A 144,179-nucleotide genomic window follows, 5' to 3' on the forward strand; every position below is an offset into this window, starting at 1 on the left:
CTCCTCCTCTGTAATCTGTATAGAGTCCGTGAAGCTGATGCTATTTGCCTTACTTCTATAGACTCACTGTCCCTCTCCTGAATAAATACAGAGGCAAAATTGCATTTAAGATCTCCCCCATCCCTTTTGGCTCCAATCATGGATTACCATTCTGATCTTCCAGAGGACCAATTAGAAACATATAATTGTAGAAAAACCTATGGCGTAATACAGGCCTTTCGGCCCACAATGATGTGCTGAAAATGTACTTACTTTAGAAATTACCTAGGATTACCCATAGCCCTCTATTGTTCTAAGCTCCATGTACCTGTCCAGGAGTCTGTTAAAAGACCCTATTGTATCCGCCTCCACCATCGCCGGCAGCCCATTCCAGACACTCACCACTCTCTGCATAAAAACTTACCCCTCACATCTCCCCTGTACCTACTTCCAAGCACCTTAAAACTGTGCTCTCTCAGTTTAGCCATTTCAGCCCTGGGAAAAAGCCTCTGACTAGCCACATGATCAATGCCTCTCATCATCTTATACACCTCTATCAGGTCACCTCTCATCCTCCGTCGCTCCAAGGAGAAAAGGCCATTCACTCAACCTATTCTCGTAAGGCATGCTCCCCAATCCAGGCAACACCTTGTAAATCTCCTCTGCACTCTTTCTATAGTTTCCAAATCCTTCCCATAGTGAGGTGACCAGAACTGAGCACAGTACTCCAAGCAGGGTCTGTTCAGGGTCCTATATAGCTGTAACATTACTTCTCAGCTCCTAAACTCAATCCCATGGTTGATGAAGGCCAATGCACCGTATGCCTTCTTAGCCACAGAGTCAACCTGCACAGCAGCTTTGAGTGTCCTATAGACTCGGACCCCAAGATCCCTCTGATCCTCCACACTGCCAAGAGTCTCACCATTAATTATGTTCCTCGCAAACCTTTTGCTCTAACTTATCTGTAGAATTCCTTCAGATTCTCCTTCACCTTGTCTGCTAAGGCAACCTCATGTTTTCTTTTAGCCCTCCTGATCTCTGACATCAGAGATTTAATCCTGTTAATCTGCATAGCTCAGAGAAGGGGGGTGATCAGTGAACTGAGAATGTTGGTTTTTCCAAAGGGATTAGGCTTTCCAGCTCTGGTTAACCATGTTTCAGGAAATATCCTGACATGACATCATGCTTCCAGCTGGCCCGTCCCGCCCACATACTCTTGCATTTGGTTTCCAACCCACACATTATTCCCCACCAGTCATAGAGCAAAATTTATATGGATGATCTTTAGCTGCAAGCTAAACAGACTTTTCAACTACATATTCAATACCTCTATAACCACCTTCACCCCCTGACATTCCTAACATTACAATGTTTGTCCTAAATGCTTAGTTAAATGTGATCCAAAGGCAATGTACCTGGAAAAAAAAACAAGAGAAGCTGTTTTGGCTTATTCTTCGTCATTCTGAGTGTCACTGGCAGCACTTAGAAATATTACTTATTCATGACTGCTTTAGCACATAGAATGAATCATATTCATCTGAGTATTGGAAAATCCCCAGAAATTCTCAATGGTAAATGCACAATAGCTGTTTACTGGAGGATAGTTTCATTTTGTGCAAATCTGAACAGTTATACAGTAGTAGTTCTGTTGTAAATGAAGCCATTCTAACTTGTTTAAGTTTTAAACTTTTGATCTCGGTCACACGTGTGAAAAGAAACAATATTAGTAAAATTCCAGAAACAGTACATTTGAAATTTAAACAGAAAATGCTCGAGATGTACAACTGGTTGGCCAGTGTGTGTAATTACTGTTGGGCGTTTATTCATCAGCATTTGAAAGCTGAAGATTAAGTTAAAATAATTAAATAAATGCAGCACATATGATTGTTCCATTTTTATGCACAAAGAAACATTTTCTGAAATCAAAAGAATTCAAATTTGCTGCATTTTGCAGGGGCCTAACTTGTGTGACCTTCATCTGAATGAAGTAACTTCTTTGTGCATCTGTCCATGAGCTAGTATGTTTTAGCTGATTACTCCTATTTATCCTCTTCTTGCTCAAATCTCTGTTCAACAGCTAGACTGGTTAAGGAAGCTTGCAATGTCTAACAGAAAGTTCAGGCTAACACCAATTTAGCAATACTTTGAAGCACATGAAAAGCAATATTTTTGCACTTATATTTCTGAACTTTATTTTTCAGAATTATGAAATTGAAAATGAACATTATTTTCCTAAAAGATACAAAGTAATGAACGTTTCTGGATCATTTTCTGGAAAACTCATCCAGGCTCATCCTGGCCTCCGTCAAAATTAATTTTTCTTAGTCTTTCAAAAACTCTGGAGCGGGAGAGCTCACATTTTAGATGTCTCTTGAACTAGCATGGATAACTTCACTCATCTCTACTCTGAACTGATTCCGTAACCTATGGACTCACTTTCAAGGACTCTATAACTCATGTTCTCAGTATTATTTACAATTCAAAGTTCAAAGTAAATTCATTACCAAAGTATATACATGCCACCAAATAATACCGAGATACATTTTAAGACAATAAACCAATAAGATATACGAGCAGAATTAGACCACTTGGCCCATTGAGCCTGCTCCGCCATTCCATCATGGCTGATCCATTTCCCTCTCAGCCCCAATTTCTTGTCTTCTCCCCATAATCCTTCATGCCCTGACTAAGCAAGAATCTATAAACCACTGCCTTAAATATAACTATTGATTTGGCCTTCACAATTGCCAGTGGCAACAAATTCCACAAATACGTTGCTCTCTGGCTAAAGAAATTCCTCTTCCTCTCCATTCTATATGGACGTCGTTCTATTCAGAGGCTGTACTCTTTGGTCCTGGACTCCCCCACCATAAGAAACATCCACACCATCGAGGCCTTTCGACATAGAAAGGTTTTAATAAGATCCCCTCTCATGCATCTGAATTCCAGTGAGTACAGACCCAGAACCATCAAACACTCCTCATATGACAAGCCTTTTTTTCCCAGAATCATTCTCATGAACTCCTTCCAAACCCTCTCCAATGTCAGCACATCCTTTCTTAGATAAGGCACGCAAAATTGCTCACAATACTAATAGTGAGGCCTTACCAGTATTTTATAAAGCTTCAACATTATATCTTTGGTTTTATATTCTAGTCCTCTCAAAGTGAATGGTAATATTGCATTTGCCTTCCCCAACACTGATTCAACCTGCATATTAACCTTTAAGGAATCTTGCACAAGGACTCTAAAGTCCCTTTGTACCATGGATTCTTGAATCCTCTCTCAATTTAGAAACAGTCTACACTTTTATTTCTTCTACCAAAATACATGACCATACACTTCTCAACACGGTATTCCATCCACCCCCTCTTTGTCCATTCTCCTAATCTGTCTGTCCTTCTGTAGCCTCCCTGCTTCCTCAGAACTACCTGTCTCACCACCTATATTGCATCGCCTTCAAACTTGCCACGAAACCATCAATTCCATCATCTACATTACTGATGTAAAATATCAATTGAAGTTGTCCCAACACAGACCCCCGTGGAACACCACTAGTCACCAGCAGCTAACCAGCAAAGGCTCCCTTTATTCCCACTCTTTGCCTTCTCTAGTCCATTCAATGTTCAGTAAGTTTCAATGAGATCCCACCACCGCATTTTTCTAAACTCTACTGAGTACAGGCCCAAAGCTGCCAAACCCTCCTCATATGTGAACCCCTTCTTTCCTGGAATCATCCTCGTGAACCTCCTCTGGACTCTTTCCAATGACAACACGTCCTTTCTTAGATATGGGGCCCAAAACTGTGGACACTACTCCAAAAGCGACCTGACTAGTGTCTTATAAAGCTTCAGCATTATCTCCTTGTTTTTATATTCTATTCCCCTTGAAATAAATGCCAACATTGCATTTGACTTCTTTACCCCAGACTCAACCTGTAATTAACCTTCTGATCATCTTGCAAGATGACTCCTAAGTTCCTCTGCACCTCTGATGTTTGAACCTTCTCCCCATTCAGATAATCTGCACTATTGTTCCTTTTACCAAAATGCATTACTGTACATTTCCCAACACTGTTTTCCATCTCCCACTTTTTTGCCCATTCTCCTAATCTGTCTAAGTCCTGCTGCAATTGCATTGCTTCCTCAGCACTACCTACACCACCACCTATCTTCGTATCATCCGTAAACTTTGCCATCAATTCCATTATCCAAATCGCTGACAATGTGAAAAGTAATGTTCCCAATACTGACCCCTGTGAAATATCACTAGTCACTGGCAGCCAACCAGAGAAAGCTCTCTTTATTCTCACTCGCTGCTTCCTGCCTATCTGCCATTCATTATCATTACTGGGTTTGTACACACTGGAATCTAGAAGGATGAGAGGGGATCTGATCGAAACATATAAGATTATTAAGAGATTGGACACACTAGAGGCAGGAAACATGTTCCCGATGTTCGTGGAGTCCAGAACCAGAGGCCACAGTTTAAGAATAAGGGGTAGGCCATTTAGGATAGAGTTGAGGAAAAACTTTTTCACCCAGAGAGTTGTGGATCTGTGGAATGCTCTGCCTCAGAAGGCAGTGGAAGCCAATTCTCTGGATGCTCTCAAGAAAGAGTTAGAAAGAGCTCTTAAAGATAGCAGAGTGAAGGGATATGGGGAGAAGGCAGGAACGGGGTACTGATTGTGGATGATCAGCCATGATCACAGTGAATGGCGGTGCTGGCCCGAAGGGCTGAATGGCCTACTCCTGCACCTATTGTCATCCACAAAATCTCATCTCTACTCCTCTAACTATGGAATTACTACAGTCCTCTTCACTTCTTTTCCCTTCTGACCCACAGCAGTGCCAGAAACCTGGTCACTGCAGCTCCATCCTGGTAGGTTGTCAGCCTCAACAGTATTCAAAATGATTTACTTATTATTAAGGTGAATGGCCACAAGGGTACTCTGTACTGGCTGGCTATTTCCCTTCCTTCTCCTGACAGTCACCCAGTTAGTTACCTCCTGTAACCTACCTGCATCTCCTATCGATCACTTCCTCAGTCTCCTGTATGAGCTAAAGGTCATTGAGATTCAACTTCAATTCCTTAAGACGTTTTATGATGAGTTGCTGCTTGTTGCACCAGGCGCAGATGTGGTTATCTGGGAGGCTGTAGATTTCCCGAACTCCCACAACTTACACAAAGAACATAACACTGCCCCGGAGTCATTCTCACTGCTCTATCTATTCCCTAATAGGCAAGGAATAAAGAACAAAAAAGATGAAGAAACTTACCAGTTAGTTACCTTGCCCAAGCTTGATTTCAAACTAAGCATGATGAGCCAAAGCAAATGCCTCCCCACTTTAATATAGGCCCACTCCAACAATGGCCACTTTGCTTGTCCCTGCCTTATTTTTGTTCACCCTTGCTGTGGAATTCCATTCACTGATGGGCCGCAGTTCAAACTGCGAATACTGCTGCAAAGAACTGCTTGTTTCATTTTCAATCACGAACCTGTGTGGAGTCGCCTTTTCTTCTCACACTCCCGTTCACCAATTGGCTGCAGTTCAAACTCTGAAAACTGCCATGAAGCGCTACTTTTTTAAATCTTCGATTGAGGAGCTGCTTACTTATAGTGGCCACTTCTTATGCTGTGAACTTTGCAGGGCCAATTTCTTAGATTGGAGCAATGCTTGCAAGACAAATGTTTTACTGCCACTTTCTTGCGAGTTGGGTACAATGCTCATGCAAAATTTTTAATGGAATGAGAACGTTGTTCAGTCTTTATTTCCCATTAAAAAGTTGGTGTGAACCATCATCTTGATTGGACTGCTATAATCCTTCTGTTGAAGAGACACCTGCAATTTGTCAAGTAAAATGTTTCAAGAACCAAGAAAGATGGAAAGGATGTGACTGATAATCTGTAGGTAAGTGGTGTTCCAACTTGCACAAAATTATTCTCCACATTACAAGCAACATGGACTTTGGGCACTGAAGCAGATTTTTGCAAGAATAAAAAAAAATGACCTTAACTTGACAGTAAGTCTGAGGAGACCATCTTCTTTCAATATACAGTAGCTATAATGTTCCTTCTGTCAGCCTGCCATGGAGGTTTTTTTTGGGGGGGGGTTTGGTGCCCTCCTTTGATTATTGCACAGACAATTAAGTGTGGTCTCCTTAGGAACTATGCAGCCTTTGGTTTGGCATATACTTCTGGGTGTAAATCAACCTGATACTGTAGTTCTACAATTTATTTGAACGAGCATTAGTGAAAAAAAGAATGGCTTACCGCACCAAAACTAGAAGAAGCCCAACTTCTAGGCAAAAGTATGTGGGCATAGCACACAACAGACTCTAGAGCAGGGGTTCCCAACCTGATGTCCACTGACCCCAGTTAATGGCGGGGGTTCATGGCATAAGAAATGTAGGGAACCCCTGCTCTAGAGTTCACAGAGAATGGTGTGAAAAACAAACAAAAAAATCCAGTGAAGAGTTCTGTGGTTGAAAATGCCTTGTTATGAGAGGTCAGAGGAGAATGGCCAAACTGGTTCAAGCTGACTGAAAGGCAACAGAAACTCAAAAACGAAGTGTTAGAAATACTCGAGATGTCTAGTCAGTGTGTGCTCCTTTCTGTCCAAGAGGGGAGTATCTTCTTACTTTGTGTCGACAGTACTGTTTGAATTGCTTGAACAGGGGGTTTGAAAGTCTGCTGTGTTGGGAACCAAAGAGGAAAAGAGAGTGGGGAAGGAGCGGGAATTGCTAGTAGGGGGCCACGCAGATCAGGTAATGGAGGAAAAGGCAAGGGGGGGTGTTGAGGGAAAGAGAGTGGAGAAGAAGCTGGATAAGGATTTGGGATCAGAGGTAGGCAGCTGGGGAGAAGTGGATTATTGTGAAGGGAGAAATAAAGGGAATGAGGAGATAGTGAGGGGATGGATGATTGAAAACTGATACAAAGGGAATAAAAGAATAAGAAATGACAGTGGAGAGAGCTCTGAAAGTGAGAAAGATAAACAAGATCAGAGACAAGTGTTGTCATAATTAGGTTTAATGAGAAGCAAGGAAACATGAAGAAAATTGACCCGTTTGTGCTAACAACAACTCTGGCAAATAAGATAGGGGAAATAGTATTTGCAAAAGTCCTTAATGATGGCAACCTATTGGTAAAACGTGCGAATGAGGATCAACTTGAGAAAGCACTCAAGCTAAAAGAGATAGGAAAATGCAAGGTGAAATACACAGGGAGGTTGGGGGCACGAAATGGCGATGGATGTAAAGCAGTGATCACGGGGGTACCAATAAGTACAAATATGGAGGAGTTAAAGAGGAATATCAAAGAAGGAAAAATAATAAATGATCAAAGACTGAAAACAACAAAGGAGGGAATGAAAAAGGAAAGTGAAACAGTATTGATTGAATTTGAAGACATAGTCATAGTCATACATTATTGATCCCAGGGGAAATTGGTTTTCGTTACAGTTGCACCATAAATAATAAATAGTAATAGAAATAGTAATAGTCATGGAAATAATAAATAGTAATAGAATAGTAACAGAAAAATAGTAATAAATAGTTAAATAGTAATATGTAAATTATGCCAGTAAATTATGAAATAAGTCCAGGACCAGCCTATCGGCTCAGGGTGTCTGACCCTCCAAGGGAGGGGTTGTAAAGTTTGATGGCCACAGGCAGGAATGACTTCCTATGACGTTCTGTGCTGCATCTCGGAGGAATGAGTCTCTGGCTGAATGTACTCCTGTGCCCACCCAGTACATTATGTAGTGGATGGGAGACATTGACCAAGATGGCATGCAACTTAGACAGCATCCTCTTTTCAGACACCACCGTGAGATAGTCCAGTTCTATCTCCACAACATTACTGGCCTTATGAATGAGTTTGTTGATTCTGTTGGTGTCTGCTACCCTCAGTCTGCTGCCCCAGCACACAACAGCAAACATGATAGCACTGGCCACCACAGACTCGTAGAACATCCTCAGCATCGTCCGACAGATGTTAAAGGACCTCAGTCTCCTCACGAAATAGAGACGGCTCTGACCCTTCTTGTAGACAGCCTCAGTGTTCTTAGACCAGTCCAGTTTATTATAAATTCGTATCCCCAGGTATTTGTAATCCTCCACCATGTCCACACTGACCCCCTGGATGGAAACAGGGGTCACCGGTACCTTAGCTCTCCTCAGGTCTACCACCAACTCCTTAGTCTTTTTCACATTAAGCTGCAGATAATTCTGCTCACACCATGTGACAAAGTTTCCTACCGTAGCCCTGTACTCAGCCTCATCTCCCTTGCTGATGCATCCAACTATGGCAGAGTCATCAGAAAACTTCTGAAGATGACAAGACTCTGTGCAGTAGTTGAAGTCCGAGGTGTAAATGGTGAAGAGAAAGGGAGACAAGACAGTCCTCTGTGGAGCCCCAGTGCTGCTGATCACTCTGTCGGACACACAGTGTTGCAAGCACACGTACTGTGGTCTGCCAGTCAGGTAATCAAGAATCCATGATACCAGGGAAGCATCTACCTGCATCGCTATCAGCTTCTTCCCCAGCAGAGCAGGGTGGATGGTGTTGAACGCACTGGAGAAGTCAAAAAACATGACCCTCACAGTGCTCGCTGGCTTGTCCAGGTGGACGTAGACACGGTTCAGCAGGTAGACGATGGCATCCTCAACTCCTCGTGGCTGGTAGGCGAACTGGAGAGGATCTAAGTGTGGCCTGACCATAGGCTGGAGCAGCTCCAGAACAAGTCTCTCCAGGATCTTCATGATGTGGGAGGTTAATGCCACCAGTCTGTAGTCATTGAGGCCGAAGAAGAAAGAGTGCCAAGGAAGGTGTTCCTGGGTTTCATGAGTTACTCGGTAAGGGTGTATGTGCCAAAACCATTGAGGTGCTATAATTGTCAAAGGTTTGGACACATAGCTAAAAACTGTAAAAGACAGAGGAGATGTGCTAGATGTGGGGGTGATCATGAATATGGAAAGTGCGGAACAGGAGTGCAACCAAAATGCTGCAATTGTGGAGGAGCTCATAATGTGGCATATAGTGGGTGTGAGGTTGTGAGACGGGAGACTAAAATTCAAGAAATAAGAGTGAAAAGAAAGATCACTTATGCAGAAGCTGTAAAAATGTCAGAACAGAATAATGCTCCTAATGAACAGGGAGCAATAGAGATGAGAGAGTTGCAACAAAGAACAAATGACAGGATTTATGTAGACAAAAAGTCTCTAGTAACATTCATTGCAGGAGTGTTTAATAGTACGGCTGAGGTAAAGTCAAAAAGTGATAAAAATTCAGCTGGTGGTCAAAGCAGCAGTGAACCATTTAGGGTTAGTAGGACTGACATGGGAAGAAATGAGGGAGAAGCTCACTAATCAGTCAAGCCAGGAAGTGTCATGTGTTGGTTAATAGTGATTACGGTGATTCTTTCGCGATGGAATGCAAAGAGCTTACTGGCCAATAGCTAGGAATTCAAGCACTTTATTAAAGAAATAGTTGTAAAACCGGATGTAGTATGTATTCAGGAAACTTAGTTGAAACCAACTTTAGACTTTGTGGTGTATGGGTACACAATGATAAGGAAAGATAGAATTCTAGCGGGAGGAGGGAGTTGTGCAATGTTAATCAAACAAGGTGTACCATATAGGATATTGGAAAAAGGAGATGATTGGGAATACATAGTGGTGGAAGTGTGGGAGAGAGGGGAGGGAGTGGTTATAATTAACTACTACAATCCATGTAAAAGGTTGGATTTGGACAGCCCATTAAGGATACAAGGACAAAACAGACATAAAGTAGTGTGCTGTGCAGATTTCAATGCTCATAGCACAATATGGGGGTATACGATCACAGATTCAAATGGAAAGGTAATTGATTTGATGGAAGAAAAGGATTTGGTGTGTATGAATGATGGTAGAGGAAGAAGGATAAACTTAACAACAGGAACTGAGTCAGTATTAGATATTATGTTAGTGTCTAATACGTTGGCTGGCGTTAGTAACTGGGGAGTTTGGACTGCTTCAGGAAAGGGTTGGATCATTTAAATTTCTGGGAATTATATTTGATTCACAATTAACATGGGTAGAACATATCAGGAAAATTGAGGAGAAATGTAAAAAAGTAATAAATGTGATGAGATGTTTGACTGGTAGGGAATGGGGAGCAAGTTGTTCAGTGTTGAAGAGAATGTACGTGGCTTTAGTAAGATCTATGTTGGACTATGGATCCAGCATATGGATCAGCAGCTAAGTCTCTTATAAGGAAACTGGATGAGATTCAGTCTCAGGCTTTGAGAGTGTGCAGTGAGGCTTTTAAAACATCACCAGTATCAGCCCTACAGGTAGAAATGGGAGTAATGCCTTTGGAACTAAGAAGGATGCAATTGACGGCAAAATACTGGGCTAATTTGCAGGGTCACAATAATTCTCACCCTGCAAAAGGAGTGTTGCAGGAGTGCTGGGAAAATGGGAGGTTTCAGAGGGATAACTTTAGTTGGGTAGGGAATGATATTGCTAAAGAATGTGGAGTGTTTGATCTAAGGATAAGTCCTTCAGTAGTTTATCCGATTGTAGTTCCATGGAAGCTTGTATGGCCTGACATAGACTGGCATTTGTTAGAGGTAAAAAGGAAAGGAAAATATAAAACTGATTTGGTAAGTGCATTTAACTGTCATGTGATGGAAAAGTATAGAGATTATACTCAGATTTATACGGATGGTGCTAAGGAACCTGAAACAGGAGTGACAGGGTTTGGGGTGGCTATACCAGCAAAAGAAATTGGAATCAGCAGAAGACATCTAATAAGTTAGGGGTGTATGCAGTGGAGATGCCGGCAGTGTTGGTTGCCTTGTGATGGCTGGAGAAAGCTAGACAAGTCAAAGTATAGATATGCTCAGTTTCATCCTCAGTTCTAGCAAGTTTAAGGTCTTTTCACTCAAACAGTCGGCAAGATGTACATTATGAAGTCCTTCAGTCAGTCACAAGAAATGTAAATCAGGGAGGTCAGGTAAAATTTTTATGGGTTCCAGCACATGTAAGGGTGAAGGGCAATGAGAGGTTGGATGAGTTGGCAAAGAGGATATTAAAGAAAGAAAATATAGAAATGCACATTAGTATCAGTAAAGTAGAGGCTAAGTGTGTAATCTGGGAAAAAAATCAACCAAATATGGCAAGAAAGATGGGACAGGGAGGGGAAAGGAAGGCATTTATATCAAATACAAAAAGTGTTGCAGATACTAGGGTAGGTAGTGGATACAGAAGAGAGGAAATTGTGTGGACTAGGTTAAGGCTGGGGCACTGTGCATTAAACAAAACATTGAAAATGATAGGGAAACACCAGACAGGATTGTGTGAGCAATGTCAGGAGAGGAGTCAGTAGAACATGTAGTTCTGAGTTGCAGGAAGTATGGGATACAGAGAGAGATGATGATAATCAATCTAAGGGAATTGGGGGTGCAGGAATTCACATTAAAAGGATTGCTGGGCATGGGTGAGAAAGCACAGGCCAGGGTATTTTTAACTTTCTTAAGGGGTACAGGATTTTTTTTATATAGGATATGATGAATACGTAGGAATAGGGTACTAGGATGGCCAAAGATGGGAGGATAAAATGTAGGTTAGGGTATATATGTGTGTATGATTGGGTGAAGGAATTTGGAATGCAAGTCTACTGCACACTCCGGTGCAGAAGGTGGTGGTCATGCACCACTAAGCTGGGTGCCAACTGCCGTAAAACAAGAAGAAGAAGAAGAGTAACTCAAATAGCAATGCATTACAACAATGGTGCGCAGAAGAGCATCCCTGAATGCACAATACATCGAACTGTGAAGTGGATGGGCTATAGCAGCAGAAAACCACAAACATACACTCAGTGGAGTCATTATTAAGTGCAGCAGGTACCTGATAAAGTGGCCTCCTAGTGTATAACAATCATCCAGAGAAAAAGACAGAAGAAAAACTTACCTTTCACTTTTAGAATTTTCTTTTTTTTGCTATTAGAAACATAGAAACATAGAAAATAGGTGCAGGAGTAGGCCATTCGGCCCTTCGAGCCTGCACCGCCATTTATTATGATCATGGCTGATCATCCAACTCAGAACCCCGCCCCAGCCTTCCCTCCATACACCCTGACCCCTGTAGCCACAAGGGCCATATCTAACTTCCTTTTAAACATAGCTAATGAACTGGCCTCAACAGTTTGCTGTGGCAGAGAATTCCACAGATTCATCACTCTCTGTGTGAAGAAGTTTTTCCAAATCTCGGTCCTAAAAGGCTTCCCCTCTATCCTCAAACTGTGACCCCTCGTTCTGGACCTCCCCAACATCGGGAACAATCTTCCCGCATCCAGCCTGTCCAATCCCTTTAGGATCTTATACGTTTCAATCAGATCCCCCCTCAATCTTCTAAATTCCAACGAGTACAAGCCCAGTTCATCCAGTCTTTCTTCATATGAAAGACCTGCCATCCCAGGAATCAATCTGGTGAACCTTCTTTGTACTCCCTCTATGGCAAAGATGTCTTTCCTCAGATTAGGGGACCAAAACTGCACACAATACTCCAGGTGTGGTCTCACCAAGGCCTTGTACAACTGCAGTAGTACCTCCCTGCTCCTGTACTCGAATCCTCTCGCTATAAATGCCAGCATACCGTTCGCCTTTTTCACCGCCTGCTGTACCTGCATGCCCACTTTCAATGACTGGTGTATAATGACACCCAGGTCTCGTTGCACCTCCCCTTTTCCTAATCGGCCACCATTCAGATAATAATCTGTTTTCCTATTTTTGCCACCAAAGTGGATAACTTCACATTTATCCACATTAAATTGCATCTGCCATGAGTTTGCCCACTCACCCAACCTATCCAAGTCACCCTGCATCCTCTTAGCATCCTCCTCACTGCTAACACTGCCACCCAGCTTCGTGTCATCCGCAAACTTGGAGATGCTGCATTTAATTCCCTCATCCAAGTCATTAATATATATTGTAAACAACTGGGGTCCCAGCACTGAGCCTTGCGGTACCCCACTAGTCACCGCCTGCCATTCTGAAAAGGTCCCGTTTATTCCCACTCTTTGCTTCCTGTCTGCTAACCAATTCTCCACCCACACCAATACCTTACCCCCAATACCGTGTGCTTTAAGTTTGCACACTAATCTCCTGTGTGGGACCTTGTCAAAAGCCTTTTGAAAATCCAAATATACCACATCCACTGGTTCTCCCCTATCCACTCTACTAGTTACATCCTCAAAAAATTCTATGAGATTCGTCAGACATGATTTTCCTTTCACAAATCCATGCTGACTTTGTCCAATCATTTCACCGCTTTCCAAATGTGCTGTTATCACATCCTTGATAACTGACTCCAGCAGTTTCCCCACCACCGACGTTAGGCTAACCGGCCTATAATTCCCTGGTTTCTCTCTCCCTCCTTTTTTAAAAAGTGGGGTTACATTAGCCACCCTCCAATCCTCAGGAACTAGTCCAGAATCTAACGAGTTTTGAAAAATTATCACTAATGCATCCACTATTTCTTGGGCTACTTCCTTAAGCACTCTGGGATGCAGACCATCTGGCCCTGGGGATTTATCTGCCTTCAATCCCTTCAATTTACCTAACACCACTTCCCTACTAACATGTATTTCGCTCAGTTCCTCCATCTCACTGGACCCTCTGTCCCTTACTATTTCTGGAAGATTATTTATGTCCTCCTTAGTGAAGACAGAACCAAAGTAATTATTCAATTGGTCTGCCATGTCCTTGCTCCCCATAATCAATTCACCTGTTTCTGTTTGCAGGGGACCTACATTTGTCTTTATCAGTCTTTTCCTTTTTACATATCTATAAAAGCTTTTACAGTCTGTTTTTATGTTCTCTGCCAGTTTTCTCTCATAATCTTTTTTCCCCTTCCTAATTAAGCCCTTTGTCCTCCTCTGCTGAACTCTGAATTTCTCCCAGTCCTCAGGTGAGCCACTTTCTCTGGCTAATTTGTATGCTACTTCTTTGGAATTGATACTATCCCTAATTTCTCTTGTCAGCCACGGGTGCACTACCTTCCTTGATTTATTCTTTTGCCAAACTGGGATGAACAATTGTTGTAGTTCATCCATGCAACCTTTAAATGCCTGCCATTGCATATCCACCGTCAATCCTTTAAGTGTCTATTGATCACTGTAAACTGGTTACAATTAGTGTTCTGACTTTATCAGCTTTTTATGGAAAGAAAAATTAAAATAAACACCTGATTGCACAACTGAAATTAAGTCATGCTAGGTGAACACAGAATGACTCATTCTTGGAAGTACCAAATCAAATTTCCAGAGTGACAAAATCAGACAAGGAAATGGTCCTTTTTGTATTTCACTCTGGGTAGCTTTTACTTTATCTGTAACCACAATTATTTAAGAGAGAACAAAGTTAGTATTGGATGTCATTGTTCTGAACTTACCATGCAAATCATTGTTCAAAGTTCCAAAGGTTCATTTTATTGTCTAAATATACATGTACAATACAACTGATATTTGTCTACTCTAGATAGCCATTAAATACAGAAAGACCATGGGTGTTGATGAAAGAAAAGACATTAACTCCCCCCCAGCATGAAAAAGAAACAAAACTCACAAACCCCAAAATTCTCCCTCCCCAGCAAAAAAAAACAGCAACAATAACAGTCCCCGACTTCCTAAACAATCACTGACCCCATCACCCACAGAAAAAAACAGGTGACAGTTACAATCCCTGACCACCTCACTCGCAGAAAAGAATAGTGATAGTAGCAACAAACTCCCAACCTCCCCCCACACACAAAGTTAACATATCACTCACATACCAATCATCCATAAGAAAGAAAATACCAAAAAAACTGAAGGAAACCAATATACAGTCCAATAATCACATAAATCTCAGAATATGGGAAACGTCTTTTTGTCTACATATGAAGGGAGCAACCACATGACCTCAGTCCGTCCGTAAAGACTGACCACCAACGTGGAGCTGAAGGCTGCGATCCGGTTGCTGACTGCCTCTGTTGGGAGCCACCCCTGACCCCCTCTGCATTCAACTCAATACTTCAATCTTCCTCGCCGCTTTGAGGGGGAGTCATTCATGGCCCTGTACCTCGTCTCTGGTCTTTTCCCTGAGTCAGCTTGTGTTCTCGGTCCTTTCCAGCCTCCCGTCTTTAATCTTCACAAAGCATCTCTCTGGACACAGCATAGCATTTTTTCAGGTAACTAATCAACAAAACAATTGTAAATTCTGCACAGAATTTATATTTTAATTTTATAGAAGTCAATATAACCTTAGTATGGAAACATAAATTGGTTTACAATTGGAGGAACTCAAAAGGACAGGCAGCATTATGTTTATGACTTCCATTCAATTTACTACATCCAGATATAACAATTCCATTAAGGCATCAGTTTTTTTTCCTTTAAGAATATATTAAAATATAAATAAACTGCTCAGCAATTTCTATTTTACCAGATCATAAAGCACATTTGTACAGAATCACAAATTATTTAGCAGTTCATACTACTTTTATCACTACTTATGATGAAAACACACTAACAATGTTAATGTTATTGCACACTCTCCAAGGCTGGCACTTCAGTATTAACATTGCAGATGATTGTTTATTTTCAGGGCTAAAGGAAACTAACTATAGAATCAAATTTCATCACCCATGACTGCATGGCTAAGCATCTGAGTGATGACATTGACAAGTCCGTTGATGACTCAGCAGTGGTGGGGCTCATCACCAACAATGCTGAGACGTCCTGCAGAGGAGGTGGAAGAGCCTGAGGCCTGGTGCCAGACAAACAATCGCTTCCCTAATGTTAACAAAATAAAGAAGAATGTTATCGACTTTAGGAGAACTCTCACCATTCACAACCTCTTTACACCAGGGGCACAGCAGTGGAAATTACAAGCAGTTTCCTGGGAGTGTACCTCTTGCAGCTTCTAAAATACCACAGATTGTGGAATAGTTCCTGGAGGCAGATGATGGTAAATGAAATCCCACCAATAGGAGACAGAGTGAAAAATAAAACAAGAAACTACAGTACTGATTAATTAACCTGACATCAGTTGCAGGGAAAATGCTGGAATCTTTTATTCAAAAAATGGCAGTGGGCACTTGGAAAACATTATAGAATTTGGAAGAGTCAAAATGAATTTATGAAAGGCAAACCACATTTAATAAATCTGCTTTAGGGTCACAGCAAACAGGTGGACTGATAAATATCATGTAGTTGAACCTTGCGAGACTTTGAATAAGGTGTGGTGTATTCCCTCATGGGACTGGAGGGGATATTCTAGCATGGACTTTGAATTGGTGAGTAGGCAGAAAACAGACAGATTAAGAGTAAGCAGATAAATTCATTGTTGTGGTTGTGCCTGTTGGAATGCTGCGGCTGTTCATAATCTACTGTATATCAATCCGTTGGAGGAGAGGAGCCAGTTTTGTTGATAAGTTAAGGTGGTGCTGGGGGGAAGGATGCAGAGAGTTTGGGGGAAGAAGGATATGTAAAGCTAATTAAAAAGGTCATAGCTGATAGAATAAAATGTTGAAAAACATGAGATAATGAAGTTTGGTAAAAACAATGTAATCACTATTGATTTAACGTGCAGGTATGGCATTAGGAAGGCAGGTGACAGATGAAAATCCTTGGACAAACAGTAAAAGGGTATTATACAAAGGCGTGGACCTTATTATGTACTGTACATCACTGATGAGGGCATTATTACAGTACTAAATGAAAGCTCTGCATATTTCTAAATGTAGTCACCAGTTTCTACTCCAAGGAAGTTGTACATTTTTATGTGGATTGTTTAACAAATGCAGTCTGAGGTAGTGAACTTGGTTGGCAGTTGTGAGGTTTCTGAATGACAGACATAGAAATTGGTGGCTGAAAATAGAGTGCAATTACTATTCCATCTGCTTCTCAGAAATATAATTGATTGAACTGCACCCAGATTATTGTCTCTTCTTGTAATCTTGCAGCCAGAATCGGCTACCTATTAAAAGCCAAGGCTGTGACAGGTTTTTCTAGCTTTTTGACATAAGTTATTGAATGGCAGAGAAAGCATTATCTTTTAACAGGCAGGCAAATGCTTCTATTTCTTAGCTCCTTCTTAATCCCTTATCATATTTCTAAGTACTCTATTCTCCAGCTGGAAGTTCAAGTCAACTTTATGTAATTGAGGCACCTGAAGAGATATGTAGTTTGCATTAATAAGTAACCCATAAACCAGTATGATAAACCCCATTAACTTAGATGAGAATAAAAGTTCTTTGTATTAAGAAGGCCAACGGAATTTTGGCCTTCACTGCTAGAGGGATTGAATTCGAGAGCAGGGAGGTCATGCTGCAACTATACAAGGTACTGGTGAGGCCACACCTGGAGTATTGTGTGCAGTTCTGGTCTCCGTACTTGAGGAAGGATAAACTGGCTTTGGAGGAGTGCAGAGGTTGATTCCAGGGATGAAGGGGTTAACCTATGAGGAGAGATTGAGTTGCCTGGGACTGTACTCTCTGGAGTTCAGAAGAATGAGAGGAGATCTTATAGAAGCATACAAAATTTTGAAAGGGATAGATAAGATAGAAGTAGGAAAGTTGTTTCCATTGGTAGGTGAGACTAGAACTAGGGGACGTGCCTCAAGATTCAGGGGAAAAGATTTAGGTTGGAGATGAGGAGAAATTGTTTTTCCCAGAGAATGGTGAATCTGTGGAATTCTCTGCCCGGGGAGGCAGTTGAGGCTTCTTCACTAAATATATTTAAGAAACAGTTACACGCAAAAATCTGCAGATGCTGGAAATTCAAGCAACACACACAAAATGCTGGTGGAATGCAGCAGGCCAGGCAGCATTTTGTAAGAAACAGATAGGTTTATGCATAGTGAGGGAATTAAGGGTTATGGGGAAAAGGCAGGTAGATGGAGCTGAGTTTACGGACAGGTCAGCCATGATCTTATTGAATGGCGGGGCAGGCTCGATGGGCTGGATGGCCTACTCCTGCTCCTATTTCTTATGTTCTTATGTTCTGATCACCTGAATTTTGTTATTATTTATATAGGCATCACTAAGAAAAGTGTACTTTAAATTTAAAAGTACATGTGATCTGCTTTGGGTAATTCAATACCATCTTAGTTATGGTATGCCATCCTTTCTTTAGTGGGGCTTACAGAATGGAAACACAGCACTGGAAGTACACAGGTCAGGTAGTATCTATGGAGGGATAAACAATGTTAGCATTTCAATGACAATAATGACTTAGCATCAAAGACAATACCTTGTCTACCATACTTGACATGATGCTTGTTGCTATTGGAAAATAAGAAGTTTTTTTATAATAGGACTCTAATCATAAAGCTGATTCTAGAGGAATTCAACTTGCTGCAAGGGCATCTCCAGCCACCATTTTACATGTAGTTTTAGTGATATTTAGTCAATGTCAGGATAGCTGTGGTTGAAGCCTAGAGCAAGTTCAAGTTGAAGTGCCTATGGACATGTTATGCTTAGCTAACAATAAAGTCAGCAACCTTCAAACTACTACATGCCCATGACTAAATTTGGAGGTTCAGAGCTTGGAAGGCATATGTGTACATTTTTCCTGCAGATTCATCCTTGCATTTTAATCTCATCTGCATCCATTTCAGTTACCTCTTATTCCTTCATTTTTTATGAAAATTAACGATTGAGATGTCTTTTGAGGATGTGCGAAAGCTCTTGGAGATGATGTTGCCCATTTGTTGCTTACCTTCTAAGCTTTTTGCAAAACATCAAATCTGCAGTTAGAGTTATGCACATTTATGATGCTTTAACAATTGTTGAAGACAACATTTTAATTTAAGGCCTGCTAAAATTTATTTCTAAAACTCAGCTGTAAACGGCACATCTTGTAGTGTCATCCTAATGAGGCAATCACTGTTTTTTTCCACAGAAACACACAATAACGAACAGCCTCCACTTTAAGGGTGTGACACTATATCATTGTTCATACATCGTACAATCTAGGTAAAGGAAGATTTACAAATATAAATCACTTTTTGCTGGAGAATCATCAACTGTGAAGAACAGACAAACGGGATATGTTCATGATACCATTCACATTTTCTGGTTTATGAAAATATTTTTAATTTGTAAAATATTATAGTCTCTAGGTGCAATCCATAGTTCAAGGCAAAGAACACTGAAGATGAATTAACCATGATATCATAGCTTATAGGAGCAAGGTAACAGTAGATCCAATAACAAACGTGAATAATAGTCACTTGCTTTTGAGATGAGTTGGCATCAGGCTTATGAGAGAAACTGGACTGGATAACGTGCATAGCTCTGGATAAGGTTGAAGTCCCATTTGCTTATTGTCTTTTAACTTCTGAACGATGACTTTGGCGAAATCTTCTCCTTGGTTGTCACTAGTGTCTAGGAGTTGTCGGACTTTGGCTGTTCTAGTGGGTTTGGTGCTGATGAGCTCATAGTCCTCTTTCATTATTAGATCACGAGAAATGAGGGCATCCAGTGTTTGATTAAGACATGCTTCTGTCATTTGATTAATAATATCCTCTCTTTTGCTTTGAATCCACTGATCGGCCACACCTCGATGGATTGATTCTGTGAGGAAACCTGCATAGGCAACATTCATCAGTAAATGGAGTCCAGCACTAACAATATTAATGTATTTGACACAATCAACAATGATAAAACAGTGTTTGATTATTTTTATAGGGCGAGGGCTATACCTCTGAATACAGTAAAAATCTGAAAATCTGCTTTCCAGGATCTGGCTCTTCAGGGCTCCACTTCCTGCATTCTCTTCAAAATCTCTGGATTCACCACTCTAACCATAACCCCAATAGCCACAAGGGAAATTAACATCTAACACCTTAGAAAATCTCATAGTATGGCATCAAAGTTCAAGAAGGACTTCAATCTGGAAAAGTGTGAAGTGATAAACTTTGGAAGTTCAAACTTGAAAACAGAGCACAAGGTTAATGGCAGGATTCTTAGCAGTGTGGAGGATTTAAGGGATCTTGGAGTCCATATCATAGATCCCTCGAATTTGTCATGGAGTGAAGAAGGATAAAAGGTGACTTGATAAAGGTGTATAAGATAAGAAGCATAGATAAAGGCTGATACGAGAGGGCATGATTTTAAGGTGATTGGAGGGGGGATGTCAGGTAATCTTTTTACATAGAGAGTAGTGGGTGCATTGACAATGAACACACAACCAGGGTGCTGGTAGGGGCAGATATATTAGGTTCATTTAACAGACTCTTAGATAGCCACATGGATGGAAGGAAACTGGAGGGCCATGTGGGAGGGAAGGGTTACATTAATCTTGTAGATATAATGCAGGCACAGAATTGTGGGTCAAATGGCTTGTACTGTATTGTGTTCTATGTTCCAATACACATTTTACTTAAAATGCTTTGGCAACTTTAGAACAGCCTAGTGTCTGAGTGCAGAGTTGAAGCAGTGGACAAAATGTGAAGATCAAGTGATCAGGGCAAGTGATAAAACTTCAGATGGGAGTGGAAATACCAAATCTGTGTTTTATTTGCCTCCTGAAGGAAGTCCTATTGATTTGGTGTTGGTTCAATGGCTGGGTTCCTTATAATGAAGCAAATTGCAATAGAATTTAGGGGTACCTTTATATTACTGGCTTCCAGCTTTTGTAATGACATAGAAGAAAAGGGTTCCTCATTTTAAAGGACTTTCGTTTCCTTAAAGCAAGAAAACAAAAATCTGTGGTTATGGTTGAATATTTTCTCCTTATTGGGGCAGCAATCTACTCATCTGGCAACTAATCTCCAATGTTAAATCTCACCTTTAAACAACCCGGTAAATAAGCTGTGAATGCAGTTTACCTAATGCTATTTGCCTCTGGTGCTGCTGCAAGTTAGTATGCATGTGCATCTGACAATGAATCTGACTTTGACTTCCAGATTGAAGATACTAAAAAGGTAATTTCCACTGGGATAGGTGGAATTGTCTAAGATTTATACAACTGTCAATTTTTTCAGTTAGCGGATGGGAATAACTCTAGGATTAATTTACATAGCAGTTGCTGCTGGTTTTGCTTAACATTCATCAGATGAATGTTTCATTATATCTTTACTTTTGAATCAAAGAAAATACCACAGATGCAATAAATATAAATACATAAGATTGCTTATATACATAGATCAATTATATGTCCATAAAGCAACGCCAGGCTGTACATAGTTGACTGACAGGAAATAATTAAGTAGTGGTGGAGTTCCAGCATTTATATAAATGATTTGGATGTGAATGCACAAAGCTTCACCAATAAGTTTGTGGGTGACACAAAATTAGACTGTTGATAGTGAAGAAGTTTATTATAGATGATAAGGGGACTTTGACTAGTTTGGAAAGTGGGCCAAGGAGTAGGACAAGGATTTCATAAGTTAAGTGCATTTTGGCAAGTCAAAACAGCATTAGGCTTGTACTATAAATGACAGGGCACTGAGGACTGCAGAACATAGTTAGTTGAAAGCAGCATCACAGATAGGGCATTTTAAAAAGGCATTTAGCATGCTGGCCTTCAGTCAGGGCATTGAGTGTAAAAGTTGGGACATTATGTTACAATTGTGTCTGCTGTTGGTGAGGCCGTACTTGTACTATATATGGTTTGGGTCTCACTGCTGTAGGAACATGGTCAAATTGGAAAAGTTTATGAGGATGTTACTGGGACTAAGGGACTTGCGTTGTTCCAGGTTGGCCAGTCTAGGTCTTTATTCCTCGTAACACTGAAGAATTAAATATTTAAAATTATGAGAGGCATAGATAAGGTGGTTGGTAACAGACTTTTCCTAAGGGTAGGGGAGTTTGGGTGATTTTGCATGAGAGGGAAAAGACATTGAAGGGTCCTGAGTGGCAACTTTTTCTTGCAGAGGATGGTGAGTAACACAATGAGCTTCCACAAGTGGTTGAGGCAGGCACCATAATATCATTTAGGGAGCACTTGGATGTGGAATGGCTCAGAGGAAAATAGGCTAAATGTAACAAAAATCGGGACTAGCTGGATAGATACCATGGTCTGCATGGACTCATTTGGCCAAAGGGCCTGTATCTGTGCCTTTTTTTCTCTCTCTCGCTCGCTCTCGCTCTCTCTCTCTCATTATTCATAATTTTTTTTTTCCTTCCATTGCCTGGTGAGGCTCCAGTAACCTAGATCCATGAATTTCAGCAAATAACAAAATGTTTCTATCTGGCTGGAAATTTCCAAGTATAAAAATACGGGCTTCAGTTATAGTCGATCACAGTTTAACTGTACTTACTAGTGGAAGGTTGCAGTGTTATTAGTCCCAATCCGCAATCCGATTCACTTTCCGGAATTCCACTTCGTGGAGCAAAGTTGTCATCTGGTTGGCATATAGCAGTCTGAGGCAAACTGCCTTCGTTGCTGAGGCTAGCTAAAGGTGCTGGGTACAATTCTTCTTGACACTTCATACTAGACTGTATATTTTTGTCTGTATTACCTATACAGTAACAGACATATCAGAAAGGATTAAACTATAGCAGTACTGATTAAAGATTATACTCAATAAGGACCCTCACCATCCAGTCATGCCCTCTTCTTATTGCTATTATCAGGAGGTGGTACAAGAGCCAGAAGGTGCACACACTGTATTTTAGGAACAGTTTTTTTTCCTCTGCAGGTTTTTGAACAGTTCATGAACACTACCTTTGTATTCTTCTTTTGCACTTTGTTATTTCGTTAATTATTGTAACTTGTCAAAGTATTTTATGTCTTGCACTGTAGGGCTGCCACAAAAGCAACAAATTTCACAACAAGTGATAATTAACCTGATTCTAATTTTGGAATAAAATATTTTGAAAGCTAATCATTTTGCAAAAAAAGTGAGTTAGTTAGCAAGGTGAATTAATTAAATATTGGAACGAGTCTGCAAACAGTGCTGTTCACAAACAGCTCATGCTTTAAACACTAAGGATTAATGAACCCAAAAGATAGGAGAAAAAAAATTACATTTGAAAGACAATCAATTTTATTGAACACGATTTGTACCATCTTGCATTAACTGAATTTATTATACCTCCATATCTTACTTCAATTTTCTGGCATGCAAATATACATGGGAATTATAAAATCGATGATCTATTTGGGCTTTCTTTGATATAACCATAACACTGTATCTCTTCTACAAGGTTATTAAATATTGCCTTTATGAACTCTTCAGCTTAACTCAATGGTGAAAAGGGCCTTTTAATGGTTGAGATTTTCCACTTTATAAAGGCTACCTCTGCTACTTTATCCACTTTCACATCTACAACTCCCATTGATGAATTCATTACCCGCAGACTTGACAACAATGTTTTTCTTGCTAGTATTTAATCCTCTAGAAAATCAGTTCATATCTTCAAAATTAATTTACTCATTGCATCTCTCTTTTCTCAAACTTGCACCTCTCCAGAGCTGACTTCTGATTTGCATTGAAAAGGACTGACAACCATGCCTTCCTAATTTTTCTGTGCACATACACTTCATGCTTGTTACTGACACTGGAATTTACCTCTTTGTATATCCATGCCACACCCTTGTTAATCTTCATATTTCATACAGAATATACTGCCACACTTTCAAGCTACTTTCAGAACTCTATTTATTTGTGACTCAAGATCTTCCTGGTAGATTGGTTCTAGCAGTAGTTTTTCTGCTTTCAAAATGCTAATCAAATGCATCAAATTCTTCAAAAATCTTTTTTTTAACTTTTTGTTCTACTTTCTTTCCATTACCTCTTAACCTTCACAATCTTTCACTTAACATGTGGTAAATTGCCTTTACTTCCTCTGCTGTCACCTACACTGATTTTCCAACCTTTCCTAGACTTGTGGACTGCTTTTTCTTTTTTCTCATTTTTACAACAAGCACATTTCATGGATCCCTGCTCTACAAGTGTTTCATCTATTGAATCAAATACCAGCAATACAGCATCAAAAAACCTTTATACTTACTTATATTCTTGTGCATATCAGCTCCATCTTCCACTGGAATAGCAACTGCGTCTTGCACTGAAGAGGAAAGTGAATTGCACGAAGTGAATAAAGAAGCTTCTGGTGAGAGCTGATTGTATGGTCCTGATGATGGCTGATAGGAGACATTTCCCTGCTGGGAGGATAAACTTTGTGGTTCTGTATTCACTGCCTGTAGTACAACAGAATCCATTCAAAGAAGATGAATTTAAAAAGTGATTTATTGTTATCAAATTATTGTAAAATAAGTTACAAGATTGACTGGGTTCCAAATAATGTCAGATAGTTACAACCATTGTGCATGATAATGCTGGTGCCTCTGATATCTCTTTGACCATGGTCAAGCTAAACAGCTATCTGGCAACCAGAATTACAGTTCACCCCATTAGCTTCTTTATTGTTCTAGAATCCGTTTTTTTTTAAAAGATACATGAGATTCTGTATATACTGAAAGTCTTGAGCAACATATACCAAATGCTGTAGGAACCCAGTAAGTCAGACAGTACCAATGAGGGGAAATAAACAGTCGACTTTTCAGTTCAGATGACGGGTATTGGTCTGATACATAAACTATTTATTTCTCTCTATTAATGCTGCCTGACTTGCTGAGTTCTTCCAGTATTTTGTATGTCATAAGCAGTGGTCAGTGAGTCACTGGTGGCAGTTGGAGATAATACAGACAAAGGATTGTAAACTGCTATGAAATGCAGGGCTGTTGGATATGACCAGCAGGTCAGGTCATGATAATGGAGGAAAATACCGAGCCAATATCACAGATAGATCATATACAGTTTGGAACTAAATTTAACAATCCTAATGTTATATCTGAACACCTTGCAAGTTTGAAACTTGAAATTTCAAATTTCCCACCAGTACCTAACTCACATAAGTTTTGACTTTGAAGTCAGCTTCTGTAAAATATGGTGAGGAGGAGGACCTAGGAAAGATGGTGCTAGTGGTTTTGTAGACCCAGGCAACTCCTTCAAGTTCATCCACGAAACAGCTTATTCTTCTTCGCTTTTCTTTTCTTTTCAAGGTGGTCGGGGTTCTGTCGGAGTCTGTGATTTACAGCTCAAACTATGTCTATGGTGGGAGGGTTGGTGCTTTTGCTTCTGCTGCTGTTTGTGTGTGGAATAGGTGGGGGGGAGCTTCGGGATTCTAATGTTTCATTCATTCTTTGGGATTTCTTGTTTTGTGGATGTCATAGTCATAGTCATACTTTATTGATCCCGGGGGAAATTGGTTTTCTGTGAACAGTAAGAATTTCAGCTCGTATACTTTACATATTCTCTGAGATTAAATTGGACTATTTGAACCTATTCTGTCAAATGATGTCCACTGAGACCTTCACTTTCCTGTCAAAGCAACAGCCCATTTACATTCCACTGACTTCCTTTCAAAATGCTGCCACTCTTAATATATTTTGACAGGGAGTCTTGCCAGTCTGATAGGGAATATCATGTATTTGAATGGCATCTCAAGCTATTGTGTATATTAATTTTTCAGTGAATGTTGTAAATTTGCAATCCTCATGTAGAACTTCTCAGCTGAGGTACACTAAGATCTGAACACATCCCCCCCCCCCAATCTTCATTCAACTTTTGTTCTCAACAATAGCAGAATTTCACCTAGTTGTGTGAACGATCATTTGATCACTGGGTTTATAATGCTGTTTCTGCAGTAAGCATCCTAGATTATTCTCAAGGTATGAAAATGGCTTATTAAAATAACCTCATCATAAATTTATACAATAATTTTATCCTTTAATTTTAGTTAAAACAAACAAGAAAAACTACAGTTTTTAAAATTACAATCTGGTGCATGCTGTTTTCCTCCCCTACTTCCACCATCCATTGTTAAGTGCAAAGCAATTTTTTTTTTTGTAAAAACACATACTTAGTGTAGAGCATTTATTTATTACCTGCACTGGTATATTGAGTGTCTTCAGATCTCCATTTACCTTTTCATATGATGCAGAGAAGTTGTCTGAGGCACAATTCCCCTACAATTATAAATATTAAAACATTCTTGTTTGCGTTTAGGTCTCTCTTATGCATGTTGCAACTATTTTTCATTCATAGCTTTAGTATGTACATAACTGCTCTTACCCTGCTCCAGTCCATTCCAGTATTGATTACTCTAGGTATGAAGCAGAACTTCTTAATAACAGTCTAAGATTTTGCTTCTTCACACATTAACACATCTAGTTGTGGGTATCAAAGCTGTGCAATTCCTGAACTTCTGTTACTATTAAATGCAAAACTTCAAGTGTGGTCTGACTAGGTTTATTTTGATATAACTGCATCTACAGTGCAGATTAAGTGCAATGCAATCTAAGTGCTCCATCACTGTTTAGGCTGTGTAATTAAGCATTCAAATGGTTTTGTTCAAATCTGTATTTTTAGTTTTCTAATTCCACATGGAATTATGTTGATTCCAAGACTGGATTGAATCAATTGCTTTTAAAACTATGACAGAAGTTTGTCTTTGCAATCCCTCCCTATTGCCATATTTCTCAATAGGCCTCCATCTGCTTCTTTTACCAATCAGGAGGCTATATTTACACTGCTGTATGCATTGCACAGTATTAATTTAATGAAAACGTGCTGCCCAACTGATTGAGATGTACATTATAATCATTGTAAAAACTAATCATTACTTCCTAAATCTTGGTGTTCATCATAGCTAACCAATAGAATTAAATTAAGGAGCACTCACTTTGGCTCGTTTGAGATACAAAACATCCTCAAGTAGAGTCAATTCATTAAAGGTTCGAACCACTGGTTCCAATTCTATGAGGCACTCTGCGTAAACAAACAAGCATTATTTCAATGATTATTCGTTTTGTTTTAAATTCATCCCTGTACCTAAACCAATGTATTTATAGTACATGATAACACAGATGTAGGACAGAAGTTCTGCAAAGTTGCTTAAGTTCAACATTATTCATACAATCAGCCAAGCTAACACGGAACATCTTATTAGTGGCCCAGATCTTTGGATGGCTGTGTGGAGAACGATAATGCTACACAGCACTGTAGCCACTAATCAGATGCTTAAAACCAATCTAGTCTACATATTTTTTGACATTTTAGTGCAATGACATATTGTAAACTAATTTTAGAATGTCAAGCATAAATTACTTAGGAAATATTTTCTTTGAATGTTTGCATTAGCTTTCTGAAAAAAAAACACACTGCCTAAAAGCCCAATTTGCTCAAAATTCATTTCTCAGGTTAAATCAATCACTGAGAAGTTCCGGTGAATTGCATTGGTTTGCAAGGCTTTAGAATTACAGAGGAGGATAGGACTTCTTGAGTTGAGATTGTAAATTGGAGAAAGGCCAATTTTGACAGTATCAGAAGGTGCAGATTGGGATAGGTCATTTTCCGGTGAAGAGGTGCTTGGTAAGTAGGTGACTTTCAAAAGTGAAATATTGAAAATGCAGAATCCATATGTTCCTGTTAGAATAAAAGGCAGGGCTAAGAAGTTTAGCGAACCTCAGTTATCAAGAGATATTGAGTCCCTGGTAAAGAAAGAGACAAGTGTAGGCCATTAGAATCAAATGAGGTGCTTGAGGAGTACAAGTGGAATGCAAGAGAACATTTAAGGGAGGGCTAAAAGAGGGCACAAGATTACTCACAGACAAAATGAAACCGAATCCTAAGGTTTATATAGCTATATTACGAGCAAACGGCTAGCAAGGGACAAAACTGGTACACTTGAAAATCAGTAGCACCATCAATGCATGGAGCCAAAAGAGATGAGAGAGATTTTTAAAAGAATTTTTTGCATCTATATTTACTCAGGAGACAGTCTCAGACTATAGAACTGAGGTAAAAAGGTAGTGAGGTTATGAGATTACAGAAGAGAAGGCGCTGGAAGTCTTGAGGTGAATTAGGGTGGATAATTCCATGATAAAGTGTCCCTTTGGAGGCTAGTTCAGATGCTGTAGAGGGCCTGGCAGAGATATGTAAAACACAGGTGAGGTGTAGGAGGACTGGAGCATAGTTAATGTTGTTCCATTGTTCAAGAAAATGCCCAAGAATAATCCAGGAATTTATAGTCTATTAAACCATCTGTCAGTCATGGTAAATTATTGGAAGGCATTTGAAAGGAGAGCATATGTAAGTATTTGGATTAACAAGGTCTAATTAGGAATAGTCAGCATGGCTTTGTGTGATAGGGCATAGAGCACTACAGCACAGAAATTGGCCCTTTGGCCCATCTAGTTCATGCTGAACCATTGATCTGCCTAGTCCCATTGACCTGCACCTGGACCATAGCCCTCCCTACACTTCCCATCTATGTACCTAAATTCCTCTTGAATGGTGAAATCTTCCTAGCTACCACCTCTTGCGCTGGCAGCTCGTCCACACTCTCACCACCCTCTGAGTGAAGAAGCTCCCCCTCATGTTGAAGTTGTACAAGATATTGGTGAGACTGAATTTAGAGTATTGTGTGCAGTTCTGGTCACTAAACTGCAAGAAAGAAAGACGCTTAAGAGGTGGAGGAAAATTTACAATGATGTTGCTGGGACTTAAGGAGTTTATAGGAAAGGGTTAAGTAGGTTAGTACTTTATTCCCTGGAGTGCAGGAGAATGAGGGGAGATCTTATACAGGGATACAAAACTATGAAGGTGTATATAGGGTGAATGCATGTAGGCTCTTTCCCTTCAGGTTGGGAGAGACTAGAACTAGAGGTCCTAGGTTTAGAGTGAAAGAAGGCAGTGTGGAGTGATGATGGCATTAAACGGTGATTCCTTTGCTTGCATCTTCGGAAACAGCTCTATTTCCATCTTTAATATCTTTATTTTTCCCTTTCGGGGTTCTTTTGAAGACCCTGACCTGGAGTTACATGCTGACTACAGTTCTTTGCGGGAATGGGACTCGCTCTCAGGGTTTCATAACCGGCTGTTGTTGTTTGGTATGCCAAGGGCTCGGCCTAAGAGTCCAGCTTGGATTTGGAAGCTTAGGATCTCGGGGCTCTGAAGATAGGCGGATCAAGGGTCGGTGTCACGACAGGAGACCCCTTGTATCATTGGGGAAGTTGGAATATCTGTTGTTGTGTGTCTAGATCTTTGGGCACAGAGCTCGAAAAAAGTGATGTAGTGGACTTTTAACATCGTAAACCAGCAAGTTGTTTATTATGTCTCTCGCTCGCTGAGAAAATGGAAACACCTCTTTCTCCCTTATTAAGGAGAGAGAGAGAGCCTGTGGTATGTTGAATACCGGGTGAAACGCGAAGTCTTTGGGGTAACTACAAGTCTGTTGCTTTGCTCACACTTGAGTGTTTGTAGTGGGTGCAGATACTTTTTTTGCTAGTGGGGGGAGGGGGATTGTAGCTTTCTGTCACTTAGGTGCAGGACGGGGGACTTTGGAGTTCTAACATATAACTGTCGGTCATTCTTTGGGGCACTCCTCTGTTTTCGTGGATGGTTGCAAAGGAAAAGCATTTCAGGATGTATATTGTATACATTTCTCTGACATTAAATTGTACCTTTGAAACCTTTGAAGGTGAAATATTTGAGAGGAAACTGAGAGGAAACCTCTTCACTCAGAGGATGATGCAGGTGTGGAAGGAGCAGTCAGTGAAGTGGTCGATGTGGGATCAATTGTAACACTTAAGAGAAGTTTGAATCGAGGAGGGGTTTGAAGGAATATAGCTTGTGTGCAGGTAGAAGTGACTAGGCAGAAAATCAGGTTGTTATGGACTAGATAGGACAAAGGGCCTGTTTCTGTCCTATAGTACTCTATGAATCAATAAAAGCATAATTAGAATGAGAATCAAATGTATCCATTTGCTGCAGTCAGCAAATGCAGTAATGCTTTAATTGACTGAGTTTTTAAATCCATATTTTCATGATGTTGGTAAAGGAGGAGGTGTTTGCATATTTTTTATATCTACAGACCCAGATGCTAGGTATGAACTTATATTTACATTCAAGGGGATACCGCAGACAGAAGTTGCTTCTCTTATTCATATTGGACTGTTGTCTAATACAGAGGTTCATACAGAGAAAAAGGCTTATTTTGTAGCTGTGATGCAATCTGATCGAAGATTGCAACACTGAGGGTTAACTATCCTTTCATAGAAAGGACTGACGTGGAGAACAGAGTGCGGGAATAATTCTGGGTTTTTTAAAAATATTTCATTTTTTTTTTAAATGAGGCAGAAATGATGGAAGCAGGAAGATATTGAAAATGAAAAAGACCTGGTAGTAATTCGATGTTCGAACTATGTTATCATGTTGGTTTATTACCTGCAGTATGACGTAAAATTATAAATCTGGTGTTGCTACTTTGGTGACTGGGGAAGTTACCATATGCAGCTCAGGTTTGCGATAGGGTCAGGATACCAAACAGTTCATCTAAAATAAGGGCTCCAAAACCGGGGTCCACAGACCCTTCAGTTAATGGTAAGGATCCATGGCATAAAGAAGGGTTGGAATCCCTGGTCCAAAATGAGGTTATGAATCAAAGGATCTTGAGGAAAAGCTTCCAATATTTTTCAGTGGTTGAGGACTGGCCTTTCAGACAGCAGATAAGGAACTAGAATGAGGGAGTTTTAAAAAAGAAATTAAAACATGGGTCGTTGAGATGGAGGTGAGGCAGTTTGGCTTGTGATCCACTCCTCAGGTGCTGCAACGTGAATGGGCTGGACTTGTGTTATAGTGCTAGGAAAGTAACTTCTGAAGGATTTGCTTTCGGTTCCTGTTGGCAAAGAGTTGTGACCTCCAATCAAGTGTCCAGTGATACAACCTTAAAGAGCTGGTGAAAACAAATTAATCCCACTGAACTGACCATTGTAATCATGACATAAATGAATCTGGAAATGATCACTGCAAGTTATTAAAACTTATATCAGATCCACCTTTTGGAATCATTTGGATTACTGCAGTTATCTTTGAAATCCATATGCATCACACTTATAACAACTTACTAATAAAGGAAGGGCGTTCATGAGGGTTTTGAGACCAGCCACTTGTCATCAAATCGAGCAGAATTTCACGGCTGGGGATGTCCAATGGTAAACTTTCCTCACTGGTGTCAGGTCTGGTACCTCGCAGTACACTAAACATCACCTGTACTGGGTTTGTAGCATCTGCGAAAGGACAGAGGATGCAAATGAGAAACTATGTATAAAACAAACAAAATCTACTTCTTGTCAATCAAAATGTTGCGATTTAAGGTTTTAACCAAAGGAAAATATTTTGTTTAGAAGTTAATCATGAAATGTACAAATGAGCTTTTTGGAAAATTAACTACAAAGATACTGTACTGAATTCTAAGTTCGTTACTGTGGTGACCAGACAAGTATTATTCCATGCATTTTCATTTCATTTTAGATGATAAACAACTTAATTTAGTATTCAGAAATAGCATATTAATGTTGTGGAAAATAATTTGAGTCTGCTATTGCGCCTGATAGGTGTGGGTATACCCACAATGCTAAAGGACTGCAACAGTTCAAGAGGGCAGCTCACCATCACCTTAAGGGCAATTGGGGATGGACAATTAAATGCCATCTCAGCTCACAAAGTCCACATCCTTTGAATATATACAAAATGTTTTTGTGATTTTTTTTTCTTTTGGCCTAATATATATCATCAGTATGTGTCTTGTCGTATGACATGGGTGATCATAGTCTTCCATCTCCCTTTCATTTGAGAAGTTCTGATAAACTTTTCAAAACTTTTGCCTCGATGTAACTCATGAATGTTATGCTTTGTCAACTGCAACTTTTTTTTCCGTCAATTTTTCCTGTCACTGCAAGATGTCCGAACTTCTCTTTCCTCAGTACATGTCCCAGAGATTCCAGTTGCCATTTCTTGGTCGATGCTATCAGCTCTCTTCTTATTCCTGCTTTTCGCAACACTTCCTCATTTGTTCTCTATCCTTCCTCGGTACTTTCATCATTCTTCTCAAAAAACACATTTCTGCACCTTCAAGTCTTCCCCCAGTTTGCTTTGATATTGTTCAAGATTCACTTCTATATATTAGTCTGGAATGAATGTAGCACCACAACACTCTGAGTTTCATGCCTGTAGAAAATATGCTATTCTTTAGTATCTTGCTCAAACGTGCATTTAGCAATCCCAATCCTTCTTCTAATTTCAACATCTGCCCTACCGTCAGATGTTATCGTGAACCTTAAGTAATTGAACTTCCGTGTTTGTTTAATTGTTTCGTGCCCACTTTCAGTTCAGGTTTCTGTATTTCTTTCTTGTTTGTGACAACGTACGTTTAGTCTTCTTGCAGTTGATGGTCAATCCTCTCTTTGCACTTTCTTCAACAACAGTACTTGGAGCTTCTCTATAGAAGTAGCTATCAGCACTGTGTCATCTACATAGCACAGGTTGTTCAAATTGTTTCCACCATTTATCATGCCTGGAATACTACTAATTTCTCTTAGAATCTTCTCCCAATAGAGGTTGAATACATCAGGTTGAAAACATACAGACACTGAATGACTGTTATTTATGTAATGCCTTCATATATTTTTAAAATACTTCTCTTTTTTTTTAATCATAGCCTTGGCAAAAAAAAGTTGCTGTTATAAGGAAATATGGCAACTGATATGTGTAGCAATAGAACCAGAACATTTTGCAAGTGTTCAATGGATCAAGCAAGGACTGAAATATTTCTAGTTTTATCTCCTCAGTTGCTTCTTCTCTGCAGATAGTTTCAAACAATTTTCTATTTTCACATCAGATGTTCATCGAACTCAATACTTATTCGTACTCCACAAGATGCTACAAAAAGCATCTAAATAAACTATTACTCATTCTGTACTGCTGAAGCTCAGTGAGGGAAAACATTAAGCCTTATCACTGAAGGAACTGTGCTGTGATTTTCAAATAATACATTAGGATATTTATCTTCATCTGGGAGTGCAATAGAGCTTCCAATTCCAATCATTCCCAAAACAATGCACTTTTGAACTGCAGCCCTCCTTTAAGGCTATACCAAAGTGTCATATTTCTGGTGTTGAACTTTAATGCAGACTTTCAGAAATGCTTTAGTATAGATCCGTATCTGGCGAACAAATGTTGATTGGAAGTAAAATGTTTGGCTTTGAAATGTATGTGTTTGTATTTATTTCATTTTTTTTAAAAGAGAAATTGACATGGTCTGAAATTAAAACCACATGAGAACTTGCCTTCAAATGGTTGTTTCCTCGAGAGAACTTCCCACATTATTATTGCATAGCTATAAAGGAAACAAAATACATTTATACATTTGTGATCTATTAACATGACAAACCATATTCATTGTTGAGGCTTCAAGTTGCACTACACCAAGTTGCTTGAAGCAACATGCAGCATTACAGTAGAACACTTTCACAAATAACTCACTTTAGAATTTTACTCTCACTTTTCCAATACATACTTTAACATAATATTTCAGATACTAGAGAAAAGGGAACACAATAACTTGCAGTTTGTTAATAAACAGGAAATATTGTAAAAATCCTGACAAGGATACTTCCAGTTATGTCATAATATGAGAGGGAACTTGATGAAGGTCATAGTGATAGTCATACTTTATTGATCCCGGGGGAAATTGGTTTTTGTTATAGTTGAACCATAAATAATAAATAGTAATAAAACCATAAATAGTTAAATAGTAATATGTAAATTATGCCAGTAAGTTATGAAATAAGTCCAGGACCAGCCTATTGGCTCAGGGTGTCTGACCCTCCAAGGGAGGAGTTGTAAAGTTTGATGGCCACAGGCAGGAATGACTTCCTATGACGCTCTGTGTTGCATCTCGGTGGAATGAGTCTCCGGCTGAATGTACTCCTGTGCCCACCCAGTACATTATGTAGTGGATGGGAAACATTGTGCAAGATGGCATGCAACTTGGACAGCATCCTCTTTTCAGACACCACCATCAGAGAGTCCAGTTCCATCCCCACAACATCACTGGCCTTACGAATGAGTTTGTTGATTCTGTTGGTGTCTGCTACCCTCAGCCTGCTGCCCCAGCACACAACAGCAAACATGATAGCACTGGCCACCACAGACTCGTAGAACATCCTCAGCATCGTCCGGCAGATGTTAAAGGACCTCAGTCTCCTCAGAAAATAGAGACGGCTCTGACCCTTCTGACGCTTGAGGACAATATGAGGACAATATGAGTGAGGTTGATGTTCTGGAGCATGTTGATATTAAGGGAGAGGAGGTGTTGGAGTTGTTAAAATACATTAGGACGGATAAGTCCCCGGGGCCTGACGAAATATTCCCCAGGCTGCTCCCCGAGGCGAGGGAAGAGATTGCTGAGCCTCTGGCTAGGATCTTTATGTCCTCGTTGTCCACGAGAGTGGTACTGGAGGATTGGTGGGAGGTGAATTTTGTCCCCTTGTTCAAAAAAGGTAGTAGGGATAGTCTGGTTAATTATAGACCAGTGAGCCTTACGTCTGTGGTGGGAAGGCTGCTGGAAAAGATTCTTAGAGATAGGATCTATGGGCATTTAGAGGATTATGGTCTGATCAAGAACAGTCAGCATGGCTTTGTGAAGGGCAGATCGTGTATAACAAGTCTGATAGAGTTATCTGAGGAGGTGACCAGGCATATAGATGAGGGTAGTGCAGTGGATATGATCTACATGGATTTTAGTAAGGCATTTGACAAGGTTCCACACGGTAGGCTTATTCAGAAAGTCAGAAGGCATGGGATCCAGGGGAGCTTGGCCAGCTGGATTCAGAATTGGCTTGCCTGCAGAAAGCAGAGGGTCATGGTGGAGGGTTGGAGGGTCGTGACTAGTGGTGTCCCACAAGGATCGGTTCTGGGACCTCTAATTTTCGTGATTTTTATTAATGACCTGGATGTGGGGGTGGGTAGATAGATAGATAGATATACTTTATTAATCCCAAGGGAAATTTGGTTTTGTTACAGCCGCACCAACCAAGAATAGAGCATAAATTTAGCAATACAAAAAACCCCAACAATCAAACAACAAAATGCAAACTATGCCAGATGGAAAATAAGTCCAGGGCTAGTCTATAGGCTCAGGGTGTCTGACCCTCCTTGGGAGGAGCTGCACGTTCGGTGGGTTGCCAAGTTTGCAGATGACACAAAGGTTGGTGGTGTTGTGGATAGTGTAGAGGATTGTCGAAGATTGCAGAGAGACATTGATAGGATGCAGAAGTGGGCTGAGAAGTGGCAGATGGAGTTCAACCCAGAGAAGTGTGAGGTGGTACACTTTGGAAGGACAAACTCCAAGGCAGAATACAAAGTAAATGGCAGGATACTTGGAAGTGTGGAGGAGCAAAAGGATCTGGGGGTACATGTCCACAGATCCCTGCAAGTTGCCTCACAGGTAGATAGGGTAGTTAAGAAAGCTTATGGAGTGTTAGCTTTCATAAGTCGAGCGATAGAGTTTAAGAGTTGCGGGGTAATGATGCAGCTCTATAAAACTCTGGTTAGGCCACACTTGGTGTACTGTGTCCAGTTCTGGTCACCTCACTATAGGAAGGATGTGGAAGCACTGGAAAGGGTACAGAGGAGATTTACCAGGATGCTGCCTGGTTTAGAGAGTATGCATTATGATCAGAGATTAAGGGAGCTAGGGCCTTACTCTTTGGAGAGAAGGAGGATGAGAGGAGCCATGATAGAGGTGTACAAGATAATAAGAGGAATAGATAGAGTGGATAGCCAGCGCCTCTTCCCCAGGGCACCACTGCTCAATACAAGAGAACATGGCTTTAAGGTAAAGGGTGGAAAGTTCAAGGGGGATATTAGAGCAAGGTTTTTTTACTCAGAGAGTGGATGGTGCGTGGAATGCACTGCCTGAGTCAGTGGTGGAGACAGATACACTCGTGAAATTTAAAAGACTACTAGACAGGTATATGGAGGAATTTAAGTTGGGGGTTATATGGGAGGCAGGGTTTAAGGTTGGCACAACATTGTGGTCCGAAGGGCCTGTACTGTACTGTACTGTTCTATGTTCTATGTTTATATCAGGATGGATGGAGGGTAATGCTATATTTCTCAGCCTGGAAAGTAGGTACAAGAAACGGCAATATATTTAATTAACACATCCAAATGTATTCTAATACAGGCAGCAATCAAGTTAGCTTTGATCATGCCCTTCAGTGGCTAAATTTTCAGAACACCACCAATTAGAGCTAATCTGCATTTGCTGAAGCTTTCAGACTGCTCCTAAAGCTAAGGTGCATTGAGGATGGAACACTCTTGGAAAATATTCTACAGCTGAATGAGATCTGGAAATGAGCAAAATAGCAAGAGTAAGCTCCAAGATTTTCAGATAGAGCTTTTGTTGGAGGAATTGGCTGGATGTCCTGTCACCTCTAGGGATTAGAAGCCACTCTCCCACATTCTCTCACAAAGAAGAGGAAGAAAGTAGTTATGGCAAAATTATACTCAAGAATGCAGATTCAGTGCCAGATATTGAATGGCTTCCTGAATGGTCAGCATAGGTGAATACCCATCTATCTGCTAGATTGTAGTAACAACACCATTTGATTCTAACAATGATCAATACAGCACATCCTCTTGAATTATCTTCAATGTCTATTACCCAGATCATCTACCCATTGATTTTAAGCAGCTTTGCCCCCTCATATACACTATTTAGAGTCATAAGGTAAGGCAACACAAAAACAGGCTGTTCAGCCTGTCTAGGGCAACCAGAACTGTTATTCTTCCTAGTCCCATCGATCTGCACCTGGACCATAGCTCTCCATACATCTCCCATCCATGTAACTATCTAACTATCTTTTAAATGGTGCTATCTAACCTTCATCCATCATTTCTGTCAGCAGCTCATTCCACACTCTAACTATCCTCTGAAGAAGTTCAACCCTCAAGTTCCCCTTAAATATTTCACTCATCAACCTTAAACTATGATCTCTAGTTCTAAAGAAAGTGGGATTGAAAGAAGGAGAAAGGATGCCACAGACACCAGTTTACCAGAGGGAAGAGTTGCTAGTACAGTGTTAGGGGTGATTAAGGAGGATAGCTGATGGGTGATTGCCCCCCTCAGCCAGGGGGGTACCAGGTACAGAACTAAGACCATGGTTACGTGTGGTACACATACCTAACTTAATGGAAACACTAGTGAATTCATGGGTGACGGGGTGGCGATTCATCTCAATCAAATAATCTGTGAGGCACACCTTCCCTCTGCTAGCCTGCAGGTCACCCTTGGGCAAGGTGCAACATCTGCTTGGCCCCCGATCAGGGTCACATGAAGCTACGGGAGCAGGTGGAGGATGGTCATGAGTAACTGGTGCACATCACAAGACTCAGTCATGCGACCACTGACGCCAAGCAGACAATCCCTGAAGAGTATTGATAATGGCTGGGGTCACCTGTCTTATAATGACACTGCCTAGAGAAAGACAAATAAAACTGCTTCTGCAGAGAAATTTGCTAAGAATAATCAGGGTCATAAAACCATGATCACCTACGCCATATGAGATGGCACACGATGATAAGTGAATTCAACTAGGCTGCAGCCTCTAGAAGCAGATGTTACAGTTTCCAGTTTGCACCGTAGGGCAAGTACCAGGCAGTGAATGCCCAGCACTGCAATGGAATGTGGAATCTGCCACCACAAAACGTTAGCGTCTCAGGCAGACTGCCACTTGAATGGGTTCTTGACAGTCCATGCACAAAATGCTGGAGGAACTCTGCAGGCCAGACAGCATCTATGGAAAAGAGTGAACAGTCTTTTTCCAGACAAGACCCTTCATCATCAGTCCCATGTGTGTTTCTTAGATTTCCAGCTTCTGCAGACTTTCTCTTGTTTGTGAAAGAATATACCAATTAACATGATCACGGCTGATCTGCTGCAGGTTTCAATTCCCCGCCTATTCTAATTACCAATAGCCCTGAAATCCCCAACCTTTCATAAAAAAATCTTTCTCCTCTTTTTAATACCTCCTGTGATTTAGTTTCCATAACCCCTGGGGTACAGAACTCCAGAGACTCAACACCCACTGCAAGAAGCAGTTCCTATGTACCTCAGTTTTAATGACCCCCTCCCATTCCACTAGACCCCCACTCCTGCCGAACGGTTTCAGCCCAAAACGTTGACTGTATTCTTTTCGTAGATGCTGCCTGGCCTGCTGAGTTCCTCCAGCATTTTGTATGTGTTGCTTAGACTTGCAGCATCTGCAGGTTTTCTCTTGTTTGTCCACTATTAATTGCACTGTTTGAAACATCTTTAAAACTTGCTCTGACAGCATTGATGAATACACTGACAGAGTTAGCTCCTATATCAGCTTTTGTGAAGATGCCTGTATTCCCACTAAAACAATCACCAACTTCAGCTCTAATAAACCCTGGTTCAATGCAGAGCTTAAACAGTTGTGTCTGGAAAAGGAGGAGGCCTGTAGGACTGGGGAAAAAGTCCAAGAGAAGCCAATTAGACATGCCAAATACCAAATATTCAGTCAAACTAGAAAAGCAGTTTTCTGCATAATGACTGCTTTTTTTTCCAGTTTGGAAAGAGCTTTAGTTGATTACCAACTACAAAAAGAAGGCATCCCTCCATCCCCCAATGACTCCTCCTCCTAAACCACTTAAACCAGTTCTACTACAGGTTTGACAGATCACACTGCAAAGACATCCTCCAGGGCCCATTCAGCCAGTATATCACCAATTCCCCACACCCTTTACTGTCAAAGAAGAAGTGGTGACAAAGCTGTTCAGGATACAAAATTACACTGGCCCAAACACTGTCTCCCCTGCCATCCTTAAACACTGCGCTAACCAGATATCTACAATCTTCAGAAACATTCTCAGCCTCTTAAACATCACTGTTCCAGCATGTTTCAAGAAATCAGTCTCAAAAAAAATTCAAAGATAACTGGGTTCAATGACTACAGACTGGTTACATTCAAATCAGCTATAATGAAGACTTTTGAAAGGTTGGTTATGCCATTTCTCAAATCCATAACACCAAACTTTCTACACACGCTGACATTTGCCTATAGAGCCAACAGATTTGTAGATGATGCAGTTAACATCAGACTTGACTTTATACTACAGCTGGTCAAGATTCTCTGTCGAGTTCAGTTCAGCCTTCAACACCATCAACCCTGAGCTTCTGCAAGTGAAACTCTCCAAACTTCACATACCAGGTCCTATCTGCAGTTGGATCACAAACATCCTCTCTGACAGGAGGCAGTATGTGAGACTAGGAAAACACATTTGGATATTCCTCTGAGTCAGCACTGGTATACCATCATTGGTGTGTTGTCTCTCCTCTCCTATTCTTTCTGTGCACCAATGACTGAATCTCCAGTTATCCATCAGTTAAACTGATACAGCTCGCAGATGGCATCACTGTCATCAGAGGTAACAAATCCAAGTACCACCAGGAATCAAACATGTGCTGGTACAATCACAAGAGTTTGCAGCTGAATGCCCTCAAAGCCATGGAGATGCATATTGTCTTCAGGAGAAGTGTGTCTCCTCTCCACCCATTTATCATCAACAACTCTACAGTTAACACGGTTTCAACATTCAGGTTCTTGGGCATCATTATCTCTTCGTACCTCATGTAGGAGAACCACGTCTCCTCCATTAGCAAAAAGGCTGGGCAGAGGATGCACTTCTTGCGGCAGCTGGTAAAAGCCCATCTTCCCTAGAACATACTGGTGCAGTTCTACACTGGCATCATAGAGACCATTCTCACATCAACCATTCCTCTCTGGCTTGCTGCAACATACCCTCACAATATACAAAAACTACGCTGTTATCAGAACATCAGAAAATGCCACTGGCTGCAGTCTACCATCTGTCCAGAACAAAGAAAAGGGCAGGAAGAATTATTGGTGATATTACCCACCCAGCAAACTGCCTTTTCTAACAGCTCCGCTCCATCTTGTAAGTCTCGTCCCTCAGGCAGTTAAGCTGATCAACCATTCTATTTTGCCTCATACCCCCACACCCACTATCTACCTCAGTCACTGAACCAAACACTTTAAACCACTTTTTATAAGCTATTTACATTGTAAATATGTGCTGTTATTTATGTATATTTTATTCCATATCTGTACATTTAACTTTATATAATTCCTTATTCTGTATATTGTTGAATGTTGTTTTTTTTTGTTCCATGTAGCACCGACAAACCAGAACAATTTCCTAATACATATGAACGTATATGGTGAATTAAGTTGGTCCTTGATCCTCGAGCTGAGATGATTCCATTTTGATTTTGTCATGTCCCCCTTATGAAGTTAAATGTGACAAGAGAATTTTTTACTTTATTTTATTTCGTTTACTTATACAGCATGGAATAGGCCCTTGCAGCCCTTCAAGCCACACCGCTGGCAATCCCCAACCACCCCAAATTAACGCCAACCTAATCACAGGACAACTTACAATGACCAATTAACCTACTTTGAATTGTGGAAAGGACCTGGAGCACACAGAAAAAATCCAAGCATTCCTCATGGAGAATGTACTGAGAAAACCGGGATTGAACGCCAAACGCCAATGCCCTGAGCTGTAGGAGCATCATACTGACTGCTAGGCTACCATTCGGCTACCCATGTGTAAGATCACTTACACACAAGAGCTTCTGCAGATCAGCACACACCGTGCTGGAGGGACTCAGAAGGTCAGGGAGCTTCTAGGAAAATGATTAAAAAGTTTATGTTTCGGGGCGAAAACCTTCTTCAGGACTGCAAAGGAAGGGGGAAAATGCCAGATTAAAAACGTGAAAGGGAAAGGGGAAGGGGAAGGAGGACTAGCTAGAAGGTGATAGGGGAAGCCAGGAGGGTGGGAAAGGTAAAGAGCTGGGGAAGAAGGAATGTGATTGGAGAGGAGAGTGGAGCATGGGAGAAAGGGAAGAAGAAGGGCACCAGGAGGATGTGATAGGTAGGTGAGGAGGAGAAGAGGTACCTGTGAGCGAGCAAATCTCAAGGTTGTATAACTTTTAATATTTGCATACCTGTGCACTTGTAATGATACTGTGACACCGTAATTTCTTTTGGGATCAATAAAGTATGTATCTATCATTCTTTGTTAATAGATGTACTTGAAATAAGGTAACAGGCCAGAATAGGGGGAGGGAACAAAAAAATTAATGAAAAGAAAAATGTATGTTCATGCCATCAAGTTGGAGACAACCTAGGTGGAATATGAGGTGTTGCTCCTCCATCCTGAGTGTGGCAAAGGATTCTGCAGATGCTGGAAATCCATAGCAACACACAAAATTCTGGAGGAACTCAGCAGGTGAGGCAGCACCTATGGAAATGAATAAAAGTTTTGATGTTTTTGGCAGAATCCCTTCATTAAGAAGGAACTGTTGGATGCAGTGAGGAACTTGTTATAGCCTATTTGCATACTGGACCAGAGTTAAGACAGAGAAATCTTTTTTCTCCTGAATTCAAAGTTTGGGAAAATTACTGCATCCTCACACAGGACTTCACTTAGCTATTGAGTTTCCCAAACACGGATATTAAGTTTAGACTACTTCTGTAATTATGACTCTCTTCCTTGTAACGGGGATGGCTTGGATGTCCTTAAACCTCTACAGGAGGAATCAGGCCAGAATGAAGGAAGGAATAAAATATTTAGGAATGTAACTTGTCCTAAACAGTAACAATGATATTTGTCTGAGAGGATTTAAAACATCAAATATCTGGATGATACACAAAGTTATTAGATATCAGGTCTATATCTCGAAACAGCAAACAAATGATTAATCACATTTATGCTAGAAAATGCATGATCCGAGACCCTCTGTGGACAAGCCAAATGAGTGGAGGCATTTCTGTCCCTGAGATCTTGTGATGTGGAACTGGTATAGTTTCTTCATACTGTATGGGTAAGGGAGTCTTTGAACTTCCTGCAGTATTGGACTGACTACCTGACTAGCTGGTACAAAAAAAGTTAAAATATTGAAACACTGTTGGTGTTGTAGCTTCTCAGCTATTGAATCAGCATGGGATTAGCACTACTAAAAGGACGCGTATTATTTTCTAAAAAACTTTGTGCTTGAGTGCTATGCTGGGTGGCAGGGTGAGGCATGGTTGTACTTCAGCAGGGCTCAACAATACTTGCTCAGTATGCTGTTAAGCACTTCATCAGGAGGGAAGGATGGATTAGTAAGTTTGCAGATGATACAAAGGTTGGTAGAGTTGTGGATGGTGTAGAAGGTTGTTATAGATCACAACGGGACAGTGGTAGGATGCAGAACAGAGTTGAGAAATGGCAGATGGAATTCAATCTGGAGAAGTGTGAAGTGATACATTTTGGAAGGTCAAAACTGAAGGCAGAACACAAGGTTAATACTAGGATTCTTAGCAGTGTGGAAAAACAGAGGGATCTTGGGATCTATGTCTGCAGATCCCTCAAAGTGGCCATAAAAATTGTTAAGGTAGTTAACGAGCATATGGCAAGTTGACTTCAATAATCAGGGGATTGAGTTCAAGAGCCATGAGATAGTGTTGCAGCTCCATAAAAACACTGGTTAGAACACACTTGGAACATTGTGTTCAATTCTGGTTCCTCATTATAGGAAACACGTGGAAACTTTAGAGAGGGTGCAGAGGAGATTTACCAAGATGCTGCCTGCACTAGAGAGCATATCTTATGATGATAAGTTGATCGAATTAGGGCTTTTCTTTCTGGAGCAAAGGATGGTAGCATAGTGATTGGCACATGCTTTATAGTACAAGCAACCTGGGTACAACTCCTGCTGCTGTTTTTAAGGAGTTTGTATGTTCCCCCCATGACCACATGGATTTTCACCCACAGTCTAACGATCGGTGGGTTAATTGGTCATTGTAAATTGTCCCATGAATAGGCCAGGGCAGTGTGGCTCAAGGGGCGAGGAGAGCTGTTCTGTACTGTATCTCAGTTTTTAAAAAATGATGAGAGGTTACTTGATAGAGTTGTATAAGATGATAAAACGAATAGATAAGAGGGGACAGCCAGGGCCGTTTTTCCAGGCGGTAATGGCCAATCGAGAACGCATCATTTTAAAGAAGACAAGTATGGAGGGGGATATCAGAAGTAGGTTTTCTCCCCCCCACAGAGTGGTGAGTGCATGGAATATGATGCCAGGGTTGGTGGTAGACATTAATACATTCAGGGCATTTAAGAAACTCTTAGATAGGCATATAGGTGATAGAAAAAATTGAAGCACTAAGTAGGAGGGAGGGTTAAAATTTATCTTAATTAGGTACAAGTTTGGCATAATATTGTGGGCCGAAAGCCCTTTACTGTGCTGTAACGTTCTAAATTCTATATAAACTCCTCTTTGCCTCTCTCTGTAAATGAACTATATCCCAATCTACACTTTGATAGGCCTTTAAACTGTCACAATTCCACCAATCTTGGTATCATTCGCAAACCATCCAACCATATCTACATTTTCATCACTGATATACTGTACATCACAAAGACAGGTGCCAGCACCAATCCTGATGGAAGACCACTGGTCATGGAACTCCAGCCAGAATAACAGTCTTCCTCTCCTACTGTCTTTTATCAGCAAGCCAATTCAAAATCCAAATTGCAATTCGCCCTGGATACCATTCATATTTATCTTCTTAATCAGCGTACCATGAGGAACAATGCCTACTGCCTTAATAAACTCCTTGTAGATGTCAATTGTCTTATCCTCGTCAAACACCTGTATTACCTCAAGAAAATCAATCAAGTTTGTAAGGCATGACCTACCCTGCAAAAAGTAATGTTGTCCATAACCAATTTTGCCTTTACAAATGTGCAAAAGTCCACTGCCTAATTATCCTCTCCTATATCTTCCACACCACTGATGTGAGAATCACTGATCTAAAATAAACTGTGTTATCTCTATTTTCCCTTTATGAACAAGGGTACATTTACTACTCTCCAGGATTTGTGTAGGGGAGAGAGAATTCAAAAGAAGCGAGCAGGAACAGCTGGGATATTCTACGCACAACAGTTCCTGAAGAAATATTGTACAGTGCGTAATTAGGAACTTGGCAAGGGCCAATAAAAAGTTAGGTTTAACCAGAGCAGCCATTGTGGAAGCTGACATAGTGTGAGTAGACCAGTGGTAGACTGGGGAGCTAAGGATTTGACTCGTAGAGGCTTCAGTGAGGTGAAGGCTGTTTATTTTTTCTTTCTTTTTGTACAATCAGAGCTATGGGGATGCCAAGCAGGGTAGTGGAATGCTCCTCTTGCAGGATGTGGGAAGGCAAGGAGACCTCCAGCGTCCCTGATGGCTACACCTGCAAGCGCATCTAGCTGCAGTTTCTTTTGGACTGTGTTAAGGAAGTGGAGATGAAACTGGACGAACTCGTGAGGCTGAGGGATTGATTGAGGGATTGATTAACAGAATGCACAGGGAGCTACAGCAGTTACATACAAGATGCAGGAAAAAGGTACCTGGGTGACGTTAAGGAGGGGGAAAGGGGACAGGCAGCCAGTGCAGAGTATCTTTGAATTGTTCCCCTCAACAACAGGTATTCTGCTTTGGGTACTGCTGGGTTGCGGGGGTGGAAAGTGGATGACCTTACAGAGAAAAGCCACAGTGGTCATCAGGTCTTCAGCTCTGAGTCTGGCTCTGTGGCTCAGAAGGTGGGAGAGAAGGGGAGGGGGTGAGAAAAGAGGAGTGCAGTAGTGCTAAGGGATTCCATAGTTAGAGAAGACGACAGGAAATTCTGTGGGCGTGAAAGAGACACTCATGTGGTATGTTGCCTCCCAGGTGTCAGGGTCAGGAATATCTTGGATCGGGTCTCAGGTATTCTAAAAGAGGACGGCGACCAGCCAGTTATCTAGATACATATTGGTACTAATGAAATAGGTAGGAAAAGAGAGAAGCCCTAAAGAGAGAATATGAGGAGTTAGGTAGTAAGCTGAAAAGCAGGAGCTTAAGGGTAGTAATCTCTGGATTGCTGCCTGTGCCATGCACCAGTGAAGTTAAGAATAGCATGAATAAACTTGTCTTGGGCTTCCAGCCAGTATAGGTATCAATTTTAACTGATGTTTCGATAAGAAACTCTGCCATCTTCATCACAGATGATGGCTGGGCATGTTTCGTCTGGTGGTAATTATACCCCCATCATCCATACCTCCTGATTGGTTAGTCCTCATCCAAATAGGTTTCTGTTGCTCCACCTTGTTTACAATTGAATTCCAGTTCTTACTGAGTGAGACCTTCACTTTTGTAAAAACACTTTTCCTCTAGCTTTATTTCAATTGCTTCCTTCACTAGGTGGTCCCAAAAGCCATCGGTGCGGCACAGTAGTTTTGTGCCACAGTCAATCCTGTGGCCATTGCAAGTGCAATGTTCTGCTACTACCAATGTCTCCAGATAACCCAAATGGATCCTGTGCTTCTCGATGCGGGTTTCCACCGTGCATTCTGTCTGGTTGATATATGCTGCTCCGCAGTCACAAGGAATCCTAGCAACACCAACTGTTCTGAGCCTCAGGTCATCTTTGACCACATAAGCTATGATTTGAGCTTTCCTACTAGTTTGTGGATGGTATTAATCTGGTATTACTTCAGGATCCTAGCCAGATGGCATTTCTTCAGAAACCGTGGAAATCCAGGGAAGACGGGCAATAGTGAAGGGTTCCCCTTGTTGTTAGGTTTTCTGGTTTTTCTGTTGGCCCATTTAAGGGCTCAATTGGTTCCCTCAACTTGTAGCCATTCTGTAGGAATGTTGTGCGTAATCGTCTTATTTTCTCATGGAGATTCTCCGATTCCAAAATTGGTTTTGCACGATTAATTAAAGTAGAAAGAACCATTCTATGTTAGGAGGCGTCATGGTGGCTGTTACTGTTGAGATATCAGTCCATGTGAGTAGGTTTCCAATTTATGCCATGTGCAAGGCTACTGCCCGGGTTCTATCTTATTAGAATGTCCAGGAACAGACATTCTATTGTCTCCATCTCTATTGTAAATTGGATGTTTGGACGTATGCTGTTCGGATAGTCATGGAACTGTTGGAGTGCCTAGAGTCCATGAGGCCACACTATGAAGGTGTCATCGATTTAACTGAAGTAGCATTTGGAGTGCAAGGGCAATGAACAGAAGAATATGATGCTTTGGTAGACGAATGCATGGCTGAGGAATTGGTGCAGGGGGCAAGGTTTCAGATTTCTGGATGGTAGAAACAAAGGAACATAGAAACCTACAGAACATTACAGGCCCTTTGGCCCATAATATACACCTGTATCAGATCACCTCTCATCCTCTGTCACTCCAAGGAGAAAAAGCCATTTTCACTCAACCTATTCTCATAAGGTATTTTCTCCAATCCAGGCAACATCTTTGGAAATCTCTTCTGCACTCTCTCTTTAGTATCCACATCCTTCCTCTAGTGAGGTGACCAGAAGTGAACACAGTACCCCAAGTGGGGTCTAACTAATGTCTTATATAGCTGTAACATTACCTCGTGGCTCTTGAACTCAATCCCATGATTGATGAAGGCCAACACACCATACACTTTCTTAACTGTCAACCCGCACAGCAGCTTAAGTGTCTTAGGGACACGGACCCCAAGATCTCACGGATCCGCCACACTGCCAAGAGTCTTACCATTAATATTATATTCTGTCTTCAAATTTGATCTACCAAAATGAACCACTTCACGCTTAACTCCATCTGTCACATCTCAGCCCAGTTCTGCATCCTATCGATGTCGTGCTGTAACCTCTAACAATCCTCCGGACTATCCACAACACCACCAACTTTTGTGTCATCAGAAAACTTACTAATCCACCCTTCTACTTCCTCATGCAGGTCATTTATTTAAAAAAAATCACAAAGAGGAGGGGTCCCAGAACAGATTCCTGCAGAACACCACTGGTCACCGACCTCCATGCAGAATACGAACCATCTACAACCACCCTTTGCCTTCTGTGATCAAGCCAATTCTGGATCCACAAAGCAAGGTCTCCTTGAATCCCATGCCTCATTACTTTCTGAATGAATCTCTCATGGGGAATCTTATCAAATGCCTCACTGAAATCCATATACACTACATCCACTGCTGTACCTTCAATGGATTTTGTTACATCCTCAAAGAATTCAATCAAGTTCGTAAGGCACGACCTGCCCTTGATAAAGCCATGCTGACTATCCCTAATCAGATTATGTCTCTCCAAATGCTCATAAATCCTGCCTCTCAGGACTTTTTCCAACAACTTGTCCACCACTGAAGACAGACTCACTGGTCTATAATTTCCTGGGTTATCTCTACTGCCTTTCTTACTCTTCCAATACTCTAGTACTTCTCTCATCCCTATTGATGATGCAAAAATCATTGCTAGGAGCTCAACAATCTCCTCCCTCACTTCCCACAGTAGCCTGGGGTATATCTCATCCGGTCCCAGTGACTTATCTAACTTAATAACTTTCAAAATCTCCAGCACATCCTCTTTCTTAATGTCTATACTCAAGCATTTCAGTCTGCTGTAAGTCATCCCCACAATTGCCAAGGTCCTTTTCACTGGTGAATACTGAAGCAAAGATCATTGTGATCTCTTCTGGGGAAGGTATGACCTGTACAAAAAGACAGTTACACCTGAACCTGAAGGAGACCAATATCATTGCGGGTAGGTTTGCTAGCATTGTTGGGGAGTGTTTAAACTATTTTAGCAGTGGAATGGGAATGGAAGTGTTCAGGCTGAGGATGGGGCAGTTGGTATACAAGAAGATGTGATGAAGGACATGAAGACAGGGCAAAATTGCAGTCAGTGAGATGAGGTGTGTAATTTGGGGGCAAAATCAATAAGAGTCAAGACTGAAGGAATTGCATTTGAATGCACATTATATATAGAATAAAGTAGATGATCATATAGTACAGTTATAGATTGGCAAATATGACATATGGACATCACTGAGTCATGGCTGAAAGAATATTATAGTTGGGAATTTAACATCTAAGGACACACATTGTATCAAAAGGACAGGCAGCTTGGCAGAGGAGTTGGGGAGACTCTGTTAGTAAAAATTGAAAAATCATCAGAAACAGGTGGTATAGGATCAGAAGATGTACAATCCTGGTGGATAGAGTTAACAAACTGCAAGGGTAAAAAGATCCTGATGGGAGTTATGGACAGACCTGCATACAGTGTCAAGATGTGGGTGACAAATTACAATGGGAGATAGACAAGGCATTAAAATGGGTAATGTTACGACAGTCATGGGGCATTTCAGTATGCAGGTAGATTCGGATAAATCAGGTTCGTGCTAGATACCAAAAATTTGTACAATGCCCATGAGTTGAATTTTTAGAGCAACTTCTGATTGGGCCCACTAGGGAAAGGCAATTCTGGATTGGGTAACACACACAAAATGTTGAAGGACCTCAGCAGGCCAGGCAACACCTATAGAAAAGAATACAGTTGACGTTTCAGGCCGAGACTTGTCAGCAAAACTGGAGAAAAAGAGATGAGGAGTCAGAGTTAAAAGGTGGGGGGCGGGGGGGTGGAAGAGTTGGGAGAAACATAAAGTGATAGGAGAAACCAGGTGGGGGTGGGGAGAATAAAGAGCTGGGAAGTTGATTGGTGAAAGAGATACAGGGCTGGAGAAGGGGGAATCTAATAGGAGAGGACAGAAGAAAGAAAAGGGGGAGGACCACCAGTGGGAAGCAACGAGTAGGCAAGGTGATAAGGTGTTGGAGGGAAAAGGGCATGCAGAATGGTGGGAGGAGGCCATTACAGGAAGTAAGAAAAATCGATGCTCATACCGTCAGGTTGCAGGCTACCTAGACAGAATACAAGGTGTTGTTCCTCCAAGCTGAGTGTGGCCTCATCGTGACAGTAAAGGAGATATGGATTGACATGTCGGAATGTGAATGGGAGGCTTCTGGGAGATGGAGCATAGGTACTCAGTGAAGTGGTCTCCCAACCTGTATCGGTTTTCACCGATATACAGGAGGCCACACTGGGGGGACCGGATACATTATGTGATCCCAACAGACTCATAGGTGAAGTGTCGCCTCATCTGGAAGGATTGTTTGGGGCTTTGAATGGTAGTGGGGGAGGAGTTGTAGCACTTGTTCTGCTTACAAGGGTAAGTGCCAGAGGAAGATCAGCGGGGAGGGATGAAAGGACAAGGGAGATGCGTAGGGAGCAATCCCTGTGGAAAGCAGATTGTCTACTCATCGGCTCCCTCTGGTGCCCCTCCCCTTTTCTTTCTTCCATGGCCTTCTGTCCTCTCCTATTCTATTCCCTTTCTCCAGTCCTGTGTCTCTTCACTAATCAACTTCCCCGCTCTTTACTTCACCCCTGCCCCTCCCGGTTTCACCTATCATCTTGTGCTTCTCCCTCCCCTTGCCCCACTCTTAACTCCGACTCCTCATTTTTCTTCTCCAGTCCTGCTGAAGGGTCTTGGCTTGAGACGTCCACAGTACTCTTTTCCATAGTTGGCCTGTTGATTTCCTCCATCACCTTGTGTGTGTCGCTTGGATTTCCAGCATCTGCAGATTTTCTCATGGTTGTGTCTGGATTGGGTGTTGTGTACCGAACCAGATTTAATTAGGGAGTTTAAGGTACAAGGAACCCTGAGGAGATGGTGATCATAATATGATAGAACTCACCAAGCCATTTACAGGGAGAAGCTGAAGTCAGGTGTATCAGTATTACAATGGAATAAAGCGATGAGAGAGTTGCTGGTCAAAGTTGATTGGAAGGGGACACTAGCAGGAATAATGGCAGAACAGCAATGGCTGTAGTTTCTGGGAGCAATCTGGAGGTCTCAGGATATATACAAGCCAAAGGTGAAGTAGTATTCTAAATGGAGGATGACGCAACTGTGGTAGACAAGGGAAATCAAAGACAGTATGAAAGCAAAAGAGAAAGCATATAATACGGCAAAAATTAGAGGAAAGTTAGAAGATTAGGAAGTTTTCAAAAAGCCATAAGAAGACAAAGGATGAAATATGAAGGTAAAGCCTGCCAATGAAATAAAAGAGGGTACCAAATTTTTTTCAGATATATAAAGAGCAAAGGAGAAGTGAGAGTATGTATCGAACTGCTGGATAATGACACCGGAGAGGTAGTAAAGAGAGACAAATAAATGGCGAATTAACTTAATAAATATTTGTGTCAGTCTCCACTATGGAAGACACTAGCAGAGTGTCAGAAATTCAAGAGTGTTGGATGGTAGAAGTGAGTATACTTGGAAAAGATGCTTGGGAATCTGAAAGTTCTGAAGGTAGATAAGTCACCTGGACCAGATGGACTATACCCCAGTGCTCCGAAAGAAGTAGCAGAAGAGATTGTGCAAGTATTAGTAATGATCTTTCATGAATCACTAGATTCTGGAACGGTTCCAGAGAACAGGAAGATTGAAAATATCACTCCACCTCTTAAGAAGGGAGAGAAGCTGAAAAAGGAAATTACAGGCCAGCTAGCCTGATTTCAGTGGTCAGGAGAATGTTGGAGTCCATTATTAAGGACATGGTTTTGGGGTACTTGGTGGCACATGATGAAATAAGCCAAGGTTAGGATGGCTTCCTTATGGGGAAAACTTTCCTGGAAATCCTGTTGGAATTCTTTGAGGAAATAACAAGCAGGATAGACTAAGGAGAGTCAGTAGATGTTGTTTACTTGGATTTATAGAAGGCCTTTGACTAGATGCCACACATAAGTCTACTTAAAAAGATAAAAGCACACACTTTACAGGAAAGATACGAGCATGGATAGAAGATTGGCTGATTGGCAGGAGGCAAAGAATGGGAATAAAGGGGGGCTATTTCAGATTGGCGAAGATAGGTAGAGGTGCAGCTTGAGTTGAGGAAGCAGGGAGTCTGCAGAAGGATTTAGACAGATTGGGAGAATGGGCAAAGAAGTGGCAATTAGAATATAGTGTAGGGAAATGTATAGTCATGCACTTTGGTTGAAAGGAATAAAGGTGTAGAGTATTTTCTAAATGGGGAGAAAATTCAAAAATCAGGTGCAGAGTGACTTGGGAGTCCTCATGCAGGATTCCCCAAAGGATAACTTGAAGGTTGAGTCAGTGGTAAAGAAGGCAAATGAAATGTTAGCATTCATTTCAAGAAGACTAGAATATAGAGAGGAGGTTCACAAGAATGATTCTGGGAATGAACGGGTTAATATATGAAAAGCATTTGATGGCTCTGGGCCAGTACTCACTGGAGTTTAGATAAATGAGGAGGGATCCCTTTGAAACCTATTGAATTTTGGAAGGCCTACACAGAGTGCATGTGGAGAATATATTTCCTATAGTGGGGAAATTTAGGACCAGAGGGCATAGCCTCTGAACAGAGGAATATTCATTTAGAACAGAGATGAGGAGGAATTTGTTTAGCCAGAAGATAGTGAAACTATGGAATTCATTGCCACAGGTGGCTGTGGAGGCCAAGTCATTGGATATATTTAAAGCAGAAGTTAATAGGTTCTTGATTAGTCAGGGTGTCAAACTGACTGGCAGAAAGCAGTAGGATGACATTGAGAAGGATAATAAATCAGCCACGATGAAATGCGGAGCACAATCAATGTACTGAATGACCTACTTCTGTTCCTTTGTCGTCTGGGCTTGTCTTATTTCACCTGTGACTATTGATGGGTCAAATTTCTTGAACGAAGCCTCAGTGATCGCTTCACATATTTCTTCCATTGTTTTAGGATATATGACATTAGGCCCTGGAACCTTAGCCAACAATGTTTTTCTGAATTCTAAGCATTACCTCATCAATCTCAAAATGTCCCAGCACATTAGCATGCCCCACTCAGCTTTTACTATCTTCCTAATCCTTCTCCTTGGTAAACACTGATTCAAAGTAACACACACAAAGTGCTGGAGGAACTCAGCAGGCCAGGCAGCATCTATGGAAAAAGTGTACAGTTGATATTTCAGACCAAGACCCTTCAGCAGGACTGGATTAAAAAAAAGATGAGGAGTAGAGTTAGAAGATGGACGGTGGGGGGGGGGGGGAGGGAGAAACACAAGGTGATAGGTGAAACCGGGGGGGGGGGGGTGGGAGTGAAGTAAGCAGCTGGGAAGTTGATTGGTGATGGAGATGGGGGAGTCTGACAGGAGAGGACAGAAGGCCACAAAAGAAAAGTGCAGAGGTGTGCCAGAGGTGATGGGCAGGGAAGGCAATAGTGTGAAAGAGGGAAAAGGGGTAGTGGAATGGTGAAGGGAGGGGTATTACAGGAGGTTTGAGAAATCAATGTTCCTCCACCCTAAGTGTGGCCTCATCATGACAGTGGAAGAAGCCATGGAAAGACATATTGGAATGGAAATAAAAGTGGAATTAAAATGGGTGGCCACTGGAATATCCCGCTTTTTAGACAATAGACAATAGGTACAGGAGTAGGCTATTCGGCCCTTTGAGCCAGCACCGCTACTCACTGTGATCATGGCTGATCATCCACAATCAGTACCCCATTCCTGCCTTCTCCCCATATTCCTTGATTCCACTATCATTAAGAGCTCTACCTAACTCTGGCGGACGGAGTGCAGGAGCTTGGTGAAACCCAATTTACGTTGGGTTTCATCAATACACAGGAGGTCATCCTGGGTGCACTGAACACTGTGCATGACCCCAACTTCATCAGACTCACAGATGAAGTGTTGCCTCACCTGGAAGGATTAATTGGGGTCCTGAATGGTAGTGAGGGAGGTGGTGTAGGGGCAGGTGTAGCTTGTTCAGCTTGTAAGGATAAATGCCAGGAGGGAGATCAGTGGGGAGGGATGAACGGACAAGGGAGTCGTGTAGGGAGCGATCCCTATGGAAAGCAGAAAGTGGGGGGTGGAGGGTGAGATGGGAAGAATGTGCTTGGTGCTAGGATCCCGCTGGTGATGACGGATGTTGCAGAGAATTATGTGCTGGACGCGGAGGCTGGTTGGGTGGTAGGTGAGGACAAGAGGAACCCTATCCCTGGTAGGGTGGTAGGAGGATGGGATGAGAGCAGACGTATGCGAAATAGAAGAGATGTGGTTGAGGGTAGCATTGATGGTGGAGGAAGGGAAGCCCCTTTCTTTGAAAAAGGAAGACATTTCCTTTGTTCAGGAGTGAAAAGCCTCATCCTAAGGAAGATGCAGCGGAGGCACAGGAATTGAGAGAAGGGGATGGCATTTTTACAAGTGGGAAGGGGTATAGTTCAGGTAGCTGTGAGAGTTCGTGGGTTTGTAATAAACATCGGCAGAGAAGCTGTCTCCAGAAATAGAGACAGAGAGATCAAAGAAGGGGAGGGATGTGTTGGAAATGGACCAGCTAAATTTGAGGGCAGGGTGGAAGTTGGATGCAAGTGGATGAAGTCAACGAGTTCCACATGGGTGCTGGAAGCAACACCGATGCAGTTGTTGACGTAGCGTAGGAAAAATGTGGGAATACCACCAGTGTGGGCTTGGAACGTAAATTGTTCCACGTAGCCGACAAACAGGCAGGCGTAGCTCGGACCCATGCTAGTGCCCATGGCTACACCTTTTGTTTGATGGAAGTGGGAGGAGCCAAAGGAAAAATTATTGAGACTGAGGACAAGTTCCACAAGGCAGAGGTGAGTGGTGGTGGAGGGGATCTGGTTGAGACTGGTGTCCAGAAAGAAAAATATTCATTCAGTATTTCAAATAATTGTATGTGTGAATGTTGACAACGTACTCTGCCCAAAGCATGTCACATTATCAATGAATTGTTCATAAAAATAGAAACACCTTAGAATACAGGGTACAGCTCTGGCACAAGAATAGTTATGTACAGCATTGCAAAACTGCACACAGTAAATAGTTGGACTGATTTCTTACCTGAGGCAAAATGTGTCAAATTTATCAAATTTCATTGCTTGTTGTTTTATGCAAATGATGTTAAGAAACTATCCAAATGCTTTGGGTTCTATTTACCTGTACATGTCATGTTTTACATCTGCACGCTTCACTTTGTTTGGCTCATACTGCTCAGGGGCCATGTAGATAACTGTCCCACCGGCTGTGGGGGATTTAATGCCTGATGATTTACTCATGGTTAAACGCCGCCATTTCGAAAGTCCAAAGTCTGCAATCTTAACAAACAATCATAATCATGACTAAGCTCAGTTAAACAAATATGTTAAAACAATTATGATTACATAAATAAATCATCTGTTCAGTTAGAAATCACTTTGAAATCAATGCTGAGATTGTGTACGTGTTGAGTCTGAACTGCGCAAATGAAACTGAATGAGTGAAAACAGTGACTGGATTTAGTGCATTTGGAAATAATTCCATGACATTAAAAACAATCAAAAATGGTTAAGATTTGCTGAGCTTCTGATAAAAGGTCACTGCCTTCAACACCTAACAGTTTCTTAACAATAAAAGATGCTTGACCTGTTGAGTATCTGTTGCATTTGTCTTTATCTTAGAATGCCACCACCTGTACTTTCAGAGTCATAGAATATGACAGCACAGAAACAGGTCCTTCGGCCCATCTAGTCTGTGCCAAACCATTAACCTATCTGTTCCCATTAACCTGCACCTTGACCGTTGCCCTCCATACCACTCTAATCCAGGTATCTATCCAAATTTCTTTTGAATGATGAAATCGACCCCACCTCCACCACTTGCTCATTCACCCTCTGAATGAAGAGCCCCCTCATGTGCCCCTTAAATATTTCACCTTTCACCCTTAACCCCATGATTTCTAGTTGTAGTCGTACCCAACCTCAGTGGAAAAAGCCTGCTTGCCTTTACCCTATCTATGCCCTGCATAATTTTGTATACCTCTGTCAAATCTCCCCTCAGTCTTCCATGTTCTAAGGAATAAAGTTCCAGCCTATTCAATCTTTCCCTGTACCTCAGGAGGTCCTCAAGTCCCAGCAACATCCTGGTAAATAAGATTGCAGAGAACATTTACATCTTTCCTGTATGTAGTTGAAGAGAACTGCAGACAATACTCCAAATTAAGCTTCACCAACATCTTATACAATTTCAACATAATATCCTAACTCCTTTACTCAAGACATCGATTTATGAAGGTCAATATGCCACAAGCTTCTTTACCACCCTGTCTAGAGAGAGTGCAATACTGGATCTCCTGTTAGGGAATGAGACAGGGCAGGTGACAGAGGTTGGTGCTGGGGAACACGTTGCATCCAGTGATCATCATGCCATTAGTTTTAAGGTAATTATGGAAAAAGGTAGGTCTGGTCCTAGGGTTGAAATTCTAAATTGGAGAAGGACAATTTTGATGATATCAGGAAGAATCTGGTAAGTGTGGACTGGGGCAGCATGTTCTCTGGCAAAGATGCACTTGGTAATTGGGAGGCCTTCAAAAGCTAATGGAACCATGATTTTCAAGAGATATTGAGGCTCTAGCTAAGAAAAATGGGAAGGTGCACAGCAGGTATAGGCAGGCAGAAACAAGTAAGTTATAAAAAGAATGCAACAGAACATTTAAGGAAATTCAGAAGGGCTAAAAGACACGAGATTGGTCTAGCCAACCAGGAGAAGGAGAATCTTAATGGTTTTTATAGATATATTAAGAGCAAAAAGATAGCCAGGGATAAAATTAGTCCTCTGGAAGATCAGACTGATGATCTCTGCGCAAAGCTAAAAGAGATGGGGGAAGATCGTAAATGGAATCTTTGCAACTGTATTTACTCGGGAGGTGGACACAGAGTCTATAGATGTGAGGAAATGCAGCAGTGAGGTCATGGACCCTATACAGATTACAGAGGAGTTTGGTTTGCTGTCTTGAGGCAAATTAGGATGAATAAATCCTTCAGAACCTGTGAGAAGCTAGTGCAAAACTTGCAGGGGCCCTAGAAGAGATACTTAAAACATCCTTAGCCACAGGTGAGGTGCCGGAGGATTGTAGTATAGGAGTATCGCCAGTGTTTTCCATTGCTTAAGAAAGGCTCTCAGAATAAGCCTGAAGATTGTAGATTAGTGAGTCTGACATCTGTTGTGGGAAAGACAGGAAATTATTAGGGATAATCAACATGGCCCTGCATGTGGTAGGTTGTGTCTAATGAATCTTGGCTTTTTGAGGAAGTTACCAGGAAAGCTGATAAAGGCAAGGCAGTGGCTGTTGTCTACGTGAATTTTAGCAAGGCCTTTGACAATGTTCCGCATGGGGGATTAGTCAAGAAGATTCATTCACTTGGCATTCAAGATGAGGTAATAAACTGGATTCTACATTGTCCTTCTCTTTACTGGCTCAAATAAAACCTACTCGCACTGAGACACGCAATTTTCAAATGGTTCATGCCCTGCAAGATATTGCTCACTCACAACTTCAAAACAGTGACTCATTCCCAACAAGACTTGCAGTTTTTGAGTGGCTTCCTTGTATTGTTTTTAAAATAGTTAGCAATGTTAATTATTTCTAGATGTAGTCTCACCCTCCCTCGCAAACCTGTGAGCACTGTTCTCCTCAAAATTACAATATTTAATCTCTCCATCTTTGTAAGATGTGTTCAACCTCCGTAACTTCCAAACATGTTATGCCCATTACAAAATCGATTCCTTAGTAAGTAATTACAATCTGGCCCTGGCAATGTTTGTAATTGCACAAGGCTCGACAAAAGATATCCTACTTAAATGAGGTGAGTTTTGAAACACATATTCACCAGATAGCTACAATATTTGCCTGAAGCATTAGATCTTGGGTATTTCTCTTGTGTTAAATTGGTGCCTGTGGTAAACCATATTTATATGTTGTAACTGGGTTACCTGTCTGGACACGCCCCTCTGCTGACTGTCCCTATGGCTCCTCCCACAGACCCCTGAATAAAGGTGATTGGGCCAAGGCTCCTCCTCTCAGTCCAGGGCAGATACTCAGCATGCAGTAGGTCACATTTTACTGCTAATAAAAGCCTTTCAGTTCTTACTCTACTTCCAGTCCTTTGGAGTTATTGATGGTGCATCAATTTTAATAGCAGTGATTTTAAAGCATGGAACACGTTCTGAGACCCGACAAGTTAGACCTCAACCCACAAACACCTGAAGCTGGAAATGCTTTAGAACTCTGGCTGGCCTGCTTCGAATCATACCTAGAGGAAATTGAAGTGACCGAGTTCGCCACGAAGCGCAGAGTTCTCCTCTCCAGGGTCAGTCCACGGGTCTACTCGATGATCAGAGACCAGCCGAGCTATGACGGCGCGATGAGCGCCCTCAAAGGTCAATACCTGCGACCAGTAAACACCATCTACGCGCAGCATCACTTAGCAACACCGCAACAGCAGCCCGGGGAATTGCGTGCTGAGCTTGTCTGGGCACTACAGACACTCGTGCAGACCTGCGGATGCCAAGAACTGACGGCAGAATAGCATGCGGAGCTCCTAGTGAGAGATGCCTTTGTCACGGGGACCAGGTCAGTGTATGTGCGCCAGGGGCTGCTGGAAAAAGCTGATCTTACCTTACGTTCAGCAATTGAGCTGGCCGACACGCTGGAGGCCGCTCTACACAACTCTGAGGCTCTCCAGGCACGCGATCGCCCGATGGGCTCGTGGGCACCGCAGACCCTGCGACCCCGCTGGTGAATCGACCTCGGCTGCTGCCAGTCACGAGTATGCGAAGTGCTACTTCTGCGGACTCGAGAAGCACCCCTGGAAACATTGCCCGGCCCGACAAGCTACCTGCTCCAGCTGCGGAAAGAAGGGCCACTTTGCCACGGTCTGTAAGTCCATATCGCGAGCGGGGTCGAGCAGCGCCGTGTACGAGACATGAGGGTCGCCATCTTCCCTGCACGCCGCCACCATGTGCAAAACATGGGAGCAGCCATCTTGGTCGGCGCCACCTCCCACCGCCAACAACCAAGGGTGCTCACGGGGCACCCCACCGCGCCGGACCAAGACAGCAACTCAACCCTGGCCTCCGTGACCCTCGACCAAAGCGCTCCCCACCAGCTCGCAAGGTCAATGATGGACATCCTGGTGGAGGGGCGCAGGACAAGCTGCCTGTTTGACACAGGCAGCACGGAGAGTTTTATCCACCCGGACATGGCGCAGCACTGCAGACTCGCGATACGGCCAGTAAATCAGAGGGTCGCCATGGCTTCCGGGTCGCATACAACAGACATCTGGGGGATTGTGTAGCGACAATAGTGGTGCAGGGCACAGAATATCGAGACTTTACATTACTGGTCATGCCTCAACTGTGTGCCCCTGTGCTATTGGGGCTCGACTTCCAGAGCCACCTGAAAAGTGTGACAATGGAGTATGATGGGCCCCTCCCGCCAATCACCAGTGTAAATCCTCAGTTTTGTAGGGATACGTCACATTCCCCGCTACTGACCACCCACACACACCGACCTGCACATCCCACCCAACCTATGCCAACAGCCGCACTACCGACACCACTTGCGACACCACCTTCAAGATCCCTCCCCCACCGCTGTTCGCCATCCTGACCCCCGACTGTAAACCTGTGGCAACTAAAAGCAGGAGGTACAGCGCGGGGGACAGAGCTTTCATTAAGTCGGAGGTGCAGCGGCTGCTCAGGGAGGGGGTCATTGAGGCAAGAACAAGTCCTTGGAGGGCGCAGGTGGTGGTTGTTCGGAACGGGAAAAAAATAGGATGGTCGTGGACTATAGCCAGATCATCAATAGGTTCACACAGCTCGACGCGTACCCTCTACCCCGCATCGCGGATATGGTCAATCAGATAGCACAGTACAAGGTGTACTCAACCTAAAATCCGCTTACCATCAGCTCCCCATCCGCCGGGAGGACCGCCCTTACACTGCCTTCGGGGCGGACGGCAGGTTTTATCAATTCCTGCGCGTCCCCTTTGGTGTCACGAATGGTGTGTCTGTCTTCCAGAGGGAAATGGACCAGATGGTGGACCAGTGCCAACTGAAGGCCATGTTCCCATATCTGGATAATATCACCATCTGCGGTCACGACCGGCAGGATCATGACAACAACCTCCAAAAATTTTTCCAAGTGGCCAAAGCTTTCAATCTCACCTATAACAAGGACAAGTGTGTGTTCAGAACCACCTGACTTGCTATCCTTGGGTGTGTCGTGGAGAATGGAGTCATTGGCCCTGACCCCGACCGTATGCACCCCCTGTTGGAACTCCCTCTTCCCAACACCCTCAGAGCCCTCAAAAGGTGCCTGGGCTTCTTTTCATATTATGCCCAATGGGTCTCTAACTACACAGACAAAGCCCGCCCCCTGGTCAAGTCCACCACATTCCCCCTCTCAGCCGAGGCTCATGCGGCCTTCAGCTGCATAAAAGGGGACATTGCCAAAGCAGCAATGCATGCGGTGGATGAGGCCATTCCCTTCCAAGTAGAGAGTGGCACCTCCGACTTCGCACTGGCTGCTACCCTCAACCAGGCAGGAAGACCGGTGGCGTTCTTCTCCCGTACCCTTCAAGGCCCTGAAATTCGGCACTCTGCGGTAGAGAAAGAGGCCCAGGCCATAGTGGAAGCTATTAGGCACTGAAGGCACTATCTCGGCGACAAAAAGTCCACGCTGCTGACTGACCAGCGCTCAGTTGCATTCATGTTTAGTAACCAACAGCGGGGCAAAATCAAAAATGATAAAATTCTGAGGTGGAGAATCGAACTCTCCACCTTCAACTATGACATCATGTACCGGCCTGGGAAGCTTAACGAGCCCTCTGTTGCCCTATCCCGGGGAACGTGCGCCAGCGCACAGATCGACCGGCTATACGCCCTACATGTAGATCTTTGCCACCCGGGGGTCACCCGGCTTTTCCACTTCGTGAAAGCCCGGAACCTGCCTTACTCCCTTGAGGAGATCAGGACAATGACCAGGGACTGCCAAGTCTGCGCAGAGTGCAAACCGCACTTCTACCGACCCGAAAAGGCACAACTCATCAAGGCCACCCGCCCTTTTGAGTGACTGAGTGTCGACTTTAAGAGCCCCCTTCCCTCCACCGACCGCAATGTGTACTTTCTTAACATTATCGATGAATACTTGCGGTTCCCCTTTGCCATCCCCTGCCCCGAAACCACTATCACATCAGTTATAAAAGCCCTGTGCAAGCTCTTCACTCTGTTTGGATACCCATGCTATATCCACAGTGACAGAGTGTCCTCGTTTACGAATGACGAGCTGCGCCAATACCTGCTGGCAGGGGAATTACAACTAGTAGGACCACGAGATATAATGCCGGAGGAATGGACAGGTGGAGAAGGAGAATGCCACTGTGTGGAAAGCCACACTCTTAGCCCTCAGGTCAAAGGGACTGCCGGTCTCTCGCTGGCAGGAGGTCCTTCCCAAGGCACTCCACCCGCTCCCTGTTATGCACAGCCACCAATGCCACCCTTCATGAGCAACTCGTTTCTTTTCCCAGAAAGTTGACCACTGGGACCACCCTACCAACTTGGCTGACGGACACATGCGAGGAGCAATAAATACTCCCCTATGGTCAAGAGGGTTCACTTACTTCATGCGAATCCCCAGTACGCTTATGTGGTTTTACCTGATGGACAGGAGGACACGGTCTCCATCCGCGACCTGGCGCCCGCAGGAGCACTGGGCCCCTACCCTGAACACTCCATGGTAACTATTAACCCCATATCCACCGATATATATACCCACGAGACACCACACAACTCTCCCATACCGGGTGCGATGCACACACACGAGGGATTAACAACACCTAACGTGCTGGCACCTGAAGTCAGGCCGGAGCCAGCACAACCACCATCGCCGGTGCAATCACCACCGGTGCTACGTAGATCACAGCGACGGACTCGACCGCCTGATAGACTGATCTGTAAATATACTTGTTTTAAATATTGTCAGTCACTTCACCCCGTGGGACTCTTTTTAAAAAAAGGAGGGGTGAATGTGATAAACCATATATATGTTGTAACTGGGTTACCTGTCTGGACACAGCCCTCTGCTTTCTGCCCTTGTGGCTCCTCCCACAGACCCCTGAATAAAGGTGATTGGGCCAAGGCTCCTCCTCTCAGTCCAGGGGCAGACACTCAGCATGCGGTAGGTCACATTTTACTGCTAATAAAAGCCTTTCAGTATTTACTCTACTTCCAGTCTTTTGGAGTTACTGATGGTGCATCAATTTCTCTTGTATTAAATTGGTGCCGCAATAGGAATCCAGCTTAGTAAGAGAGGAAACACAGGTTCACATATTTGGTGCACATGCTTGGCTGATGAGCTAAAGGCGTGAAGATATCATCAGTAGGATTATAACTGAATGCCTTTAAATCAGAATCCCACATAAATGTGACATGATGGTCTCAAGTCTTCCTTAAAAAAATCTTTTTTAGAATTTTATTGCATAAAATTATGCAGCTAAACACAACTTTTTTATGAATAAGGCATAAACCAGAATTTAATGAAGAATTTAATCAATTTCAGTAATATTTTTTGATTGAGCATTCTGTTATTTATATAATTCATTATACGTATGAAGAAAGTGAATGACATACATCATCACCCCACCATGTCATATGTGCATCTCACTTAAAGTGAAAACCAAGTTAGACACACATTTAGATTCTCTATTTTTCTTTCAATTAGTTTTATATTTTTGAGTTACAAATACATTTAAAAATGATCCAGAGCCAATAACCTACTTATTGAAGCACAGCAAGATGTTCCAAGTGTAAAAAAAAGACAGAAAATGGACCAATTCATGGGTCCATAAACAATGAGTACTGGGTGATGATAATAACAAATAACTAAATAAGCAGAAATGTTTGGCTAGATTGGAAAGAGAAACATATTTGATTGCACTAAAGATAACTGGCTGGTGCGTACTGAAGTAATTTAGCAATACCTTAGAGCAGCGGTTGGGGACCACTGCCTTAGAGAAAATAGGATAGCCAATGAAAAGTGAGTGCCAGTTTTGCTGAGTGCATTGGGTGGAAAAGCATACAATTTACTTAGAAGTTTGACTGCTCCAATCAAACCAGCCAAAATGAGCATTGCTGATATCATGAATGTAATGCAGGAACATTTAGAACCAAAGCCACTTTTGACTACAAAAAGCTTTATGTTTCATAAGAGGAATTAAGAGTAAGGGGAGCCCGTTTCAGCGTATATGGATGAATTGAAGAGATTGAGCATTGTCAGTTTGGTAAAGGGCTTAATGATGCAGTGAGAGATCATCTAGTTTTTACAAGAAAAGATGTTAAAATGGCTTCTACCTGAAGCACAACTCACATTTAAAACAGCAGTTAAAATCGCTGCCTCAATGGAAACAACAGACAGAGACACAATTGAGTTAGTTGTAGTCAGGAATGAAAGTGAGCATGAACAAAATTGCAACACCTAGACAGAAATTTGCCTGGCCAAACAAATTGTGTTACCATTGTGGCAGGGGGACACATACACCAGACTAATGCAGATTTAAAGGGAAACTTCCAGAAAATACAACAAAGTAGGACAAAGAGCATCTTTGGCAGATAATAATGGACAGCACAGGAAAGAAATAACAATAAAAAGTCAAGTTGTGGTTTAAAAAAACACTAATCTGCATACTTTTGAGGAAAAATCTGATAATGATGAGAGTGACACTTTGAGATATACAATGTGAAATCTGACAATAGAGAAACAATATGGTTTACAGAAGTAGTGAACAGTAAATTAATTAAAATAGAATTGGACATTGGCTTGGCTGTTTTAGTCATTCCACAAAATGAATTTGAGTGGCATTTCAAAGATACTGACTGAAGCCTGCAGATATCCAACTAAAAACTTATACTGGGGAAAAGATAACTCCTGTGGGAATGACATTTGTAACAGTAAAATACAACAACCAACAAGCCACATAAAGCTTGTAGCTTGTATAGAGTAAAGGTAATAAAGGATTAAAGGCAAGGTTCTCAAGGGATATTGCAACTCTGATAAAGAAGAAGAGAGAGTTGTATGACATGTATAGGAAACAGGGAGTAAATAAGGTGCTTGAGGAGTATAAAAAGTGCAAGAAAATACTTAAGAAAGAAATCAGGAGGGCTAAAAGAAGTCATGTGGTTGCCTTGGCAGTCAAAGTGAAGGATAATCCAAACAGCTTTTACAGGTATATTAAGAGTAAAAGGAATGTAAGGGATAAAATTGGTCCTCTTGAAGATCAGAGTGGTCGGCTGTGTGTGGAACCAAAAGAAATGGGGGAGATATTAAATGGGTTCTTCGCGTCTGTATTTACTAAGGAAACTGGTATGAAGTCTATGGAATTAAGGGAAACAAGTAGCGAGATCATGGAAACTGTACAGATTGAAAAGGAGGAGGTGCTTGCTATCTTGAGGCAAATTAAAGTGGATAAATCCCCGGGACCTGACAGAGTATTCCCTCGGACCTTGAAGGAGACTAGTGTTGAAATTGCAGGGGCCCTGGCCGATATATTTAAAATGTCAGTGTCTACGGGTGAGGTGCCGGAGGATTGGAGAATGGCTCATGTTGTTCATTTGTTTAAAAAAGGATCAAAAAGTAAACTGGGTAATTATAGGCCGGTAAGTTTGACGTCGGTGGTGGGTAAGTTATTGGAGGGAATACTAAGAGACAGAATCTACAAGCATTTGGATAAACAGGGACGTATTAGGGAGAGTCAACATGGCTTTGTGCGTGATAGGTCATGTTTGACCAATCTGTTGGAGTTTTTCGAGGAGGTTACCAGGAAAGTGGATGAAGGGAAGGCAGTGGATGTTGTCTACATGGACTTCAGTAAGGTCTTTGACAAGGTCTCGCATGGGAGGTTAGTTAGGAAAATTCAGTCGCTAGGTATGCATGGAGAGGTGGTAAATTGGATTAGATATTGGCTCAATGGAAGAAGCCAAAGAGTGGTAGTGGAGAATTGCTTCTCAGAGTGGAGGCCTGTGACTAGTGGTGTGCCACAGGGATCAGTGCTGGGTCCATTGTTATTTGTCATCTATATCAATGATCTGGATGATAATGTGGTAAATTGGATCAGCAAATTTGCTGATGATACAAAGATTGGAGGTTTACTGGACAGTGAGGAAGGTTTTCAGAGCCTGCAGGGGAACTTGGACCAGCTGGAAAAATGGGCTGAAAAATGGCAGATGGAGTTTAATACAGACAAGTGTGAGGTATTGCACTTTGGAAGGACAAACCAAGGTAGAACATACAGGGTTAATGGTAAGGCACTGAGGAGTGCAGTAGAACAGAGGGATCTGGGAATACAGATACAAAATTCCCTAAAAGTGGCGTCACAGGTAGATAGGGTCGTAAAGAGAGCTTTTGGTACCCTGGCTGTTATTAATCAAAGTATTGAGTATAAGAGCTAGAATGTTATGATGAGGTTGTATAAGGCATTGGTGAGGCCAAATCTGGAGTATTGTGTTCAGTTTTGGTCACTAAATTACAGGACGAATATTAATAAGGTTGAAAGAGAGCAGAGAAGGTTTACAAAGACATTGCCGGGACTTGAGAAACTCAGTTACAGAGAAAGGTTGAATAGGTTAGGACTTTATTCCCTGGAGCGTAGAAGAATGAGGGGAGATTTGATACAGGTATATAAAATTATGATGGGTATAGATAGAGTGAATGCAAGCAGGCTTTTTCCACTGAGGTGAGGGGAGAAAAAAAACCAGAGGACATGGGTTAAGGGTGAGGGGGGAAAAGTTTAAAGGGAACATTGGGGGGGGCTTCTTCACGCAGAGAGTGGTGGGAGTATGGAATGAGCTGCCAGACGAGGTGGTAAATGTGGGTTTATTTTTAACATTTAAGAATAATTTCGACAGATACATGGATGGGTGGTGTATGGAGGGATATGGTCCGTGGGACTAGGCCGAAAATAGTTCAGCACAGCCAAGAAGGGCCAAAAGGCCTATTTCTGTGCTGTAGTTTTTCTATGGTTTCTATGGTTTCGAAAAACAGGAAAGCCAGCATTGTGGGGACATGCAAACACGAGGAATTCTGCAGATGCTGGAAATTCAAGCAACACACATCAAAGTTGCTGGTGAACGCAGCAGGTCAGACAGCATCTGTAGGAAGAGGTACAGTCGACGTTTCAGGCCGAGACCCTCCGTCAGGAGTCCTTTTTAGAGTAGCAACTGCACCTGCACTCTGGCAGAAAGCTATGGACCAGATGCTGCAAGGTTGCCAAGGCATTGTGTTACCTGGATGACATCATTGTTACGGATAAGAATGACAAGGTGTCAGAAATGACAAAAAAAGATGTCTCAGAGGCATCTCCAAAATCTGAGAACAGTGTTAAAATGATTAGCGGATCATGAGCTCAAAGCCACAGTGCAACAAGTGTAAATTCATTAAACCACCTATCAGTTACTGGGGTCACACTATTGATGCACAAAAATTAAGCAAGTGTGCTGAGAAAATCCAAGCAGTATTGGATGCCCCAGGGCTAAAGGATGTGTCACAGTTGTGGTCCTTTATAAGATCTGCCAATTACAATAAAAGGTCCTGCCAAACCTGGCTACTGTGCTCCATCCCTTACACTGATTACTACAAATAGGAAGACAAAGCAGTGTGAGGTGGCTTTCCAAAAGACAAAGGAAATGGTGACATAAGACACTGTACTCACACATTGTGATTCACATCATCCAGTGAAGCTCCCCTGTGACACCTTACATTATGGAATAGGTGCAGTCATGTCACATTTTATGGGTGATGGAAGTGAGCACTCCACAGCCTTTGCATCACACTCCCTTACCGCTGCAGCAAAAAAATATGTACAGAATGACTGATACCTTGAGTCTGTTTGGGGTGTGAATTGTCTCAACTAGTACTTGCATGGGAGAGAGTTTCCCGTCACTGCTGATCATCACCCACTGGTGCCATGTTCCATCCACAGAAGGTTGTTCCTCTAACAGCAGCAGCCTGAATGCAGAAATGGGCTGTTTCTTGGAGGACAGAATTACAAGATTGAATTCAAGAGGTTGACTAATCATGGAAATGGTGATGTATTGTTCTGTTTACGCTTGGAAAAGGAAATATCTGAAAAATTTACAAAAGAGGACACTCCTGTTGATGTATTCTCCCTAATGTGAATGGAAAGTCACCCTGTTACAGCAGAAATGATCCAAAGGGAACCCAGTAATGACCCCACGCTGCCTCAGATCTATGTGGTGAGTCAAAATGGCTGGAATGTGCAACAGGACTCCCAGTTCCCCTATTGTTCTTTCTTTCTTTTTCAATCTTTTTATTAGTTTCATAAAATATAAACATGACATAATAGTAGTACAAAGTTATTGGGAATACATTGTTATAATTAACATGAGTAATTATAAAACCAAAAATACTTAATTGACAAAACCCCCAATCATATAGATACCAATGAATAATACAAAACAAAGAGAAATATCTAGACAAAAATCATGAAAAAGGAAAAAAAATAATAACCCCCCCCCCAAAAAAACTAATCTAAATAGAATTAATCAACTAGACTAAAAAAAAGACCTAGGCTGTTTTAACATCGTAAAAAATAGGAGAAAAGAAAACCATAGAAACCATAGAAACTACAGCACAGAAACAGGCCCTTTGGTCCTTCTTTTCTGCCTAGTCCCACTGACCTGCACACGGACTATATCCCTCCATACACCTCCCATCCATGTATTTGTCCAATTTATTCTTAAATGTTAAAAAAGAACCCTCATTTACCATCTCATCTGGCAGCTCATTCCATACTCCTACCACTCTCTGTGTGAAGAAGCCCCCCTTTAAACTTTTCCCCCCTCACTCTTAACCCATGTCCTCTGGTTTTTTTCTCCCCTTGCCTCAGTGGAAAAAGCCTGCTTGCATTCACTCTATCTATACCCATCATAATTTTATATACCTCTATCAAATCTCCCCTCATTCTTCTACGCTCCAGGGAATAAAGTCCTAACCTATTCAACCTTTCTCTGTAACTGAGTTTCTCAAGTCCTGGCAACATCCTTGTAAACCTTCTCTGCACTCTTTCAACCTTATTAATATCCTTCCTGTAATTTGGTGACCAAAACTGAACACAATACTCCAGATTCGGCCTCATCAATGCCTTATACAACCTCATCATAACATTCCAGCTCTTATACTCAATACTTCGATTAATAAAGGCCAATGTACCAAAAGCTCTCTTTATGACCCTATCTACCTGTGACGACACTTTTAGGGAATTTTGTATCTGTATTCCCAGATCCCTCTGTTCCACTGCACTCCTCAGTGCCTTACCATTAACCCTGTGTGTTCTACGTTGGTTTGTCCTTCCAACATGCAATACCTCACACTTGTCAGTATTAAACTCCATCTGCCATTTTTCAGCCCATTTTTCCAGCTGGTCCAAGTCCCTCTGCAGGCTCTGAAAACCTTCCTCACTGTCTATTACACCTCCAATCTTTGTATCATCAGTAAACTTGCTGATCCAATTTACCATATTATCATCCAGATCATTGATATAGATGACAAATAACAATGGACCCAGCACTGATCCCTGTGGCACACCACTAGTCACAGGCCTCCACTCAGAGAAGCAATTCTCTACCACCACTCTCTGGCTTCTTCCATCGAGCCAATGTCTAATCTAATTTACCACCTCTCCATGTATACCTAGCGACTGAATTTTCCTAACTAACCTCCCATGCGGGACCTTGTCAAAGGCCTTACTGAAGTCCATGTAGACAATATCCAATGCCTTCCCTTCATCCACTTTCCTGGTAACCTCCTCGAAAAACTCCAACAGATTGGTCAAACGTGACCTACCACGCACAAAGCCATATTGACTCTCCCTAATAAGCCCCTGTCTATCCAAATGCTTGTAGATTCTGTCTCTTAGTACTCCCTCCAATAACTTACCTACTACTGACGTTAAACTCACCGGCCTATAATTTCCCGGATTACTTTTCGATCCTTTTTTAAACAACGGAACAACATGAGCCACTCTCCAATCCTCCGGCATTTCACCCGTAGACAGCAACATTTTAAATATTTCTGCCAGGGACCCCGCAATTTCAACACTAGTCTCCTTCAAGGTCCGAGGGAACACTCTGTCAGGTCCCGGGGATTTATCCACTTTAATTTTCCTCAAGACAGCAAGCACCTCCTCCTTTTCAATCTGTACAGTTTCCATGATCTCACTACTTGATTCCCTCAATTCCATAGATTTCATGCCAACTTCCTTAGTAAATACAGACACAAAAAACCTATTTAAGATCTCCCCCATTTCCTTTGGTTCCGCACAAAGCCGACCACTCTGATCTTCAAGAGAACCAATTTTATCCCTTACAATCCTTTTGCTCTTAATATACTTGTAAAAGCTCTTTGGATTATCCTTCACTTTGACTGCCAAGGCAACCTCATGTCTTCTTTTAGCCCTCCTGATTTCTTTCTTAAGTATTTTCTTGCACTTCTTATACTCCTCAAGCACCTGATTTACCCCCTGTTTCCTATATATTTCATACAACTCCCTCTTCTTCTTTATCAGAGTTGCAATATCCCTTGAGAACCAAGGTTCCTTATTCCTATTCAATTTGCCTTTAATCCTGACAGGAACATACAAACTCTGCACTCTCAAAATTTCCCCTTTGAAGGCTTCCCACCTACCAATCACATCTTTGCCAGAGAGCAACCTGTCTCAATCCACGCTTTTTAGATCCTTCCTCATTTCTTCAAATTTGGCCTTCTTCCAGTTCAGAACCTCAACCCTAGGACCAGATCTATCCTTGTCCATGATCAAATTGAAACTAATGGTGTTATGATCACTGGAACCAAAGTGCTCCCCTACACAGACTTCTGTCACTTGCCCTAATTCGTTATCTAACAGGAGATCCAATATTGCATCCTCTCTAGTTGGTCCCTCTATATATTGATTTAGAAAACTTTCCTGAACACATTTTACAAACTCTGAACCATCTAGACCCCTAACAGTATGGGAGACCCAATCAATGTATGGAAAATTAAAATCCCCTACCACCACAACTTTATGTTTCCTGCAGTTGCCTGCTATCTCGCTGCAGATTTGATCTTCCAAGTCTCATTGACTATTGGGTGGTCTGTAATACAATCCCACTAATGTGGTCATACCTTTCCTGTTTCTCAGCTCCACCCATAAGGACTCAGTAGACAAGCCCTATAATCTGTCCTGCCTGAGCACTGCTGTAATATTTTCCCTAAGAAGCAATGTTACTCCCCCACCTTTCATTCCTCTGCCTCGATCACATCTGAAACATCGGAACCCTGGAATATTAAGCTGCCAGTCCTGTAGCCAAGTTTCACTAATTAGTGTCGACGACTCCGTTCCTCTCAATCAACACTACAGAGAAGTAAAATAAGTTTGGAAATGGTCAAATTACATCATCTGAAAATGCTGAATAAATGGCCTCCAAGTCTTTTCGAATTTAATGGAAGGGTCATAAACCACACTTGTAATTTTTCCCAAATTTAAACACTACATAGTTTGTGAGAACCAGTGAAATATAGTAGGAGGGTTAATCTCTTTCCAATTCAGCAAAATGGATCTTCTAGCCATTCAAGTAAGAAATGCAATCATCCGATGAGCTGAACAGGTTAAGTGATCCCTATTCTTAACAGCACCAGCTGAACTTGTCCTGACGGACGTTGCTTGATCTGGGGATTGAGAATTGTTCTACTATCCAAGCTGAGTTGGAGTGTTGGAGGAGCTATATGCCGGTCATCTAGATGTGGTGAAAATGAAAGCATTGGCTCGAAGCTTCGTCTGGTGGCCTGGGAAAGATCAGGAGATTGAGCAGCTTGCCATGCACTGTTCAGGATGCCAGCACATCCAGAAGAAAGGTGTCTGGACCTGTCATACCCACTTCCTGCAGTCCCAGAGTCAAATCCTACAACCACAACAGATGAGGTCCCAGAACCTGAGATTGTTTCACAGCCCGTCTCACTTGCCAAGCAAAGTGACCCCTCTTGTCAAGATAGATATTATCCCACTAGAGTAAGAAATCCTCCACAGCGATTGAATCTTTAGGCTTTAATGGGACAAGTAAAAATTTACTATGTCTATATAGTTGTTGTATTATATCGTATATTGTATATATGCATATAAGTAGAGATGCATTCTATATCAAGCTGGAGTTTATAGCCAAGAAGGGAAGAGTGTTGTGTATTTAATATTTCAGTCATATTGTAAACACATTTTTTGATTAAGCATTATGCAATTTATTACGTCTCTATGTAAAAGTACATGAATGGCATACACTATCACACTAGAACATTTGTGCGTGCCTAGCTTGAAGTAAAAATGAAGTTAGGCATGCATTCCGATTCCCTTATTTTTTCATTCAATTAGTTTTATCTTTTGGAGTTACAAAGCATTACACCAATCCCATAAGCATGTTAGTATTTAGATGTACACTTCCCAGCAAGCAAGGGTAGTAGCAATACAAATAAAGGCAGTAAGGGTCGATGGAGAGGGCTTATTGTGCACAAGTGTCCCTTTGTTCACTCCTATTAGTGAAAACATCTTGAACCTACTGTGCCAAGCCCTTTCCGAATTGGGTATATTTTAGTAAGACAATCCCTCATTTTTCTAAATGCCAAGGAATACAAACTCTACCCGTTTTGCCTTCCTTATTGCGATCATCCATACATCCCAGGAATTATTCTGGCAAATATATTTTCGACTGCCTTCAATGTGATCATATCCTTTCTGAGGTAACTGTAAACCCTATAATACTAACAAAGTTCCCTACTTTGAAATTCCAAACCCTTTGCAATAAAGGCCATCTTAATTACGTGCTATACATGCCTGCTAACTTTCTGTGATTCATGCACAAGGCCCCTCTGTACTTTGATAAAAGTGATTCTGCATATGCTAGTAATCTGGAGAAACACACACAAAGTATTGAAGGAACCCAGCAAGCTAGACAGCATCTGTAAACAGTTGATTTTTTGGACTGAGATCCTTCATCAGGACTGACTCCCTGTAAAACACTCATTTGCAGACTCTCTCCATGTGGATAGTCTCTGTTCCTCCCACCAAATTGCAATGTTTTCCCAAATTAAACTCCATTCCAACCACTCACGCAATCTGTCTACAATCTACCTTAGAATCACAACATCCTTATCACATCTTGCCATTCCATCTATTTTCATGCCACCTGTAAATACACCTACCTTAAATTTTATCCCTTCTTCAAGCCAAAGGCATAAATTGTAAATAACTGATGGTCAATTATTTACATTTTTGTAAATTAAGCTACCTAGTCCAGCTCTGTTTACCATACGACAACCGATTTTCAATCCATGACTATCATTTTCTACCATGCCCTGACATGTGGCCTGCTATGCAGCTTCAGACATCACCTGAAAGGCAAGAGTAATCATAAAGTCACCAGGTTCAGCAACGTCTGAGGGAGTACTTTCATCTGGGCCCCACAGAGAACAATCGCAGACTGCTTCTTCAGCTGGCTGTAGGCAGCAGAATGAAGCTGGTTGCACTGGGAGAAACTGGGTTGCACTCATTCTTTGCAACCATCAGTTCACACTCAAAATTATAGGGAGGGCCATCCAAAGGGCACTCAAGGCAACCTAATTCTAGGGACTGTAACCTCATGTATAATGAGGAATGAATGAAACACATCCATTTAGTAAATATCCCAGATAAGGCACAGCAGGCTGCACAACAATGTCAGCACATGCCTCAACACTGACCATCAGGCCCAGCTCATAACGGGTACAAGAATCACCAGGATGTTTATCATAAAGAACACAATATTATACTGTTAAATTCATACGCACTTGCTGTAAATTACAGTTAAGTACAAGCACATACAAAAATAAGTGTTAGTTTTGCTCTAGAGGCTTGGAGCATTGAACAAGAAGCACAACTTCAAATTTCATTGTGATAATTGGGAATTTAAATTCAAATAATAAATAATTCAGAAATAAAGAAAACTATTATCAGTAATATTGCCTGTGAAATTCCTAAACTGTAGTTTAACACAAAGCCATCTGGTTCACTAACTTCCCCTGGGGAAAGAGATGTCATCCTTCTGTAGTCTGCTCTATTATGCATCGACAAGAGTATCTGTATGGCTGACTCAGGGCTGTCTCTATAGATCAGGGTTGGTTAGGGAAAGACAACAAATGCTGGTGTTGCCAGCGATATTTACATCCCATGAGTGAATAAAGACAAAATCAGGAATAGATCATATCTTATTTGGTTCAGGTACCATGTAATAAATAATTTTGAAATAGACTTGAGACTTCATTCAAATTTATTTCAAAAAGAGTTTGTATGCCATGCCAGTTACACATACATCTTCAGAATTATGGCTTCAATCCAACATAGTTTAATGTCTGAATGTTCAATATGTTCACAGGATTTTTAGAACAGTCTTCGGGAAAAAAAAGTTATAGGACTAGTATTCTTATTATGGTAATCAAACAATGCATGCTGGAAAGTGCATGATGGAAGTAGATAGGGGTCATGCCTGAAGGACTCATGGTCAAAACATCTTTGGTGGTTCCTACATGCATCACATGCTCACTCAATGTCCTATACCACCAAGAGTCGCCACATCATTTCTAAGGCAAAATTCATAGTTTTCTATTTAAGTCATTGTTACAGTAATCAGTGTTTCTGAACGTTAATGTTACACACTAATAATTCAAAACAGCTCCATGGGGGATAAGGGAGGAATCAATGTACTGCTGAAAACAGTGAGGTGGTCTGAGTCATTGTTCTGAAACCTTAACACAATGAGGTATTGAAAAAACTGAATTCAAACACTGCATACTGTTTCTTACCTTCACATGGAATTCACCATCCAGCAGAATATTTTGGGCCTTCAAGTCATGATGCAGCAATGGAGGATTCATGTTGTGCAGGAAGTTTACTCCAAGGGCAATTTCATACAATATACGAAGTCGTAACGACCAAGGAAGTATAGGATAAGTTTCTTTCTATTAGAAAATTATAGAGCTGTTTTTAGAAAATAATTCATCTGGAACAATAATTTATTATGTGCCTGACACCTCTATTGAATTTAAGATTGTTCCACCTTTTCAGCCTATTTAAAGGTCCAGCCTGTGAAAATCAAATGATGAAGCGGTTTAGCTAGAAACATGAATGTGCAGCATTCAGTTTTTAGACTCTTGCCAACAAGTGAATGCATTCTTTCTCCATGACACTTCCTTTTGTTGGAAGGCAAGAAATTTAAAGCAGTAATTCTTACCCCTGCTATTTTCATTGGGGTTCTGTATAAACTAACCAATGCTTGTTTTAGAGCAGCCAACTGGAAAGATGCCAGAAAGAGGGAGTGCTTTAGTCCAGCAGGAACTTGGAAAGTAAAAATAGACACTCATCATAATAGAGTTAACAGAGCTCAAACTCAAGAGCGATGCAGTGGGGGATGGTAGAATAAAGCTACAAGCAAAAACCTTCTGGCATAATGTGGAATAGCCATAATTTGAAGTATGAGTAGTGGTATCGAAAAAAAAAACACTGCATTGTTGCAATTTAGGTACCATGTGCTGGTTTTGAAAGTTTAACAGCAACTAATATGCCAAACATATTTCAGGAACCTATGGTCAAAGCCCAAAGGGGAAATTACTCCAAGGCTTTAAAGTATGTAAAATCTCAAAGAAAGAGAACAAATGATCTGGGTCAGAAAGAAGTAATGTGCTGTTTAAATTATGTGGCCAGACATTTGAATTAGTTCCTAGATTTTCAGGTATCTAAGCAAATCATTTAGAACTATTCACAAGCTGATTACCACAATAGAGATTTTGGCTGGGTTGTGAATTTTAAAGCTAAATTTCTCCAATAAATTGTGTTCTAACTTTTAGATATTTCAGCATTTTGTATTTTCAATATTTCAGCAATGTATACTGAATGTGCTTTGTGACATCCTGAGTTCACAAGGGAAAGAACTATATAAATGCTGTCAGTCTGCAATTTTTATTACAATAATTTATAAACATGCAGAGAAAAACCTTATGTAGAGCACATTACCTGATTGAGGAGTTGGTCCAAAGATCCATTGCTCATGTATTCTGTCACAATGCCCATGAATTCGGGTTCATTGCAAATACCATAAATTTGGATTATGTGGGAAAATCTGGCTCTGTGCAAGACCTCTGCTTCCTTCAAAAGTGTGTTCCTTTCACTTTTGGGGGGAAAAAAAAGAAAGAAAAACTAATAAAGCAACAATTCATTGCAGCAGGTTCTTTGTAACCAAAACGGCAACTATGAATGAAGGATTAAACTGCGATTTTGCACTAATGTTTTACACATAACACAAAAAATATCTGCATTACAAATAGAGGTTATAATGAAATTCTTTTGTGTCACGATTGGAATTACTCTTTTAAAGCTTTACTTAATATATCTTTTGTATAAACATTGATTAGAATGATTTGAAACAATGCCTGCTAATATAAAGTTATACACAAGAATGCAAGAAATTGTAATATGATGCTATTTGTCCTTTTTGAATCTGTTCTGCTATTCATCAAGGACATGGCTAATATTCTACCTCAGTCCATAGTCCTCTACTATCCCAGATTACTTTAATATCCAGAACTTTACCACTCTCTGGTTTGAAATGTCTGAGCCCCAAGAGTGCTACAAGGCGGAGAATTACAAATATTCACCATTGTCTGTAGCCACTTAAAAAAGTCCTACCCAGGACATGACAGATGCAGAACAGGAGGATACTGTGGAAGGAGCATCTACATCAATATACATGGACATCAGTTACAAGAACGGAGCAATCATTCTAACAGAAATATTCTATAGCCCCTCCAAAAGCAACAAGAACACCGAGAGCAGATAAATTGGCAGATTTTGGAAAGGTACAAAAGTAACAGGATTGTTGTCATGGGTGACTTTATCTTCCCTAATATTGTTTGCCATCTCCTTCGTGCAAAAAGCTCAGGTGGGGCAGAATTTGTTAAGCGTGTCCAGGAAGAATTGCTGGCACAGTATGTGGACAGGCCGACTAGAAGGAGATGCTGCACTGGATCAAGCACTAGCTAATGAATCTGGTTAGGTGATGAACCTCTCACTGAATGAGCATTTCAGAGGCAGTAGCCATAACTCCCTGACCTTCAGCAGAGTCATGGAGAAAAGACAAAGTATTTATTTGGGGAAGGGCTAAGTATGAGGGCATTAGGCAGGAACATGGGAGCGTAAATTGAGAGATGTTCTCGGGGAAATGCAAAGCAGAAATATGGAGGTTGTTTAGGGAGCATTTGCATGAGGTTCTGGATAGGTATGTCACATGGAGACAGGGAAAAAATGGAAGGGTGAAAGAACCATGAGACAAGATAGGTGGAAATTTTAAGGTTTAGGAAGCAAAGATAAAACAAGGCTCTTGAGAGTTATAAGGTAGCCAGGAAGGAGCTTACTGAATATTTTGCTTCAGTGATCACCAGGGAGAGGAAGCTTGATGAATGGGAGGTCAGTGTAGAACAGACTAACATGCAGGAACACGTTCAGGTAAAGAAAGATGCAGTGTTGGAGCTTTTGAAAAATATTAGGATAGTTAAGTCCATGAAGCTGGACTGAATACACCCTGCGTTACATGAAGCAAGGGAAGAGATTACTGGAAGTTAAAGATGATTTTTGTATCCTAACTGGTCACAGGAGTAGCAAAAGAGGATTGGAGGATGGCAGATATTGCTCCTTTGTTCAAGAAGGGTAATAGGGACAGTTCTGGGAATTACACTTAGTGGTGGGCAAACTAATAGAGAGGAATCTTAGAGACAGGAATTATGAGCATTTAGAGAAGTATACACTCATCAGTGTTGATCAGAATGGCTTTGTAAGTGACAGGACATGCCTCACAACCCTGACTGACTTTTCTGAGAAAGTGACAAAGCAAACTGATGAAGGCAGAGCAGTGGAAGTGGTCTATATGGATTTTTGTGAGTAGTTCAACAAGATTCGTCATTGAAGGCTCATGGAGAAAGTTATGAGGCTTAGGATCCATGGAAACTTGATACATGAATTGGGAATTAGTTAACCCACAGAGGGCAGAAGGTGGTAATAGATGGAGTGTATTCTGCCTGGAGGTTGGTGTCTTGTTCCATAAGGATCTGTTCTGGGACTCCTCTGCTTGTTGTTATTTTTATGAATGAATTGGATGAGGAAGTAGAAAGGTGGGCTAGTAAGTTTGCAGGTCACATGAAGTTTAGTGACGTAGCGGGTGGTGCAGAAGGTTAAAGTCAGAGGGTCATAGAGAAGTACAGCACAGAAACAGGCCCTTCCTCCCACCTAGACCATGCCAAAACCATTTAAACTGCCTACTCCCATCGACCTGCACCAGGACCATAGTCCCCCATATCCTTGCTACTTATGTACCTATCTAAACTTCCCTTAAACATTGAAATTGAGCTTGCATGCACCACTTGTGTTGGCAGCTCGTTCCACACTCTCATGAACCTCTGAGTGAAAGCATTTCCCCTCCTATTCCCCTTAAACTTCTCACCTTTCACCATAACCCATGACCTCTAGTTCTAGACCCACCCAACCTCAGTGGAAAAAGCCTGCTTGCATTTATGCTAACTGCACCCCTCATTATTTTGTATACCGCTATCAAATCTCCTCTCGATCTTCTACATTCTAAAGACTAAAGTCCTAATCTATTCAAGCATTCCTTATAAATCAGGTCCTCCAGACCTGGCAACATCCTTGCAATTTTTCTCTGCACTCTTTCAACCTTGTTTACATCTTTCCTGTAGGTAGGTGACCTAAGCTGCATACAATACTCCAAATTAAGCCACACCAACGTCTCATACAACTTCAACATAACATTCCATCTCCTCTACTCAATACATTGATTTATGAAGGCCAATGTGCGAAAAGTTTTCTTTACCACCCTATCTACCTGTGAAGCCACTTTCACATATTATGGATCTATATTCCCAGACCCCTTTGCTCTACCACACACCTCAGTGCCCTACCACTCACTATGTAAGACCCACCCTGGTTAGTCCTATCAAAGTACAAAACTTGTCTGCACTTGCCTGTATTAAAGCTATGATAGCTTTCCTCACTGTCCACTGCACCCCAAATCTTGGTGTCATCTGCCAATGTGCTGATCCAGTTAACCACATTATCATTCAGATCATTGATATAGATGACCAACTACAAACGACCCAGCATCAATCCCTACAGCACACTAGTCACAGGTCTCCAGTCAGAGAGGCAACTCTCTCCTACCACACTCTGACTTCTCCCACAAAGCCAATATTTAATCTGATTTACTACTTCATCCTGAATGTCAAGCCACTGAACTTCCTTGACCAGCCTCTCATGTGGGACATTGTCAAATGCCTTACCAAAGTCCATAGAGCCAACATTCACTACTTTGCCTTTATCCAGTCTCCTGGTAACTTCCTCAAAAAACTCTGTAAGTTTGGTTAGACATGACCTACTACACACAAAGCCATGCTGATGATCCTTAATCAGTCTATGTCTATCCAAATATATATCCAGTCCCTATGAATACCTTCCAATAACTTTCCCACAACTGATGTTAGACTTGTCAGTCTATAATTTCTTGGGTTTATGTTTACAGCCTTTTTTAACCAGCAGAAAAACATTAGCTAACCTCTAATCCTCTAGTACCTTTCCTGTCGCTAAGGATGCTTTAAATATCTTTGCTAGGGCCCGGTAGGATCCAAGGAAACATCTTGTCAGAACCTGAGTTGCCTCAGGGTAGCAAACACCTTCTCCTCCTCTGTAATTTGTACAGGGTCCATGAAGTTGATACCAGTTTGCCTTACTTCTATAGACTTTGTATTAAGATTAAATTCTGTCACGAGCCTTGCGGCCCATCAGGCCGATGCTTATGCTGGTTTCTGTGGTGTGAAGTGACTGAGAATACGGGACTCACCCCGGCGCCCCCCCCCAGATAGGACGCCAATCTATCGCGAGGTTAACTCATTCTCATTTTTGCCGGTACCCATTCTCAGCTGGGTAGACTGGAGCATTGTGTGGTTAAGTGCCTTGCTCAAGGACACACACGCTGCCTCGGCCGAGGCTCGAACCCACGACCTTCAGATCGCTAGTCAAACGCCCTAACCACTTGGCCACACGCCACACAGACTTTGTATATATCCCCTGATTAAATAAGGATGTAAAGAAATTATTTAAGATCTCTCTCATCTGTTTCAGTTCCACATATCGATTACCATTCTGGTCTTCCAGAGGACCAATTTTGTCCCTAGCAATCCTTTTGCTCTTAACATACCTACCCAGTCGTTTTGGATTCTCCTTCACCTTGTCTGCTAGAGCATTCTTTTAGCCTTCATGATTTCTTTCTTAAGTGTTAAGTTGTACTTTCCTCATTAGTTCCTATTTACTTAAACCTGCTATGCCCCTTCTCTTTTCTCTCAACCAAGGCCTCAGTATCACTTGAAAACCAAGGCTCCCTACTTTACCTTTTATTCTGACAGGCACATAAGACATAGGAGCAGAATTAGGTCATTCAGCCCATCGAGTCTGATCCGTCTTTCCATCATGGTTTATCCTAGATCCCAATCAACCCCGTAGACCTGCCTTCTTGCATCACTGCCTGGTATGGGAACTGTACTTCCCTCTTTTGCAGGACTCCGCAGAGAGTGGTGGGACAGCCCAACGCATCTGTAGATGTGAACTTCCCACAATTCAGGTCATTTACAAAGACAGGTGTGTAAAAAGGGCCCGAAGGATCATTGGGGACCCGAGTCACATTACACATTTAGATGAAGATGTTTTTACTCCTCAAGTATATGAAGGACGTAAATAATAAAGTCAATTCAATTCAATTGCTTGGCTGTTGGTAGGTAGGGTTAATACCTGGCTTTCAAGAGCACTTCTGAGTTATTTTCAGGATGGACTTAGTCCTTAAACTGCTGGAGAACAGTGTGGAAAGAACAGGTGCTGTTTTCTCCCGGTAGGGATTAACTTTTAGTTCCAAGTGCTCCTGCCACGTTTTGTCACCCTGCAACCTCATCCTTCAATCTTTTTGAATTATGGAGGACAGCATGTGTATAAATGTCTCTCTCCAGCAGACTTCATCATGACTCCAGTATTTCTATTATTTTTTTAATGCTTTTTAATTGGTCATATGATTTTTTTATGTTCTATCGCTGAGCAGCAGTGAACCATCTGATTGGCCTATCAGAGTTCTCTTTGGGAACTAGTTGACTTGATCAGCATTTCTGATCTGGCTATTGCTCACAATTGCACTTAATATATAAAAAAAAATTATATCCTTCGATGCCCTACCGATCAGAAAACGATCAACTTCCGTCTTAAAAAAACGCACAGACTTGGCCTCCACCACAGTCTGTGGCAGACCATTCCACAGATCTACTACTCTTTGGCTGAAAAAAATCCTCCTTACCTCTGTTCTAAAAGGTCACCCTCAATTTTGAGTCCATGCTCTCTAGTTCTGAATACCCCCACCTGAATTTTTTTATATATATTAAGTGCAATCGTGAGCAATAGCCAGATCAGAGATACTGATCAAGTCAACTAGTTCCCAAAGAGAACTCTGATAGGCCATTCAGATGGTTCACTGTTATACCCTCACCATAGCCAGCCTATCTAGTCTTTTCAACATTCAGTAGGTTTCAATGAGATCCCCATGCATTCTTCTGAATTCCAGTGAGGACAGGCACAAAGTTGCCAACTGCTCCTCTCATGTTAACCCCTTCATTCCTGGAATCACTCTCAGGAACCTCCTCTGGACCCTCTCAAATAACAACACAACCTTTCTGAGATAGGGGGCACAAAACTGTTGACAATACTCTAATAAGCGCAGTCTGACTAGTGTCTTATACAGGCTCAGCATTATCTCCTTGCTTTTATATTCTATTCCCTTTGAAATAAATGCCAACATTGCATTTGCCTTCTTTACCACGGACTCAACCTGTAAATTAATTTTCTGGGATCTTGCACAAGGACCCCCAAGTCCCTCTGCACCTCTGATGTTTGATCTTTCTCACCATTTATATAACAGTCTGCACTATTGTTCCTTTTACCAAAACACATCATCATTCATTTCCCAGCACTGTATTCTATCTGCCACTTTGTGTGCATTCTTCCAATTTGTCTAAGTCCTGCTGCAATCGCATTGTTTCCTCAGCACTACCTACCCCTTCACCTATCTTCGTATTATCCATAAACCCTACCACAGAGCCATCAATTCCATTATTTAAATCATTGACAAACAATGTGAAAAGCAGTGGTCCCAATACTGACCCCTGAGGAACACCACTAGTCACTGGCAGCCAACCAGAAAAGGACCCTTTTATTCCCACTCACTGCCAGTATCTTTCTTGTACGCCATAGGATTTTATCTTGTTAGGCAGCCTCATGTGGGGCACTTTATCAAACGCCTTCTGAAAATCCAAATAAATGACATTCACTAGCTCTCCTTTGTCCATCTTGCTTGTACTTCATCAAAGAACTCTGGCAACATTGTCAGGCAAGATTTCCCTTCACAGAAACCATGCTGACTTTGACTTTTTTATCATTAGTCTCCAAGTACCTCGAAACCTCATCCATATATAATAGACTCCAACACTTTCCCGACCACTGAGGTTATCCCTTCTGGCCTATAATTTCCTTTCATTTGCCTTGCTCCCTTCTTAAAGAGTGGAGTAACATTTGCAATCTTCCAGTCCTCCAGGACCATGCCAGAATCAAGTGATTCTTGAAAGATCATGACCAATGCATCATTATCTCTTCAGCAACCTCTCTCAGGACTCTGGGATGAAGTCTATCTGGTCCAGGTGACTTATGCACCTTAAGACCTTTGAATTTGCCTAATACTTTTTCCTTTGTAATAGCAATGGCACTCACGCCAGTTCCCTGACATTCACAGGTCTCTGGCACACTGCTAGTGTTCTCCACAGTAAAGACAGATGCAAAGTACCCATTAAGTTCATCTGCCATTTCTTTGTCTCCATTACTACCTCACCAGCATCATTTTCCAGTGGTCCAATATCAACTCAATACTCAATCTTTGTACTCTCAAAATTTCACTTTTGAAGGCCTCCCAGTTTCCTAGTACACCTTCGCCAGAAAACAGCCTATCCGAATCCACACTTGCAAGATAATTTCTGACACTATCAAAATTGGCCTTTCTCCAATTTAGAATATCAACCTGTGGACGAGACCAATCTTTTTGCATATTTACTTTTGAGGAGAAGATGGCAGCGCGCTGCGCGTGTGCAGCTCTCCGGTGAAAAATGATGTTGTATCTGTTAAATAGGGGCCATGGACAATTCTGATTTGATGGAGAATGGACATGAAAGCACAGAGGAACATCTGGAGAAATTTCTGAAACGCCCATCTGCTGCTGTCGTTACTGTGTGGTCGGGAATCTTTTGGAGGGTAGGCCTCAAAATCCCCAGCCTTGCCTGCTTTTGGCGACCGAGAAGGAGGTCGAATCGCTCGGCAGAGATGCCGCTCAGTACTCGGTGTCGGAGAGCTGATCAGAGCTCAAAGTTTTCGGATGACTCAGAGTTGGATTGTGGTCGGCATTGCAGGCAGAGTTTTTCTTCCTTCTCCCGTCTGCGTGAGATGTGGGACATTTGAGAAACTTGGAACTTTACTGTGCTCACGGACTTTCTTCATCAAGTTATGGTATTGTTACACTGTTTGTAACTATATGTATAATTATGTGGTTTTGTCAGTTTTTTCTGTCTTGGTTTGTCCTGTGTTTTGTGATATCACACCGGAGGAAATACGTATCATTTCTTAATGCATGCATTACTAAATGACAATAAAAGGGGTATACGTGTCTTCATAATCTAAACTAATGGCATTGTGGTCACTGGATGAAAAGTGTTCCCCTACATAAACTTCTGTCACCTGCCCTGTCTCATTCCCTAATAGCAGATCCAGTATCGCCCACTCTCTCATTGGGACTTCTACATACTGCTGAAGAAAATTTTCCAGAACACATTTGACAAACTCTATCCCAATTAGTCCTTTTACAATATGGGATTCCCAGTCAATATGTGGAAAGTTAAAATCGCCTACTATACCAATCTTATGTTCCTTACAACATTTTGCCATCTCTCTACAAACTTCTTCCTCTTAAATCCCTCGGACTGTTTGGTGGTTTGTAATATAGCCACATTAACGTGGTCATACCTTTCTTATTTCTCAGTTCCACCCAGAGTGCCTCAACAGTTGAGTTCCCCAATCTGTCCTGATGAAGCACTGCCGTGACATTTTCCCTGACTAGTAATGTCACCCCCCTCCTTTAATCCCTTCAGCTCTGTCGTGTTTCAAACAATGGAAACCCAGAATACTGAGCTGCCAGTCCTGCCCCTCTTGCAACCAAGTCTCACTGATGGTTATAACGCCATAATTCCAAATGTTGATCCATGCCCTGAGCTGATCCACCTTTCCAACGATATTACAAAGGTTTTCATAGGTTACAACAGGTCTTTGACAGGATGCAGAGCTGGGCTGAGAAATGGTAGATGGAGTTCAATCCAGAAAAGTGTGAAGTGATACACTTTGGATGGTTGAACTTGAAGGCAGATTATAAGGTTAATGGCAGGACTCTTAGAAGTGTGAATCAACAGAAGGATCTTGGGGTCCATGTCTCATAGATACCTCAAAGTTGCCATGAAAGCTCACCAGGTGGTTAAGAAAGTGTATTGTGTGTTGGTCTTCATTAAGAATGACTGAATTCAAAAGCTGTGAGGTAACATTACACCTCTATAAAACTCTTGATTAGACCACAATTGGTGTAATGTGTTCCATTCTGGGTGCATTATTGAAGAGATGTGTAAAGGATGAGAGGTGACCTGATAGAGGTGTACAAGATAGTGAGAGGCATTGATCATGTGGATAGTCAGAAGCTTTTTCCCAGGGCTGAAATGGCTAGCACGAGAGGACATAGTTTTAAGGTGCTTGGAAGTAGGTACAGAGGAGATGTCAGGGGTAAGTTGTGTTTTTTTTTCCGCAGAGAATGGTGAGTGTCTGTAATGGGCTGCCAGCGGCGGTGGTGGAGGCGGAAATGATAGGGTCTTTTAAGAGACTCCTGGATAGGTACATGGAGTTTAAAAAAATAGAGGGCTATGTCCAGGTAGTTGTAAGGTAAGGACATGTTCAGCACAGTTTTGTTTCTTAAACTTTAGAGAGGATACAGAAGAGATTTATCAGGATGTTGCCTGGATTAGAGAACATGTCCTATGAGGATAGGTTGAGCAAGCTAGGGCTTTTCTCTTTGGAATGAATGAGAATGAAAAATAACTTGATAGAGGTGCATAAGATTATAAGAGGAATAGTTAGAGTGTAGAGCCATTGCCTTTATCCCAGGGCGGCAATAGCTAGTACAGAGAGCATTCTTTTAAGATGACTGGAGGAAAGTTTAGTCGGTGCCAGTGGTAGTTCTTTTTACACAGACTTGGAAGTACCTGCAATGTACTGCCGGGGTAGTGGTAGAGGAAGATACATTAGGGACATTTAAGAGACATGAAAGGTTATGAGCAATGTAGGATGGAAGGCTAGATTGGTTGTAGAGTAGGTTTAAAAATTCGGCACCACATTATGTGACGAAGGGCCCATACTGTACTGTTTTATGTTCTATGTTTTCAGTCAAACTATTATTTTTAAAAAGGTGGTAAATAAGAATTTGGAAACATTTAAAGCTATATAAATACAAGTTGTAAATCTAACAATATACATATAACTTGTGCAATTTCTTACCATCGTGCAATAACATTATACAAAAATGTAGATGAACTGGAACAAAAAGCACTCAGGATTGCTCCACTTAAATCTTACTATTTACCAAAAAGATTTTGGTCAACTTGTGAAAGAATACAGATTTAGAAATTCTTTGAGGTGTGGTAATGTGTGATGTAAATGAGCTTATGTCCCATTGAGGACCTAACTCTAGGAAGTTCTATTGTGCATCTGGCTTCCAAAATAGGAGAGTACACAGAGAAAAATCAGGATGTAGTGAGTCTGATTGATGGCCTTGCGAGAATCAGTGTTAAAAGATGTCAGGTGAGGCAGCTGAGAAGTAATATTAGCTGCTAGTTGTCAGAGTTTCAGGGTCCAAAATGGAATGAGTGTGAAGTTGTCAGGCATCATAATCAAAACACAAGGGTGTGTGTGTGTGTGTGTGTGTGTGTGTGTGTGTGTGTGTGTATGTAGGTAGGCTGGGGGTTTGCAAGTGGTGGTATGGGCATTGGTATGACACAATTTGTATAAAGGGAAATCCACTGTGAGTGGGAAAACTTGTTCGACATCAACCAATTAAGCAACTGAACAGGACAGCAGCTCCCTGACGCCTGGAAATTATATACAATATCCCGGAAATCGATTTTTTTGAGAGGGAGAGCGAGCATCCTGATTGGTCTCTCTTCATGCTAAGTAGACCTATCAGTTTTCTCTGTGGCGGGCTTTAGTCGACCTCATAAATAATGACAGCGTTGCTCGCTGCACTGTTTGCAACAGTGACCTTTCTATTGCCTATGGTGGGTTAAAATGTAAATGACATGTTGAGGTGAGTTTAACAGGTGTCATTCGTTCATTAGCATAGCTAATATTATTTAAACTAGCTGGCTAGCTGCTATGGAATTACTCTATTGATGTCCTACGTGATGAGGCCAAACTCCCTGTAGACTTGCTTAAAGTTGTAATAGAATAAACATGATAATATAAGTACATATTTTAATGTCACATTTTCTGCATATACCCAACTTGGTTTACAGATTAGACAAAATCACTAAACAAATTATGACATACACCCTTGGAGTTCGACTGGGGGGGGGGGATATGGAGTTGCAGGGGGCGGGGGTGCTACCTCCCTGAAATGAGGTTTTGCAGGGTGGGATGTCTGGAATCATGCTCCATGAAGTTTGTTTCCAGATAGTGATTCTTCCCTCTCTCTGAAAACTGTTTGAGGCTGAACATATCTGCCACGTGTTAAACTTCCGCTTGCATTACTATTGATTAACTTGACCCTAACTTCAGCCCAGCTCCTGAAACCTCTTCCTTGTCCTTTTTATCTGCAGATCGTGTTTAAGTTGGTTTGAATGTTTATGTTGGTTGCACTCTATGTGCTGTTATTTTTATAGTCTGAGAATATCAAAGAATCCTGCTGTTGTGCCATCTCAAATCAGGGATTGATCTCAAACTGTACTCAGATTCATAGCACATGATACTTATCCAATCAGCTATCAGATGAGAAATCCATAATTCCAACCATATGCTATAAAATTATTTTAAAGTTTAAGCTATTGTCATTTTTGAACCAAAAGAGGGCCTTCAACCTTCTTTCAAATGCAAACTACAAGCAGTAATTGACATTCCAAGGATATCTTCTTAAACAAACATTGCTGTCAGTGAACAAACTACAGTCTCAGTGAGAAGCTATTTAATAGATATGCCTTGAAACAGGCAAGGACATCTGCTGATCATTAATAGGTATATCGCAATAAACACAAGAGATCCTGCACAACGGTGGAAATCTAGAGCAGCATACACAAGATATTGGAGTAACTCATCAGGTCAGGCAGCATCTATAGAAGCGAATAAACAGTTGACATTTCAGGCCAAGACCCTTTATCAGGACTGGAGAGGAAGGGGAAAATAGACAAAATACTTGCTTTCCCGTCCTGGTGAAGGGTCTCAGCGTGGAACATTGACTCAGGATTGATTTCCATAGATGGTAGCTAAACTGCTATGTTCCTCCAGCATTGTGTGCGTTGCTCTGTTAAATAAAATGATATATTTTGATATAACAGAAGAATTTCTGGGCAGTAGTAGACTTCCAGCTCACAATTAATGGAGGTAGAAGGGAATGAAGGAGTCAGGACCCCAAGCCAAAGAGCTGGGAATTCTTAATTCTAGTGAACTGTTGCCCGAATCCATCCCATACCTCACTCCTCAGGATTCAGTCCTGACTGTATGGAATCTGCACATTCTCCTTTTAACCATGGGAGTTCCCTTCAGGTGCTCTGGTTTCCTCTTGCATTCCAAACAAGAGTGAATTAGATGGTTAATTGGTGATTGCAAATGGCCCCTAACTAGTAGGCAAGGAGTTTATGAGAATGCAGAAATAATTTAACAAAATAGGGATGAATATAGGATGAGAGTAAATGAGAGTGGAAAGTCAATGCAGCCTCAGTAGGACTGGTTTCTGTGGTCACACTGCCCTATGACTCTATGAATGAAACAGAATTTGCATTGGGGAAATAAAGGGAAATTCCACAGACTGTGGGTTCTTGCAAAACTTGCCAAAAGTTGAAAAAATGATTTATTCAGAACTTCTCTAAACTGTAGAAAATTTCTGATTCCGGACTTGATTTGCATAATGAAATTCAAGTAAAGAGCATAACTGATAATTTTACACAACGTGAATTGAGATTTTTCTCTCCCTAATGAAATAACAATTTCAAAGCAACTCTGCCAATAAAATCAAGACAAATAAATGATTGCTTCATTCACTCCAAATTACACGACAGAATCATCGCTCTGCTTAGTAACACCCACAAAACGCTGGAGGAACTCAGCAGGTCAGGCAGCATCTATTGAAACGAATAACCAGTCGATATTTCGGGCTGAAACCCTTCTTCAGGACTGTAATCTTTTCAGATATGTAGACTCTTCTATTTAGAGAAAATTGGCAGCTATGCTAATATCTTTCAAAGTCTCTCTGTTTTATCTTCCTCAAATATCTACTAAAACTGTCCTCCTCTACTCTCGTATCTCTGTACAACCTGTTCCCACATTACAAACCAGTCTGTAGTCAACCACAAGTTTATCTTATCCAGATGTTAATTCTGATTTGTAGACAATACACAAAAATCACTTGACATGGTAAACCACACATCTACAGTATTGTAATGAAGGCCAATTAGTATTATTTATTGTCTTCTCCTGCCCAGTTACATTGGTACAGAATCAGGATGCCTCACACTCAAGGACTAGTTTTGATGGGCTTGAAGTATCAATGGATGCCACATTGCCCATTGAATCCCATCATTGTTGCACAAGTATCAAAAAAAGTAATTGCTTGTCAATTGCCAAAGCAAATCTCTTAAGTAGCCTCTCACAGTGTTCTTAATAAGAATGGGACCTGATACCGTAAAACAGGTATTTTTTCTTCTAAAAGTAGTTTTGTTTGAATTTAATAATATTTATGGAAGCTCATTCATAGGTATCGGATTCCAAAATTTTAGGTATTCATCAACCTGAGAGTGCCCGCATTTGATGACATTTCTATGTGTCTCATGATCTAAAAAGCATGATATAAATACAGATTCTTGTTCTTTTTCCAAAATTAATGCGGCCAAAACTCAACAAATGCTGCATTCCCAAATATCTCTGTCTAAATCTTATAATGATTAAAGATAAAATATTAACTTTATTCGTTACATCACATTGAAACATATAGTTAAATACCCCATTTGCCATCAACACAGTCTGGATATGTACTGGGGGCAGCCTGCAACTGTCATGTTTCTGGTGCCCACATAGCATTAGCATGCCTACAACTTACCAACCCTAACCTGTATATCTCTGGAAAGTGGGAGGAAATTTAACTTAAAAATATATATATACTTATTACTGTAATTTACAGTTTTTATGTATTACAATGTACTGCTGCTTCATAACAACAAATTTCATGCATATGCCAGTGATATTAAACCTGCTTCTGAATACCGTGAGGAAACTCATGCAGTCACAAGAACTTTCTGCTGAAATAGTGTTACGTTAACCACTATGCTACTGTGTTGCCCTTTGCTGAATTCTTACAAAAAAATTTGCCTTCTGTATTGCAGGGGAGAAGACAAAAGACTATTCATGGTGATGGTGGTAACTGAACAAAAAAACCACAGTCTTAAATTCCTGTATTATTCACCACATTCAACATGCACCAAAATAAATTACAGCCTGATGCAATATCCCCTTTGGAAGACTTGCTTTACCTCAAACCTAGATTAATTTGCTCTATAAGCAATTAGAAAATAATACAGCAGCATGTTTCTTTCAGCTCAGAGACTTTATAAATGTTGTAAAAGGAAGGAAATAATACAAAAAATACTAGTCAGTCATTTTCAGGTCAGGCAGACAGATAGCTTCACCATAGCATTTTTCAAATAGAAGGAAACAATCACAGTTGAGTTATCAGTTTAAATGCCAATAGAAATCAATCTCAAACACCACTTAAAATTTTATCGCTAGCTCACTGGAGTTCATGGTGGGATATACAGGGGCCTACTTGTTATCTTATTTTTTGTCAAAGGGTGGAATACGTCTTCAGCTGCCACCAGGGTGATACAAATAACAGAGCCAGGAGCTGCTGTGGTATGACTCCAACACATCAACCAACAGCATCTTAACCACTGGAGCAGGAGTGTGAGCAAGACCTGATGAAGCCACAGACAAGAAACCACATGAAATAAGCCATCATAAAACGGGATGGTGAACAACACAGTAAAGGTGGCAGGACTAATCATAGCAGATGAAGACCAAATTATCAAAGTCCCTCTTTAGGGGCCGAAACATGTGGATGGTGGCGATCTGGATGGGGAGGCTTTGTTAGTGGGAATGATTGGTGATAGTTTTGCATTTTCTCAATAACAGTAGTAGCACAGTGTGGGTTCTTGCCAGAATTTTTCATTTTCAACTACCCCATCACCTATCTCCCTCTCATACCTCACGTGTTAGGTTAATAGCAACATTTTGGATGTAACAAAATCACATGAGGCCATTTAGTTGCAGAGGTAAAGTAAAAGTTAGGTGTTATCCAAAAGAAACAAAAAAAATCCAAATATTTATACCTACGTTTTCACAAGCAAATCATCAAAAGGTACAGCACGAGGAGTAGGTTAATGACTGATCACTTTATGTGCATTACCTACTCTCTGAATTCCCAGTAAGCGACATCATTCTGGAATGTAGAAAGGCCATTTCTTGTTTGCATTGCACATGGTATTCACCTGGCCTTATGGTATGTAAAAAATGTTATTGCTGCCCCAAATGCCCAGGCTATTTATAGCCATTAGCAAACTGCTTTGAATAGACTTTGAACGGGGCAGCACCACATACAGTACAGTGCATCAGCTCCAGTAACTTGGGTTCCACCCTGACCTCAGGTACTCCCTGTGTGCAAGTACGTACAATCTAAGTTTCTCTGCATGTAATGGTTTCCTGCCAAATTTCAAAATGCTGGTTGATTGGTTAATTGGTTACTATTAGTTAGCACCAGCGAACAATGAAACCATGGGAAATATCCTTCAGACAATTCACAAAACTGCTTCTTTCGCTTGTCTTGCTTCTTCTTCTTTCAAATGTGATTCTGATGTTTTTGGAGCCTGTGATCGATATACTGTTGGTATGTTTTGGACCGATTGGGCAATCTGGCACTTTACTGTCTCCGAGGGTGTTTGGTGAGGTTTCAAATGAATTGTGCGGCATCGAAGCTAAGAAGACTGAAGACGGGGTGCGAACCTGTGATTGACTCAATTTGTCATCTATCCTGCTGATTAAAGTGTCAAGGAAGCTTGAAATCAACTTGGTCGAGAGCGTCATCTGCCTGTAGGTGACCAGTCTCTCTCACCCTCTTGCTCGCTGCTGTTGGAGGAAGGTACTCGAGTACCAGTCTCTCTCGTGCTCTCACTCACTTCTCCCGGAGGCAGATGCCTGTGTTGACTGGTCTGTCTCTCCCTCTCACTCGATGTTGCCAGAGGATGGTGCCTGAAGGGGAAGGTTGAATCGATGCAGTTGTGGATTAGACTCTGGTTCACGTCGTGTGTTTCCGATTGCTGATTTGTGTGGCTTTGATCGGGGCAGACTGGCACTGGGTCTGCAGTTGACTGGCGGCACAGCACTGGATTGACTGTGCTAGGCTAAATATTCCTGGACTGTTTGACTTGTGGTTTGATGTTTTCTATTCTGTGTTTTTTCCTTATTTTTTGTGCAGTTTGTGCGATTTGCTCTTTGTGTGTTGGAGGTTTGATGCTTTTCTTTGAATGGGCTCCATGGGTTTCATCGCTTCATGGCTGTCTGCAGGAAGATGAATCTCAGGGTTGTATAGTGCAAACATACTTTGATAATAAATATGCTTTGAAACTTTAAATTATGCATAATATCGGTGAGTGGCAGACAAATATAACTGGAGTTGATAAGTATGTGAGAGATGATGGGTTGCTGGGAAATAAATGGAGGGATGCAGAGATTGCACTGAGAACTAGCATACATGTAATGGGCCAAAGACTTCCTCCAACGTAATGAGATATGTAAATCATGATTTGTATTAACAGACCTCCGATTTATTTTACCATCAATGACCTTTGATCTCAGAGGCAAGGTGCACATACAAGTCTACCGTTTTGGATACTGTTGTGGGAGATGACCTCCCAGGAGAATGCCACAGGGACTGGGTTACTGGCACTGAGCATGGGTTCATGGTGCAGAAGGGAAAGAGGGAGAAGAGGGAAGCGGTAGTAATAGGGGTCTCAATAGTCAGGGGAACAGACAGGAGATTCCGTGGACATGCCCAGAATGGTATGTTGCCTCCCAGGTGCCAGGGTCAGGGACGTCTCAGATCGCGTCCACAACATTTTGGAGAGAGAAGGAGAGCAGCCAGATGTCTTGGTACATATTGTTGCCAATGACATAGGAAGGAAAAGCAAAGAGGTCCTGAAGAGAGAATTGGAGAAAGCAGACAGAAAGCAGAGAAGCAGGTCCTCCAGGATAGTAATTTATGGATTGCTGCCTGTGCCACACACCAGTGAGGGTAGAAACAGGGTGATTTGGCAAATTAATGCGTGGCTGAGAAGCTGGTGCAGGGGGCAGGGCTTCAGGATCTTGGATCATTGGGATCTCTTCTGGGAGAAGTATGACCTGCTCAAACATGACAGGTTGCACCTGAACCCAAAGGATAAGGAGATGGCAGGTGAACTAAATGAGTACTTTGCACCAGTCTTCACTGTGGAAGATTCTAGCAGTGTGCCAGATGTTGAAGGGTGTGAAGGAAGAGAAGTGAATGCAGTTACTACTATAAGGGAGAAGGTGCTCAAACAGCTGAAAGACCCAAGTATACACAAGTCAACTGGAATAGATGGCTTTGTCACCAAGTTTGCAGATGATATGAAGATTGGTGGAAGGTCTGGTGGTGTTGAGGAAACAGGTAGACTGCAGCAGGACTTAGTCAGATTAGGAGAATGGACAAGAAAGTAGCAAATGAATTACAATACTGGAAAATGCATGGTCATGCACTTTGGAAGTAGAAATAAATGTGCAGACTATTTTCTAAATGGGGAGAAAATTCAAACATCTGAGATGCAAAGGGACTTGAGAGTCTTTCTGGAGAATACCCTACAGGTTAACTTGCAGGTAGATTTGGTGTTGAGGAAGGCAAATGCGATGTTAGCATTCATTTCAAGAGGTCTAGAATATAAGAGCAGGGATGTGATGCTGAGACCTTATAAGGTACTGGTGAGGCCTCACTTTGCATATTCTCAAGAGTTTTGGGTTCTTCATCTAAGAAAAGATGTGCTGGCATTGGAGGGGGTTCAGAGGATGATTCTGGGAATGAAATGTTTATCATATGAGGAATGTTTGATAACTCTGGGTCTGTACTCACTGGAATTTAGAAGGATGAGAGGGAATTTCATAAACCTTTTGAATGTTGAAAGGCCTAGACAGAGTAGATGTGGAAAGGATGTTTCCTATGGTGGGGGAGTCTAGGACAGGAGGGCACAGCCTCAGAATAGAAGGAAATTCATTTAAAACAGAGATGCAGAGAAATTTCTTTAGCCAGAGGGTGGTAAATTTGTGGAATTCATTACCACAGACAGCTGTGGAGGCCAGGTCATTGGGTATATTTAAGGCAGAGCTTGATAGGCTTTTGATTGGACATGGCATCAAAGGCTATAGGGAAAAAACTTGGGATTGGGGCTGAGGAGTGGGAAAAAAGGATCAGCCATGATTGAATGGTGGAGCAGAGTGAATGGGCCAAATAGCCTAATTCTGCTCCTATGTCTTATGGTCTTATCTCCCAAATATGCAAGTATTTTGGCTAAATTAAGCTTCGTCTGACGATTCCATCTCACATGTTGATTAGCATGTAATTACACTTTGTTCTCCTAAATTTCATTTTGCTTGGAACAACCGATAGGCTTCTATTCATACAACCTCATCATCAATGTGAAAAGTCTCAATGCTCTTCACAAAAAAACATAATTTTGCAGTCATGGTTGTTCAGTAGGGAACGGCAGCAGCCACTTGGCAGATGATGTGAAACAAACAACAGTAATGAGACAAATCTTCTTTTAATAGTTGAGGGGGAATGTTGACCAAGAGACTGTAAGTACACCTTTGTGTTTCAGCATATTGGATCCTTAGCATCTAATGGGGCCTCCAATTAAACACCTCAGCAATAAGTTGTTACAATTTCAGACTAGAAGGCATTCAGAAATTACTAAATTGAAGTGTCAATACAGGTATTGATTTTTAGTCTTTACATTAATTTTAAGTCTACTCAATGAGCTTACTGTTTTTGTAGACCACATAAATAAGGAAGTCATGGAGCCTAATGAGGAAGGTACAGAGATGATGAAAAATGTGGTAGTAATGATTCCTTTAACCAGCATAAATTTAATCAGCATTGAAAAACTGCCTACATGCCTGACTGGCATGATCTTCAAATTTAAAATATGGTAATAAATCAGCAAAATGAAATCTTGCAAAAACATATTTTAAGTGAATCCCACCCTTCCTGAAGGAAAATGAAGGTTATTTTGACAACCAAATTTCTCCTCATCCCCAAAGAAACACATTAATCTATATTAGTGCAGACAAATCATAGACAAGCTAATGCAAAATGCTTAAAATACCATCTGTGAGGCAATTATAACAATACATTTGTGTTTTAAAATACGGAATTGTTTTGAACAGATCCAGTGGCAATATCCTTGATTTCTTGTAACTATCAAAGTTGAATGCTTATGTCACCAGGTTAGCAGAATGTACATTTGACAAATATCACAGTGAACACTTCAATGCAACACTGATATATTGCTGCATTATTTTTAACTGTTCTCTTTGAAATAAGATATATAAAATCAACAACAGGTAGCATAAACAAAGACAAAACAAAATTATTAACATGGAGTTGTTTAGAGCTTTGGCGATATTTCACTCTTAACTAGCAAAGCCACTTTCAAAGTGAAAACCTAAAACTACGATTGCCAACAAAATGATTATTAAACCTTTGCTTTGCGTTCTATAAAATGTCACAGTACAATGAACATTCACAGTCTAGTCCCAGGATGCTTCTTAATAGCCTTATTTTTTATAACAGAGCAGAAGCACCTGGCTGGGAATTAATGTGTTTAGCAGGAAGAAACAAAGGATTAAGGTATTTATCATTAAATAGTTTAGATTAGATTAGATTATGAGGACACGCAGTCCTACACATAATCCTACTTTAATCATACTTAAAATCCTACTCAGAATCTTTGATTTTACTCTGAATCTAATCAGGAGAAATAACATTGCTTGCACATACAGATGACTGATTAAAAAAACAACATAAATATTAAAAAGCAGTAAGGAGTTACAAAGAAGAAGAAAAATCCACTCCTCTGCCTTTGTCCAAGGATCTATTCCTACAGCCTTTTTTCTGTGATGGGTGACTTGTTCAGCATGTACTTCCCAGATTGTAAGAATTCTACCTCTTTTGGAAATCCCTCTATAGAACTAAAATGTTAGAATTTACCTCTCAGAATAAACATGCTCTATTTGAGATAAGCTGTGTCCTTAGCTGAGGCATCTACTCCTTGGTTGGAGGGGAGGGTGTACCCACTGCTCACAATAGTAATTATTGACAGCTGCACCCTCTCACCAAAGACAACTAAGTCATGAAGTAAATCACATTTTCAAACATGAGAATCCCAAAAACTCTTTCTAAACTGAGGGAAGTAGTAGACTCTTAGAACAGACAAGGCTTAAGGTCTTGATGTTAGAAAAGGCAAACTCAAATCATCACAAGATAATACAAACAGAAAATGGTAGAAATATCCAACAGGTCAGGATGCATCTGTAGACAGAGAAAGGGAAAATTTTCCTAAACTTCTGCACTGTTATTGACAACCACCCACTAAGAAGCAGCATGCAGCTCGTTACGAAGCTGCTCACACAGCAGCAGATTCTTAACTGAAAATCGACATACTTTGTGGGGGTAGAAGGGTGGGTTGGCAAGTTTGCAGACGACACAAAGGTTGGTGGTGTTGTAGATAGTGTAGAGGATTGTCAAAGATTGCAGAGAGACATTGATAGGATGCAGAAGTGGGCTGAGACGTGGCAGATGGAGTTCAACCCGGAGAAGTGTGAGGTGGTACACCTTGGAAGGACAAACTCCAAGGCAGAGTACAAAGTAAATGGCAGGAATCTTGGTAGTGTGGAGGAGTAGAGGGATCTGGGGGCACATGTCCACAGATCCCTGAAAGTTGCCTCACAGGTAGATAGGGTAGTTAAGAAAGCTTATGGGGCGTTAGCTTTCATAAGTCAAGGGATAGAGTTTAAGAGTCGCAAGGTAATGATGCAGCTCTATAAAACTCTGGTTAGGCCACACCTGGAGTACTGTGTCTAGTTCTGGTCGCCTCACTATAGGAAGGAAGTGGAAGCATTGGAAAAGGTAGGGAGGAGATTTACCAGGATGTTGCCTGGTTTAGAGAGAATGCATTATGATCAGAGATTAAGGGAGCTAAGGCTTTACTCTTTGGAGAGAAGGAGGATGAGAGGAGACATGATAGAGATATACACGATATTAAGAGGAATAGATAGAGTGGACAGCCAGCGCCTCTTCCTCAGGGCACCACTGCTGAATACAAGAGGACATGGCTTTAAGGTAAGGGGTGGGAAATTCAAGGGGGATATTAGAGGAAGGTTTTTTACTCAGAGAGTGTTTGGTGCGTAGAATGCACTGCCTGAGTCAGTGGTGGAGGCAGATACACTAGTGAAGTTTAAGAGACTACCAGACAGGTATATGGAGGAATTTAAGGTGGGGGGTTATATAGGAGGCAGGGTTTAAGGGTCGGCACAACATTGTGGGCCGAAGGGCCTGTACTATGCTGTACTATTCTATGTTCTATATGTACTTAATTTCAGGAGTAAGGAATGGGAAAGGAAGTAATATAATGGCAAGAAATTTTATGTCGGAAACATTTTTGATTGTGCGTGGGCTACCTACCCGCTTGTAACAATGTCTGATCACACAAAACTGAAAACTGAGAGACAATCATCATACACTGGTTTAATAAAATCTGAAGGCTTTCATTTACAACCATAATTTTGCATACCCACTGGACTTCATTATGAGGTTATTGACACAGGACTGTGGTATATTGTGAAGATGTAGAAAGACATCTTTCCGAGTAATATTGTAAGATCAGTCACAATGTTGTACAATATACATTCACTTTCTGGCAATACTAATCCTATACTGGTGACAGCTGAAATAAAATCCAGGTGCTTGAGACTTCCATGTAATTTCCAAATGAAATGTTGGGAAATACATTGAAAGAATATAATGTAAATACTGATGTAACTATCATACACTTAAAGGCTGGGTTAAGTACTGCAAATAAGTTTACTTTGTCTCCCATTACTGAAGTTATATGTCTACTGAAGTCACCAAGTCAGCAAACGTACAGATTCCTCTCATCTATCATTTATTCATTGAGATAAAAGACAGTAGGTCCTTCCAGCTCTTCGAGATGCACAAATTAGTAAACCCCAATTTAACCCTAGCCTAATCACAGGACAATTTACAATGACCAATTAGCCTATCAACCAGTACATCTTTTGACTTGGGAGGAAACCAAAACACATGGTAAAACACAGGGAGAACATATACAAACACGAGGAATTCTGCAGATGCTGGAAATTCAAGCAACACATATCAAAGTTGCTGGTGAACGCAGCAGGTCAGGTAGCATCTATAGGAAGAGGTACAGTCGATGTTTCAGGGTCTCGGTCTGAAACGTCGACTGTACCTCTTCCTAGAGATGCTACCTGACCTGTTGTGTTCACCAGCAACTTTGATGTGTGTTGGGAGAACATACAAACTCTTTACAGACAGTGGCAGGAATTGAATCCATGCCAATAGTACTGTAAAGTCCAATGCTAACCACTAAGTTACCGTGCCACCCTAATAATTACTGACTTCAAAAGTCAGCTTTTTAATCCACCTGTATTCATTAGTCCATGTTATCCTCTGAACTTCATCCACCCTCCCTATGGTGTGTAATTCTGTCTCCATTTTACAACTCTGCTTTTGCTGTCACAGACAGTTACTTCAGTTCCATTCTGATGCTTAGTTCCAGCTCATCATTTGCCTTATCCATCAAAATAACAATATACTTTCCTTCACTTTGAATACCTAGGACATCACAGAGTATTTCAATACTTCCTATATCCTACCCTCCCACCCCTTTTGCCTAATCTGGCACTATACATCCACAGCAAGAATCCCAGCTTCACTGAAAAGCAAAACTAAAATACTGTTTCTGGAACCCTGAAGTAATATGAGAAAATGCTGGAATTACCCTGAAGGTTAAGCAATAACTTCAGAGAGAAAAAGAGCAAAAAAGAGAGAAAAAAATTTTTTGTTTTTACAAATTAATGGCCTGCTGAGAACTCCCAGCATTTTTCCATTAATTTAAAACATGTCTGATGTCCAAAACATTTGTTTGATATTAGAAATAAAAACAGAAAATGCCTGAAATTCTCAGGAGGTCAGGCAGCATCCCTGAAGGTAGAAAACAGAGCTAAAGTATCAAATTAATGATTGTTTAAAAAATAAGAATTGGCCTTTTCATCTTTAGTTGACAACATTTCGGGCTAGAATTTTGAGCAGCCAACTCTGAGCACTAAACCATGGCAGAGTGTTAGATACGTGGGTTATGACCAAAGGGGAAATGGCTGGGGTCACTTGCACTTTAGAGCAAGGGTCTTTATTAGGTGCTGAAGAATCAAACTTTCAAAAATTAGTGAAGATAGTGAAAATTACCAATATTTACAAAAAGATGTTTACAAGAAAATACAATAATAGCTCCATACTTTGTCCAGTGTGAATTCCTGCAGCCCTGATCTTACCCTCCTACAGACAGCAAAGAGCTCCATTTATTAGAAATCAGGACATACCATCTTTAATTACCCACAAAGTTAACTACATATGAATTAGAATATGATACACTCCATAATGTAGTTACAATCATTTTACAAAATAAATGGAAGTATCTACCTTACAGTAATACAGTATACAGTACCTGTACACATATATACACATTTGCACATTCCCATTACTAAAGAAGTAGAATATTCCACTGTGTATGGAAGGAAAGGCACCAGAAATCCAACCCCAGCACATCAGTTCCATTTCGGACCCATTATGAGAATACACTGGGGAAGACATTGAAGTACATTCACTCAGCACAATGACAACAGAATGACAAGACAATGTGTGTGTGTGTGTGCGTGCGCTCGTCAGTAAAGTGTTTACCGAGTGCTTACCACCACACTGAACATAAACGCTGGGCAAAAATAGGGTACATAATTTACAATGACAAACAAGATACTGCTTGGCTGAATCAAAAGGGATCAGAAAAATGGTTGCAAGCCAGTTGACAGATTTCTATGGAGCAACTTAGTCCCACAACTTCCTCCCAGTGCCACAAAGCCAAACCATTTTGTGAAGTAACTATCAGCGAAACATCCTAAAACGTCAAAGCTGCATGTGCAGAGAACTTACTGGAACACACTGGAAGGTGTATTCAGATCTCCATTCAGCATTTTTTAAGCTATTTAATTAGATATTTTCCTTTCTAGGGGAGCTGTTGAGTGCATGAGTGGAGCTTGTTTACAATTCATTCATTAACATCCTATATTTGATGATTCTGTGGGTAATGAAGAAGGCAATCTGCATACTGGCCTTCATCAGCTAGGGCACTATCTACATGTAGCCCCCCCCGGCCACCCTCAGGCTCGCTCGGCTCACTGTCGTCTAGGGAAACAGCCTCGGCCCCGCCAAACTGGATAATTCGTTTGTGTGGATGCTGTGTGATGTACCCCACCCCGCCCAAATAACAGACAATACACCAGATGCAATTAAATGATTTACAGTTTATAGATATTATTGGAACTATATAATTAAAAGAGAATAAAATATAAAAGGAAAATAAAAGGCGCCACACTTATCAAAGTTCCATCTCTTCGTGCACAAAAACCGTTGGAGCTCAAGGACCTTCTTCTTCACCCTGCGACCCCTCGGACCACCACGACCGGCCGCCTGGGACCAACAACGGTGGTCAACCAGACGCTCCACACGAGTCCGTCTCCATCTCCTTGCCGAACGTCCCGCTCGGGGTCCGACCCCGTTAGCGGACTCACAGCACCTGGTCCATCCTCTGTCTTGCTCTCCCGCCTTCTGCCCCCAAAACCCTCTCGCAAACAGTATCTTCAAATACACCAACACCATAACAACTATCCCAATTGGTTAATAGCACTCTCTTATCACACTCTAAAGCAAAAAACAAACTGTTAGCGCAAACTTTCTCAGCGTTTAACACAACAAAGCCGCATTCCCCAGATTAACATAACAAAGACGCCATTTTAATTAACCTCCGCAGTAACATAAAAATCGAAACCCCCTTACATACAGGAATTGGGATACTATGTTGCAGTTGCTTAAGTCATTGGTGAGGTCATAATAGGATTATTGTCTACAGTTTTAGTCACCCTGTTGTAGGAATGATGTGGTTTAATTAGAAGGTGTGGAGCAGGATGAAAGGATAATTAGATAGAGTAGATAGCCAGAGTTTTTCTCAGGGAGGAAACGACTCATTAAGGGACACAATTTAAGGTGATCGGAGGAAAGTATATAGGGGACATCAGAGAAAGAGGATGGTGTGTGGAATGCCCTACTATGGGCATTTCAAAAATATTTTTCTAGCATCCACGTCTTACATAGGCATGTGTATGGTATAAATTTAGAGGGCTATGCACGAAGAAAGGGTTAAACTGATGTTAAGAATAGATTAAGAGGTCAGCACAACATCATGGGCTGAAGGATCTATACTGTCCTGTCATGTTCTATATTCTATGACGTTGCCAAGACCAGAGGGCCAGCATTGTAAAGAGAAGTTGGCCAGACTAAATCTTTATTCCTTGGAATGCAGGAGAATGAGGTACAACCTTATACAAGAGTCTGAAATGATGAGAGGCACAGAGAAGGTGGATAATGACAGTCGTTTCCTGAGAGTAGGGAAGTCCAAAACTAAAGGGGTATACATTTAGAGTGAGAGGAGAAGGATTTAAAAAGGCCTTGAGGGGCAACTTTTCATGCGGAGGGTGGTGAGTACATGGAATGAGCTGACAGAGGAAGTGGTTGAGGCAGGGACAATAGTATCATTTATGCAGCATTGGGTAGGTGCGTGGATGGGAGCTGCACCCTATTCGTGCGGCATTGCTCTGTCATTCACTAGACGCTTCAACATTTAGGGTTCTGAAGTTCATAACAAGAGGGCAGTTAACGAGGCGACCAACAGGGTGGACATATCTAGTTGACCTCATCAATCCACCTGTGGCAGGAGCTTCTGTCCATCAACGAAATGGTAGAAGTGCCCACAGCACAGTCCTTGAGGAACAGAATACCACCTCACACTCCATTATGTTCTGTGACATTACAAACATGCTAAATGGAATGGACTCAATAGATTTGGCTGCTCAAAGTTGAATATTCCTGAAGTACTGTAACCCATCAATAGCAGAAACGTACACCACTATAATTTGATACTTTATGATTTGTATATCCTCCATGCAACCATTGCTTTCAAGACAGGGGATCAATTCTGATTCAAAGAGGAGTCCAGTCAGGCATGTCAGGATCATCACCAAGCATTATAACCATATAACAATTACAGCATGGAAACAGGCCATCTCGGCCCTTCTAGTCTGTGCCAAACGCTTACTCTCACCTAGTCCCATCTAACTGCACTCAGCCCATAACCCTCCATTCCTTTCCTGTTCATATACTTATCCATTTTTTTTAAAATGACAACATCGAACCTGCCTCTACCACTTCTGCTGGAAGCACATTCCACACAGCTACCACTCTCTGAGTAAAGAAGTTCCTCCTCATGTTACTCCTAAACTTTTGCCCCTTAACTCTCAACTCATGTCCTCTTGTTTGAATCTCCCCCACTCTCAATGGAAAAAGCCTATCCATGTCAACTATATCTATCCCCCTCATAATTTTAAATACCTCTATCAAGACCCCCCTCAACCTTCTACGCTCCAAAGAATAAAGACTTAACTTGTTCAACTTTTCTCTGTAACTTAGGCGCTGAAACCCAGGTAACATTCTAGTAAATCTCCACCGTACTCTCTCTATTTCGTTGACATCTTTCCTATAATTCGGTGACCAGAACTGTACACAATACTCCAAATTTGGCCTTACCAATGCCTTGTAGAATTTCAACATTACATCCCAACTCCTATACTCAATGCTCTGATTTATGAAGGCCAGCATACCAAAAACTTTCTTCACCACCCTATCCACATAAGATTCCACCTTCAGGGAACTATGCACCATTATTCCTAGATCACTCTGTTCTACTGCATTCCTCAATGCCCTACCATTTACCATGTATGTCCTATTTTGATTAGTCCTACCAAAATGTAGCACCTCACACTTAACAGCATTAAACTCCATCTGCAATCTTTCAGCCCACTCTTCTAACTGGCCTAAATCTCTCTGCAAGCTTTGAAAACCTACTTCATTATCCACAACGCCACCAATTTTAGTATCATCTGCATACTTACTAATCCAATTTACCACCCCATCATCCAGATCATTAATATATATGACAAACAACATTGGACCCAGTACAGGTCCCTGAGGCACACCACTGGTCACCGGCCTCCAATCTGACAAACAGTTATCCACCACAACTCTCTGGCATCTCCCATCCAGCCACTGCTGAATCCATTTTACTACTTCAATATTAATACCTAACGATTGAACCTTCCTAACCAACCTTCCGTGTGGAACCTTGTCAGAGGCCTTACTGAAGTCCATATAGACAACATCCACCGCTTTACCCTCTTCAATTTTCCTAGTAACCTCTTCAAAAAATTCAATAAGATTTGTCAAACATGACCTTCCATGCACAAATCCATGTTGACTGGTCCTAATCAGACCCTGTCTATCCAGATAATTATATATACCATCTCAAAGAATACTTTCCATTAATTTACCCACCACTGACATCAAACTTACAGGCCGATAATTGCAAAGTTTACTCTTAGAACCCTTTTTAAACAATGGAACCACATGAACAGTACGCCAATCCTCTGGCACCATCCCTGTTTCTAATGACATTTGAAATATTTCTGTCAGAGCCCCTGCTATTTCCACACTAACTTCCTTCAAGGTCCTAGGGAATATCTTGTCCGGACCTGGAGACTTATCCACTTTTATATCCTCTTCTTTAATCATCATAGTTACCATAACTACCTTACTTGTTTCCCTCACCTTACACAATTCAATATCCTTCTCCTTAGTGAATACCATAGAAAAGAAATTGTTCAAAATCTCCCCCATCTCTTTTGGCTCCACACATAGCTGCCCACTCTGATTCTCTAAGGGACCAATTTTATCCCTCATTATCCTTTTGCTATTAAGATAACTGTAGAAACCCTCTGGATTTATTTTCACCTTACTTGCCAAAGCACCTCATATCTTCTTTTAGCTTTTCTAATTTCTTTAAGATTTTTTTACATTCTTTATATTCCTTGAGCACCTCATTTACTCCAAGCTGCCTATATTTATTGTAAATCTCTCTCTTTTTCCCAACCAAGTTTCCAATATCCCTTGAAAACCATGGCTCTCTCAAACTTTTAACCTTTCCTTTCAACCCAACAGGAACATAACGATTCTGTACCCTCTGAATTTCACCTTTAAATGACCTCCATTTATCTATTACATCCTTCCCATAAAACAAGTTGTCCCAATCCACTCCTTCTAAATCCTTTCACATCTCCTCAAAGTTAGCCTTTCTCCAATCAAAAATCTCAACCCGGGTCCAGTCCTATCCTTCTCCATAATTATATTGAAACTAATGATATTGTGATCACTGGACCCGAAGTGCTCCCCAACACATACCTCCGTCACCTGACCTATCTCATTCCCTAACAGGAGATCCAACACTGTCCCTTCTCTAGTTGGTACCTCTATGTATTGCTGCGAAAAACTATCCTGCACACATTTTACAAACCCCAAACCATCCAGCCCTTCTACAGAATGGACTTCCCAGTCTATGTGTACAGTATATTCCTATAGGTTGTTCTCGGGAAGCTGCATGCCAGATTACCTGAATGCTAAACAGCAAAAATAGTATGCAGTATGCAGAGCACAGTGATTTCACAACCAGGAGATCTAAAGGAAACTTTGCAGTTCAACCATATCACATCCTGAACAATAGTGCAAAATTAAATAATCATAAAGACATGAGATTCTGCAGATGCTGGAAATCCACAGCAATACATACAAAATGCCGGAGGAAATCAACAGGTCAAGCTGCTCCTATGGAATGGAGTAGAGTCGACATTTCGGGCCAAGACCCTTCATTAGGACTGGAAAGGAAGGGCGAATGAAGCCAGAATAAGAAGGAGGGGGGAGGGAAAGGAGCAGAGCTAAATGATGATAGGTGAATCCTCAGGAGTGGGGGAGGAGAGGATGAAGTAAGAAGCTAGGAGGTAATAGGTGAAAAAGTTGGGTGAGCAGGACTGAGACAGAACTGCCACATTTGTGCACTATGATGAGTTAATCATAAAGCATACACCTGTAAAAGACTCATTAGTTCCTGATGTACATCTGGTACGGCAATCTTACTCTAAGGTCTTCATTTTTATTTTCCAGAGTCTGTACATTTGCCAGCAGAATAGTCAGAACAGAAATCTAATGCTCCAGTTTTTCAATCAAACTTCTGCTTTCCTAAAGAGGAACTGCACTCGCAGCCCGAGTCTGATGTCCGAGGTTTGCTGATTTTGCCTATCAATAGATTTTTTTAATGTCTTAAAATGATGCTGTTTACTGAATAACCCATGGCTATGACCGTGGATTTTAGCTGTAGTGCTAAACATTCTGAAGCATTCACAACTATGTTCAATCAGAAGTGTTATATAAATGATTTTACTCGAGATCGCCATTATCACAGAAACCTCCAGTCAATTCAATTCAGATTATGTGATGGTAATAAAGGTATGGAACTTGGCAGCATTGCAGATATAGTACAGAAGCCTGTCCTCCAGAACCACTGTACTTCTAATCAAAATGTTGCAGTGCCAGTAAAAATACTGGTGTTCACTGCCACTGTGGAAAATTCTCAGTATAACCAGTATTTGTCGGTAAGTGACAGTGCACAACAAGATATACCTCAAAATGGAGTTAGTGTATGGTAGAAATGGTGGAAAGATAAAACTGATGGCTCTTGCAGCATTCCAAAGTTCAAAAAGTTCAAAGTAAAATTTATTATCAGAGTACATACATGTCACCACATAAAACTCAGATTTTTCTCTGCTGGCATACTTTGCAAATCTTGTAACAGAATAAGTGAATTAATGGCCCAAATAGAAATAAATGGGTACAATCTAATTGTCATTATACAGACATGTTTGCCGGGTATTAACTTTACTAGGATACTTAACTTTCAGAAGAGGTAGGCAAAGATGAAGAGTAGACAGTGGGAGTATCATATATCCTAAACCAGAGGAAATTATAATGCAGGGCATCATAAAAAAAACCTATGTCAGGACATTAGATTGACATCTGCTACGGATATTACAATTATTAGGGACAGTTCAACCCAAACAGACCCTGGGCAGATTTTGGGAAGGCTGAATTCATTGTGTACATTATAGTTGGTTTTCTACAGCACTCTGTTCAGGAACAAACAAATAGAAAATTGATGATATCAACAGCTTGTCAAGAGGGATTTAAAGTCAAGTGAACATTGTAGTATAAGATTTTACATTAATCCAAGCTGAATCCAGGTCTTAAACTTGAACAGAACAAACTACAAAGGCACATGGTATAGGTCAGCTATGGTAGATTAGGAAACAACATTCAAAAATGTGACAGTAAAACAAATGGCTAAAATTTAAAGAACACATCATTTGCAAGTATTGTACAGTATATATCTCTAAGGGACATGCACTAAACAGGAGGAGTAGTGCAGCTGTGGCTATTAAGCCAAAGATAAATAGATCAAAGGAATAGGCTTATAAATTTGCAGAGGAAATAAAAATAACAATTCTAAGGATAGGAACAAATTCATAACTGGCACAAGAGAGTTGAAGCAGTGATAAAGATAATGGAAAGAAAGATAGAACGCAATGTAGCCTTGCAAGAAACAAAAAAAAGTGTTACTCTGGGCGAGATCAAATATCAAATGTTAACATATCTGTTTTATAGATTGGCACATGACACATTATACTAGAGAATAAGGAAATAGCAGAGAAATTAATTAAGTATTTTGTGCAGTTTTCATGAAAGGCTCAGAAACATCTTAAAAAAGCAGAAACAGGTTTAGGGAGAATGAGAGCTTAATGAAATTATCATTACTAAAAATGTTATGCAAGAATCCGGATATTCATTCTGAATGACATGGCTATGAGTGGATGCACTGGTCGTCATTTTTCAAATTTAAGTATTCTGGAACAATTGTAACTGCTGTTTATGAAAGGGAGAGTACAAGAAAAGAAACAAAGAAGCATTGGTCGGTTAGTTGTCGGGTAAGTGCAGGATTCAGTATCAAGTATAGGGCAGTTGGACAATAATAATAGGATCAACTAGTCAATGGAATTATGAAAAGGATATTTGTTTAGAGAAATTTGTTGAGGTTTTAAAGTTGTAACATCTATGGAGGGAAACAGACAGTCAATATTTCAGGTTAAGACCCTTCATCAGGATTTCTAGCATCTGAAGTCTCTTGTCTCTCCAAAGTTCCTCCAGGTCTTAACAATATGGATAAAAGGTGATATTCCACTGGACAGCATGTATTGAAGAAGGTGTCACAACTTCCAAACAAATGGCTTGGCCATTCATAATTGAAATGAGAGACATTTCTTCACCCAGAGGAAAGCAATTTCTTAGAATTTGCTACCCAAAAGGGCTCTGGACGCTCTTTTGACGAATGTATTCTAAAAGTGATAACAATGTTTGAGATACAGTAGGAGCAAATGTCGCCACCTCACAGCTCCAGCAATCCAAGCATGATCCTGGACTCCCATGCTGTATTTGTGGAATTTTCACATTCTCCTGACAGTCTGGGGTTTCCCTGGATGTTCTGGTTCTTCTCACAGTCTTGCTGGCTGGTAGGGTAGTTGGCCACTATAAATTTCCCCTAACACATGGGGTTGTTAGACTCAAGGGAAATTTCTCTGTATGAAGGGTAGGTTACAGGGAAATAAAATGAGAATTCTCCAGCCTTATATCCCTTTTGCCAATCAGCTTCCCAGCTCTTGGCTTCATCCCTCCCCCTCCTGTCTCCTCCTATCATTTCGGGTCTCCCCCTCCCACTTTCAAATCTCTTACAATCTCTTTTTGCCGTTAGTCCTGGCGAAGGGTCTCAACCCGAAACGTCGACTGTACTTCTTCCTATAGATGCTGCCAAGCCTGCTGCGTTCCACCAGCATTTTGTGTGTGTTGCTTGAAGTTCCAGCATCTGCAGATTTTCTCGTGTTTGAGATTGAGATTGATGGGATTGTGCTGAGAGCTGGCATGGCCTCAGTGGATTGAATGGCCTCTGTAATTACAGATATAGGAAAGATCAAGTGTGAGGATGTACAGCTGGTGTAGGAAAGTGTTGCTGATATAAAAGATCAGCCACAATCACACTGAACAACAGAACATGCTTGAGGGGCTGAATAGCCTTCTCTTGCTTATTCTTTTTAATCTCACATGTTTCTTGAAGAATAATAGAAGAGCGAACATGAGGAGGAAAATCCAGTGCTTCACACATTGGTAACCAATGGTAGAATAATTATATTATGATGTAGTTGATGCCAGAATTGGACGCGTACTGATTCTTGTTGAGCCAGAGGCAAATATGGGTGAAGTTAGGAGCGTAAATGAAAACAACACTGCAAATTTTAAAATTCAGCATAAATGCAAACATATAGACTATAAGACATAGGAGCAGAACTAGGCCAGTTGGCCCATCAAATCTACTCTGTCGTTTAATTATGGCTGCTTTATTTTCCCTTTCAACCCCATTCTCATGCCTTCTCGCCATAATCTTTGACACCCTTACTAATCAAGAACCTGTCAATCTTCACCTTAGATATATCTAATGACTTGGCCTCTACGGTTGTCTGGATGGCTAACCTTTAAAATTCTCTATCCCAGATTAGAGATCAATAAATGTGTGGATGCTAAGAAATTCAAATGATGTAGAGGCTGCAAGAAAATGGTATGTGCAGGAGCTAACATAGTCTCAATTAATTATGAAGTTCAAAATCCAAACACTGACTCCAGCTTCCATCTTTTTATGCTTTAATGTTTTATAGTTGAACCTGTGTGTCATCCATCTTCCCACTTAATTGCTTTTAAATAAAAAAAACACAAATATACACAGACTATATAGGATTAAAAACTTCAAATATTTACAATTCTTCAAGTGAAGAATTTTCTCACTTTTGTTCCAAATAGTGAAACTTCAACCAGAACTTCAGGAAGCTACCCAGTAGCATTCATTTTGTCAATTCCACACAAGATCCACAATGCGATTAGGTTCACTGTGGATGAGACTGGACCAGTCTTCACACTCTCATCAAAAGACACCACATCCTTAATTTCATTAATCCATACAGAAGCAGATATCCATCTATACTGATCTCATTTACCAGCCTTTGGCCCATAGCATTCTATGCATTGACTATTCAGGTGCTCAAATGGATCTTAAATTTTGTGATAGTACCTGGTTTCACCATCCACTCAGGCAATGCATTCCAGATTCCAACAACCCAGGAATGAATTCCTCCTTGGATCCTCTCTAAACCTTTCATTGCTACCCTTACCAATGCCCCTAAAGTTTTACACAAATGACACCACCAACTTCAAGTGTTTTCTTATGATCTCGCCAAAGTCCTACGCAATTACAACAAACTTTTGCTTTCACAATCCTCCTTGTTTGTATAACTGATCCATCTTTAATAGGCCCATCATTAAACTATGATTTCAGTTAAAAATAATTTCTACGTCATCTTAAAATCATCTTTAAAATGATTTGTATTCATCCCTCCTATATGGTGCATTGATGTCACAACAAAAACCAATAGAAAAACCCCTCAGAGCCACAGGTTTATTCACTTAACGTGCACTCAATAGCTGATGTTCTAGAATTTGTTTTTACTTTTGAAATTGAAGTGTACAGTTAGTGTTAATCAAATGACCTAAGATCCTTAAACCACAAAATTACATGCTCAGTCATGTTATTTATTTAGAGATTCAACACAGTAACACACCTTTCAAACTCAACCAGTCCTACCACCCAATTATACCCATGTGGCCAATTAACCAACTAATCCGTATGTCTTTAGAATGCGGGAGGAAACTGGAGCACTCGGAGAAAATCCACACAGACACACAGGGAACGTACAAACTCTTTACCGACACCGGCAGATTGAATATGGGTTACTGGCACTTTTATAGAGTTATGCTACATTACTGTGCCACCCCAGATGCTGTCAAAGAATGAAATATGCCAACTGAGAGGACCACTAGCATCCACTGATGGATAGATATCGAATAGAGCAGGGTAACAGATGAACAAGGCTATTGTGAGCCAGGCCACTAAGAGAAAAGACTGCATGACCTCAAGATTTAGGAGAATAGACTGGGGAATACTGGAGAGCATCGCAATGGTTAAGTTTATTGGTAACATGGGTAATGCATACAAATTTCATTGCCACTAATTGTACACTGTTCATGATTCTTCACTTTCATTAACATGGTGGACACTGCCTTCAATCATTTAGTGAGGAAGCTGTTGGAGAGATTTTGGCTTGTGGTGGACCCATGAGCACAGAGAGATTGTGAGGGAGGTTGAGGTAGTGCAAGAAAGAGTTGCCACAATGACCAACTATATTATTTAAGGATTACCCGTCTGTATTTCTCATAGCATAAGCTATGGTTAACAGACTACTCTCATTCCCCGATTTATTTTCCTGTAACTATACCCTTTCACATACCCATCTACTCCTGCAATTTCCCTACCCCTCATCTACACAATAATTAATTTAGTCTGGCCAACCAGCATAATGAACAGGCCAAAAATAAGGCTTCGGGATTTGGGAGAAAAGCAAAGCATGCATTGGAAACCATCCATCCAGATCCAACGTGGGGACTAGTCTCCCCAGCATTGAGGGCATCTTCAATAGGTGATGACTCAAGAAGGTGGCATCCATTATTCCTCACCATCCAGGACATGCTACTAGTGGGGAAGAGGTACAGGAGCCTGAAGACACACCAACTTATTAGGAACAGTTTCTTCCTCTCTGTCATCAAATTTCTGAAAATACCATGAACTCATGTACACTACCTCACTTTTTGCACTATTATATATTTCAACCCATAACTTATTAATTTTTTCAATGTATTGCACTATACTGTTATCACAAAACAAATTTCATAACACATATCAGTGATAATAAACTTGATTCTGAAACTCACTCCTTCACAAAGAGAATGTGCAAATCCCACACTAACAGTGCAGAGGTCAAGAATGAACCTGAGCCATTGTAGCTCTGAAGCAGCAGCACTATCTGCTGTGTCCCCTGTGCTGCCAAGCTGGGCCCTCAGTAATGGATTCCTCATATTCAGAAACCTGGGGTTTGTTCTGAAATATCCACATTAAGTAATGACAAAATAGACCTCTCTACTGCTGAACCCTTACCCTTCCAAGGGTGGCCTCTGCTGTCTGCAGCTTTTGTGTATACTTGCATTAAGATCATGCAAATTATGTCTCTGATTCAGCTACATGCCATTGCGCATGATTTACAAGTTCTGCTGTAAACCAGCATCAAAATGGAAATCAGAATAACACCAGGATCTCCCTTTAAAGTTTAGTTTTATTGAACGTATAAGCATCATGCCACACAATTCATCTTCAAGTCCATGTGGACCTTAGTTATTTCATGAACAATATAATAAGAAATGCCAACTATCTATGCTTCAGTAGGATTTCTTTAAACTCTCATGTATATCCACCATTGTATTCGGGAAACTAATATACCAGCAAAATTGATTTAATTTGCTTTGTATTTGACAAATCCTAGATGGCCAGTGAAACACCTCCTAAACTCAGAGAAGCTTTCTCATGAAAACACTAACTACTCTGCATTTCAGACAGGTCAAAAGGCCATGGAAAATTCTGAATCATACTACGAATTAGAATGAATTAATCACGCATCTGCTACATGATGTTATTACCACTTTCTGGAGGAACATCTCCTTGTACCTATCTACACTTATAAGGCAATTTACATCTGCAGCATGCTAACACCCAAACTGGACCCCCTACAATTCGCCTACCGACACAACTGATCGACAGATAATGCATTAGCCACTGCTCTACATACCGTCCTTACACATCTGGAGAAGAAGGATGCTTAGGTGAGAATGCTGTTCTTGAACTACGGTTCAGCACTCAACACCATAATTCCATGCAGACTCAACAAGAAGCTCAGAACCTTGGTCTTGACTCTGCCTCGTGCAGCTGGATTCTGGACTTCCTGTCCAATTGCTGGCAGGTGGTAAGAGTGGGCTCCCTCACCTCCACTCCCACCCCTCTGACCCTCAATACAGGAGCCCCTCAGAGCTATGTACTAAGTCCCCTCCTTTACTCCCTGTATACCCATGACAGTGTTGCCACCCACAGCTCTAATTTGTTAATTAAATTTGCTGACAAAACTACTCTCAAACAATAATGAGGCAGCCTACAGGGAAGAAGTCATCTCTCTGACACAGTGGTGTCAAGAAAACAACCTCTCCCTCAATGTCTCAAAAACAAAGTTGCTGGTTGTGGATTACAGGAGGAAAGGAGATGGGCTAGCCCCTATTGACATCAATAAATTTGGGGTTGAGAGGGTAAACAGCTTTAAGTTCCTCGGCATTCATATTACCAAGGACCTCACGTGGTCTGTACACACTGGCTGTGTGGTGAAAAAGGAACAACAGCGCCTCTTTCACCTTAGACAGTTGAGGAAGTTTGGTATGGGCCCCCAAATCCTAAGAACTTTCTTCCGGGTGTACAATTGAGAGCATCCTGACTCGCTGCATCACTGCCTGGTATGGGAACCGTACCTCCCTTAATCGCAGGATTCTGCGGAGAGTGGTGTGGACAGCCCAGCACATCTGTAGTTGTGAACTTCCCACTATTCAGGACATTTACAAAGACAGGTGTGTAAAAAGGGCCTGAAGGATCATTGGGAGCCCGAGTTATCCCAACCACAATCTATTCCAGCTGCTACCATCCAGGAAGTGGTACCACAGCATAAAAGCCAGAACCAACAGGCTCCAGGACAGCTTCTTCCACCAGGCCAGCAGACTGATTAACTCACGCTGATCTGAGTGTATTTCTATGTTACATTGACTGTTCTATTTCTTATAAATTATTATAAATTACTATGATTGTTCATTGCACATTTAGACAGAGATGTAACGTAAAGATTTTTACTCATGTATGTAAAGGATGAAAGACATAAAGTCAATTCAAATTCAAATTGAAGACCGGATATTTCATCACAAAATTAAAGTCAGCTCCAGGCAAGGGAGGGTGGTGCAGTGAAATGAAGAGAAGGCAATTCAGCAGCTTCTATCACACCCACCAGTGAAGAGGGAGACTGGAGGGTACCGGTGACCTCTCAACGGTGGAGCAGGTGCAGTCAGCAATGACTTGCACTCACCATGCCAACCAGAATCTAGCCTTTGACCCCACATCATAGTGCTGAGATACCACTAGGCTTGCTCCAGCCTGCTCAAGGCACCCCTCACAGGCAGACTCCCTACACTCAGCCATTGAGTGACTCGTTGCTGGGTCCATTCAGTTCCCGCCAGGGCAGCGTGAAGGGGCTGGCGCCTCACATCTCCAGCAACATGGGTTCAATCCTGTCTGCACATTCTCCCTGTCACCACAAAGGTTTTCTCCAAACCCAGCAGAATGTGCAGTTTGATAGGTTAATTGGCCACTACAAATAGCCCCTACTGCACAGAATATGGCAGAATCCTGGAAGGCGGGGGCAGGGGCGGTCTGAGTAGATGACATTCCAGAACAAATAAAATGGGTGCTAAATCAATGGGATAGTCTTAGTGGGCCGAAGGGCCTTTCTCCTGGCTTTGACATCCACGTTTTTGGTGCATCAATAGAGTTTACACGAAGTTTTCGGCACAGCAGTACTGTACACACTTTTACTACTAACGACGCCGTTAATCGTCTTAATGTTTGCACAATTATTTCTCTGACACATAGACTGTGCAGTAAAGAATACCGGTGTGTTCTGGAACTAGGGAAATATTAGGCACAATCTCGATAACACCTTTCCACTCTGGCATATACAATTAGCACTTATGATCATACCCTTCCTCCATTGGAGTGTCAAACTGTAAACACTTAACAGCCACGCATATCCTCCAGTCACTGTGCCGCGCTCTGTACACCACACCATAGCCTCCTCTGCTGACATAGTGAAGGTCCACCAACTTCTGGTAAGGAACCACGTCTAGGATGGACGAGATGGGAGAGATACTGCTCCCCCCGGAGGCCTCCATGACTTTAGAGAGACGTGGATCTTTTCCCCCGTCACTGTTCATCCTTCGCGGAGAGGCCAGTTTCAGAGACAAGAAAACATTTCTTCCCTTCCAACGGTTTAACGCTTTTACTCCATAACAGGGCGGAAGCTAGCTCGGAGTAAACTAATTTGCGGCGTCAGAAGCAGGATGTTATAGTCAGTACTGTCCAAGGGGTTAATTACTCACTAGAAAGGAACACTTCTTTAGGAACGTTATTAACAAGAATTCCCCAAATACAACGCTCTTCCGCCTTTTCTACGGTCAGTCCCTGCGTAGCCCAGAGCGCATCAGAAACCACACCTTCTACGGGAAATGAGAGAATGATTTGCTGCTTTTAATGAATACTCCTGGGGCAAAAAAAATCCCTCAGCAAACAAAAGGTAAATATTATTGCTGGCCGTTCAAATAAACCCGACCAGTGATTATCTGTCACAGCAAAGGAAAATCTTATTTTTCTTTCTCTTTCTCTGTTCCAAGTTATTCAAATTTTGTACATAGCCGTGCAACATTTAAGTAGAAATAATGAAGATACTATTTCAGCAGAGATATTCTTCTTAGTGACTGTCAAGCAGAATTCCAGCACTTTGCAATTGATCCCAAGCCAGCGCTTCCCGGAAGAGCAATCCTAAATCCGAAGAGAGAAATTCAGAGGTGGGAATTACATGACATAATTTACCCTACTTGCACCATGACAGATATACCAATTAAAATATTTTATCCAATTTATTATTCGCCCTCGTGCTTTCTCTACATCCAAAAACGCTTCTAGTATGCGTTCTGTTCAATTGAGCCCTCCTTGACTCACGTTCCAGGCAAACAACGTTCTTGGTTCTTCCTTCTCTCCTAAACCCATCTTTTTTTCCATGTAATATGTTAATCTATTATTAATTATTTTCCATGGTTTTACTGTTTACGTATTGGAACTATGGTTGCTCCTTTCAATGCTTTAGGAAGTTTTCCTTTATCCCGTACATAGTTAAATAACTTTAAAATAACTCCCCCCCCTCACTCAAATTAGATAACATAACATTACTATCTGATCCTTGGGGGGGGGAATGTTTTCTTCGCCTTTGTAAGAACACTATTCAATTCTGTCATGGTGAATATCAGGTTTAATGTACCCCCAATATTTCCATCCATCACTATTGATTCGAAGTTCTCTAATGTTTCCTCTCTTCTCCTTTTTCTTTCATTACTCATAATGTCAGAACTGTGTATTTTAGCAGAAGTATGCACTGGCAGTTCTGCTTTCTCTGCATTCAATACTGCAGCTCTCTCTCCTTTACACAACACTGAGCATCCAATTTCCCTGATGATCCCATTCATTCCTTTGATCATCTTCCAAACTCTTTCAATAAATATTTGTATTCATGGAATCACAAAACTTATTCCAATATTCCTGTTCTGCCTTTTGAATTGTATTTCTTACTCTTTCTTTCATCTTTTTATACTCAATTAAGTTTTGAAAAACGTGTGTCCTCTTTAACATTCTAAATGCTTTATTATGATGTTTTATTGCTTCCCCACATTTTTTTTGTCCACTATGGTACCATCTTATTTTTCACCCAATTCCATTTCCTTGGTATATTTATTGTTGCTGCTGTCATTATCCCTTTTACAATCCTGTCACATAAAATATCCACATCCTAATTGATTTCAATATTCTGTAATTCCTGATCGCCTATTTCTTTACATTTGTCCCAGTCAGCTTTTTCAAATAGCCAGTGCTCCAGCATACTTTCCTGATCTGTCACTATTTCTATTCCTCGTCTAAATAACACAGGTCACTACCTATTGTTTTTTTTTTTCAAAACTTCCTTTGAACACTTTCCTGCTAAAGGTGCCGCAACTAATGTTAAATCAATTGCTGATTCAGAGCCTGCATTGAAATTTACTTTTGTCCCAGTTCCATCATTTATATATACCAGAGTTTAGTTTTCCACAAGTTCGTCTATCACTGCTTGCATTAACTTCATCATGCTCCCCCCCAACATGCTGTGTGAATTAAAATGCCCACACTATACTCTATTTCCCTCTGTACCAATTTGCTCCAGCAAACCTATTTCTGATTTTTTACAAGGATTATAGATATTAATGATTTTAATTGTATCTTCCATTGTCCATACTTTGGTTACCAAGTATTCTGGTTCTTCTCCTTTCTTTAGCTCTCTATAATCCCTTCCAATAAAAGTTGCACACTCACCCACTCTTCCATTAATTTTATCATTTCTTACTTATCATAACCATTAATTTCAAACTTAGTCTTCTTGTACACATATCACATCCAGTTTCTCAGTAAAATCCTTCACATAAGTCAAAATCCTGTTAAACTTCTAGCATTCCATTGAAGAATTAACAGGATTGGTATTAGTTACCTTGTAAATAAGCCTCAAGACTTGGATCATTCCAACTCAGTACTACCTGCACTTGCTCCCATGATAACTCTCTCCTTTTCAAAAACATCACTGCAATAGTAGGTATTCAGCCCTTCATTACTGCCTCAGCATTCTGTATGATAATGATTGATCATCCTCAATAAATATCCCTCTCCTGCTTTCTTCACATATCATTTGATCCCTTTGGCCCCAAGTGCAATATCAAATTCCTTCTTAAATATATTTAATGATTTTGGTTTCAATTGCCTTCTGGGGTTGACTCTTCCACTGGTTCACTACTATGGAATAATTCTCTTTTTATCACAGACCTAAATAGCTGACCTTTGATTGCATCCTTTGATCCTTGCTATCAGGAATATTTTTAGTGCATTTCACCTATCCTGTCCGGTCAGAATGTATTGTTTTTCTGAGATTCCCAGTGATGTTTGATATTCCTTCTCATTTTAAATAATACTGCACTTTGCACTTAGCCCACTTGCACCACTTATGAATGTCCATTAATAAAGTAGAAGTACAAGCCAGATGATCTTGACTTTACCTGAATCAGATGGGGTGAGCTTTTGGTTGCCTACAAAGGGAGCAGTCAATTTTCTGTGAGGTAATTGCAACTATATGAGATCCTTCTGCTGTCATCCTCTCTCCTCCCAATCAGAATATGGTTAAAGATTTGTTTTGGTGAGGATGGACTTTCTTAGTCTTCACCTACCACATCAATGCTTGGAAACTCTGGACCTTGGGATTTGACACCATGTGTGTAATTTCAGGACATAAAGCAACTTAAATGTCTGGGGAGAAAACTTTATTTAGCTTCTATTTACAGAACAAATCAGTGGTTGATAATTTAGAGAACAATTCAGCTGCAGGGATTAAAAATGCCACCCTAAATGTTAACAACAGGAATTCTGCAGATGCTGGAAATTCAAGCAACATACATCAAAGTTGCTGGTGAACGCAGCAGGCCAAGCAGCATCTATAGGAAGAGGCGCAGTCGATGTTTCAGGCCTGAAACGTCGACTGCGCCTCTTCCTATAGATGCTGCTTGGCCTGCTGCGTTCACCAGCAACTTTGATGTATGTTACCCTAAATGTTAGTTGTCTCAAATATTATCCAAAATGCTGATACACTTGAACTGCTACATGTGCTTCATAAGTAACATCACAGGACTGGGAATGACTTCTGTTACTCTCTGCCGTTCTGAGAAGTAAAAAATGCTTGTATGTGAATTCATTTACTATACAGTGATATTACACTCCACAAAATGAGTGGCATTTCAATGATATTGTATTGAAGCCTGCAGATATCTAATTAAGAATTTACACTGGAGAAAAGATAACTCCTGTGGAAATAACATTCGTAACAGTGAAATACAACAACCAACAAGCCATATTGGGCTTGTATGTGGTAAGAACTGGAGGGCCAGCATTGTGGTGTCATGAGTGGCTAAGACAGCTACAGATTGATTCGAAATCCATCCATTATTTGCATACCACATCCCCTGCAACAGTCAACTGAAAGCAAATGAAGAATGCACTGGATAATACCACAGCAGTGTTGGGGTGGCATTGGGAAACTCAAAAATATCAAGGGTAAAATAGTCTTAAATGAAAATGCAGTACCCAAGTTTTACAAGGTCCATCCAGTTCCTCATACCATCCATTATAAAGTAGCCTGTGAGTTATATCCCATGGAGGTGAAGGAATTCTTAAATGTTGAGTGGAGCACATAGATAATACCAGTGGTCCCAATAGCCAAGCAGAATTGGCCTGTCAGGATCTGTGGTGAAATTAAGGTCATCATCAAGCCAGTTCTGAAAGTAGATCAATACCCTCCTAGCAGGAAAGAGGATATCATTGCAAACCTTTCTGCTGGAAAATACTTCAGCAAAGTGGACTTAGCTGAGGTCTACCTACAGATGGGGATGTCCAAAGCGTGTCTCAACATAAATACTCAGAAAGGGTTTTATTGCTGTAATGAGCTTATTTTTGGAGTAGCATTTACACTTGCATTCTGAAAGAAAGCTGTGGACCAGGTGCTGTAAGGTTGCCCAGGCGGTTAGTATTACCTGGATGACATCATTATTACAATAATGATGAGGAGGAACATCTCCAAAATCTCAAGACACTGTTAAAAAGGGTGGAAGATTATGGGCTCAGAACTCAACACAACAGGTGTGAAATCTTTAAACTGTAGTCACACTATTGATGCATAAGTGTGCTGAGAAAATTCAAGTAGTGGTAGGTGGCCCAATGCCAAGCAAGGTGTCACACTTCTAGTCCTTTTTAGGATTTGTTGATTACAATAACATGTTCCTGCCAAACCTATCATGGTGCACTCACAAAGGACTCAGGTGCAGAGGAACAGCAGGATCCCCAGGAAGAGATAGAAACAGCAGGTGAAACATCAGAATCCATGCCTCAGTGGAGCAACTGAGCACACTACAAGATAATTCATCCTCACTAACACTACTGAGGTGGGAGACCTCTTTAAATAATCATTGAATCCAGGAACATGTGCCAGCTACAATTAACTTGACAAGATTAAACTGAAAACAGAAGGGCTTAGCAACTCTAGTTAAGATATTGATTAGTAAATACAGGTGCTCAAAAACCCGAGAAGCTCAACACTCTATGGCAAGCTGTAGTGCTCATGGCAGAACCTGGCTACTCTGCTCTACCTCTTAAACTCAGTACTACAGATTGGAAAGAAATGGCAATGGACAAAGCAGTGACAGGTGGCTTTCCAAAAGGTAAAGGAGATGGTGATGTTAATCACATTGTCCAGTGAAACTCGTCTGTGATGCCACACCATGCGTATGCTTTGAGTAAAGGATGTGAACATCCCATAGCCTTTGCATCATGTTCCTGTACTGCTGCAGAGAAAATTCACACATAGGTTGACAGAGAGGATATGAATCTCATTTGGAGTATAAAATGTTTCAACTAGTACTTGCTGGGAGAGAGTGTACCCTTATTACTGATTGTCAATGACTAGTGTCCAATTTCAATCTACAGGACAGCATGAACAGCAACAGCACGAATGCAGAGATGGAAGCAACACACATCAAAGTTGCTGGTGAACGCAGCAGGCCAGGTAGCATCTCTAGGGAGAGGTACAGTTGAAGTTTCAGGCCGAGACCCTTCTTCAGGACTAGTCCTGACAAAGGGTCTCGGCCCGAAATGTTGACTGTACCTCTTCCTAGAGATGCTGCCTGGCCTGCTGTGTTCACCAGCAACTTTGATGTGTGTTGCTTGAATTTCCAGCGTCTGCAGAATTCCTGTTGAATGCAGAGATGGGCTCTGTTTCTTCAAGGACACAATTACGGGATCAAATTCAAGAAACAACTAATCGTGGAAAAGCTGATGGATTGTCCTATTTACCCTTGGAAAAGGAAATTCCTGAAAATTTATGAAAGGGACACTCCTTTTGATGTATTCTCCCTAATGTAAATGGAAAGTCACCCTATTACAGCAGAAATGATCTGAAGGCAAGGCAAGTTTATTTGTATAGCACATTTCAAGCACAAGGCAATTCAATGTACTTTACATAAAAGAAGATATAAAAATCAAATTTCAGACAAGATAAAGAGAATAAAATCACAAAATAAAGAAATAAAAATTGCAGTGCAGTAGATTCAAATAAAAAACTACAGCGAAAAGAAAAGTTTTAGGCATCGAATTAAAAGAGCTTAAAGTTGGGGCAGACTTCAGATCCTTTGGAAGGTTGTTCTAGATAAATGGAGCATAGTAACTAAAAGCTGCTTCCTGTTTTTATTTTTGAACGTGCAGGCAGTAAGCAGACACCCCCCAGACAACCTGAGAGCTTAGGAAGGCTCAGAATGCAGCAGGAGATCAAAGATGTATTTTGGCCCTAGACCATTCAGTGCTTTATAAGCCAGTAGTAATATTTTAGTCAGTCCTCTGATAGACAGGAAGCCAGTGTAGTGATCTGAAAACTGGAGGGATATGTTCTAGGTCTCAGTGAGGACTCTAGGAGCAGTGTTCTAAATGAGCTGCAGCTGTCTGAGGGATTTCCTGTACAGTAGAGACCTTTGAAAATGGCATTACAGTAGTCAAGCCTACTAAAAATAAATGCATCGATGAGTTTTTCTAGAGCTTGCTAAGACATAAGCCCTTTAACTCGTGCTATATTTTTAAGATGGCAGCAGGCTGACTTTGTAGATGTCTTAATGTGGCAGTTAAAATTTAAGTCGGAGTCCATCACAACACCAAGGTTTCTGACCTGTGTTGTGGTCTGTAACGAAAGGGATTCTAAGTGAGCACTGAGTTCTAATAATTCTTTTTTGGCACCAAAAACAATTATTTCAAGGGAAACTAGAAAAGACCTCACACTCTCTCAGGGGTACATGGTGACTCAAAATGGCTGGAATGTGTGGCAGAATTCCCAGTTTCCCCCATTTTTAACAGTGCTAGATGAACTTGCCCTTGATGGAGGTTGCCTGATGTGGTGATTGGGAGTTATTGTAACCATTCAAGCTGAGAGCTAAAGTGTTGGAGGAGCTACATACCAGTCATCTAGGCATGGTCAAAATGAAAATGTTAGCTCAAAGCTTTGTCTGGTGGCCTGGGGTAGTTCAGCTAATCCAGCAGCTTGCCGTGCACTGTTCCAAACACATCCAAAAGAAAGGCATTCAGAGCTGTCAGAATCGCTTCCTTCAATTCCAGAGTCAACTCCTACAACCACCAAGGACAAGGTGCCAGGACCTGTGATTGATTCACTGCCACAAATCTCACCTGCCAAGTAGGGTGACCTCCCCGGTCAGGAAAGACATTATCTCACATGATTAAGAAATCTTGCAGAGCAATTAAATCTTTAGGCCTAATGGGACAATTAAAATTTACTTTGCTGTGATGAGAGAGCAATATATTATATATGTGAGTTGAGATGCATTTTATATTAAGTTGCAGTTAAAAGCTAAACAGGGAAGGATGTTGTATATTTAATATTTCATTAATATTTGAGTGATATTGCAAGTATATTGTTTGATTAAGCATTCAATGTTTATATAATTCATTACAGGTTATATGTACAAAGTACCTGAATGGTTTATGTCATTATGCCACTATGTCAGAAGTGTGCGCCTCTTTAGGGTAAAAATTGTAAACTAAGGCACAGGTCCATGTTTTTCTTTCAATTAGTTTCATGTTTTGGAGTTACAAAACTTAACACTCTACATCTCTTGAATCCTTTTACCCTGAACTACCTTTCTCCATCCCCATCTTTTGCACCACTTGCTTTTATTCTCTCCATCATCCTTTCCTTACAGTTGTCCCAATACTTTTCTCTCTTTCGCTAGAGAGGGAGAAATTGGAGTGAATGTGTGAAGGGATGTGGGGCTCGGAGCATGGATGAGGTTGCTAAGAGGATTAGAACGTCATGCAAATAAACTGTGATTAAAGCCCAGACTTATTAAAAACCTTGCCCTGAAATTTGCTTGCATTATTTTGAACAGATTATTTATTCATTTATTTAAAGGTTGTAATCTTTCTAGTGCTTGCTTTCTATACATCGTGCAACTAACACAGTAGGCATTGTACTTCCAAGAAAAAAGTGAAAACGCTTCTCAATATGGTTGTGTAGCATTCAACTTCCACTTTCTTTTCAGCTGAAGAGCTGACAAAGTGGGTAATGGGTCAATGTTCCTGAAGAGGAAGGAAGACGTTTTCAGACATTATGTTAGCAAGGCATTCTGCAACCTTAACTGGTTTTCTGTGGAGCATATGACTTTATTGACAGCTTCCGTTGCTATTTTTGTTTGGTTTAGCCTTAGTCCCTCTCACTTCAGCTGTACTATGTTCTTGGTGTTCTTTGATTCCTTAGTTATGCTTTTCCCTATTCTCTGTTAGATAACCTTATTTTCAGATATTCCTTTTTTTGTACTTCAAAGCTCACTGTAGTTCATCCATTACAGGTAGACAGCTTATAATTCTGTCTCTTGTGTCTTTTTTATGTCTTTGCCTTCTGACCCTTTTTTAAAATGCTTCTCAGCTCGTAAATATTTCTATTTCTGTTGAAGAGTTGCACCTAGAAGTTTAACACCTTTCTCTTGGTAGATGCTGTCTGATTTATTGAAGGATTCCAGTTGCATGAACAATTGTGTCACTAATCTAGAGAGTTCATTACAAGTGTAAGACTTCAAGGCAGAACCATGTTTTGAAATTCCAGCATCTTTAGAAATATCCAGCAGAATTAGATCCTCTCTTTAATTTCAAAATTGAGCAATGTTCAACTTTTGTTTATTTCTGTCAGTGTACCAGTAAGCCCTGATGGGGAGAAGGCACAACTTGGTGCTGTATAGTCTTGACATGGTCCAGGACATGGAATCTTAGCTCTAATTGGTGGCATCCGTTCATCTCGCGAGACCATGGATCTGCACCTGGAAAGTCTTGCTTCAGTCTACGTTAGAGCAGCGTCTGTTGTGGCTGTAGAGTCCAACACAGGAGTGACAGTCTTGAAGGCGCTGTCCTCCAGTGTTGTCTTGGTGCTGTTTTTCCAACGAGTGCGCTTTTCTTCAGCAGCAAGCCTCAGCTTCTCTTCTCCTTTTAGACCTCTGCGTAGTTCTAGCCTCCAGTGAGAGCAATCGCTTGCGATGTCCTCCCACCTCTTGATGTTCATTTTCAGTGACTTCATGTCTCTCTTGCAAACGTCTTTGCAATGAAGATGGGGCTGCCCTTGTGCCCTCTTGCTGGAGGCCAGTTCCCCGTACAGCAGGTCTTTCGGGATCCTCCCATCTGACATGAGGTGTACATGGCCCAGCCAGTGGAGACGGCGTTGTTGGAGCAGGGTGAAGAGGCTGGGTATCTGGGCGTGGGCCTGGACCTCATTGTTGGTGACTCGGTCAGTCCACGTGATGTCCAGGATGCGTCTCAGGCTGCGAAGGTGGAAGGCGTTGAGACGCCGCTCTTGTCTGGAGTAAAGGCTCCAGGTCTCACTGCCGTAAAGCAGTGTGCTGAGGATGCAGGCCCTGTAGACTGCAACTTTGGTGTGCATCATCAGCTTTCTGTTCTCCCAGACTCTCTTTGTCAGCCTGGCGAATGTTAAGGCTGCTCATCCAATCCATCTATTGATTTCAGGGTCTAGGAAGAGGCTGTCTGTGATGGTGGAGCCAAGGTATGTAAACTCGTGAACTACCTCCAGCTCGTAGTTGTTGAAGGTAATGGCAGGGGGGTGCTCAACGCCTTGGCCCAACATGTTGGTTTTCTTCTGGCTGATGGTCAAGCTGAAGTCCTGGCAGGCTCTTGAGAAGCTGTCCATGAGGCGTTGCAGTTGCTCTTCAAAGTGTGTTGCCAGTACCGCATCATCTGCCTGATGAGTCCCTGATGAGTACTTCACGAACCTTGGTTTTTGCCCTCAGCCGTGACAGACTGAACAGCCTCCCCTCCGATCTGGTGTGGAGGTAGACACCATCAGTTGATGTTCCAAAGACGTGCTTCAGCATGACTGCGAAGAAGATGCCAAACAGGGTGGGGGCAAGCACACATCCCGCTTCACACCTCTGCAGATGTTGAAGGCCTCTGAAGAAGAGCCGTCGAACTGAACGACGCCCTTCATGTCTGTGTGGAATGACTGAACTATCCTGAGGAGCCTCGGGGGACGAACAATCCTGGCGAGGATTTTGAACAGGCCATCTCTGCTCACAAGGTCAAAGGCCTTCGTAAAGTCAATGAAAGCGACGTAGAGTGGTTGTCTTTGCTCTCTGCATTTCTCTTGTAGCTGTTGAAGGGAGAAGATCATATCGATTGTGGAGTGTTCTGACCTGAATCTGCACTGAGACTCGGGATATACCCTTTCGGCTATTTTCTGCAAGAAACAAGGCCCAGGAAACAGCCAGACGCTGTACCAATGACTACTGGCTACAACTATGCGAAAGCATTCAGTTATCATTTGACACAGGCAACATCCGTGGAGTGTACAAGGGGATCAAGAAAGCCATTGGGCCAACCCAGAGCAAAACGGCACTGTTGAAAACCATAACAGGCAAGACCATCAATGACAAAGGCAAGCAGATGGAGACATGAGCATTACCCTGAACTCTTCTGCAGAGAAAACAGCATCTCAGACAGCGCGCTAGATGCCGTGAAATGCCTGCCTATCATGGAGGAACTTGATGCATTGCCGACTGCCGAAGAGCTGAGTAAAGCCATCGACAGCCTGCCCACTGGAAGGCACCAGGATTGGATGGCATTCCACAAGAGGCCATCAAATGTGCAAAGGGCATCCTGCTAAACCACGTGCATGAACTACTGTGCCAGCGCTGGACAGAGGGAGCAGTGCCGCAAGACATGAGAGACTGCAACATTGTCACCTTATATAAGAACAAAGGGGACAGAAGTGACTGTAACAGCTACAGTGGAATCTCCTTGCTGAGCATCATTGGGAAGGTCTTTGCCCACGTGGTCCTGAATAGCTCTAATAAGAGCAGCAGATTTGACTATCATGTTTCACAACCAGTTGTGATACTTTTTTGATACTTTAGTCATTCATATGTTATACATAATTGATGAGGAGAATATACCCAAAGTAACAAAACTGGTTTTCCTATTCCTTAACTGCTGTTGATGGATCTGATGTATATTCAGTGGCCACTTAATTAGGTACACCTGCTTGTAAATGCAAATATATAATCAGCCAACCATGTGGCAGCAATTCAATATATAGAACCATGAAATGATTGTTGGTGCCAGATGGGGTGGTTTGAGTACTATCAACTTATTTAAAAAGTGGTTCCTTTATTTCTTGTATTATTCAACACTATATCTCAAATATTGTTTACACCCATTTTTCATGATTCATTCTGAGGTTATTTGGACTCAAGCTATGTTAAAGTTGCTGAGAGGGTTAAGTTGATAAATACAAGATATTGTCTTTTTTCTTCTTCAGTGTCAAAGAATTTAAAACTATTTTCTTTTCTCTCGCCAAAGTGAAAGGTGTTAATGATCAACATGAGAAAGCCTGTAGGTGCTGGAATCCAAAGCAACACACAAAAATGCTGGAGGAGCTCAGCAGATCAGGCAGCATCTTTGGAAATGAACGAACAGTCAATGTTTTGGACTGAGACTGTTTGCACATTTCTGTAGATGCTGCCTGATTTGCTGACTTCCTCCAGCATCTTTTTGTCTGTTTCTGCAGATGGTAATGACCACTGCTTTGCATCATTAAACAAATGTAACCTGGCTCTGGCCTTGTCATTTTGTGCAGCATTGCGATTTCCACCTCGGGACACATACAGATTTTCTTGTAAGTACCCATTGCTAGATTCTTCTGAGATGATTGTGGGGCTTCTGTGATTCTGAAAAGTTGGTTACCTCCCTCTATTATTCAGAGGGAGAGGGAGATCATCAGTTCGTCAAACTCCAGTCTTTTCCCAAATTGTTTGCTACACAACTTCACAATCTCCACTAAACCACTGAAAAGGTGCAATGCCCTCTCACTGCTGGTCCTCATATTCAGCTCAGTCCCATCCTCCACCAAGCCAGTTATCACCATGCACCAACTCTTCTCTCATTCCGCCTCAAAATCATACGCTGGATTTATTCAATCCCTCCTGATATCAAATACCAGTGTTTGGTCTACATGGTATGCAACCATTTTAATTCCTAACTCTACTTCCATTCTGGGATGTCAGTCCATGGCCTCATCTTTTGGCATGATGAGGCCACCCTCAGGCTGGAGGAGCAACATTCATACTCTGTCTCAGTAGCCGCTAATCTGATGTCATGAACAATTTCTTCTTCCCAGTAATTTTTTTCCCTTGCCCTCCCATCTTCTATTCCCCACTCTAGCCTCTCAGCTCTTCTTCTCACTTGCCTATCACCTCCGACTGGTGTCCCTCCTTCTTCCCTGCCTCCTGTGATCCACTCTCCTTTACTATCAGAAACCACCTTCTCCAGTCCTTTACCTTCTCCACCTACCTGGCTGACCTGCTGAGTTCCTCCAGAATATTTGTGTGTTGCACTGGTCTACTACCTTTGATTACTATCCACAAACCACCCCAGTAATATCACTGCAAATAACAGGCTTATTTTCCTCTTTTCCCTACCTCCACATCCTGAACTAGCCACAGTCCAAGTCCATGCCTCTGACTGGTGTAACCTGGCCTTAGAAAAGGAATATTTGACACCATATTCTGCAATGCCTTTCACTTGAGTGTGCTGAATTGCTACAGAAATAAATCAGAGAAGTCATCTGCAGACAGTTTGAAAATACAAACATGAGTAGATTTTTAAAATCCATTGAGTCTATTTATTTTGTGTCAGATATTGACTGAACAGCTTTCAAAACATAGATTAATTATTTGCATATGAACAGAACAAAGGGAAACTCTTCATTTGTCAAGAATTAATTATAGTTCTCCAGAAGGAAAGATCCTTTCATTCAATATCAGTGTTGCAACTAGAATGATGCAACAGCCAATGAAATTAAATATAAATCCAAAAGCTTAATTAAAAAAAACAAACATACTTCCCTCATTCTGTTGACACTAATGAACAAGGGCATATTAATTTGTCTAAGTCTTCAACCTTCTGTGAAAGCAATCCCTTGGGTGTGTTGAAATGAATAACAATACTTTAATTGCCTAATTACTCATTTGGGATTCAAGATAATGTGAATTGTTTTTGATAGAGAGGTAATAAAAGGCTCTCAGCAATTTTCGGATGATTGTACAAGGAAAGCTTATAGTCCAGATCTCACCAACCCAAGCTCACCAGTTTTAATTTCTGCTTCTCCCCTCCCTGTTCCAGTATTTACCTGATTTGAATACAAGGAGATTTACTTTTATTACCCAATATGTTCCAGACTGATAATAAACAAGAAGACCCCCATCACGATATTTCCTTGAAAGCTTTCACAATTGCCAACGCATCAGCTTTATGGCCTTGAAGAAATTTTAATAGTTAAAATGTGGCAATAGAAAACCTTTTTAAAACTTCAGTATGAAGTTAGAAAGTTCCAAAATTATAAAAAATTACTAAGTTCAACATATAAATTATAATAAAACATAAATAATTCAGGTTTTGTACTGAATGGGGAAGAAAGAAAAAAAAAACAAATTTTTTCTTTCCTTAGCTTTTCAATTGTGGCTTTACGGTTTCCAAGGGTATTTGGAATTTTGTGCCAGATCAGACTTGATGTGGAATCCAAGAGATGATTTTCCAGCAGAAATTTGAAAAAAAAAACATAAATACTTGAAATACTTCACAAGTCAGGCAACATATTTGGAGAGAGAAACAAAGGTATATTTCAGATCGATGTCCAATAACCTGTCTGGCCCAACCACATTGATGCCAGGACACAGAAAGCTCACCAGCACCCCTACTACCGCAGAGGCTAAATAAATTATACATGTTCCCTTTGATCCTCACCTATTTTTATTAATGCACCATAGAAAACATCCTATCCATTGCATCACAACTTGGTATGGCAACTGCTGTGCCCGTAACACAAGAAACTGCAGAGAGTTGTGGACACAGCTCAGCATATCACAGAAACCAGTCTCCCCTCTATGGGCTCTGTCTGCACTTAATACTGTCCAGATAAATCATAATCAAAGAACCCACACACCCCAGACATTCTCTCTTCACCCACCTCTCAATGAGCAGAAGATACAAAAGTCTGAAAGTACGTACCTCTAGACTCAAGGACAACTGTCGTAAAACTATTGAACAGTTCACTAGTATGATTAGTTGGAAATTTGACTTCAATCTACCTTGTTATGATCTTGTACCTAGTTGTCTACTGGCATTACACTTTCTCTGTTACACTTGTTATTTGCCCTTGTACAACCTCAATGTATTTATGCAAGGCAAGCTTTTCACTGCACCTCAGTGCATGTATCCACAATAAACCAATTTGCATACTTCATCATAACCATTTGTACTTGTATTTTCAGGGAAATTACTTCAAGTTGAGCTCATTGGATTTGGGCATGGAGGCCTTCAAAACAGAAGAAATTTGGGCATGTTCAGTAAATTGAAGGGGTAAAGCTATCTCTGTGAATGATGAAGCTCCTTGTTGATTCACTTGGCAGATGGCTGAACCGTTAGTTCTGTACTTCCCCCTATAGCTCTGGATTCAGAAAATCTATCTGAGATCTCAGATTCCAGCCATTGAACAGCATTGGAGGTGTTCGATTTGTCGTTGCATGAGCAGAGTTGTGGAGAAATGTCCTCCTTGTCCATCACTTTAACGGATTTCTTGAAGGTTTGGATGAGCCAACTTTCCCTCAGAGTTTTTTGATGTGGGTGGCATATGAAAGCGTCCTATCCAGTGTCACGCCCAGGTAAATTGAAGTAGGATGGTGTTCGAGTTCCTTCCCACACCAGAAGATCTTGAGTTTCCGAGCTGCTTCGCGATTCCTCAGGTAGAATGCACACGAGTTTTTGATGGATTTGGGTTCAGAGACCATTTTTCATAATACTGGTTCATTGCTTCGAGGACTGCTGTAAGTCATACTTCAACTTCTTGGAAGGAGTTAGCTTGTGTTGCTATGCATAGGTCGTCTAGTAGATAAATCTGCGTGTGTTAGGAAAGGTTGGTTGGTCGTTTGTGTAAACATTAAATAGTACAGGTGCCAGGACTGATCCCTGTGGTAGTCTGTGCTTATGTGGATGCCACCTACTCTTAATTCCATTCATTTCTATATAAAAACTACGATTTTCTAGGAGGCTTCTTATTACTTTGACTGTGGTTTCATTCTTTAACATTTTAGATAATTTCAGTAGAAGGCCTCTGTGATTCATAGTGTTGTATGCAGCTGTTAGGTCAACGAATACTGCCCTTGTAATTTGTCGCACTTCAAAGCCATCCTCAATATACTGGAAACAACAGGAATTCTGCAGATAGGGTCTCGGCCTGAAACGTCGACTGCACCTCTTCCTATAGATGCTGCTTGGCCTGCTGCATTCACCAGCAACTTTGATGTATGTTGCTCAATATACTGGGTTAAGTTCAGGACTTGACCGCAGCAAGAGCGGCCTGGCCTGAACCCGGCTTGGTCTGGTGTTAGAAGATCTTCAACTAAAGGGGATATTCTTTTCAGTACGAGTCTCTCGTAGAGTTTATAGAGGATGCAGAGCAAGGAAATGGGTCTGTAGTTTTTAGGAATGTTGGGGTCTTTATTGGGTTTTAGGAGAGCAACCACTTTGGCTCTTCTCCACTTTTTAGGTATCTTTAATGATCTTAGGGAATAGTTAAAAAGGGACAGAAGCCAGTGGAGTGCTTTAGGTCCAAGATGTTAAAGGAATTCATTAAGAATCCCATGTATGCCAGTAGCTTTGTTGGATTTTAGCTGTGATACTTCATCCTTTAATTCTTCTAGGGTGAGAGCGGGAAGTTGTTATTCCCGTTTGAGAGAGCTGACTCCATCTCCTGATGTTGCTTTTTCTTTTGCCTCCATTCCTTGTTATTTGGTCGACTAGTTAGTATCAGTCGGCAGGCAACCTGATTGGGTGTTACGGCAGCATTTCTCTGTGGTTGTCTATTGTCTGAGTTGAGTTTCCCAACAGTTGCCCATGCCTTCTTACTGTTCTTGGTCATGTCTGTGTTTTCTATCAGTTCCTGCCAATGCTGTTGTCTCTTTTGGCTCAGTAGGGACAGACCTGACTCTCCCATTTCAATTGTGTCTTGACCAAATGGGTCTTGGTTGTATAAGTTGACATACTCATCATAACTTTGCTTGATATCACTAGTCAATCCCTGAATATATTTGGTTCTGCAGCCTTTAGGTATGTTCTGCTGTGCTACTTTCCAGATTAGTCGGACAAATTCCTCATAATGGTCAGGTTCTGGTGGTATGGTATTGATAAATTGATCAAGGGATTCTGCAAAAGATGTCCAATTCGCTTTTCTCATGTTAAATCTTGGTAGGTACTTTTGGTGGTACAGGTCTCAGAACTGGAAGGGATTCTACCTGGACTGAATGATGTTGGGATTTGGGTATATGTTAGAGGACTGTTCGTGTGAAGAGGTTGGAGCTTGCCGAGGTAACAAAGGCAAGGTCTGGGTTGTATCCTTTTCTCTATCTGGCACTTGTGAAGATAGGCATGTCCTTTGACTCGTATAGTAGCTCAAGGCTGTTTAGAGCCCATGATACAACTTCTTCTCCATTTGCATCATAATCTTCATATTCCCAGTTGGTGCTATGGCTATTAAAGTCACCAATAATGAGGTACATTTTGTCCTGGAGATCTAGGTTAGGTGGCCACATGAATGGTTCATTAGGGGGTTTGTAGACCGAGATGATACTTATGTGTTTTGTTTCAACCTTCAGAAGTTCCATTGAGCCAGCTTGGATGTTTGCTGTGCTCATTACTATCGATTTATCTTAAACAAAGATTGCACTTCCATAAGTTTGGCTAGGGGTGTCAATAGCCAAGTGCATTCCTGGCACATGGGGTTGGTTGCTCAGCCTACGAATTTCTTGTATGCACAAGATGTCTGGTTTTAAGTTTGCCAGGATTTCTGCTTTACTGTGGCTGAAGCCTTCGATGTTGTTGCTAACGAATTTCATGATTTCCAGTGGGCCGAGAGTTTATCCTTTTACCACCCACTGGATCACTTGGTCTGGCGCGTAATGTCAGGATTGGCCTGCTTTCGGATTAACAGGGTCATGGCGTGAACGTTCCTGACTCGACCCCAGGATAAGCCAATGATTGGGTAGAAATGCAGACAAGGCAAAGAGCTAAATTGTACCACAGAGGCAAAATTCAAAAGGATGAAGAATGCATAGCATTCGGAATAAGGTGGATGAACATGTGGCGCAATTAGAGATTGGTTGGTATGACATTGTGGGCATCATGGATTCGAAGCTGAAGAAGGCCATAGTTGGGAGCTTAACATAAAAGGACAAAATAATTTGCAGATATTGGGTTTCGTGTGTTGTGAGTGTAACATCAAAGTATATAATTTGTATCAAAAGGACAAGTAGGAAGGCATAGGTGGTGGTGTGGCTCTGTTGGTAAGAGATGGAATTATATATATAGAAAGGGGTGACATAGGGTCAGAGAATGATTATTCTTTGTGGGTGGAGTTAAGAAACTGCAAGGGTGGAAAAAAAATTATGGGAATCATATATGGCCTCCAAATGGTAGCTAAGATGTGGGGTTAAGATTGCAAAGGGAACTGGAAAAGACATAGAGTAAGGCTAATGACAAAATTGGAGGACTTCAATATGCATTGGGATTAGGAAAATCAGGTTGGTGGTGGATTGCAAGAGAGGGAATTTGATGAATGCCTATGAGATGGCTTTTTAGAGAAGCTTGTGCTTGAGCCTACTCGGGGAAAGGCTATCTTAGATTGGGTGTTGTGTAATAACTCAGATCTTATTAGGGAGCTTAATTAAAATAACCCTTAGGAGGCAGTGATCACAATATGATGAACTCATACTGCAATTTAAGAGGGAGAAGCATAAGTCAGATGTATCAGTATCGCAATGGAATAAAGGGAATTACAGAGGCATGAAAGAGGAGCTTGCCTAGGTGGATTGGAGGAGGATACTGGCGGGGATTAAGGCTGAGTAGAAAAGGCTGAAGTTTCTTTCTTTCTTTCTTTTTAAAACTTTTTATTGAATAAGTATACAAAGGGTAAACCATAAAGGCACTAATACACTGTTAGAAATTACAGGAGATATTAATACAGAAGAAAAAATTGATACAAACAGTGCAATGTAAACATAAAATAATATGGTAAAATAATAGTATACTGGTTTTTATTTATATATATATATATATATATATATATAGAAAAGGAAAAAAAAACCCAAAAAAAGACCCCCCAAAAAAACCCACCGTGCAACTAAACTAAAAGCAAAGCAAAGCAATGGGCTAACTTGGAAACAGGTAGAGATAAAGAACCTAAAATCACGTCCTCAAACCCGACCTCCATTAAAAACAGTTAAAAAAAAGGCAAGAAGGGAATATAAATATGGAACAAAAGAGAAAAAAAATTACATTAAATGAAAATATTGAATAAAAGATCTCCAGGTCTGTTCAAATTTAAGTGAGGAATCATAAAGATTACTTCTAATTTTCTCCAAATTTAAGCATAATATCGTCTGGGAAAACCAAAAAAAGGTAGTTGGAGCATTAGGCTCTTTCCAATGTTGTAAGATACATCTTTTCGCCATTAAAGTAAGAAATGCAATCATTCTACGGGCTGAAGGGGAAAGATTACTGGAAATTTTAGGTAATCCAAACATAGCAGTAATAGGATGAGGAGAAATATCTATATTCAATACCTTTGAGATAATATTAAAAATGTCTCTCCAAAAAGTTTCCAGAGTAGGACAAGACCAAAACATATGAGTTAAAGAAGCTATCTGCCCGGGACATCTATCACAAAAAGGATTAATATGAGAATAGAAACGAGCTAATTTATCTTTGGACATATGTGCTCTATGAACAACTTTAAATTGAATTAGGGAATGTTTAGCACAGATAGAGAAAGTATTGACTAATTGTAAAATCTGCCCCCAGTCATCCACGGAAATAATAGAACCCAATTCTTGTTCCCAATCTGACCTAATCTTATCAAATGGAGCTTTCCTAAGTTTCATAATAATATTATAAATAATAGCCGTTACACCTTTCTGACATGGATTAAGGTTAATTATAGTATCTAAAATATATGTAGGAGGTAGCATTGGAAAGGAAGAGAGTATAGTACTTAGGAAATTTCTAACTTGGAGAGATCTAAAAAAATGTATTCTTGGTAACTTATATTTATTAGATAATTGTTCAAAAGACATAAGGGAACCATCTAAAAATAAATCCAAAAACCGTGAAATACCCTTAGTCTTCCAAATTTGAAACGCACGATCCGTGAAAGAGGGAGGAAAAATATGTTACCTAAAATAGGGATCGCTAGCCCAAATTGGTTGAGATCAAAAAATTTTCTGAATTGAAACCAAATACGCAAGGTATACTTAACTATCGGGTTAGAGACCAGTTTAAGGCGTTTCAAATCAAAAGGAAGAGAGGAACCTAAAATAGAGCCAAGTGCATAGCCCTGAGCAGATTGTAATTCCAATACTACCCATTTAGGAATGGATAGTGTATCTTGGTCAAGTAACCAAAATTTCATATGTCGAATATTAATTGCCCAATAATAGAATCTAAAGTTAGGTAATGCTAGACCTCCATCTCTCTTGGCTTTCTGTAAATGTATTTTACCCAATCTCGGGTTATTATTTTACCAAATAAATGAAGAAATTTTAGAGTCAACTTTATCAAAAAAAGATTTTGGAACAAAAATCAGTAATGCCTGAAATATATATAAAAATTTTGGCAGAATAAACAACTGCATTAATACGACCAATCAAAGTTAAATGTAATGTAAACAACAGGAATTCTGCAGATGCTGGAAATTCAAGCAACATACATCAAAGTTGCTGGTGAACGCAGCAGGCCAAGCAGCATCTATAGGAAGAGGCGCAGTCGACGTTTCAGGCCGAGGTCCGGGAAGAAAGACGGGGGGGGGGGTGACCCAGAGGATGGGCAAGAGGTATATTCAGAGGGACAGAGGGAGAAAAAGGAGAGTGAGAGAAAGAATGTGTGCATAAAAATGAGTAACAGATGGGGTACGAGGGGGAGGTGGGGCCTTAGCGGAAGTTAAAGAAGTCGATGTTCATGCCATCGGGTTGGAGGCTACCCAGACGGAATATAAGGTGTTGTTCCTCCAACCTGAGTGTGGCTTCATCTTTACAGTAGAGGAGGCCGTGGATAGACATGTCAGAATGGGAATGGGATGTGGAATTAAAATGTGTGGCCACTGGGAGATCCTGCTTTCTCTGGCGGACAGAGCGTAGATGTTCAGCAAAGCGGTCTCCCAGTCTGCATCGGGTCTCACCAATATATAAAAGGCCACATCGGGAGCACCGGACGCAGTATATCACCCCAGTCAACTCACAGGTGAAGTGATGCCTCACCTGGAAGGACTGTTTGGGGCCCTGAATGGTGGTAAGGGAGGAAGTGTAAGGGCATGTGTAGCACTTGTTCCGCTTACACGGATAAGTGCCAGGAGGGAGATCAGTGGGGAGGGATTGGGGGGACGAATGGACAAGGGAGTTGTGTAGGGAGCGATCCCTGCGGAATGCAGAGAGAGGGGGGGAGGGGAAGATGTGCTTAGTGGTGGGATCCCGTTGGAGGTGGCGGAAGTTACAGAGAATAATATGTTGGACCCGGAGGCTGGTGGGGTGGTAGGTGAGGACCAGGGGAACCCTATTCCTAGTGGGGTGGTGGGAGGATGGAGTGAGAGCAGATGTACGTGAAATGGGGGAGATGCGTTTAAGAGCAGAGTTGATAGTGGAGGAAGGGAAGCCCCTTTCTTTAAAAAAGGAAGATATCTCCCTCGTCCTAGAATGAAAAGCCTCATCCTGAGAGCAGATGCGGCGGAGACGGAGGAATTGCGAGAAGGGGATGGCGTTTTTGCAAGAGACAGGGTGAGAAGAGGAATAGTCCAGATAGCTGTGAGAGTCAGTAGGTTTATAGTAGACATCAGTGGATAAGCTGTCTCCAGAGACAGAGACAGAAAGACCTAGAAAGGGGAGGGAGGTGTCGGAAATGGACCGGGTAAACTTGAGGGCAGGGTGAAAGTTGGAGGCAAAGTTAATAAAGTCAACGAGTTCTGCATGCGTGCAGGAAGCAGCGCCAATGCAGTCGTCGATGTAGCGAAGGAAAAGTGGGGGACAGATACCAGAATAGGCACGGAACATAGATTGTTCCACAAACCCAACAAAAAGGCAGGCATAGCTAGGACCCATACGGGTGCCCATAGCTACACCTTTAGTTTGGAGGAAATGGGAGGAGCAAAAGGAGAAATTATTAAGAGTAAGGACTAATTCCGCTAGACGGAGCAGAGTGGTGGTAGAGAGGAACTGATTAGGTCTGGAATCCAAAAAGAAGCGTAGAGCTTTGAGACCTTCCTGATGGGGGATGGAAGTATATAAGGACTGGACATCCATGGTGAAAATAAAGCGGTGGGGGCCAGGGAACTTAAAATCATCGAAAAGTTTAGGAGCGTGAGAAGTGTCACGAACATAGGTCGGAAGGGATTGAACAAGGGGTGATAAAACAGTGTCGAGGTATGCAGAAACGAGTTCGGTGGGGCAGGAGCAAGCTGAGACAATAGGTCGGCCAGGACAGGCAGGTTTGTGGACCTTGGGTAGGAGGTAGAAACGGGAAGTGCGGGGTGTGGGAACTATAAGGTTGGTAGCAGTGGATGGGACCGACTTTATCCGCTCAGGGGATCTCCCATCCACTCGTACCCCATCTGTTACTCATTTTTATGCACACATTCTTTCTCTCACTCTCCTTTTTCTCCCTCTGTCCCTCTGAATAAACCTCTTGCCCATCCTCTGGGTCACCCCCCGCTCCTTGTCTTTCTTCCCGGACCTCCTGTCCCATGATCCTCTCGTATCCCCTTTTGCCTATCACCTGTCCAGCTCTCGGCTCTATCCCTCCCCCTCCTGTCTTCTCCTATCATTTTGCATCTCCCCCTCCCCCTCCAGCTTTCAAATCCCTTACTCACTCTTCCTTCAGTTAGTCCTGACGAAGGGTCTCGGCCTGAAACGTCGACTGCGCCTCTTCCTATAGATGCTGCTTGGCCTGCTGCGTTCACCAGCAACTTAAAATATAATGTAAACCATTTAGATGAAAGTTAAGTAATATGATCAATTAAGGGTAAAAAATTAGTCTTAAATAAATCTTTGTATTTACAAGTAATTTTAATCCCAAGATATGAGAAATAATTATTAATCAATTTAAATGGAAAGTTTTGATACAAGGGAAGTTGTTTATTAATCGGAAAGAAGTTTCTGAAAATAGATCACAAGGCACAGGATAGATATGTCCCACAGAGGAAGAAGTTCTTAAATGGCAGGTTTAGGTAACCATGGCTGACAAAGGAAGTTAAGGACTTCATAAAAGCCAAGGAAAGGGCATATAAGGTAGCAAAAGTGAGTGGGATATTGGATGATCGGGAGGCTTTTAAAATTCAACAAAAGGCAAAGAAAAAACCTATAAAAAGAGAAACGATGAAATGTGCAGGCAGACTAGCCAATAATATAAAGCAGGATACCAAAAGTTTTTCAGTTATATGAAGAGGAATAGGGAGGTGAGAATTGATATTGGACCACTGGAAAATGATGCTGGTGAGGTAGTAATTTGGGACAAAGAAATGACAGATGAACTTAGTGGGTACTTTGCATTCCTCTTCACTGTGGAAGACACTAGCAGTGTGACAGTGGTCCGTGAGTGTCAGGAATCAGGTGTGAGTGTCATTGCTATTACAAAGGAAAAAGTGCCAAGCAAACTCAAAGGTCTTAAGGTGAATAAATCACATGGGCCAGATGGACTACATCCCAGAGTCCTGAGAGAGGTTGCTGAAGAAATAATAGATGCAGGTTATGATCTTTCAAGAATCACTTGATTCTGCATGGTCCATGAGGACTGGAGGATTGCAAATGTCACTTCACTCTTTAAGAAGAGTGAAGACAAAAGAAAGGAAATTATAGGCCAGTTAGCCTAACCTCAGTGGCTGGGAAAGTGTTGGAGTCTATTCTTAAGGATGGGGTTTTGGGGTGTTTGGAGACTAATGATAAAATAAGTCAAAGTCAGCAGGGTTATGTGAAGGGAAATCTTACCTGATAAATCTGTTAGAGTTCGCCGAGGAAGGAGCAAGCAGGGTGGACAAAGGAGAGGCAATGGATATCATTTACTTGGATTTTCAGAAGGCATTTTATAGGGTGCCACACATGAGGTTGCTTAAGAAGATAAAAACCTATGGCATTACAGGAAAGATCTTGGCATGGATAGCAGAATGGCTGACAGGCAAGTGGCAGCAAGTGGAATAAAAGGGGCCTTTTCTGTTTGGCTGTCAGCGACTAGTGGTGTTCTTCAAGGGTCAGTATTTGGTCTGCTACTTTTCATTGTTTGTCAGTAATTTAGATAATGGAAGTGATGGCTTTGTGGCAAAGTTTGAAGATGATGCAAAGACAGGTGGAGGGGTAGGTAGTGCTGAGGAAGCAATGCCATTGTAGAACGGCTTAGACGAATTGGAATAGGCAAAAAAGTGGCAGATGGAATATAGTGTTGGGAAATGTATGATAATACATTTTGGTAAAAGCAAGAATAGCATGAACTATTATCAAAATGGGGAGAAGGTTCAAACATCAAAGGTGCAGAGGGACTTAGGAGTCCTTGTGCAAGTCTCCCAGAAGGTTAATTTACAGGTTGAGTCTGTGGTAAAGAAGTCAAATGCAGTCTTGACATTTATTTCAAGAGAAATAGAATATAAAAGCAAGGAGATAATGCTGAGCCTTTATAAGATGCTAGTTAGGCCACACTTAGAGTATTGTCAACAGTTTAGGGCCCCATATCTCAGAAACAATGGGTCGTCATTGGACAGAGTCCAGAGGAGGTTCACGAGGATGATTACAAGAAGGAAGGGGTTAACATATGAGGATTGTTGGGCAGCTTTGGGCCTGTACCTGCTGGAATTTATAAGAATGCATAGGGATCTCATTGAAACCTACCGAATTTTGAAAGGACTAGATAGGGTAGATGTGGAGAGAATGTTTCCTATGGTGGGGGTATCCAGAACTAGAGGGCACAGCCTCAAAATTGAGGGGTGTCCCTTTGGAACAGGGGTAAGGAGGAATTTTTTTTAACCAGAGCGTAGCAAATCTGTGGGATGTTCTGCCGCAGACTGCAAATCCATGCCTATATTTAAGGCAGAAGTTGATCGTTTGATTAGTCAGCACTTCAAGGGACATGACAAGAAGGCAGGTGTATGGGGTTGAGTGGGATTCAGGATCAGCTATGGTGGAATGGTGGCGCAGATTTGATGGGCTGAATGGCCTCATTCTGCTCCTATCTTATGGTATCAGCTGCAGTTCTGTGCATCCTGAGGTGGCAGCTGAGTCCAATGTGAACCTCGCAGATTATTCCACAGTTAATTTGTAATTGGTTTATTATTGTGACATGTAATGAGATACAATGAAAAACCTTGCTTTGAAATGACCACCCCACCAGCCTCCGGGTCCAACATATTATTCTCCATAACTTCCGCCACCTCCAACGGGATCCCACCACTAAGCACATCTTTACCTCCCCCCATCTCTCTGCATTCTGCAGGGATCGCTCCCTACGCAACTCCCTTGTCCATTCGTCCCCCCCTCCCTCCCCACTGATCTCCCTCCTGGCACTTATCCATGTAAGCGGAACAAGTGCTACACATGCCCTTACACTTCCTCCCTTACCACCATTCAGGGCCCCAAACAGTCCTTCCAGGTGAGGCAACACTTCACCTGTGAGTCGACTGGGGTAATATACTGCGTCCGGTGCTCCCGATGTGGCCTTTTATATATTGGCGAGACCCGACGCAGACTGGGAGACCGCTTTGCTGAACATCCACGCTCTGTCCGCCAGAGAAAGCAGGATCTCCCAGTGGCCACACATTTTAATTCCACATCCCATTCCCATTCTGACATGTCTATCCACGGCCTCCTCTACTGTAAAGATGAAGCCACACTCAGGTTGGAGGAACAACACCTTATATTCCGTCTGGGTAGCCTCCAACCTGATGGCATGAACATCGACTTCTCTAACTTCCGCTAATGCCCCACCTCCCCCTCGTACCCCATCTGTTACTTATTTTTATACACACATTCTTTCTCTCACTCTCCTTTTTTCCCTCTGTCCCTCTGAATATACCCCTTGCCCATCCTCTGGGTCCCCCCCCACCTCCTTGTCTTTCTTCCCAGACCTCCTGCCCCATGATCCTCTCATATCCCTTTTGCCTATCACCTGTCCAGCTCTTGGCTCCATCTCTCCCCCTCCTGTCTTCTCCTATCATTTTGGATCTCCCCCTCCCCCTCCAACTTTCAAATTCCTTACTCACTCTTCCTTCAATTAGTCCTGACGAAGGGTCTCGGCCTGAAACGTCGACTGCACCTCTTCCTAGAGATGCTGCCTGGCCTGCTGCGTTCACCAGCAACTTTTATGTGTGTTGCTTGAATTTCCAGCATCTGCAGAATTCCTGTTGTTTGAAATGATCTGTTTGGATGGCAAGCAAAAGTGTTTCAAAGTCATAGAAAGGGTAAATAATAAGAGACGGTATGATATAGTGTTAACAGTTACAGTGAAAATGTGTACAAGGGCTATGATGAGGTAGATTGTGAAGTCAAGAGTTCTTCTTTAACAAGCGGAAGGCGTGTTCCATGGTTTGATAATAGGGGACAAAAGCTGTCCTCGAGCCTGCTAATTTGTGTTTTCAAGCTGTTGTGTCTGATGGGAACAATCTTTGCTGATGCTGGCTGCTTTCTTGAGGCAGTGGGAAGTGTAGACAGACTCCATGGAGTGGAGACTGGGTTTCATGATGGATTGAATTGTGTCTACAACTTTGCAATTTCTTGCAGTGTTTGGCAGAGCAGTTGCTATACCGTGCTTAGATCACAAGGCTGTGAACAGTAGCTTACACTATGCTTTTATGTGTTCTTTGTTCATGGGCTTATGGTTCTCGGATCCACCTCAAATGCTGTTTCTTAATTTTGAATGTTTGTTGTGCAGAATTTCCCACAATCCAAAAGGGAGGTTACATGTTTTTCCAAGGGGGTTTTAATAAAGGCTTTGAACCATTTCCTCTTTTCTCCTGGTAATTTCTTATCATGCCATTTTGGGGAAATCTAATGTAAGGCATGTAAATGATACAACCTGCTAATGAAGTATACTTGCTACTTCACCAGCTGACCTGGGAGAACATACCGACGTTGGTTCAGATATGCTCCCAGTATATTTGGATGATTTTGCACAGGCAGCATTAGTGGGGTTCCAGTCTAGTGGAGTGCCAGAAAAAGATGGTTGTCCCAGGAATAATCACCAGGGGTTAATTTGATTAAGCATAATTAGTTATTCTCCTGAGTGTAATGTAAAACCTCTGACAATGTAATGTAGCTAGCCCGCCACTGTGTGGTGAAAGAATATACTACAAGTTAAAGACTTCACCATTGCATTTCTATTGCTGCCTTCTTATCTTGGGATTCTGGTCTAAAATTAAACAGTATATCCAGGAAAAGTTTAGTAGATCCAGCAGCATTTGTGGAAAGAGAAATCATTGTCATACCAGATCCAGAACTGAGGAAGTTAGTCTAAGTATTGGAAAAGGTGAGGGAGGGTGATGGTAAAACAAAGAAAAATTCTGTGTTGGGGTGAAATAATGCACCAGTCTTCTTTGTGTAATACATGATATGCTCAGCAGATCATATAAAATGACAAAAAAGGGGGGAGGGGTTGGTGGGATACAAAAAAATGGCAGGTAATATTGGCAGGTAATATAAGCAAAAAAAAAGTGAGCTGCGTAGACTTGGAGATTTTGATGTTGGGACCTCCAAGTTACAATAGTCCAGAAGGAATTGAGGTGCTTGCATTGGGCCTCATTGTAATAATGCAGGAGTGTAGGAAGCCACAGACGGGAAGGTCTGAGTGGGAGTGAGATGGTGAATAAAAGTGACAAGCGACCGGAAGCTTGAGCGAACTCCTGCAGTCTGAGTGCAGATACTACACAAAGAGAACGCATAGTCTGTGCTTGGTATCTCTAATGCAGAGGAGGCCACATTGTGGACACTGAATGGGTTACATTAGATTGGAAGAAGTACAAATTAATTGTTGCTTCACTTGGAAAGACTGCTTGCATCTCTGGATGTTAGGAATGAAAGGAGTGAAAGGACATGGGAAACTGCCATATGTAGGAAAAGATGGAATAATGGTTTAGAGGGTCACAAAATGAGAGATTTCTTTGAAATACCGAAAGGAAAAGAAGACAATATGTGTCTGGTGAAGGAACTTCAGAGCTGGCAGAAACTGTGAAGAGTATCGATACTTGTGGGCTGTAAGGTAAGGATCAGGGTACACTGCTTTTGCTCTGTCTAGGGTGAGAGCAGGAAAAAGACGACCGATTCTGGTTGCTTGAACAGTTCAGAATCAGAATCAGGTTTATTATCACTGGCATGTGACATGAAATTTGTTAACTTAGCAGCAGCAATTCAATGCAATTCATAATCTAGCTGAGAGAGAGAAAAAATAATAAATAAACAAGTAAATCAATTACGTATATTGAATAGATTAAAAAATGTGCAAATACAGAAATACTGTATATTAAAGAATGTGAGGTAATGTCCAAAGCTTCAAAGTCCATTCAGGAATCGAATGGCAGAGGGGAAGAAGCTGTTCCTGAATCGCTCAATGTGTGCCTTCAGGCTTCTGTATCTCCTACCTGATGGTAACAGTGAGAAAAGGGCATGCCCTGGGTGCTGGAGGTCTTTAATAATGGACGCTGCCTTTCTGAGACACCGCTCCCTCAAGATGTCCTGGGTACTTTGTAGGCTGGTGCCCAAGATGGAGCTGACTAGATTTACAACCTTCTGCAGCTTCTCTCAGTCCTGTGCAGTAGCCCCACCATACCAGACAGTGATACAGCCTGTCAGAATGCTCTCCATGGTACAACTATAGAAGTTTTTGAGTGTATTTGTTGACATACCAACCTCTTCAAACTCCTAATAAAGTATAGCCACTGTCCTGCCTTCTTTATGACTAAATCAATGTGTTGGGACCAGGTTAGGTCCTCAGAGATCTTGACACGCAGGAACTTGAAGCTGCTCACTCTCTCCACTTCTGATCCCTCTATGAGGATTGGTATGTGTTCCTTCGTCTTACCCTTCCTGAAGTCCACAATCAGCTCTTTCGTCTTACTGACGTTGAGTGCCAGGTTGTTGCTGCGGCACCATTCCACTAGTTGGCATATCTCACTCCTGTACACCCTCTCATCACCACCTGAGATTCTACCAGCAATGTTGTATCATCAGCAAATTTGTGGATGGTATTTGTTGCTATGCCTAGCCACACAGTCATGTGTATAGAGAGAGCAGAGCAGTGGGCTAAGCACACACCCCTGAGGTGCACCAGTGTTGATCATCAGTGAAGAGGATATGTTATCACCAATCCGCACAGACTGTGGTCTTCTGGTTAGGAAGTCCAGGATCCAATTACAGACGGAGGTACAGAGGGCCACGTCCTGCAACTTCTCAATCAGGATTGTGGGAATGATAGTAGTAAATGCTAAGCTATAGTCGATGAACAACATCCTGACTTAGGTGTTTGTGTTGTCTAGGTTGTCTAAAGCCATGTGCAGAGCCATGGAGATTGCGTCTGCCTTTGACCTATTGTGACGATAGGCAAATTGCAGTGGGTCCAGGTCCTTGCTGATGCGGGAGTTCAGTCTAGTCATAACAAACCTCTCAAAGCATTTCATCACTGTCGATGTGAGTACTACCGGGTGATAGTCGTTAAGGCAGCCCACATTATTCTTCTTAGGCACTGGAATAATTGTTGCCTTTTTGAAGCAAGTGGGAACTTCTGCCCGTAGCAGTGAGAGGCTGAAAATGTCCTTGAATACTCCTGCTAGTTGGTTGGCACAGGTTTTCAGAGCCTTACCGGGTACTCCATCGGGACCTTCCACCTTGCGAGGGTTCACTCTCTTTAAAGACAGTCTAACATCGGCCTCTGAGACAGAGATCACAGGGTCATCAGGTGCAGCAGGGATCTTCACAGGTGTAGTTGTGCTCTCCCTTTCAAAGTGGGCATAGAAGGCGCTGAGTTCATCTGGTAGTGAAGCATCGCTTTGTAGGAAGTTATGTCTTGCAGTCCCTGCCAGAGTTGCCATGCATCTGATATCGTCTCCAACCTCATTCGAAATTGTCCCTTCACCCTTAAAATAACCCTCTGCAAATCATAACTGGTTTTCTGGTACAGGCCTGGGTTGCCAGACTTGAATGCCACTGATCTAGCCTTCAGCCGATGACGTATCTCCTGGTTCATCCACAGCTTTAGGTTTGGGAATGTACAGTAAGTCTTTGTAGGCACACACTCATCCACACGGGTTTTAATGAAGTCAGTAACAACCACAGCATACTCGTCCAGATTCAAAGATGAATCCCTGAATACAGTCCACCGATTCAAAGCAGTCCTGTATGCGCTCCTGTGCTTCCCTTGTCCAAACCTTCTTGGTAAGATTATCTCAGATACATGACTATTGATGTAAACATTGACATTTATCAGGATGCTTGAATTTGGCATTCTGCAGTGTACTTATGATTTCCAGTCCTATTACATATTATGCATTTCCCTGGGCTAAATAAAATGTGAGTGGGTTGATTAGAATACATTGTGAGGAGCTGATACATTAATAAAGTGCATTACATGTTATTTCCCCAGGCTGCTAGATGCTCAGAATTAAAGCAATGAGTATGGCCGAAGCACTGAATTGCTAGTGGCATCATCTAAAGCCCCAGGAAGTATTTATATTAGGACATTTACCCATAGTGGAATAACTATTGGAGCTTCCTCAGTGACATGCGTTCATTCCTGCCTTCCAATGCCATCTGTGCAGAATTGCACATTCTCTCTGTGGCCGAAATTAGTGTATTAAACAACATTTGTGGAGCAAAGGGATGGTTGAGGTGTTTGGTTTTTGCTCCAGTGTCGATCCCCTGCAGTCCCTCGTGTTTTCCTGTGGTTGTGTGGATTCTATCAGGGTGATCTGGTTTTGTCCTCCAGATTGACAGGTTATTTAGTCACTCAAAATTGAGTGGTGGATGTGGTGTATATGGATTTTTAATAATGCTTTCGACAAGGCACCCCTTTGTAGGCTTATTCAGAAAGTTAGGAGGCATGGGATCCAGGGATCCTGGTGGTGTGGATTTAGAATTGGCTTGCCTACAGAAGGCAGAGGGTGGAGTGTATTCTGACTGTAGGTGGTGACTAATGGTACTCCATAGGGATCTCATCCCTACTTTCTGGTGATTTTTATAAATGAGTTGGATGAGGAAGTGGAAGGGTGGGTTAGTAAGTTTGCAGATGACCGTAGCATTGTTGGTGTTGTGGATAATGTAGAAAGTTACCATAGCTTACAGAACTGGGCTGTGAAGTTGGCAGAAGGGGTTCAATTTGGAGAAGTGTTAAGTTTTACATTTTGAAAGGTCAAACATGAAGAGAGGGTATAAGGTTAGTGGAAGGATTCTTAGCAGTGTGGAGGAACAGAGGGATCTTGAGTTCCACATCCGTAGATCCCTCAAGATTGCAATACAAATTGATAGGTTAGTTAAGAAGGTGTATGGTGTACTTGCCTTCATTAGTCAGGGATTAAGTTCAAGAGCCACAGGGTAATGTTATAGTTCTATAAAACTCTAGTTAGACCACACTTGGAGTATTATATTCATCTCTGGTCGCCTCATTATAGGATTAATGTGGAAGCTTTAGAGACAATGCAGAGGAGATATACCAGGATGCTGCCTGGATTAGAGAGCATGTCTTATGTGGAAAAGTTGAACAAGTTAGGGCTATTCCTTTTGGAGAAAGGATATAAAAGGTGACTCTATAGAGGTGTATAAGATGATAAGAAGCATAGATAGTATAGACAGCCCGTGTCTTTTTCCCAGTGGTTAATGCGAGAGGGCATCCTTTTAAACTGATTGGTGGAAGGTATGGGGTGATGACAGAGGTGGGTTTTCACACATCGAGTGGTAAGGGCATGGAATACACTGCTGGGTGTTACAGCAGCAACACTGAGGACGTTTAGGAACAACAAATTTAATATTACTCTCAGAAAATTTGCCAAAACTGTCTCGCTGCTGCCAGGAGGATGTGTAGGAGTCTTGGGCAAGGGTTGTGAATTGGACTCATTTTCACAGGTCTCTACCATTCATGTTATTTGTGTTCTGGTTTCTGATTGCTCATATTTTTTACTGCTACTTTGTGTGATTTTGCTCGGAGCGGACTGGTTTTGCGGCCTACAGTCAACAGACAACACAGTGCTCAACTGAACTGAACTGAACATTCCTACAACATTCCAGGATTCTGCAGTTTCATGTTTAATATTCTGTGTGTTATTTGTTCAATGTTCGTCATTTGCCTCATTGTTCTTTTTTTTGTGCATTTGATGTCTAATGTTTTCTTTGAATGGGTTCCATCGTGTTTCTTTGTTTTGTGGCTGTGGGAAGACAAATCTCAAGGTGTATACTTCTAACAAACTTTGATAATAAATGTACCTTGAATCTTTGAATCATTACAATTTATTTCTGTCTCTATAACTTTCTGGATTATCTTCTCTTTTCCGAAAATTATTTTAAATCTCCACATATCAACTCCTGAGCTGAAGACTAGTGTCTTCAGCTGTTCCTATCCCTCTGTTGCTGCTGTTCTCTTGTAGCCATTTGACACTGCAGAAACGTGATACAGGTTGACTGGTCTTCTGATTTCTCATCTCTCCCTGTGGAGAATTGCCTCTCTTCTACGCAATGTTTTTCCAGATGGTCTTGCTGAGATTGGCAACCTGCCATCAGAGCAGGGGTGAAGAAATTACAGCCATGAGCATCATCCAGCTCTTTATGGCACAGACTCTTTCACTATGCCATGAAAATGATTTTGCTCACTTACCTGCTTTACAGCATGAGTCTTCCTTCCTACTCACTGATGTGCAAGCGGAAATACAAGTATCCACATTTATATTTGCAACAGATAAACTACTTGTGTACAATCATGTGTGATCACTGAGGAAAGAAACTTCACTAATTGCTTAAGGCAGATGGGAAAAGTGACAATTATCTTTAATGGCATTGTAATGTAAGAAAGCAACAGCATGTAATAGCCTGGGGAGAGTCATCTGAAATGATGATCCAAACTGTGAATGCTCACAGTAGGCCCTGGGCTGTTTACTGAAAACAGCTTTCAGCAACACAGCGTAAGCAGAGCGATGGCACACACACCGGTCTGCCAAAATCAAATACCAATCAAGCTGGTTTTCTATTAATCGGAATGACAGTCAAAGTTCAGTGAGATTCAGCAAACTTTATTGAAGAAGATGAATCTGGGAATAATGGACTGACTGTTTCAGCTTGAGATAGGTGTTTTACCTAAACTGTCTGATAGACAAAGTTTGACCTTTAAAATTCCCTAGGCATGTTCAGGCTAAATATCAAATTAACTTACATATCAATTTGGACAGTAATTAAATATTTGTACATTGTACACATAGGGCAGTGCATCAATAGCCAAAAATTAAAGGCTATCTGAAGGAAACCTTTCAATTT

At 41.5% G+C, this 144,179-nt stretch overlaps 1 protein-coding gene across 4 annotated transcripts; it reads right to left on the reverse strand.

Annotated features, from left to right (window-relative positions):
- Window positions 1-14,469: 14,469 nt before the first annotated feature.
- Window positions 14,470-111,884, reverse strand: ripk2 (receptor-interacting serine-threonine kinase 2). 4 transcript variants are annotated; one of them, XR_010019639.1, is made up of 13 exons: window positions 111,418-111,652; window positions 105,375-105,585; window positions 73,748-73,901; window positions 72,541-72,696; window positions 53,787-53,944; window positions 33,149-33,198; window positions 30,929-31,090; window positions 26,704-26,789; window positions 25,907-25,987; window positions 23,968-24,157; window positions 22,272-22,472; window positions 15,849-19,593; window positions 14,470-15,166 (listed from the first exon to the last, which is right to left on the reverse strand). XR_010019639.1 is itself a non-coding variant. In XM_063061589.1 (12 exons), the coding sequence occupies exons 1-12, from the start codon at window positions 111,521-111,523 to the stop codon at window positions 19,235-19,237; spliced, it is 1,914 nt and encodes a 637-aa protein (XP_062917659.1). In that variant the 5' UTR covers window positions 111,524-111,652; the 3' UTR covers window positions 14,470-19,234. The 4 variants fall into 4 exon arrangements, 3 of the variants coding, with proteins under 3 accessions (XP_062917659.1, XP_062917673.1, XP_062917683.1); XM_063061589.1 differs by having other exon boundaries at window positions 14,470-19,593; XM_063061603.1 differs by lacking the exon at window positions 105,375-105,585 and having other exon boundaries at window positions 14,470-19,593; window positions 111,418-111,884.
- Between the last annotated feature and the right edge of the window lie 32,295 nt (window positions 111,885-144,179).

The sequence above is a fragment of the Mobula hypostoma genome, chromosome 1 (assembly GCF_963921235.1).
Source record: "Mobula hypostoma chromosome 1, sMobHyp1.1, whole genome shotgun sequence".
NCBI classification, from domain to species: Eukaryota; Metazoa; Chordata; class Chondrichthyes; order Myliobatiformes; family Myliobatidae; genus Mobula; species Mobula hypostoma.

Coding starts and splice junctions, on each gene's coding strand:
- ripk2 (XM_063061589.1), bottom strand. CDS start 111,523: ATGTCAGCAGAGGAGGCTATGGTGTGGTGTACAGAGCGCGGCACAGTG. Junction 73,902..105,374: donor ACTAACGGCAAAAAGAGATT/GTAAGAGATTTG, acceptor TCCCCCCAAAAG/TGAAAGGAACACACTTTTGA. Junction 19,594..22,271: donor AACACTGCAACCTTCCACTA/GTAAGTACAGTT, acceptor TTGCCTATGCAG/GTTTCCTCACAGAATCAATC.